General features: G+C 36.6%; 8 protein-coding genes and 1 non-coding gene across 15 annotated transcripts; 5 read left to right on the top strand and 4 right to left on the bottom strand.

The window, feature by feature from the left end:
• Positions 1–14995: 14995 nt before the first annotated feature.
• Positions 14996–18971, top strand: LOC145028664 (uncharacterized). The gene is made up of 8 exons (XM_078977411.1): positions 14996–15374; positions 15696–16859; positions 16955–17045; positions 17138–17295; positions 17425–17476; positions 17957–18036; positions 18202–18295; positions 18442–18971. Exons 2-8 carry the CDS (start codon positions 15789–15791, stop codon positions 18945–18947), a joined length of 2052 nt encoding a protein of 683 aa, XP_078833537.1. The 5' UTR covers positions 14996–15374; positions 15696–15788; the 3' UTR covers positions 18948–18971.
• Positions 18972–60853: 41882 nt separating this feature from the next.
• Positions 60854–63327, bottom strand: TAP38 (thylakoid-associated phosphatase 38). Its single transcript, XM_078977410.1, has 11 exons — positions 62870–63327; positions 62589–62717; positions 62364–62466; positions 62138–62248; positions 61963–62042; positions 61801–61854; positions 61586–61702; positions 61464–61518; positions 61347–61379; positions 61216–61262; positions 60854–61114 (listed from the first exon to the last, which is right to left on the bottom strand). Exons 1-11 carry the CDS (start codon positions 63220–63222, stop codon positions 60991–60993), a joined length of 1206 nt encoding a protein of 401 aa, XP_078833536.1. The 5' UTR covers positions 63223–63327; the 3' UTR covers positions 60854–60990.
• Positions 63328–81433: 18106 nt separating this feature from the next.
• On the top strand, positions 81434–83852 carry LOC145028661 (uncharacterized). Of its 2 annotated transcripts, none has more exons than XM_078977407.1 (7): positions 81434–81589; positions 81665–81860; positions 82225–82307; positions 82406–82506; positions 82638–82733; positions 82827–83247; positions 83334–83852. In XM_078977407.1, exons 1-7 carry the CDS (start codon positions 81496–81498, stop codon positions 83528–83530), a joined length of 1188 nt encoding a protein of 395 aa, XP_078833533.1. In that variant the 5' UTR covers positions 81434–81495; the 3' UTR covers positions 83531–83852. The 2 variants fall into 2 exon arrangements, with proteins under 2 accessions (XP_078833533.1, XP_078833534.1); XM_078977408.1 differs by having other exon boundaries at positions 83314–83541.
• A 452-nt stretch (positions 83853–84304) lies between these two features.
• On the bottom strand, positions 84305–85824 carry PTAC7 (plastid transcriptionally active7). The gene is made up of 4 exons (XM_078977409.1): positions 85645–85824; positions 85494–85550; positions 85354–85407; positions 84305–84829 (listed from the first exon to the last, which is right to left on the bottom strand). Exons 1-4 carry the CDS (start codon positions 85705–85707, stop codon positions 84485–84487), a joined length of 519 nt encoding a protein of 172 aa, XP_078833535.1. The 5' UTR covers positions 85708–85824; the 3' UTR covers positions 84305–84484.
• A 5902-nt stretch (positions 85825–91726) lies between these two features.
• LOC145028660 (Ribonuclease P protein subunit P38-like protein) lies at positions 91727–94900 on the bottom strand. Of its 2 annotated transcripts, none has more exons than XM_078977404.1 (4): positions 94032–94885; positions 93028–93953; positions 92260–92954; positions 91727–92165 (listed from the first exon to the last, which is right to left on the bottom strand). In XM_078977404.1, the coding sequence occupies exons 2-4, from the start codon at positions 93932–93934 to the stop codon at positions 91857–91859; spliced, it is 1911 nt and encodes a 636-aa protein (XP_078833530.1). In that variant the 5' UTR covers positions 93935–93953; positions 94032–94885; the 3' UTR covers positions 91727–91856. The 2 variants fall into 2 exon arrangements, with proteins under 2 accessions (XP_078833530.1, XP_078833531.1); XM_078977405.1 differs by having other exon boundaries at positions 92013–92143; positions 94032–94900.
• A 21490-nt stretch (positions 94901–116390) lies between these two features.
• TAP46 (2A phosphatase associated protein of 46 kD) lies at positions 116391–119086 on the top strand. The gene is made up of 9 exons (XM_078977403.1): positions 116391–116607; positions 116689–116811; positions 117378–117464; positions 117555–117659; positions 117750–117926; positions 118019–118054; positions 118123–118194; positions 118255–118541; positions 118636–119086. The coding sequence occupies exons 1-9, from the start codon at positions 116512–116514 to the stop codon at positions 118892–118894; spliced, it is 1242 nt and encodes a 413-aa protein (XP_078833529.1). The 5' UTR covers positions 116391–116511; the 3' UTR covers positions 118895–119086.
• Positions 119087–119507: 421 nt separating this feature from the next.
• LOC145028657 (protein DEFECTIVE IN MERISTEM SILENCING 3-like) lies at positions 119508–122642 on the top strand. Of its 2 annotated transcripts, XM_078977401.1 has the most exons (8): positions 119508–119729; positions 120209–120413; positions 120621–120851; positions 120947–121061; positions 121170–121392; positions 121458–121961; positions 122032–122251; positions 122341–122642. In XM_078977401.1, the coding sequence occupies exons 2-8, from the start codon at positions 120231–120233 to the stop codon at positions 122380–122382; spliced, it is 1518 nt and encodes a 505-aa protein (XP_078833527.1). In that variant the 5' UTR covers positions 119508–119729; positions 120209–120230; the 3' UTR covers positions 122383–122642. The 2 variants fall into 2 exon arrangements, with proteins under 2 accessions (XP_078833527.1, XP_078833528.1); XM_078977402.1 differs by lacking the exon at positions 120209–120413.
• A 4501-nt stretch (positions 122643–127143) lies between these two features.
• Positions 127144–127215, bottom strand: TRNAQ-CUG (transfer RNA glutamine (anticodon CUG)). Its single transcript has one exon. It is a non-coding gene; the product is annotated as a tRNA-Gln (tRNA).
• A 527-nt stretch (positions 127216–127742) lies between these two features.
• LOC145028656 (CLP protease regulatory subunit CLPX1, mitochondrial-like) lies at positions 127743–131820 on the top strand. Of its 4 annotated transcripts, none has more exons than XM_078977398.1 (16): positions 127743–127759; positions 128241–128750; positions 128928–128986; positions 129211–129311; positions 129385–129464; positions 129553–129603; positions 129960–130034; positions 130140–130217; positions 130361–130417; positions 130524–130594; positions 130662–130761; positions 130843–130947; positions 131023–131085; positions 131181–131303; positions 131436–131594; positions 131677–131820. In XM_078977398.1, exons 2-16 carry the CDS (start codon positions 128250–128252, stop codon positions 131716–131718), a joined length of 1665 nt encoding a protein of 554 aa, XP_078833524.1. In that variant the 5' UTR covers positions 127743–127759; positions 128241–128249; the 3' UTR covers positions 131719–131820. The 4 variants fall into 4 exon arrangements, with proteins under 4 accessions (XP_078833524.1, XP_078833523.1, XP_078833526.1 ...); XM_078977397.1 differs by lacking the exon at positions 127743–127759 and adding an exon at positions 127807–128140; XM_078977400.1 differs by lacking the exon at positions 127743–127759 and having other exon boundaries at positions 128370–128750; positions 129219–129311.
• The last annotated feature ends 12359 nt before the right edge of the window (positions 131821–144179 follow it).

Genomic DNA, 144179 nt, shown 5'->3' with positions numbered 1-144179 from the left:
CTCCAGTCCAAACAACCATGTGCACATAACATACAATCATATAACAGTCATAGTCAACAAACCGATCAAGCAGATCACATAACATATCATTACCCTAACCAGGTTACCGACCTAACCGGTCACTAGCATAGCATCACTCTACATATCGGGAAACCAACCTTAATAAGGTCTCTAGCATATAACATCCTAGCTACCAGGATGCAAACATATCAAGCAATAACATAATAACCATATCCGAATCTCAATCCAAATAAAGGGTCGACTTGGTGCCTTAGACCCTGTCGATATAGTGAGGATAACTCACCTCGCGAATGCCGATACTCTGAACGGAAGAAGCAGACTCTCGAACCACCAACTCACTGCAAATCTCGAACTAACCAACACAACAAGCATAAGCATTAGGTCAAACATACTTCCACTTGTCGGGCCAAGACCAAAGTCCAAATCTTACACAAAGTCCAACATTGGCCCAATTTACCAAATTGGGCCCACCTCATCAAATGAGCCTAGATCCAATATCCAATATTAATTGGGCCCAAAATACTCTATTCATAATTTCCAGACTTGGCCCAAACACCAACAACCCACAAATGGCCCAACACAAAAGCCCAAAAGAAAGTCCACAGGAGGAGTACGCCGGGCGTACTCTCCTTGCTACGCGGGGCGTACTGCAATGATCACCAAAATAAAATGGGGCACTGGCCCGCTACGCGGGGCGTAACTGCGAGGTCCATTAAGTCCTTTTAACATCTTAATGGCTTAAGCTCTTAAGCCCAAATTTCAGATCCATAGGCCAAATATGATTAGAAATCATAAAGTCTCAGACTTTATCACTTGGGACGTCCTTAAGCTCTTAATCCAAGGTCTTAATCCATTAAGACCTATATATCTCATACATGGAACAACTACAGCCCTTGGGACCTTATTTTTATCAATTAAGATCTCTCCAAAGGTCTGAAAGGACAGATACACTTGACCAAATCGAACTATGAAACAAGGAGAGGACTTTTGGGACAAGAATGGAGACAAAGCTTCAAAATACATAGATCTATGCCATATGAAGGTCAAGCAAGAAGCTTTATACCTTAAACCAGCTCCAAAGGGTGGTATTTCTTCAGATCGACTAGCTCCACACGTTCTTCCTCTTCTTTGACAACTTCCATTTTCTACTTCAAGCCTTTATTTTGCCAACAAGAGCTTTCCAATGATCCAACACACCCAAACATGAGAGAATACGAGATCTAGGGTTTCTCTGAGGTTGAAGATGAGAATAAGGGGGCTGAGGGGTGAACCAACATGTTCCTTATATAGTGGCTGACCCTAAAAATAGGGTTTGGGGTTTCTGAGAGTACGTTGGGCGTACCTCCCTGGTACGCTGGGTGTACTCACCCGGCCACCCGCAACCATCCATCCCATTACGCTGGGCGTACCCAACCACCTTTCAAAATCAAAAGCATGCATGCATGGACCATTTTCTTCTTATTCCACAAAGGACTATAAACAATGATCAACTTCGAGGCACCGCAACTCCTCTTATTCTAAACCCACCCTCAAATAACTTTACATTCATACGAGGGTGACGAGAAGCCCAATACTTCTAACACATACACCCACCCGAAACCTTCTCGGATGAAACTTATTTCTCGAAAGGGACCATAATTACCTTTCTCTTAAATCTCATGGACTCATAATTAACACTTAAAGAACGGGGTGTTACAATCACATGCTAGTTAGGGCTTGGAGAGATGCTTTTATGTATTATATGAGCTGGTAGACTTACATGCTTGTGTTGATTAATCCGTGATAGATTGGACTAATATATGATATTTGTAGCCTTGGAGATGCTAGATGCCATGCTAGAATGAGAATGATTATTGGTATTAGTAACTGCTAAGTGTATGCTTTATAATTTGTATATGGTTAGGATCTTATAGCCTTAGAATAATGATTTGGCCTTATTTCTTGCTATGTGTATAATTTGCATGCATAACGCAGCCGACAGTAAGGATGGATGTGGACAGCATGGGTTGTGGTAGGTGGGTCGAATGTCCTATGACAGTTTGTGGGTCGGAGATTACCCTAAGGTGAGCCTTGGATGAGATTAGTGACAGGAGTCACTTGATTGTGAATTGTATGTATAGATAGAATTGTTTGATTGGAGTATGATGGTTAGATTTTCCATTTTCTGAATGTTGCTTGCTTTGTGCTTTGTGGGACTCTTAGTGATGTGAGTTAGCTATTAAGTGATTATGTTAGGTCACATGGGACACAGCCGGATAATCTCAGAGTGATGAACTTCACCCTATTGTGCAGCTCTTGTCTGAGTCCAACCGTTCTGGCGATGGGTCTTTTACTCGAATGATTATTTGATCTCTGTTGCATGTGGTTATATTCATGAGGTAGCTAATTGACATTATTGGGAATCTTTCAGCAGCTGAGGACTAGGTGGGTTGGGAACATAGGAGAGCCTAGGATATGCTCCAGTGAGTTAGTGACGCGATGTAGTAAGGTTGGGAACCTAGGGGGAGACTAGGAGGTGCTTCGGTGAATATTGTGTTGTTGTTTAGCAGACATTTAGTACATCATGGGAGTACGTGACTTAGAGGATTCGGGATAATTCTGGAGGAAAGTATGGATAGGTGTGGAAAGTAGTATTGGGCCCGTACTACTGAAAGCACAAGATCCATACTCGAATTCGGGAAAGTCTTGGAAAATCTAAGAAGCCTAGGAAGGAGAATTCTTGGTTATGATTTGACCGTGGGGATAGCTGTTGTGGGGAATGCGGATGAGCACGCAAAGGGAAGGACCATGGTTTGGTCCCGACTCCGATGGTGAGCTAGTTAGCGGAAGCCCTGCCAGGATTTTGAGTTCGTCTTGGATCTCTTGTATCAGACGACAAGGGTTGATTTTACGATCTATTGCGATTTGGGATTGGGGACTATGTCTTTGGAGTAGTTCGTAGCCAGTTTAGAGCAGAGGTTGCTCCAACCATTGTAGTTCAGTCGTTGTCGATTGAGCTGGTGAGTGTGTCAGGGTGCGAGACCCTGAATGATATGGATCCCAAAGCCTGAGGGCGGAAGATCGATTCGGAGTACCTCGAGCATAGAGGTTCAGATCATATGAATATAGTGGAGGATCTCAAGAAGAGATCCAAGAGTTCGGATCAGATTTTGAGAGGCCAGCAGGGTCAGATTCAGTGCAATACTTGTGGGAAACTGCACGAGGGAGTTTTCGTTCTAAGGGTTTTGGTAAGTGTACATTTGGGTTGTTTCCCTACTAGGGGTGTAAACGAGCCGAGCCAAGCCAAGCTCGAGCTCGGCTCGTTTAATTTTGAGGAAGCTCAAGCTCGATTCGAGCCTTAAAATGAAGCTCGAGCTCGACTCATTAACAAGTTAGTGGGCTCGCGAGCCTAATCGAGCCTAAACGAGCCTCTCTCTCTCTCTATATATATATATATATATATGTGTGTGTGTGTGTGTGTGTGTGTGTGTGTGTGTAGGCTCGTTTAGGCTCGCGAGCCCACTAATTAAAGCTCGACTCGAGCTCTTTTAATAAACAAGCCTCATATTTAGGCTCGAGCTTGGCTCGGGCTCGTTTAATTCGATATCGAGTCGAGATTTTAACGAGTCGATCCCGAGTAGCTCGGCTCACCTACACCCCTATTCCCTACTTATGGTTGGGTTATACCTTCAGACATTGTCATTTGTCATTTACATACCGTGAGTTACGGGGTGGTTAGTAAAAAGTTGTTTACATCTTTGCTAGTTTGGAGCATTCAATGTTATATGGGTCTATGGTTGAGATCGGTTCAGAGACGTGATGCGGAAGCTCTACAATTAGGATTGGCGACTCAACCATTATGCTTGGGTTGGCTTTTCGAAGCGCTAGGGGAAGTGGTCTACTACTGAGACTTTGGTCTGGGCATAGATTATTTGGACTTCAAGATGTAAGTGTGGCATCATTTCAAGGCGTTTGAGATTATTAGTTTTTCTAGGATTTGGGAAGTGTTCGTCTAATCTTTAGGATTTGTATGATCTTTTGGGGTTTGGTCTAGTAATAGAACGCTAACACGGGTAAGCACAGGTTGTTAGTAGTTCATTATTTAAGAGTAAGAAGGATTGGGAATCCTTCAAATCTCATGTGTTACGAAGACTTAGTTGAATATAAGTTGGGAAGAATCATGTAGGTATTCAGGACAAGGGCAAGTATGAGATCGGAATAGGATTTCTTATCCTCATCGAAGATAATGGAAGCCCAAGTGGCTATTTGGTTTGAGGGTTGCTTGAGTTTGGAGTTTGGTAAAACTCCCCAGCATGTGAATTGCCTCTTCTTGGGGCGTTGTCACACCCCAAAACCAAGAATGGCGGAAACGATATGGGGCCGAGGACGTCATGTAAAGTATCACAACAATGCAAAGTAGTAAACAAGCAACAACATCATCCATTGCATTAATAGTATAATTTTAAATACAAGTGTGTTCTTTCATAGAATAAAACAACATAATGAATAATCAAAATAAAAGACGAGTCTTGACTGCTTCGTCTTCTCAATACCTGGTCATCGTACCTGTCTACTGGTGACCTGAGAATACAAGTTATTTTGAAAGCGAGTAGCATCATAAAGTTGGTGAATTCATAAGTATTTTAGTGTCATTGATTTGTAAAAACTTGTAATGAAAGACTGGTAATTTTTTTGAGGAAAAGTTTGTATAAGTATGAAAACCCTAGAAAATCTCATATTTCCTACTAGTGTAAAAAGTAGTCTTCTACCAAGACCCGAATGTTTTGAAAGTATGCATAATTGTAAAAATGATGTTTTCCCCCTGTATAACTATTATTATAAAAATATAGTCTACCTCATCGTTTATGTGAATGTGTCACAAAATAAAGGTAATAAGGAAAATAATATATTTATATCAAAATATATTCTACCTTATCGTTTATGTGAACGAGTCACAAAGTAAAGGTAATAAGGAAAATTGTATAATCCTTAAAAATGTATCCATTTGTATAGGATAAACACGGCGTGGTAACTAGCCGAACAGTACAACCAAGAACATCGAAGATGAACACACCTTCTGTTGCGAGCAGCCAAGTGTAGGATGGTCAATCCATGAGTGTTTTGAAGTATAACTTCATATAGTATGTAGTAGTATCTCTTCATATAGTATGTAATAGTGTCTCTTCGTATAGTATGTATTAGTGTCTATGTACTAGTGTTTCTTCGTATAGTATGTATTAGTGTCTTTTCGTATAGTATGTACTAGTGCCTCTTCGTATAGTATGTATTAGTGTCTCTTCGTATAGTATTGGTGTGATTCCTTGTACTCGGAATAGTAAATAGTATCTCCTAACTATACCTATTATAGTTACTAGTAATGTATGTGTATAACCGAAAGTATGTCTTTGCTACCCAAAGGTACTGAATTGACTGATAGAACTTTTATGTATGTATATGTATACATAATATATAACTAATATTTAGACGACATTCAGACAAATAACTGATACCCAAAGGCCACATCCAAACAAGGAAAAGGAATTAAAGCGAGCTAGCAGTCCTAAGTCCTTTAAACATTACTTATATAACTATACATATATAGGCATGCATTTGACAATATAAAAGTATAAAAGAATTTTTGTAAAACCTTTGAAAAGTTAATAAATAAGAATTGATGACTTGATTTCAGTTTATAAAATGATTTAAAAGCAGTTTGTTTGATAAGAACAGTTTAGAGTATAAGAAATCCTTTGTTTGAAATACAGCTTGAAGTACATGAAAACCTTTGTTTGAAACGTAGTTATAACAAAGTTTGAAAGGAAATATATAGTATGTAAGACAGTTTGATAAAGAGTTTAATATGTAAAAACGTTTTGAGAAATCATTTTGAAGTAGTATACTGAGTAAAACAGCTAAAAGTGTAGTAAATCCCTTTGTATGCTAGATATTAATCACATGTGATTGATATAATAACTAGTATGATTCAACTTGTATTCCCCCACCCCCCACCCCCCATAAAAGTATTTAAAAATATTTAAAAGGTTAATTAAGGGGTATGAACTCACCTATAGTGAGCAGATTGTATGGAAGTGTCAGACAAGTCTTAGGTGTCAAGTGAAGACTTGAACACACAAAATGATCCTAATAACATATAAAGACATATATATGTATACAATTAGTGATTATAACACTAATTAGACAAGTATAAACACCCTAAAACGTGGTAAACACTTTGGTTCAAGTGCTATAAGAACTTAGGGTTGCATCTAAGGGGTGTAAAGCATTGCTATTGAGTTTGTGGCCCAAGGACCACTCTCAATGGATAAGGTTGAGGAGTTTACGGACCAGGGGAGTTTACTCCTGGCCGTAAACTCTCTAAATAGTCATATTTAGAGGCTTAAAGGTAGGGAGTCTCAAGTGTTTAAGTGTTCCAAGGTTAACCAAGAGTATATGTGAGTTTAAGGTCCAAGAATTAACCTTAACACGAGTTTACGGCCTTGGGACCATTACTCATGGTATTATGTACCAACTCAAAGTTTAATGTCCCTAGTTCATTGGTGGAGGGTTCTAATCCAAGTTCTAAGCATAAGGAAGGAAATTAGGGCACCATTGCACCATTATAGGGAGTTTACGGCCTTGGGAGATCCTTGGCCGTAAACTTTGTTCCAACCCTTGATTCTTGATGTTTCTAAGGCCTAAACATGTTTAATCTAGTGTATAACAAACTAGAACAAGAGTACTTACGATATAGGAGCTTGAAATTGTTGGTTTTGGCCAAGAACACTAGTGTGTGTTCTTGGTGTTCTTGGTGAAACTTGAAGATCTATGAAAACATGATTTTCATGGATGAAATCATGAGAGAATACTAGATTAAGAGTTGTATCAACAAGTCAAGGAAGAATTCTTACTAGTTTTGAAGATCTAAGGTGAAGATCGGGATGATAGTTGAGAGGATCTGAAGGAAAATCAGTCAAGGAAGGAAAGGAATGAAACAAATGGCCAACACTTGACCATATAGCGTGAGTTTACGGCCGTAAACTCTAGTGTGGTGGCCGTGAACTCATGGTCATGGTGTTTTAGGCCTGATCTTTGTACTATAGCTTCAACAGATAAACCCCAACACTTATCACTTAAGTGTATAAGACTCAGAACACTCAAACGGACTCCAAATTATGCTAAATGATAGCAAAAATGAGTTTGACTTTCAATGAAGTGTTTGACTGTACAGGGTAGAAAATTTCGGGTTGTCACATCATCCCCCTGTTAGAGGGAATTTCGTCCCGAAATTAGAGTTTGGGTAAAGGAGTGGGTATGAATAATCAAGCAAAGAGATGAGGATGCTTCTTATTCAATTAAATCCTCGCACTCCCAGGTGCATTCAGCTCCTCGCTTGGCATTCCAGCGAACCTTCGCTAATGGGTTGCGCCTTTGCTTCGTCCGCTTGACCTCTCGGTCCATGGTCACTACGGTTCTTCCACGAATGTGAGGCTCTCGTTAAACTCGATCTCGTTGAGTGGGATTACAAGAGTCTCGTCGGACAAACACTTTTTCAAGGTCGAGACGTGGAGGGTAGAATGTACGTTACTAAGTTTGCGGGGTAGGTTGAATTTGTAAGTTACAGGGCCGATTCCGGCAAGAATCTCGAAGGCTCTAACTATCTTGGATTTAGCTTTCCCACGCCTTCCGAAGTGTATCAAGCCCTTCCAGGGTGAGACCTTCTAAGGATCGTGGTCTCCCCCTTGGAATTTCAAAGGTTTCTTTCTCTTGCTTCTCTTCCCAGTCAAGGGCCACTCCCTTATGGGTCAAAGTCGTAAGAGGTTCCGTAATTCGAGAGAAGTTCTGAATGAACCTATGACAGTAGTCAGCGAGACCTAGAAATTGGCGAATTTCCGTAGGCATCTTCGGTGCTGACTAGCTCTCAATGGTTTTTGATTTTGGAAGGGTCCACATGAATTCCTATTTTACTAACAGTGTGCCTTAGGAATTTAACAGTGTGCCCTATTCATTTAGTCCATGAATATTGTGGTGCATTTGTCTTATCCGATGGGTATTACTACGGACTCGTAGCGTCTGCATCGAGTTCGGAAGGTCGTCCTCGGGACATCCTTGTCTAACACTCGTAACTGGTGATATTCGGATCTCAGGTCCATCTCTGAAAGGATAAATCATTCCTTGTGGTTGGTCAACCAATTCCTCCATGCGAGGAAGAGGGTAACGATTTCCAATGGAAATTTTGTCGATGTCTCCATTAGTCGATGCACATACGAAACTATCCATCTTTCTTCTTAAAGAACAAGACCAGAGCTCTCCAGGGTGAGGAGCTTGGTCTTTCAATTCCATGGCTGAGTAGTTCGTTAATTTTACCGGATAGTTATTGCATCTATGTAGGTCTTAGACTATAGGGCGATTTGGTTACAGGGGTATCGTTTGATTGAATTCCAAGTTTATTCACATGACAGCACGATCACTCGTAGTCTTGAGCAGTCTCCGTCCTGAAGTTCATATTAGAAGTCATACATGGTTCATCAATCACAGTCTCGTGTATACGAGTCGTATATAATTAAGACTGAAGAGGTAGTCGAATAAATGATTCTTCTTTAAGCTCACATCCAAACAAGGAAAAGAAGTTAAAGTGGAATCATCAATTCTAAACCTGTAGAACCTTGATTATATACCACCCATGTGTATACATTCTTCAATGATAGATCAACCGTAAGGGTCTTTGGATTGAACTTGATGTACTGTACGAGTGGTATTCCAGGGAGCTTTGTTGAGGTATCTTCAGTAAGGACACGTAACATAAGGTACTCTATGTATGAGTACCTTAGAGTTCTGGAATGACGGCTTCGCTAGAGAGGCGATTACGGAGAACGAGATTTACGCACGAAACTGGTATTGTGAGGATCGAATTGACTCAAGTTGTATGATAATATCAGACTCACATGGAAATAAAGGCATTAGACTTGGTCATTAAGGCGTTATAGACAAAACACAACAGTGCAACTTTTAACAGAGTTACAATACATTATATTAACTATAAGACTACTGCTGCGAACAAGGTATACTACAAAAGGCAAGTATATGCAGCACGAGGGTCCATTGACTGACGGGATCTCGCAAAAGATAAGACTCGAGTCGCACAAGTTTTAAACAGTTTATGATTTTGTTACAACGAAAAGCCTTAATTACTTTATCGTGGGTCCGAAGTAGTCTCTCCTGCGGCAGTGATCCTTATTATCTTCCCGTATGCGCCGGAGTTCTTTGTTATTGGACAATCCTTTTTGAGGTGTCCCATCTCGCCACATTGGTGACATATCTAGCTAGTACTAGCATCGGTGGTGGAAGTGATGTGTCGAGTCAAAGTTATGTGGACACTAGTGCTTTCTTTGTTCTTTCCTTTTAGACAATTCCTTTTATAGTGTGCGGTTTCACCACAACTATAACATGTTGGGCTGACCCCGAAGTTGGTGGTCTGGAAGGTGGTTCATGCAGACACTCTACAGAGACAAGTAGTGTGCCCCATTTGGTTGCAATTTCTGCATTGTAATTCATGACAAGCTCCGTTATGATGAAAGCTAAACTTGTCACATTTCGGGAGCGCTTCGTGATATGATTTGATCGGTGTTGAAATGGCAGGGGTTGCCACTTGTTGTTGTTGTATGGTAAGTCTTTAGGATCGCTTGCGCTCCTTTTGGGCTTGATGCTTTCGTTTCTTATTCTCAGTTTTACGGCTTTGCAAGTCTGTGACTGTTATCAGTTGTTGGTTTCCCGGATCGATACGACGATTGGAATTGTTAACCCCTTTGTCAGTCTTTTTTGCGTTGCCAGAGTTGAGGTTTGGATGGACAACTGTCACGGCAACTGTTACCGTGGCTTGGAATGTAGCGGCGTCGATATGAAGGATAGGGGTTTCGTTGTTCGGCTGATTATTCCTGGATGACGACATGATTCTATTATACGAAAGAAAATGAGTTTGTGAGTGATTATGATTGAACCTAGATGTATTTCGATCATTCATGTAAAGAGTAGAAGTATGTTCCCGAGGGTTTGACCTACATCCATATGATGCAGTCCTAGTACGGAGTAGAAGTAAGTTCATAGAATGGTCACAAGACGTTTGCCGTCCAAACCAGGGTATCATTGGTTGGTGGATAACATGATCCAGCCTTTGAAAGAGATTTGGAAATGATCCTAGAGCTAAATTATTATAGTCCAATAACTTGACTATAGTGGGTTTCAGATAGACTCCAACGATAGTATGATGAAAGTATTTGAACAAAGAGTGATGCAGACTTAGCCGACTGTCAATATTATTGATATTTATGATGTAATAAGTTTGAGAAAATTGACCTTGTAGTAGGTTTTACATCACATCCGGAGTAGAAAAGTTTTGACAGGCGGGGCCTGATGCTAGATTCATTCGATGCCAGGCGGGGCCCGATGTAGCGGGCTAGGCCCAATGTTTGCAGTATGTGATTATGTATGGTATGTGGTAGGTTGGGGAACTCACTAAGCTTCATGCTTACGGTTTTCAGTTTTGGTTTCAGGTACTTCCGGTAGTGGAGGGAAGAGCTCGGGGTGATCGCATGGCACACACACCAAAGGAGTTTTAGCATGGGATGTTTACTCTGATAAAACGAACAAGTGTTTTGAAATGATACTCTGGTTTGTCATATAATCCTTTAGTTATGGTTGAAATGATTTAATACTTATGATTTTATTAATGTTTTAAAAGAAATTTTTGGTCATGATTTTTGGGATGTTACAAGTTGGTATCAGATCCTTGGTTTGAGGGATTCGGGTGCACTCTTAGGTGTGTCCGAACTCAAACTGAGGACTTTGTATGAGAATTTTTTTTAAAAAGAGTCATTTTTATAAAAGAATTTGGGAAAAAGGAAAAGAACCTTTAGAAAAGAAAAGAACTTTGGAGAGTGAAAAAAAAACTTTGAAAAGAGAAAAGCGGGTGATGCATGCAATCAGCCGAGCTCAAGTAAGTTCTCCCAAATTACCCATACAAGTTTATGTTATGATATGATCATGTGATCATCATGCTAGTTTAAGGCGAAGGATCTAGGAAGGATGACTTATATGCTTGTTATATGTGTTTATTGAGCTGCATGCTAGTACTGATTAGACAGTGATAGGATAACTTGATTAGGTTATGCCTGATTCTATGAGCATATATCGCATGCTAGTGTTGATTCTTGATTTGTGAATATGATTGCTTGTGTATGTTATGGTTAGATTTACCTTTTGTCCGAATGCTACTTGCTTTGTGCTTTACGGGAACTGAGTGATGGGAGTTAGCCATTAGGTTAATACGCTAAGTCACGTGTGATCAGGGTTAAATAATCTCAGAGTGCTGGATTTGGCCCTATTGCGCAACTCTTGTCTGAGTCTAACCATTGTAGGGACGAGTCCTTTACTCGAAGGATTATCTGAGCCTCTCCACATGTGATGGTATTTAGGTAGTGACTAATTGGCATTACGAAGGTACCTTCAGTAGTTGAGGACTGCGTGCGGGTTTGAGGTTACCCTAGGGCAAGCCTAGGAGGAGAGTAATGTTGGGAGCAGTAATAGTAGTAGTAAGGGACTTGGTGGAGTCGAGGCAATTCTTGAGGAAAGTACGGATAGATGTGGAAGGTAGTATGGGCCCGTACTACTGAAAGCATAGGATCCATACTCGATTCAAGAAGGGCCGAGATAAAACCATGAAACTTGTAGTGTGTGTAATCCCTCAGCAGTGATGTGTATTTTGATGGTTGTTATGATGTGTTTTTAGCATGGTGACGTTGTAGGAGAGACAACTAGGCGGTTTAGGTGCCGACGAGGGATCAGGCTCGGGTTCAGGACCCAAACAACTCGAGGAGTGGATGAAGGAGTTTGTATCAACTGAGATTACGCGCAGTATTCTAGACCGGACTCCTGTGATCTTTGGCACGGTCGAGGAGGGCATACTGGAGATTTTGGATGAGAGGCTGGGAGTTTTCCGCAATGAGATGATAGTCATGATGGGAGCGCGTACATTGACATTCTGGGAGTTCAGAGCTTGTGGAGCTCCAGATTACCATCGGGCTAGGGACCCCATTGCTAGCAGCAGATGGTTGGCTGATGTTGCCAACGATTTTTGTTCTATCCGGTGTCCCAATGGGGACAAGGTTCGAATCGCCTCCTGTCTCCTGAAGGACAAAGCGCGAGATTGGTGGGAGGAGGTTGGTCATGCTATTGGGGATGATGCCGCATTGGACGCGATGACATGTAGCGATTTCTCGTCCAGGTTCAAGGCCGAGTTTGCACCGGTGATTGAGGGGCAACAGTTAGTCAGAGAGTTACAGGGTCTGCGGCAGACCATAAAGTCAGTGGTGAAAATCACCGCCAAGTTCAGGGAGAGAGCCCTAGATTTTAGGGTTAGTTTAGCTTAAAAAGTCCATAAGTTACAATTTATGCAGTCAAAGTGTGTCAAAATGACCCCTAAACTCATGTATATGTTCAAGGTTCATTTTATTAGTTTTTACCCTCATAAACCAACTTTAAACCAAAAAACACTTTCTTTTAATAAAGGAAACTTAACGAAACACTAACCTCATTAACCGTCGGCGATTTGGGTCGGACACCTCCATGTCCCCTCAACGGTAGTATAGAGTAGTATGCAGGGTCGGTCCAAGACAATTTGAGACCCACGCAAACTAAGAAATGGGGCCCTTCGCGATATATATATATATATATATATATATATATATATATATATATATATATATATATATATAGACACACACACATACATACACACATAATAGTTTGGGATTCCCAGCCATGCTAAGCACGACCTAAGAGTAATAAACAAACAATGAAAGTAAGTTGCTATTTCTACACCATATGTTCTCTTCCAAATGCATTTTAATTCACACAACGTATAAAGAATGAATGAAAAAACTAATACTACATATTTCCAAAATAATTTCAAGTTTAAAATTGTTGTATTGTTCGATATGAGGAGCCTCAAGAGCATGAAAGAACCGACACAAATCTATACCAATTTTCATCATCGTATACAACCCACAAAAATAATGGGCTAATTATTCACAAACCATTCAATGTTCTTCATTATCATTACTTCCCTTCATTTTTTTTTTTTAGAAATCCTGAAAGAATCAATAATCACAAATTGTTAATTGTTATTCACTAAGCAATATACAATCTATAAGTAGGGATAGGAGTTGGTCTTCCTTTCATGGCTATTGGTTTAGTGCATTCTTTACTTTATCCTTGGCACCAACCACTTTAAGAAAAAAATAGTAGATCCTTGTACATTAGCTTTTGATCTACAAGGTGTAATCATGTTCTCCCAATTAACCCTTCTTCAGTTATCCTATAAGAAAAGCTAATTATAATATTAAAAACTTTAGGTTTTCTATTATATCTTATGGTTAAGCATTCATCATGGAAGGTACCCTTGTGTTTGCAATAACAACCATTCTGAAAATTTGAATATAATAAATACACAAATTTAAATTATCAATTACATACTGTAAATAATAATTGAGTGAGATATGAATCGATGGATCATACTTAAACCATTCTTACAATTAAATATAGTAAATAAATGTGACCCAGTAAAACAACAAATTACCTTTCAGTTAACCTCTACTAATTCATGAACATTCAAGCTCCATCGATCTTGATGTTAATCACAATCAGTCCTTCAAAGCAACCATATAAAGAACACAAATACAAATGCAATGATAATCAATTAGTATTCCTCGATATGAAATATGAAAACCACATCATAAATTAGAAGCGGAGAAAGAAATCGTCAGATAAAAAATCAGAAAATGAAGAAGGGTGATAAGAAATCAATAAATCGCATAAAAAGAGAAATCGAAGTAACTATTATTGGCTAGAGTTAGGAGAAGTGGAAGTGTTGCCGATGAAGTTGAAGCTTCCATAGAAATCGTTGATGAGCCTAGGAAATCGGAATTCACATTGCATACTTGTTGAAACTACGTTTCTTACTCCGTTTCCTCAATTTCTCTTTAACGTGTGATAATATTAGCACTGGGTCTTGAACAAGTGGATCAGGCTTAAAAATAGTCGGCTAACTCAATACAACTAAGAATAAAATGGGCTATTTGGCATTTGGGGTCCAGAACGATCGTCCAACTTGCACTGATCCATAGTACAACCCTAGTAATACACATCCAAACCTTGCAAAATGTTTTGTGTTGGACTAGATTGAAAAGAACGGTCAATGGTTATTAAATTGGAAGGTTATCAACTTTTACAATTATACGTGACTAAATTTTTATATGCGATCTACCATTTAATTTGTTCAAATAATACCAATATGATTGTCAAAACCACTATACCCGGTCATATTGATATTTTTAGAATAATTTGAACAAGTTGAATAATAAACGGTATATAGAAAGAAACTTAATGATTAAATACAATCGTAAAAGTTTGTTACATTTTTAAATCATAACCCCTAAATAAAAAATAAGTAAGTTTTCGGCTAGTTTTAAATTTATTTTATTTTTAATTTTTTTTAACAATGATGTTTTATTGATAAAATAAAAACCTAATGAAAATTTTACTATTTGCGATTATATCTTATTAATATTGAAATATATTCGTTATTTAATAGACACCGAATAAAATGAAACAGAAAAAGTAATTTATTTTGTTGTCAGAACTCAGAAATAATATGGTAAGATATGATATTCAAAAGAGTGATCTTCATAGTAAAATTGTTGAGATCTTGATAAAATTAAATCTAATTCCATAAAATTTTTTGGAAGGTTGAAACTTTGATTGCGCCATTTAATCGAAACCGAAAAAGGCACAGAATTAATGCAACAGAGACAATGGAGAGGTATTTTTACAGAGAGAAAAAGAAAGAGGCGACGCAAATGTAGGGTATACCCCCTCCCCACAGACATACATTTACAGACCACCCCCTCACCTTCTCAGCCTACGCTATTTACTACTACTACTTCTTCTTCTTCTTCTTCTACTTCTCTCCATTTCTCGTTTCTCGGTCCATTCCTTCACGAATATCAAGATCCTTCTCATTTATTCTTCTTCCCACTTCTCCTTCTCCCCCCCTTCTTTTTTCCCTCAATTACCCTCTTTCCCCTTTGGATTTAACTCCCTTCTTCCCTTTCCCCTTTGCTTTGAGAGAGAAGAAAGGTATTTGATTATTGCTTCCCACAAATCGATCATTCAGATTCATCTCCGCACTTCCTCCGATTTCTTTGTTTCACACAAACAAATCTTTCTTGGTTCGCTCCTTGTAACATATTTTCTTGATTGCATCAAAGGGCAAGTTTCAAATTTTGATCCCGGTTTCGATTTTGATGATTATGTAGTATGAGGTATTCACTGTCGTCATCATCCTCCAAAATGGGTTGCTTATACTATGTACTATATAGTGTATACCCTGGTTCAATTATCAATGCAATACATGGATTTTGACTTTGATTCTTTTAAATATATGAACTTGTTTTTGGGGTTTTAAAGGCAGGTTCGATGGGCGTTGGATCTGGGATCCATGACAAATTGTTCATTTTTTTTAAAACCTTGTCAATAATATGTTTATCTATTATTATTTTTTTATTGACAGTTATCCTTAGCTGATCTGGGTTATCGTGATTAATATCTCTTTTTTAAGGCTTTGATTCTATCTTTTTAACCAGGTATGTTTCTTGGAGACGGAACAAGGCACATTGCCTAGGGCTTAAAAAGTTGGTTTGTTGAGGTTAGGTTTCATGGGTTGAACACAAGGAACCATGGTTAGCTTAAACCAGGACGATGAAGAATATCGATTTTTTGATGCCCAAGATAATATTGCATCCGTGTCTGATTCAGTTTCTAAAATTCACGACACTCCTACTCCTGCTTCTAACCATGATTCGGAATATGATGTTTGGGTCAGGACTCCAACAAGTGTTCAAGATCGGAAAAACCAGTTCCTTAAACATATGAGTTTGAGTTTAAGCTTGGATGATGAAATTCAATCAGACGAATCAGGGAGATTTGATAAAAGGATGATGGAGGCTAGTGATGCTGTGTTGAGAAGCCCTATTTACGAAGAAATGTCTTCAAGTACTTCCTCTGTTTCCGATTCGTCAAGAATTCTCGATTCTAGAGAGGATTTCGTTTGTAGAGGTAAAAATTTTAATTGCGGTAAATCATGTAAAGAAGAAGAAGAAGAAGAAGAGGGGGAATGTAAAGAGAGTGATTCGCCTCCTTTGGTTCAAAAACTTGTAGAGAGACAAATCAAGGTTGCTGGCACAATGGCTAGAACGATGAACAGAGTAAAAAGTCAATGGTTGAGTAGATTACGGTCAATGACATGTGTTGTCGATCCCCATGGAAGTGGAAATGGAAGATGTGATGGCGATGGTCAGGTTCGCAGAAGCAGGGTTGAACGAGTGAGAGTCCGCCAAAACAAGAAACGATTGAAAGAACTGTCGGCTGTTTTCATCGGGCAAGATATTCATGCGCATCAAGGTTCGATTTTGACCATGAAATTTAGTCAAGACGGGCGTTATCTTGCTACCGCTGGAGAAGATGGGGTTGTTAGGGTTTGGCAGGTTGTGGAAGACGATAGATCAAATGACATCGACATTCCTGATATCGACCCTTCCTGCTTATACTTCACCATGAATCATCTTTCTGAATTAGCGCCTTTAATGGCCGAAAAACAGAAGATGAGTATGCTCAAGAACCTGAGAAGAAGTCCGGATTCTGCTTGTGTTATTGTTCCTCCAAAAGTGTTCCGGATACTGGAGAAGCCCGTTCATGAGTTCCATGGCCACAATGGCGAGGTCTTGGATCTTTCATGGTCAAACGATAACGTGAGTAAATTATTCATTATTCATCAACCATCTCTACTCATAATAAAAGATCGATTGATTGATGTTTTACATATTGGTAATGGTAATGATTGCAGCTTCTTCTATCTTCATCAGTTGATGAGAGTGTTCGTTTGTGGAGAGTTGGGATGGATGAATGCCTGAAAATGTTTCCACACAGTAACTACGGTATGTGAGTGTTGGTTTAGAAAATCAAATTAGTAATTATTTATTTTTTATGTTTTAATGTTTTAAACATGATATGAGGATATGAATGGCAGTGACGTGTGTTCAGTTCAACCCTGTGGATGAAAGTTATTTTATAAGCGGGTCAATTGATGGAAAGGTTCGGATATGGTCAATCGGGTCTTCCCAGGTTGTAGATTGGACAGACATACGAGAAATAATCACTGCGGTCACCTACAATCCTGATGGGAAGGTTGGTTTCGTTTGGCAATTTCCTGTCAATTAATTAAATTCCAATTTTCAAATATATATAATAATAATAATAATTTTGAATATATATTTATAAAAACGTCTTCTTTCCTTCCTTTATCTTTAATTTTAGGGTGGAATTATTGGATCCATGACAGGCTGTTGCCGCCTTTTCACTTTGTCAGGTAAGGTTTGCTTCGTTTTTGCCATATGCCATACATACTACATTCATATTTTGATATTTGATACCCACGACAACTTTAATGTAACAATGTTGACGCTCAATCAAATGTCTAAAATACCATTTTAGCAGGAGTTTGAGTTTGGTGGACCACATTCAATAATCAATAATTTATTTCTAACAAATATATACTTGATCAATGGGCAAACTCAGTCTAAATAACTTTACTGTATCTTTCCTTGAAAAATCTTGTGGGTTGTCTTTGGTTCAATGATTGATGATATGAAGATTGGGGTTTACTTGAATGTAAGGTTGTTTTCATATGGATTGATTGATATATAAATATATGTAATATATGTATGTGGCTATGTGTTTGCTAGTACCGTATCCGAATTGAAGTCCTTTTGTTAGTTGTGTCTGTATCTCTTGTGGGGCCGGCTTGAGGTTTGCTAAAAAGATATCATTCTCAACTTTCTTGCATCAGATAATCACTTCCAACTTGAGGCCTCGGTTTGCTTAAATAGTAAAAAGAAGTCGGGTTGCAAACGGATAATCGGGTTTCAGGTTGATATTTATTTGGCAATTTCTTTTATTATATATATATATATATATATATATATATATATATATATATATATATATATATATATATATATATATATATATTTTTTTTTTTTTTTCTGCTCATAATATAATCGAGTAATCATTATATTATCTTATTATCTGTAGTTCTGTCCACAAGATTCAACCAAAGTAATGGTGACCTGTGCGGATTCCCATGTCAGAATTCTTGACGGGACCAACGTCATTGGCAAATACAAGGGTGGGTTTGTCTTAGAATCTTTACTGTTTATTGCTTCTGTACTATCTATATTTACAAGTCAGTCAGTCAGTCAGTCAGTCATCAATGTTTTTTTTTTTTTCTTTTTTAAAAAAAAAAATATGGTTTGTTTTTTGAAACCAAAGCAGGGCAACGAAATGCTGGAAACCAATTCTGTGCATCATTCACATCAGATGGGAAACACATAGTGTCAGCATGCGAGGATTCCAATATATATGTCTGGAACAACAACTGCAACCCACAAGAACAACAACAAAAGACGGTTAAGTCGTTTGAGTGCTTTTCGAGCGACGCCTCGGTTGTGTTGCCATGGTCGGGTCTGAAAGTGAGCAGTAGAAGCTCACTGTTGCCATTTTCTTCACCGAGTTACTTCTCACTGGGTCACGAGTTCTTTCTAGAATCGATTCCAAAAGGATCCGCAACTTGGCCTGAAGAAAAGCTTCCAACTTCCACTCAACACCAACAGTCTCCTCCTCCTTCTGCTGCTGGTTTATGTAAATCTCAATACAAGTTTTTCAAATCTTCTTGCCAGAGCTCTGTTGGTTGTCATGCATGGGGTCTAGTTATTGTTACAGCAGGCTGGGATGGCCATATCAGATCATTTCTCAACTATGGCTTACCAGTAACCCTTTGAAATAACTTATTATTTTTTTTTTTATTGACTGTGAAAGGAAGAAGGGGGGGGGGGGGGGGGGGGGGATAGGATATATGTCCGGTGGCCCAGGAAGGAAGAAAGTGAGTGATCTGACGGGTGGTTGGGTGGGGGTGGATATGGTCTGTTTGTGGGACCCCACTGGTGGTGGGGCTGTGGCTCACCTCTTCCATTTGTTGTTTTAAAAATGGGATGAAGAAGATTCAAGAGTGTTTGAAGGGAAGGGAAGGGAAGGGAAGGGGGTGGTTGTGTTTATGGTTTCATTTTAGGGGGGGGGGGGGGGGGAGGGGGGCTAAATTTAAAAAGGGAAATCCCTCCCATTTATGGTATGGTGTTTTGGGGAGTTGCGATTGATTGATTGAGTTTTGTCTGCCATTTTTGTACAACCTGGAAGTGGGCTCCAAAAACTTAATTTTTCAAGATATGGGCAGCAAAGGCCATTTTCTGTGCTCTTATTATTATTATTATTATTATTATTATGGCACTGGCTCTGGCTCTGGCTCTCTGGCTATGGCCCTTTCGGTTTTAATTTTTCTTTTATTTGGTTCTTGATAAGGTTACAGCCAAATGCCAAACTCCAAAAGCCAACCTCTTTCTTTCATTATCTTGGTACAAAGTTGAATTCTTTTTTCTTCCACACTGACATATGCTATAGCACCAAAGGGGTAATACCGTCTTTTCAGTTACCTAACCAACTTGAATGGCCATTATTGTGCTCATCATCTAGCCATTATTATTATTATTATTATTATTCTTATTCTGTCTTTTTGAGTTATATATCAGGGACAGGGATGCCTTATTTTTGTTTTGGTGATGTATATAATTTGACCTTGTATTTAAATTTGAATGGCTTGTTTACGTCATGATCTGTCTCCAATCCACGATTAGAAAATGGATATAAATACCAAGTCGCTTTCATGTGTGAACAACCCCATTACCATCCATAGATGGATGGTTGCCGACAATTCCGTATTTTTCTTAAATGATTTTCTATGATAATTACTTTCACCATCAGGCTCAGGCCCATTTCATGTAAATTGTTTTTATACGAATTTGGACGGCATTACATCTCTTTCAATCAGCTTAGGTGTTTTCTTAAGAGAGACAACACCTGCATTAGTCAAACATACGGCCTCATTCATTTTATTGTATTGTATGTATGTATTATGTTAGTCATACCAACTTTAATTCGTTTGGTTACCGCTATGCTTCCATTAGAAAAGTTGACTTTTATTATTATTAATTTTAAGACTACAGATATAAGCTTGATCTATTTAAATATATTCTTTTTGAAGTTCGGTAAAACCCGCAAGTAAATAAAAACCGGTTGGCTTGAAATAAAATATGGTTTACGAGTTTTCGGCTTTTCCCAATAACTGTTTGTCATACTTTGACCCCAGATTCTTGAAGACAAGAGAGACTGGAGGCCCGGATATTACTTTTTGTCATATTCTGAGTTCTGACCCGTATTCGTGATGACAATAAGAGACCAAAGGCCCAAATATTGCATGTGAGATAAGCCCAATTAATTATAAATTTCATAATTATATTGATCAGGAAAAGTGTACGATCATATTTTGACCATATTTTAATACGAGTTCATGTTACTGCCGATTAACACCATTAGTTGCCAGTTTCATCCCCAATGTCATCATCGTACCACACATCTTGTTCCTTAGTCCTTTTGGTTTGGATTTTGCTTATTCTAATGAAGGTCTTGAGGTTTAGATAAGATGAGAGCAAACCAAAACAAAACACCAGTGATGGTAACTCATTTAGAAGATGGTGTTAGAAACTTATGGGGTTGAAACAAGGTTTGGTAACCTTGTTTAAGGCCACTTTTCGTATTAATATTAATCCCCATACATGTGCAATCCAAATATACTTTGGATAAATTGTGAGAAACACTCAAAGTTATAAGCAAAAAAATATGTTTTTGAAAAGTATATTTGGATTGTTTGATTTCGTAAAAGAATTCCAATAAATCAAACTTTTAGTATATGTACACGCATATATTCGAAATTTGGATAACATCAACAAACACTGTGGAACTTGCAATTAGAAAACAACATATGGAAAAACCGTCAGACAACTTAAAGCTTCCTAGACAGAGATCACTTGGGTTGTCTGGCTATTTGGCATAGTGAGTTGTCCCTGAGAGACCCAAACTTATTTATTTTTCAAATTTTCGTCATCATAAGTATATTTTCCACTGCACAAGTTCAAAATTTTGTAGAGGTTTTGGGGAGTTGTCCCTCAACCCTACATGCAGAATCATTGCCAAGGGGATTTACCCCATTTGACCCTAACCTTTCGTTGTGTTCCAGATTAAACTCGATTTATATACAGTATGTTCCACCTAACTTATATTAGATCACAATATAAACCTTCATTTATATACAAGTATGTAGTATGCACTACCTAACTTATATTAGATCACAATAAATACATGTTTTGGCTTTATATATCGTATATTTCTTTTAAATATATTAGAAATTAACCACTGGGAAAGGAAACAATTTGATTCTTGGATTCACTCAGAAGATTATCATTCTCGACCATCAGAAATGGTCAATATATAGAACTGTGTTCAGTCTCTTCTTCATTAATATTTTCGGAGTAAAAGGTGGTGATCAAACAAATTTAATGTCACAAATTAATTTTTATCTTTTGACTTGTTGAAAGTAGCCATATCCTATCATTCCCATGTATGAAAGTTTGAATTTGGTTGTTCAACAAAGTATCTTCGGTTCTTACTCTTACGCATTTATTAGTTAGCTTAATTAGGTGGTAAAAGTTACAAGTATTGAAGTACTGTATTATGTTTTTTAACATCGTCTAAGAAAAAGTTAAACCAGTAAAGTGCACAATCTTTTAATTTAATGTTCAAAATCTTTTTTTGTGAAAACCGCTATAAAAACCCATGTATAGTATTTGTATATACATGCTTGCATAATTAATAAAACCATAAGCAAGTCTTTTCCCCTTTGCCTTTTACAAGCAAATTGACACCATGGCTTCTCTTTCTTCATCTATGATGACGATCTTGAATGTTATGTTCATTTTCACGTTGGTATCTTCTTCTTCTTCTGGCTATGCTCGACCTTTTATTTCTCCAAGATCAGGGCCGACAGATACAAATATTCAAAACTTGAAGGTGGTGGATGATCATGAATCCGATATCAAGAATACAGAATCATCTCAGGAATTCTCATTCGACTTCCCTTTATTTCCTCAAGATCCGTTCCAATCCCCACTTCCAAATTTTCCTTTTCCGAAGATACCCGGCTTCCCTTTTCCAAATCTGCCTCCTTTCAATATCCCAGACATCCCTACCATTCCTTTTCCTGCACCTCCCCCCATGTAATTATAGTCAAGTATTCAGGATATGTGATCGGTAAAGCTATTAGATTTTTATAGGCGTTAAAGTAACAAAATGTTTATAATATATGGTTATGTCTCATGTTAAGAAAACCACATCGTAACATTACATTAATGATACTATATAATATTAGTGAATGTTGTGATAAACATGTTTTTTTTTTTTTTTTTATACGTAATTTTTTTTGCTTATTTGCTCATGCTTATATAATATTTAGTGAATGTTGTTATAACCATGCATGGTTGAGACGAGCAAAACTGACTGGTATAAAATAAACAACATAACCAATATATTTGTATGAATTATATTACAAAAATATAAAGAAACAAACAAGTAATTAGAATTTGTTAAGCTAGCATTTAACATAATGTTTTTAAAACAAATTCATCCGATTGTTGGACATTTGTTTTTCAAGATACAACAGCTAAAGACGGTTCTTCGAGACTCTCCAAACCAAGCAAAACCGATATGCTATCTTGGTAGAAGCAAGAAACACAACACTAGATGGAGAGGATGAGATGTAGGGATGAACATTTGGACCGAGCCGGACCGGACCGGCTCTTGGACCGGACAGTTATGGAAAATATTATGGACCGTTGACCGGACCAGATGAGTCGTGTCCATGTCGATGTTCGGATTTTCCGGTTATTGGATCTGTTTGGACCGGTGCAACTTTAATTGCATAGAGTACAAGTCGTTAAAATAAGTTTTTGGGTTTGATAAAACTTGTTAAAACGAATATATCATTGGGTTTGATACGATACAACTTGTAAAAATGATTACGTTTTTGTCTCATGCATAACTAATCTACCTTGATGTTATAATATTATAACTTGCAAAATTAATTTTCCAAATCAAAGCAACTAACATATAAATCAAGTTCACTAAGATCCCTTTCATATGATTTATCTGTCAAAGATACATAAAATTCAGAATTGTAGTCTAAAATAATAGTTAAAAAGTTGAAATATTTCAGCTTTGATAGCTCAACTTTGAAGGATTGTAACTCACTGAATATAATATCAAAATCAACAAAATTATAGTCTAAATTCATCTACAAACTGTAAACTAAATGTTGGAAAAAACCGTAGGTTAATCCGACTTAAAACAAATGAGTTATGGTTGTTTAAAAATTTTCACAGATTACAAAATTTTAAAAATCTTGCTGAAAAGCTGAAATTTTCCAGCTTTGATAGCTCAACTTTGAAACATTGTAACTCATTGAACATAATGCCAAAATCAACAAAATTATAGTCTAAGTTCATCCACAAACTGTAAATTAAACGTTGAAAAAAACCGTGTGTCAATCCGACTTAAAACGAATGAGTTATGGTTGTTTAAAATTTCTCACAGATTGCAAAATTTTAAAAATGTTGCTGAAAAGCTGAAATTTTTTAGTTTTGATAGCTCAGCTTTTAAAGACTGTAACTCATTGAATATAATATCAAAATTAATAAAATTATAGTCTAAATTCATCTACAAATTATAAATTAAACGTTGGAAAAAACCGCGTGTCAATCCTACTTAAAACGAATTAGTTATGGTTATTTAAAAATTTTCACAGATTACACTTTTTTTAAATCGGGTCCAACAGGTTCTAAATCCAGTAAAAATCGGATTGGACCGGGAAAAAAACTGGACCAGTTTTGATAGATTCCTAGAACCGAGAACAAGCCCGGGGATCCAAAAAAATGGTCCGATCGGATCCGATCTAGTTCACCGGTCTAAATACTCACCTCTAATAAGATGTTTTAAATATGATTTCTTGTGTGTATATAGTTGGAGAGGAGGTGTCTTTATACATCAACTCTGTAAATGAAAACGAATAAAAATGAATTAAATACCGAGATTCTAATCGACGAGTATCTAATTCTTGTTTTAACGGGTTTTCAAATTGAGATTTTAGTTATGGAAAAAAGATTTACAAAGGAAATCCTAGCAAGGGGAAATATGAGAACAAACTTTATGTATGAGGAATATCACAATATTATGTCCAACCAAAATTGTGTTCTTGTCCTTAGACCTCTGGGTGTTAAGGTGTGAGATCCCCAAAATCTCGGCCAGAAAGAATTGCTTTTAAACTAATTTCAGAGTAAATCCATTTGATTTGAAAGAATTGCGGAATTTGTTCCCAAAAACAAAACATGATAAAACAATGTTTACCAAAGCATTTCATAAAAGAAATGTATTTTTCATTATATAATCAAAACTCGGGGTGTCATGTTCCGATATAGACCAACAAGCATAAACGATAACATTACAAGTCATTCAACAAATATTTACATATACAGACTTGTAAACAAAACAACTTGATGGTTCATCCATCTTACGCCCTTGCGCCACTTCCTGTAATACAAATAAAACTAAGTGGGTCAGGCTTGGGAGCCTGGTGAGAATATAGGGTTTTCAACCCACAATAAATAATTAAATTAATTATTATCAACCAACAATAACCCAGTTACCCATTCTCGTTATTCTCACTTTACGTCCCTAAAATAACTAACACAAGGGACCTAATCTAAGAATATTTTCATCGGGGTGACAACACATGTTGCGGGGGTTCCTCAGCAATATAAGTCAAATAAGGCAACCATGAGGGGGATGGAATACAGCGAATGAACACCCAAGTTCATTAACACCTACAAGTTATGAGCCTGCTAGCGTTCCACTGGACTGTCTAGAAAAGTCCGTGGTCGTCATCTAAATTCCGCTAGATGACTGTATCAAAATAACAACGAGGCCTCTCATCTGTTTATTACACACCAACTATCTACCCATGTTCCACCCAACATATTAGTAGATAAAAACATACATTTTTATACATATTTTCAAAACCTGTATAACATGCTTGATCAATACATTTTCCATATAACAGATGAGGCACACACACATAACACGTATTTCATATAGAAATAATCATATCTGTAAGATAGAAGAAAGTGAATATACATTCACACACATAACAACAAAATATACACATAACACGTATCTCGTATAAAATACTTCATAGTTATACGTTAGGAGGAAGTAACAATGCCTTCGCACGTATAAACGACGATAAACTTAATACACTCAAACCATACTTGTATTATTATTGCGTTTATGAAAGGTAGTATACACTCACTTGATCAGAAGATGATCTGACAGCACTACGGCTTGCAGAAGTCGTAATCCTCAGCAGATCTGGAAGATCTCTACGAAAATCGAACTTCTCGCGGGCAGAGCTTCGGCTCGGAAACCGCACTTCTCGGGATCTCGGGACTCGCTTCGGGACTCGGGAATAGTATCGGGGCTTCGGGATGGCTTCCGGGGTAAAAACCCAGAACTTCCGCACAAAAACGAGAGGAAATTAGCAATTAAACCCGGACCCCTCTCATCCTATTTATAGGAGGCTGGAAGCCTAAATTACGCGGGGCGTACTGCAGTACGCAGCGCGTACTGCTTCCGAAATCGTCACTGCATGTGTCATCCGAAGTGTCGACACTCTTCGTAGTACGCGGGGCGTACTCACTTATGCGGCGCGTAAGTCGGATCAGATTTGTGACTCGTCTTCGGATAATGCTTTCGAATTTTCAATTAAAAATAAATACAAATTATTTAATAAACTTCGGAAATTCATATCTTCATCATACAAACTCCGTTTTCGACGTTCTTTATATCCACGGAAAGGTGAGACTACGCTCTACAACTTTTGTTTAGACTCTGTCGGCTAATTTTGACTTTATTTTTATTATTTATTTTTAATAGGCCGGGACAGAAATTTTCGTAATAAATTCATAACTTCTTCGTTTGACGTCCGTTCTCGCCTAACTTTTTATCGCTTTGATACTAACAACGAGGTCTTCAATTCTCGTTTAGATCATGAAGGCTAAATATTGCTCTAACGTAAATTTCACTTTTTACGTTATTCAGCGGCACCGGTTCTGTCGCGAAACTTCGACAGGTCATAACTTCCTCGTTATAACTCGGATTTCCGCATTCTTTATATCTTCGGAAACTTTGTTTCAACTACTACAACATTATCTAAAGATATCAAGTTTATTTTACACTTAAATTTTGACGCTTATTTTTATTCTTAATTAATCAGACCACATAATTAAGCAATTAAGCACAAAACACATAATACTCAAATAATACATTCTTATTATTTCAAAACGGGTTACAAAGGTTAACCTAGACTATTACATTGCTAAAAATGGAAAGCCCAGAAACACAGACGTTACATAAGGTGGTACATTATATGTGGCTTTTCCGCCACAAGTTTCACACAAGTGGTTCTCTGGCTAGTTACAAGGCTTGTCTGGTAGCCAACAGACGCAATCAACAACCTAGGATAGATTGTGATGAGACATTTAGCCCAGTTGTCAAATTGATAACCATAAGTATCATTATTAGCCTTGTAATGCCTCAACATTGACACATTCATCAACTCGATGTGAAGAATGTTTTTCTTCACGACCACTTACATGAGACAATCTATATGCATCAACCACCTGGTTTTCGTGACCCTCAGTTACTGGATCATGTTTGTCTATTACAACGCTCTCTTTACGACCTCAAGCATGCCCATTGATCATGGTGCCCTCATTTTGCTCAGTATGCAATTCACATATGTTACCAACATAGTTGGACGTACTCATATTTTTTTTATACGACACTCTCAACACTACATCACATATCTTCTTCTATACGTTGATGACAACATTTTGACAGTCTATTCTATCACTTTTCTACAACAAATTATAATTAAGTTGGGACACGAGCTCATTATGATATATATGGGTGCTCTTAATTAATTTATGGGTATATTTGTCGTCTGATCTTCTACACATCTTTTTCTATTTTTTTAGAGAAGTATGCAATTGAGATTCTAGACCATGACAAAATGCTCAACTACAACCCAACTCGTACGTCTGCAAATCCAGTTTACAAACTAGATTCCATAGTTACCCCAGTTTTATACCCCACTTTATATCATAGTCTCTCCGGGGTTCTTCGATACCTTACTTTCACTTAATCAAATATTTCTTTTGTTGTTCAACATATATACTTATACATTCACGATTCGAGTAAACAACATCTTTATGCTCTAAAGCGTATTTTACACTACATCGACGGAATGATCTCTTACGATTTACAGTTTCATGTATTACCCTCTATTGGCCTTATAGCTTACTCGGACGTCGATTGGGAGGGGTGGGGGGGGGGGGGGAACCAATTAGACACTACATTTATGGTTACTCTGTTCTTATAGGGGGTAACTTGGTCTCATGATCCTCCATACGTCAGGGGGTTGTTGTTGGATAAGGTGTCTAAGTCCATAACTATTTCTGGTATGTACTTGACCCGACCCGGCATGGTCCATTTGGGTTGCATGGCACCATGCAATTGGATAGACTAAATGAGAGAAATAACACTTGGAGATTATTAATATATTATAAGTTCTAATATATTAATAATATTATTTGATTAGTTTGATCAAGAATTAATTTAGAATTAATTAAGTGATCAAAAGATAACTAATTAAATATATGGGTTGATTATGTAAATCATCCATATCTTGTATAGTGGGCTAAAAGGCTCCATGGACTATCAAGTTGGGTTCCACCCATAGGATGCTCCATGGATGCTCCATGGGAGTTACAAACCCATGGGTCATGGAAATGAAGAGTCATGACACATTAGGGTTTAACCCTAGATGTGTCAACACTATATAAGTAACATGTTCTCCACCCAAAATCGGCTACACTAAGAAACAAGAGGGCTTGGCCGATTTTGAAGAAGTGAGTATTCTCTCATAAGTTCTTCCAAGAGCATTTGGTGTTGTGTGAAGCATTTGAGGCATCACACTTGGGGTGCTAGGCTCACAAGGTTTCAAGGAACACAAACAACAACAAGGTAAGTTATTCTATCTATACTTTATGTTAAAATTGTTCCCCATGTATGCTAGATAGGAATATAACCTTGGAATTCAACTTTGCATGACAATTAGACAAACATAGATCCAAGGTTATTAGGGTTGCATGTACACTTAGGAAGTGTTAGAATGCTCAAAACCCATCAGTGGTATCAGAGCCTAGGCTTGTTTGCTCTTATTTGTGCTTAAAAGTTGAAAACAGAATCGGAAATTTTGCTGTCTGCGAATGGACTCGTCGAGTCTATAGGGGGGACTCGTCGAGTCCATGAGTATCTTCAACCAACTCGGCGAGTCAGTTCGTGCACTCGGCGAGTAGGGTCGACTGAGTGCAGATTTTCGATTCAATTGCTGAAAATGAATTAGAAACATTACCCTAAACTGTTTTGGTAATTGAAAACTTGTTTTTTGGTGGTGTAATGTCTTTGCTAGTTCATTTACAACAACTAGTGATCAAAATTACAAAGTTTTATGTAATTTTTGATTGTGTTCATATTCATGTTCTTGTTCTTATGATGTTTTAGATGATCATAGGAATTATTTGTAACCTATGTGGTAGATTAATTCTTGATCATAATGTGTTTTAATGGAGTCCATAACTTATCCTTAAGTTATGGAAAACCAAGAGTCACACTTGAGTTAAAACCATTAAGAAAACACAAGAGTTAGAAAAATGAAGAGTCTTCATTTTATTACTCTATTAAACTCATAAGTTACAAGAAATGAAAAGTTTTGAAAGTTACAAAACTTGCCCTCAAGTTTTGGAACAAGTAAAGTTAAGTTAAAACTTTAAGTTCCAACCCCTAGAATTTTAAAAGTTAAAATTCAACCCTTATACTTATATTATGATGATTTAATAATTATATATATATATATGTATAAGAATAAAGTCATCTTACCGCTAGTACGCCTCATTCACGAAGTTGGTCTATAAGGTGGGTATAAGGTTGTTGCCTATAAAATGGTGACTTAATGGGTGAACATTCTCACCCACCGCTTGCTTGACTGGTGGAGGGTCGTTAGCTGAACGGGTAAGACAAGGACTTATAAATTCTCATTCAAAGTATGATGAATATATAATAAAGTAACTAAATGTTTATTAAATTCCCAATCTTAGTTACTTTAGGAAAAATGTGAATAAGGTGCTAATCCATGAAATTACACTTTACACTTTGTCTAAGTCGTTGGTGGAGCGTGTGTGGTTAACCGGCACACTAACTTGGACTTAACAAGGTAGGTAAAGGGTGACTTAAGGTTTATTATAGTATCGGTGGAGCGTGTGTGGTTTACCGGCACATCGATTGAGTGATAAACTTTAAGGGTACCAAGTGATTTGCATGGTTACTTCACACCTCGTTTTGTGATCCTCGGCATCCCAGTCACAAAACCTGGAGGGCACTCTCGAGATTGAAACATGCCTTTGAAAAGTTCATTGAATCTCAAAGAATCTAGGAATTTCTAAAACCAATAAAAACTAAATATCTAATATTTCGGTTTTCGTGGTGGAAATTGGTGAATCGTCATTCACCTACCTTTCAAATATAGTATAGCTTAGATTACGGCATACCTCTTCTAAGTTATATTATATTGTGATTGGATCCTAGCCTTAATATTACATTTGGGTGTTTTATTAAGGACTCTCTTAAATCTATACTAAACTTGTCCTTCCTTTTCAGATGTCTTCAAATAATGCTTCTGGCTCGAATCCTAATGGCTCCTTTACTCTTATGAGTCTGTGTGGGAAAGTCACCTTTGATGGATCCAACTTCAATAAATGGATCAGAAACATCAGGATGATTACCCGCTACGAGGACAAAGAATATGTCCTTGACAAGGAGCTTAAGGAAATTGACGAGTCCACTGCAACTCCCCAGGAGATCGCTGACTTTCATACTCATGAAAGAGATGCAACCAAGGTGGCTTGCATCATGTTGGCCACCATGACAGCTGAACTCCAAAAGTCTTATGAAGATTTCTACCCTTATGAAATGCACCAAGATTTGATGGAAAGATACCATCAAAGTGCACGACAAGAGAGGTACGAAGTCATCTGCTCCATGATAACAACCATGATGAAGGACGGAGAGTCTGTCACGATCCACATGCAGAAAATGCAAAGGTATGTGGATCGTTTGCTGAAGCTCAATGTGAACTTCCCTGAGGAGCTTGCAATAGATATCATTTTACACTCTTTACCATCATGCTATGATCAATTCCGCATGACATATCACATGAACAAGGAAGAGGTCACCCTCAGCAAACTTCAGGGACTTCTCAAGACCGCAGAAACAGGTCTTAAGGGGAAGTCGGTTGCTATCACTCCTACTCCAGACTCAACTCCGGTCTTGGCAATCGGGCAAAGTCGAGGGAGGAAGAGAAAGAGATCATCGAAGGGTACCAAGGCTCGGACCCTTGATGGCTCTTCTTCAAGTGGAACCAAGAAAGGTTTCATTACTCCTTCTTCTGACCCAAAAGAGGCTGAATGCTTCTATTGCCATGAAAAAGCTCATTGGAAGCGGAACTACCCAAAGTACCAGCAGGATGTGAAGGATGGGAAAGTTAAACCCAACCATGCAGGTATTTACACTATCATTTCTAATAACTCACCCCATTCGAAATCTTGGGTCCTTGATACCGGTTGCGGTATTCATATTTGTTGTGACTTGCAGCGACTAGGAAGAAGTGAGAATGTGGAGCAAGGAAGAATAAACTTAATCATGGGGAATAGGAAAGTTACACCTGTCACCAAGATTGGAGTTTATACTTTACCGCTAAGTAGTGGGTTAAATTTAGATTTGAATAAATGTTGTTATTCGCCAGAAATGGCAAGAAATATTATTTCCTTTCATGCATTGTACAAACAAGGTTTCACCTTTTCGTTTGATAATGAAGTTGGTTCGATTAATGCTTTCTTTAATAATGTACTTTATTTTAAAGCATTACCTTGTGATGGTGTGTATGAAGCTGTATCTATTGTAGATAACTTAGGAAATAATGTTTTGTGTATTGATTCTACTAATAATAATAACTTGGATAAAGCATCATTATGGCATTGTCGTCTTGGACATATAAGCAAGAAACGCATAGGCTAACTCCAAAAAGATGGAGTCTTGGAGTCGTTTGACCTAAAGTCAAATGATAGTTGCGAATCATGCTTACTTGGAAAAATGACAAAGTCACCCTTCACAGGCTCGTGTGAAAGGGGTGAAGGTTTGTTGGACCTTATACACACGGATGTGTGTGGACCATTCAAACATGCCACAAGAGATGCTAATCGTTATTATTTGACTTTTACTGATGATTACAGTAGATATGGATATGTCTACTTAATCAAGCATAAATCAGAGACTTTCGAGAAGTTTAAGGAATTTAAACAGGAAGTCGAGAATCAATTGGGCAGGAACATTAAGATGCTTCGATCCGATCGAGGTGGTGAGTATCTTAGTTCAGAGTTCCTCGACTATCTAAAGGAATGTGGGATTGTCTCACAATTGACACCTCCCGGGACACCGCAGTTGAATTGTGTGGCTGAGAGGCGTAATCGAACCTTGTTGGACATGGTTCGTTCCATGATGAGTCGAGCTTCGCTACCAATCTCATTCTGGGGGTATGCCTTAGAGACTGCCGCCCATATCCTTAATCTAGTCCCTACAAAGAAATTTGCCAAAACTCCTCACGAGATGTGGACTGGTAAAGTACCTAAACTAGACCACATCAAGATTTGGGGTTGCGAGGCTTTTGTGAGACGCGAGACTCATGATAAGCTCAAACCCCGAAGCGAGAGGTGTATTTTCATCGGCTACCCACAACAATCCTTTGGTTACCTCTTCTACAGACCTAATGACAATGTGGTCTTTGTAGCAAGAAGAGGAGTCTTTCGAGAAAGAGAGTTTATAAGCCAAGGAGACAGTGGGAGGCAAGTTGATCTTGAAGAAATTCAAGAGTCAAGTGGTGAAGGAACTTCAAACTCTAGCCCTCAACTTGAGGAGGAAACTCCTGTTGAGCCACTTGACGAATCTGTACCTCTGAGGCGTTCCACGAGAGTTAGTAGTGCACCTGAGCATTACTATGGATTCCATATTACTGCAGAAGGTGAGACACTTATTAGTGATGAAACACTAGTAAGTCAAGATGACCCTAACAGCTACGAGGAAGCCATGGCAGGCCCCGAGTCTGCTAAATGGAAAGAGGCTATGGATAGCGAGATACAATCCATGTATGACAATCAAGTTTGGAACTTGGTTGAGAATGTACCAGGTCGAAAGACTGTAGGTGCAAATGGGTCTTCAAGAAGAAGACCGACATGGATGGTAAAGTACACACTTATAAGGCTAGACTGGTTGCAAAGGGATTCTCTCAAATTCCTGGAGTGGATTATGATGAGACCTTTTCTCCGGTAGCTAAGATTAAGTCTATTCGGGTTCTGTTAGCCATAGCCGCATTTCATGACTATGAAATTTGGCAAATGGATGTCAAAACCGCTTTCCTTAATGGGAAGTTGGCTGAAGATGTTTACATGAGTCAGCCAGAGGGTTTTGTCAGCAACGAGTACCCTAATAGAGTGTGTAAGGTTGAGAAATCCATTTATGGATTAAAGCAAGCACCTCGCAGATGGAATCTTTGCTTTGATGAAAAGGTCAAGGAATTTGGCTTTTCTAGGAGTGAAGATGAATCTTGTGTATATGTCAAGGCTAGTGGGAGTATAGTTAGCTTTTTGGTATTGTATGTGGATGACATACTACTCATAGGAAACGACATTCCAACCCTGCAGGAAGTAAAGTCCTGGCTTGGAAAGTGTTTCGCTATGAAGGACCTTGGTGAAGCTGCCTATATTTTAGGGATAAGGATCTTGAGAGATCGGAGTAAAAGACTAATTGGACTTAGTCAAAGTACCTACTTGGAGAAGGTTCTGAAGAGATTCAGAATGCAAGACTCCAAGAAAGGAGAGTTGCCCATCCAGAGTAACGCCAAACTGAGTAAGACACAAAGCCCTAACACTAAGGCTGAGATAGCAGAAATGAATCGAGTACCTTATGCTTCGGCTGTAGGATCGATCATGTATGCTATGACGTGTACTCGACCTGATGTAGCCTTTTCCCTGAGCATGGTTAGCAGGTTTCAGGGGAACCTTGGCAAGGCACACTGGACTGCGGTAAAGAATATTCTCAAGTACCTGCGAAGGACTAAGGACTGGGTCCTTACCCTCGGTGGGAGTGATGACTTGAGAGTTGTAGGGTATAGTGATGCTAGCTTCCAGACTGATAGGGATAACTTCCTCTCTCAGTCGGGCTGGGTCTTTACCCTAAATGGAGGAGCAATTTCTTGGAAGAGTTCCAAGCAAGAGACAGTGGCAGATTCTACTTGTGAATCAGAGTATATTGCAGCTAGCGAAGCAGCAAAGGAGGCGTTATGGCTGAGGAACTTCATTGGAGACCTTGGAGTTGTACCAGCTATTAAAGAGCCAATGGAAATTTTCTGTGATAGTGAAAGTGCTGTTGCCTTAGCCAAGGAACCAAGGGATCACGGGAGATCCAGACACATCGACAGAAAATACCATTTCATCAGACACCAGATCGAAGAAGGACTCCTCGTGGCAAAGAGGGTATCATCAGATGAGAATCCGGCAGATCCCCTCACGAAGGGACTGACTCGGGTTAAGCATCTCCAGCATGCTCGGAGCATAGGGCTGAAGGATGATATTAGATTTAGTGGTTAGATAACCTCGAAATTTGTAAAGTGAAATTGACATTTGATGATGAATAAAAGTGTTTTATTTATGAGTAAAGTGTTACTATCTCTTGTCGATCGTTTACTATATTTCTTTTGCATGTTTTGACTTCCAAAATAATTTTGTTTGGTATAACATATTATTCAAACCTCCACAGTCGGTCATATGTCGGAAGTAGGTATGAATCAAGACTGTCATGTTTGGTTGTAGAGGTCTGGGACAAGGCTACAACAATCATGAGTGCTCATAAGTTCTGAGCATTGGACTCAACCCACGCTCACTGGAATCACTTCATGGAATTCTATCTCGAGTGATCGTGAGACGGTAATATCATATAAGTCTTTAAACCTAGAGATATGATTTGTTACTTACAAGTTGGTTATGCATTGATTGTACGAAAAACGCATTGGTAACTCGATGTTATAAAATCGCGCTCTTATATGTAATTCAATGAGTAGTAGAACAAACATATGAGTCGAAGTTTATCTGTTCCTTCTTGGATTAGAAGCTGATATCTGGGCCCCTCGATGATTTTGTTTTGACCTATGTACCGGGCCCGGTCAGAACTAAATTGATGTGTTCAATGAAGTTCTTTGTCAAACAAATCGGAAATCGGGAAACAAACTGTTTGACAATAAGTAAGACATTGTTCCATGTATTTGTCCGACTGATATCTAGAACAGAGGATTATATGATCACTTATCTTAAATGGCGTACCATCATCTTCTCAGTTTCGAGAAACCTTGAAAAGAGCTACGATTGCCAATCGGTTCCTGAAGTCATACTTGCAGTAATAGTTATTAGACTTATCCAAGTGGGAGACTGTTGGATAAGGTGTCTAAGTCCATAACTATTTCTGGTATGTACTTGACCCGACTCGGCATGGTCCATTTGGGTTGCATGGCACCATGCAATTGGATAGACTAAATGAGAGAAATAACACTTGGAGATTATTAATATATTATAAGTTCTAATATATTAATAATATTATTTGATTAGTTGATCAAGAATTAATTTAGAATTAATTAAGTGATCAAAAGATAACTAATTAAATATATGGGTTGATTATGTAAATCATCCATATCTTGTATAGTGGGCTAAAAGGCTCCATGGACTATCAAGTTGGGTTCCACCCATAGGATGCTCCATGGATGCTCCATGGGAGTTACAAACCCATGGGTCATGGAAATGAAGAGTCATGACACATTAGGGTTTAACCCTAGATGTGTCAACACTATATAAGTAACATGTTCTCCACCCAAAATCGGCTACACTAAGAAACAAGAGGGCTTGGCCGATTTTGAAGAAGTGAGTATTCTCTCATAAGTTCTTCCAAGAGCATTTGGTGTTGTGTGAAGCATTTGAGGCATCACACTTGGGGTGCTAGGCTCACAAGGATTCAAGGAACACAAACAACAACAAGGTAAGTTATTCTATCTATACTTTATGTTAAAATTGTTCCCCATGTATGCTAGATAGGAATATAACCTTGGAATTCAACTTTGCATGACAATTAGACAAACATAGATCCAAGGTTATTAGGGTTGCATGTACACTTAGGAAGTGTTAGAATGCTCAAATTCCATCAGTTGTATCTTGTTTGAGCGTGGAAGCCAAATACAGAGGGATCGCTAATGTTGTAGCTAAAACTAGTTGACTCGTAAATATATTTTGTGAACTTCATAAACCAATGAACAAAGCCACCCTTGTTTATTCGGATAACGTAGTGCAGTGTATAAGTATTCCAATCATGTTTAACATCAACGGACGAAACACATCGAGATTGACATTCACTTTGTCTAGGACAAACTTGTCGTTGGACTTGTTTGAGTTCTTCATGTTCAATCATCATCCCAGCATGCCAACATATTCACAAAATACATGCCAATATCACCTTTTTACAACTCCAAAGACAGTTTGAACGTTCGACAACATTACAAACAAATTACGGTGATGTTAACTATAGTCTTCTTTCATGTATTTATTGATGTACCACTATTTTTTGTATATAGTATTGTATAGCCTAACCTTATTATGGAAGACCCATACATTTCTAATGTTGGATTAAAGTGTCTAAGCTCATAACTAAATTGGTATATACTTGTAATTAGAAGCAAAGTCCTTTTGGGCTCCCTCACAACTAGTAACTGAATAGAATGACATTGGGATAGAGAGGATAATTTATTAATATATAATATGATTAACATATTAACTGGAAATAAAAATAATTAATTAAGAATTAATCAAAATTAATTTGGATTTAATTTTGGTTTAATTAGAATTAATTAAATGTGTAAGGACTTAAGTTATAACTGTTTAAGAGTTGAACAAGGAAGGATTCTAAAACCTTCCTTGATGGGATAATTTTGATGTAACACCGTAAATTTTCAAAACAAAATTTTCAAATTTAAATTATCAACATCACATAAAAATTTCCAAAATCTCAAGTGTCGTTATCATAACATATTTCAAAATAGTTTTCAAAAGTAATTATCAAAATCCAGGATCCACATTCATGACTCCTTTCCCTTGTGTATGTGTGTGTGTACAATCTAGCCGCCGCCTTCCCGCGATCCTGAGAAACGTGAAACACATAACACATAACACAGTAAGCACAAAGCTTAGTGAGTTCCCTAAAATACCACATACAACATACTAGCCACTCGAGGCTATAACTAAAGGATGTCTTCCGACCAATGTGTCTCAGTGGACCTTTCGGCTCCACAGTTCTCGTAAACCTTTCGGTCCTACCATGATTTGCCTTCCAGACCAACTCTGACTGCCTTCGGGCCATAACTATGATTGCCCTCCGGCCATAACTCCGATTGCCTTCCGGCCATAACTCTGATTTCATTCCGGCCCTGACCTTTCAGTCCCAAGCATACAACATATACATATCACATAAATTCACATAACCCATATTAATACATAAGACCTTCTAGTCACATATAAATTCCACTCTAAGTAACGTATAGTGAGAAGACTCACCTCGGATGATGTACAACCCCCTATAAATGTTGTTGCTACGCACCAACCACTAACTCTGAGCCAAAACCACATTTATCTCAATTAGAACTAATTCCAAACTCTCACTCATTGGGTCTAGAGGTTGATCAACAACCAGTCCAGCGATGTCCTAAACACATTGGGCCCACCAAGGCCCAATAATAAATGGGCCCTCTTAAGGTCCAATTCTCAAACTAACTGGCAAGCCCAACCCAAGGGCCCGAAAAATAAATATATAATTCCCTGATCCAAGACTCTATTACATCAAGCCCAACACTCAAGGCCCAACACGATCCTTAACCCAAAATCCTACAGTGGGGTTATGCGGGGCGTACCCCCTTTAGTACGCGCATCATACACACTCATGCGTGAGACTGATCGGGGCACCAACCCAGTACGTGGGGCGTACTAGGATTTACGCTCGGTGTACACCCAGTTTTGCTTAAGTCCTTTTTCTTGGTCTTAACCCGTTAAGACCTTAACTCATCTCTAGGATCTAGACTCCTTAATAGCTTTTATTCCATAAAGTTAGGGACTTTAAGCCTTTGCATGGCTAATGTGGTCTCAAACTCACAAAACCCTCATTCTCTTTTCTCATTAAGCCCTTATCTCATGCATGACTCTATTCTCACATCCAAGATCTCATATTTATGGAACCACTCCATTAAAAACACTCAAAAGGATAGATAATGAGCTCTGGAGTTTAACAACTCATAAAGCTTCAAGCTTTGGGACCAAAAACCCTAAAATGGACCATACTATGCAAACAAAAGGAATATGAAAGCTTTGAGCTTTATACCTTCAATTGATGCTCCATCCTCATAAAAGCTTAGATCCAAAGACTAGACTCCAACTCCTTCCCCTTTAATTCTCCTTCTTCATTCCAAGGACTCTCAAAGTCACCTCAAAAGCTCTCATGTATTCACCAGCTCATATGTACGAAGACTTGGGGTCTTTTTAGAGGGTTTATTCTCTGAGAAGGTGGCCAAGAATGAGGCCATATCATTCTTTATATAGGATCATTTAAAATGTTAGGGTTTTCATTTACAGTTAAGTACGCCCATCATTCCTCTTGGTACGCCCAGTGGACTAGGTGGTCCTTCATCTATTCCACGTTCATAGGTATGCTAAGCTAACCCATACTTACGCCCAGTGTACCCGTTTGCCACCCATTCTTAATAAGGACTAAATTTTCCATATCTTCCAAACTATCATAGCTTCTTTCTTACAAGTCCGATTCCAGCGATTCTTACTTCCACGGAGAGGTGACGAGAAGCTCTACGCTTCTATGAACTTGTCATAGTCTCAAGGCTCTACAAACCAAAACTCAAAACTCATATTTGATTAAACATGATGTTGCAATTCTCCCCCACTTAAATTGATTTCTCCCTCGAAATCGTTCTTTTTCTTCGTATAGATCGAAACAATAACCCGAATAGCACAACCGTAAAATCTCTTAACATTCAACGATCCTTCTCCCAAGACATCCAAAACCAAGTAGAAATTTCCAAAATAAAGAAGGAAGAACCCTTTTTTTCCGTGAAGGTACCTGCTTTAACTCTCTAGAACTGGAAACTATAGTGGGCTGTCTCCTCGACAGACCGCCCATGCAGAATATCACCCCGATAACGCTCATCGAATAACAAACCCGTATAAAAACAATCCCAACTCTGAGTACCAGGTCAGCTCCCGACCCAATGGTTGAACCTCTAAGGGCTACCCCTTGTACATCCAATAAAATAACTTTACAGCCCTCCTGCTTACAATAGCTATCTCGGCTCATCGCGACGCACAAGTCACGATGTTAACTTTAACCCAAGCGAAAGCTACAACCCATCAGAAATCGATCCACCTTGGTCTAAGATATCAAATGAAGATCAACACCCTTCTATATAGATCCCATCTCTAAATCCGGAATCTAATTTTGCCTACCCAACGCACCACCGGAACCAACTCATACTCGAGAGTCTAGTCCGACACAGAATTGGAATCATTCGTCCCGAAGAACCACTCAACTCATCACTCATGACCCGTAACTAGTGCGTACACCACTTCTTCAATTCCCTTTGATTACGACAACCATAACTCAAATAAGAATATAACAATTCCCAAAAAAATGGAGACCCCAGTCTCTGAAGGGTTTTAGCCATAAGAACATCCTATGTGCTCATGCAAACCCTAATGCTTGGATCTAGGTTTCTCTATTGTACATGCAATTCATCCAAGACTTTAAACACTAGTTCTAGCATACAATTAATCATATTAACATGTGAAAGGGTTTTAGATCTTACCTTGATTGTCATGTAGCAATAACAATCACAAATCCTCCTTGTACTGACTTTAGAAAGCTTAGAGTCACAAATGTCACTCCTCTAATGGTTCACAAACACCAAGAGCAAGAGGATGAAGAATAAGGAGAGGGGAGGCTGCTAAAAACGTGTGGAAACCCTAAGGAATAAGTTTTTACATTTTTGAGTCTTAAGGGTCCTTTAAATAGTGAGGCTATTAGGGTTATCTAACAAGGAAACCCTAATTTGGATGCTTAGGCCCTAAGCAACCCATGGACTCCCTCCTTAGAGGCCTTGAACGATTTGTAATGGGTTTCCCCATAGAATTCGTCCACCCCTCTAATATGGAGTCCATTAGCCCAATATTTAACTATCACATAATTGACAATTCTTGTCCCTTAAGTTTAATTAATGTCTTTTAGCCACAAACTTAATTCTTATTAATTCTTGACTAATATTAATTAAACAATATGATTTCTCCTTTAATATATTATTCTCATAATATATTAATAAATCATAATTAATCCTTTCTCTCAATAATTCATCCTATCAAGTTGCTTTGGTGAAGGCAACCCAAAAGGACCATGCACATCGGGTCAAGTACATACCAAAATAGTTATGGACTTAGACACTAATCCAACAGTCTCCCACTTGGATAAGTCTAATAACTATTCTACGTATGACTTCAGATCCTGATCTGCAATCGTAGCTTTTCAAAGCCGCTGTCAACTCTGATCTTATCAGATACGTGTGTCCTTTAGATAAGGAATCATATATTCCCCCATTCTAGATATCGTATAGATATAAGACATGAATTCTAATCATTCTCTCTGTACTATTTCCCGACTTCCGATTTATGACGACTGACAACAAACTACAATTGATCACATCAAATTAGTCCCGGCTCAGCCAAACGCTTAGGTGCCATCACTAAATCATCGAGGGGCCCAAAGATATCACTTTTATCCTACTTTGGATAAAAGGAACGGATAAACTTTGACTCAATGCTCACTTTCACTCACTTACCGAACTACACACAACAATATGTTTTATAACACCAAGTTACTGGTGCGTTTACATATTATCAATGTGCAACCGACTCGCAAGATACAACTCATACATCTCGGTTTCAAGAATATAAGATGTTATCGTCTCACCAATCACTCGTGATATAATTCATGAAGTGATCCAAGTGAGCGTGGGTTTAATCCAATGCTCAAATCATATTCAAAGCACTCATGAACGTTGCAGCAAACAGTTGCTTATGTCTAATACACTTTAGTCAATCCACACACCAATTCACGACAGTCTTCATTCATACCTACTTCCAACATATGAACGACTGTGGTCCGTTCGAATAATTTGACTGTTCTGAACCAATTAAATTATTCAGGAAGTCAAAACATGCAAAGTGAAACACAAGAATAATACTAATCCCATATGGCCCCAAACTTTTGAGTATAAATAAAACACCTTTTATCTATCACCATATTGATTACTCATTATTTGTTGTTTCGGGTAATCAACTTCTTACTTGAATTATTACTAGACTTGTCCCATGTTCTCAGCATGTACACAATGTTTACCTATGGTCCTTATTTTGTGAAATAGATCAAATGAACACATTTCCAATTATAGTCATTTCACAATTCCTAATCCTTTTTCACAAGTGAATTAATATGAAATTCTTACCACTTATATAATATGCTAGGTTCTAACATTTTATGAAATGATCCTTTCATAATGTCATAGTACAAAAGTCACAATGACTATTGCCAATTAAATTACAAAGTCCTCTATCTGAGATTGTTACGATACAATTCCATAGACGTGATGTCTCTCACTCAAAGTACATTCCTTGAACATCCTTTTGCATAAAATTTTCTAATCTAGACATAGACTCTCAATATCCAACTCCTAATATTCTTAATATAATCTTATCTATTCATAATAATGTCGATATGGTCCATCCAATACTATACTTCCAACTACTCACAAGCGACCAATCCTCGACGAACTTTGGATCGTCCTTTGATAGTTGTTTAATTATCTTAGTCAAAACCGATTCTTATTCTTTTTCCTTCTAAATGCGCTAGACATTTGGAAAATTTTAGAATGGTCAAATATTATAGCATCTGTAATCGATCCTTTACCCGAAGCGTATGGGATACGATGCATAATGTCTTACACAAAGATACGATACTTTATCAATCTTTTGCCATAATATTTTATGTGTCTCATTCTTACAATTCGAACTATGAAGAGGGATACCGTAATCATAATCGAAATTTAAGAACACACTATGTATCCTTTGACTAAATTTACTAAAATTTCTCAATCTAAGCTTTAGATTTTGAAATGAAGTACAATATTCTCTCCCTTAATTATAGCAAAACAATTATTCAACCCTTACGACTTTGCAAAGTATAACTCTTGTTTTCTATAATTAATATTGCTAACTTGCAATACTTGCCTTAATAATCATACAAGCATAATATTTATGCTCCCACTATCATGATGATTATTATCATATAAGCATAACACTTATGCTCCCACTAGCTTTGACACGTATTTAGAAAACAGCTTAACTTCCAAAAAAACAATACCTATTGAATTTCTTAAGTTCATATTTCTAATACTTAATGCTTTGATAATCTTTTATATAAGTTTCTTAATCTCATACACCTTTGTCTAAGATAGCTCATATGTGTGTCTAAACAATTTATACTAATTGCCAAATCTCACAATTCGGATCATGGAAAGGGATACCGTAACCATAATTGAATTCGAGAATACAATTTCACAATCACTATCTTCATAAAATCTCTCTTAGTGAAAGAATTTCCTCACAGTCATCTTCATGAAGGAGGAAATCTTATGACAATTAATTTTTAATGGTTTATGTGTTCCTATCCATGTGAATTTGTCAAAACCAAAGTTTACGAAAAATTCAAACTCATATGGACCGAACCTTCTCAATCTTGATCTCTTGCCTTATGGTAACACGACTGCCCACCATGTCTTCCAAGTAGTTAAGTAGCTCACCCTTTCTTATCAATGTACTTTTCATTGATCAAGGTGCTTGCCTTTTATGCGTTCAAATGAGAACTCATAGAACTTACATGCATAATTAACTCAATTGGAACGGCAAAGAAACATGATAGTTTCAACACGATAGGTTGTAAACCTCAAGTCGTGTGCTAGTGATGTTTGATAAGGTTTATTTTGATTTGTTCTTGAACCCTTTCAAGACCATTAAGACTCCCACTAACTCCTTGTCATATAAGATTCTCTTGTCAATAAAAATTACTTGACAAACGAATATTCAAGGGTTAGTGTAACTTTTATCAAGACAGAACACTTCATAAAATTGGTCCTAGTTGGTCTTTGTCTTATTCAAAACATCACAACTTTCCACATTTGATGATTGTTATAAACCTTCTTAAGACTTGTCACTTAATGTCACAATCTTAACTCTAAGATTTGTTTTTGGAACGAAGTATGATTGACTTCTTGATTTAACCATTTCTTCAATTCTTGATTCCTCTTCTCAGACATACAATTGCTCTAAGACTCATTTAGAGGATCAATTGAGATATGGTTCTTAATCATTAAATCCTATCATAAAACATAATAAAAGGTACTCTCCCTCTTATTAGAATAGAGAAACTTTATCTTTCTGCCTACTTGATTCTTCTTATTCGTTCTGCTATTGATTTAAACTCTTTCAAATCAACTCGGAATTACACTTAATCTTATAAGTATAATCATATCCACTAAACCTTTAGTAAATCATGACGAATATCTTTGTCACTCTTGTGGTGGACTTGATCAACACACAACCTTGTGTACTTGATCTATTAGTCCTTCACTTGACACTTTGTCAACGAATTAGTCTAATTTCCAAATATGAAACTTCTCATTCATCATGCATTACTTGTTATATGATTCCAAGCTTCTATCCAATTGAAACTTGGGCGATGAGGAAGTTTCCCTATTTGGTAAATTCTTGACCTTTCCACAAATAACATAATTAAGAATCAAATCCATTATTGCTAATAATAGAAATCTTCAAACATCAATTTTTCATGCATGCCATTGTAAGGATAAATAAATAATATAAAACCAAAATTTTATTTTATTGCGGAAAAATTTGTCCTTACAACGCAATTCATCGAAAAACTATGTTAATACATATTTCGTAGCAATCTTTTCTAACTCTAAGTAGTAGCTCAAGAATCCAATCTTCAAGCAATGCGATCGAAATCCATTTCTTCACGATTAGATTCCGCTCACTTCTTCCCTTAAGCTTCCTCTCCTTTTCTTTGATCTTATAAAGCATCAATTGTAATCTTATCACATCATGTATTAAGAATCTAGAATAGGAACTTAAAAGAGTTAGTTAATGGATTTTACCTAAAGTAGAGCCATACGTTTTGACTCTCCCATCTCTTAGATCTCTTAGGTAAATAGGGCAGCTTCGTCTCCAATGCCCCTTCTCTTGGCAATAAAAGCAAATTGACTCTTTTGGAACAACACATGGAACCACTTCAGACTTTGCCTTTCTCTTATAATCAAAACTTTTCGATCATGGCATGCCTTTCGTTGCCATTGCCTATATCCATAGAGGTCTCGAAGTCAGATTCATCAATCAATTTTGCTTTTCCAATGCGCTAACCATCGCTGATTCAGCATCAATAAGCATGTAGGTGAGATCTATAAGGGTCACATCGTGGTTCATCATATAGTACTCTCTTACGCAGTCACTATACGAGTTACGAAGTGACTGAAGAACCCAGTCAACAGCCGGCTCCTCACAGACAACGGATCACAACATTCTTAACCTATCAATGTGTGACTTCATCTTTAGGATGTGTGCACACACCAACTTTCCTTGTTCATGTTTACTTGCCAAAAGGGCTTGAGTGAGCTTGAAATTTTCAAGCCTTCGAACTTGTGGGTTTAGGGAGAATAATTGGAGGAGGTGGAGGAAGTGAAGCATGATCTCTTGTTCCTTGATCGAATCGTGGAATATCATCTTCATGTGGAAAGCTTGTTCCACGGGATTTGGGAATACCATAGTTGTCATACTTTGACATCTACAAAATGGGAGAAAACAAATTCAAGTTAGTTGATTAGAATCCAAGATGTGACACCCAAATAAAACATCGAGGCTAGGATCCAACACAATACACTACAACCAGAAGTATGTTTTCTCTGTACTGGAGTAGTATGTTTTCTCTGTACTGGAGTAGTTTTCTGTATTTGTACTTGTATAAAAACTATGTTATTGTAAGTGCCTGGATTCACTAGTTATACTTGTAAAATAATTTATTATACTTTTATAATAAAACTATGTGAAGTTGTTTACTTTCTCATACACTAATCGTAGTGTTCAATACCAAATTGTGAGTTATTATAACCATACTTGATAACCTAGGATGGCCTGAAACGTCGTTCTCCAGGTGTCGGAATTGATACGACATTTGTCACCCAGGCCTGTCGGCCTAGCTATTACAAGCAGCTCAGGTGCGGAATTGTCAGTCTCGTATAGATCTATACACGAATTCATGCTCTCCTTCCAGGAGAGTCTTGTTATAATTTCAAGGATTTGTTGGTACTTAGGTAAGTACTTGAAGACGTGTCTAGAATAATTGAAAATCTTTTGAAATGAATAACGGTTCCTATGTTCCATAAACTATACACATTATAGTTTATATGTTCGTTTGTGTTGTATCTTTGTATTCAGTAATAATGATATCGATGTTCCATAAACTATACCTATTATAGTTTATAAGTATGTTCTTATATCGTTTCATGAATTCGTAGAATAATAAAGATGTTCCATAAACTATACCTGTTATAGTTTATAAGTGGGTTCCGTTTTCAGTGTAAATATTCTGAAATATTTCCTTTGCTCAGCGTGTTATAAAGGATTAAAATTTGTACTCATACATATAGGACATATATATGTAAATATGTTTTGGTGGAAACAATGGCTAAAATTGGCTGATACGATCTAAAGTAATGTGAAAATATTTGAAAATCGTTTGAATATTTGCACAAAGGATTAAAATTTGGAATTGTTTGAAATGTTGAAATGGGTTTTCGGTGGACAAAATGGAGTTTTCGTTTGGGAAAACGTGTTTTTGGTTGGATCTTGATGTTCTTGACTGAACGTTTGAAGATTTGAAGATACTATGAATGTTCTTGGGGAATTGGTTGAAGATTTGAAGATTCTGGACACAATCGTAGCTATTTGCACGCATCAGTTAGCCCGATGTAGATTACATGTTTTTAGACTTTGGTCCGATGTCGGGGCAAGCCCGAGGAAGGATTTGTATGCTTGATGTCTTCATGATTCTTGCATGTGTTTGTTTATATGTTCCAGACTTTCGTCCGATTCCGGGGAAAGCCTGAGGAATATTTAGTTATATGATATGTGTTATGTGTTCCATACTTCGGTCCGATGTTGGGGCAAGCCCGAGGAAGGATTTAGCTTATATGTTTATGTTATGTGTTTATGTTATATGCTTGTTCATATGTGATATGTATACCAGATTTCGCTCCGATGTCGGGCGCGCCCGATGCCAGACTTCGGTCTGACGTCGGGCGGGGCCCAATGTAGTGGGCAAAGCCCAATGTATGACATTATGTGATTATGTGTATGGCATGCGGTAGTTTAGGGAAACCCACTAAGCTTCATGCTTACAGTTTTCAGTTTTGGTTTCAGGTATTTCCACTAGCAAAGGGAAGAGCTCGTGATGATTGCAGTGCACATACCATTCATGCAGCCTGAGATGTTTTAGACTCTGATATTTTGAGACATGATTTTTGACATAGCTTTTTGTATGATGACTTGAGATACATAATTTATGATTTTCTTGTGATGTTTGATGGTTTATGGGTTTTCTTAAAAGATTATAAAACGAAAATTTTGGGATGTTTCAACTTATCTTAGGGCCAATGTCTAATTTGAATAAGAGTTTGGCAGTTGCTACGGAAAGCATACTTTGTTGTTTGGTTCAAGTTTATACTTGCAATTGTAGTTATAGACTTATCCAAGTGGGAGACTATTGGGTTAAGGTTTCTAAGCTCATAACTAAAGAAGCAAAGTCCTTTTTGGGTTGCCCTCATAAATAGTAACTAAATAGAATGACATTTAAAGAGAGAGGATAACTTATTAATATATTATATGATTAATATATTAATTGGAAATACTAATAATTAATTAAGAGTTAATCAAAATTAATTTGGATTTAATTATGGGTTAATTAGAATTAGTTATAGGTGCGAGAACTTAAGTTGTAATTGTTCAAGATTTGAACAAGGAAGGATTCCATAACCTTCCTTGATGGGACGATTTTAAGGAGACCCATTTAGGGTTTCTGTAAGCCTCGTGAAGATAAGGAAATTGGATAACCAACCAGATTTGAAATATTGTTATTATCTTCAAGATTAGGGTTTCCAGGGTTTTCCTATCAACTATAAATAAGTCCCCTTGGATGCTTATTTTCTCCCACCACTTTTATCAAACGGATGACCGATTTTATCCTTCCCTCATCCTCTCTCCTCTTGTCTTCTAGTTGCTAGGGTTTGGGTACAAACCATTAGAGACACTAAATTTTTGGTGCTTGCTTTTTGAAGTGCAAAGGAAGGAATCAAGAGATCTATGTGCTATAATAGATCTAAAGGTATGTAAACCCTAATTCCTTGTTTTCGAATTTTTCTAGGGTTCATGTTAGTTTTTTATTCGTAGTATGTTGCCTTGAAGGTGTTGAGACATAGATCATTTTAGGTTGCGTGTTCTCTTCTTAATTGTTAAGTGATTTTCCGCATTGTGCATATTGTTGTAATTTGAAAATTCCATCATGTAATTGTTTTATATTTATTCTTGTACACACCTTATTTTGAAATCAAAGAAATATTTTTTTTTATCAATGTTGAATGTTGAAATTAATGAAGTTGATATATAGATACCGGTGTAATTTAATGTGAAATTTAATAGAGAAATTGAAATTAATGAAGGTGGGCCCACACTTTGACCACGCCTTGGTTAAATATCGGGCAGAAGGCATCATATTCTTTACCAAGCCACCATAGAAGCAACCTCTTCTTTCCATTTTCTTAAGTTTTTCATCAAGACCTATTAGCTTCATGGCTCCAATTACCAAAACCACTCTTTTAATTTCACTCCTAGTACTTCTTTACACATGCTCAGGTATTACATTCTTCATTTCATGATAATTATATTAAATTACTTGTATCTAAGTTTTCCTTTTTCGTGTATATATAGCAAATGGCATCCGTGATGTTGTCTTCTCTAACGGTGTCATGAACCCACTCGGGCGGAAGCTTGCACTGGTTGATGCGATGGTAGACGATTACAACGATCCAGGTGCCAATCCCAAGCATGATCCAAGGAAGGGAGGTAGACATGGCCCACCGGCTAGCACATGATAAACTATCGTAATAAGGAAAATAAAGTGTGTTGGCTAATGTTGTTATAGTACATAAGAATCAGGATATACAGGCTGTTTAGTATGTTCTGACATCTTTAAAGGACACATAAGATCTATAAATAAATCTTTTTTTATCTGAATTTCTTTAAAAAGATATATCAGACATTTTGGACAATCCAAGAAAACAAACTAACAACATCACTCGTCAGTAAGATGTTATGGTCCATAATATCAATAGATGGAAACTATATATGTTGAATGTATGTTGTATCTATGCAGATATTGGGAGTTTCAGTTTCTAAACGAAACATCGATATCCCACAAATCACACAATATTGATGGTACTAAATGCGTATAGACAGTTTAACTTGTTTTCGTGTAGGTAAATTTTGCCAATCCATATATAGATTCCCATCACCAATATTACATAATTTCAATGAAAATATAGCGGTACAAAATCAAATGTCGAAGGTTGAAGTTCTATTTGAAACAAAAGATGTAGATTTCATTGTAAAACACTAGACATGTGATTTAGAAGTTTTAAACACAATAAAATCAAATTTAACTGAAATATTTTCTAACAAAGAAATTAAAAACTAAAAACATGACATCTATAAAATCAAATTTAACTGAAATATTTTCTAACAAAGAAATTAAAAACTAAAAACATGACATCTATGTATCTTTATTAATGACTACAAATGACTAAAAAGAAAATCATAACAAAAAACAATTATATTTTCGGAAATCATTTAATATTGTCTTTAGTTTTAACTTTAAGTTGTATTCATTTATAATAAAATGAAAAGGAAATTCCCTAGAAAATACTTATTATTTTTGGAAAATTAACGCTTAAGTACTAAATTTATTTATTTTTAATTGAAAAACCCAAGAAACTGATATATTTCTTCACTTTAGCCCATTTTGATATGTTTAGCACGTTATGAGAAAAAAATCGTTATTTTTCTAAAACAATGAGACATTTCTACAGACATCCTCAAAATTTTTATATAATGTATAAACATATTTTTAATGTATTTATATGTATTTTCTAGGTATTGTTACGTTTGTGTGTGTGTGTACATATATATATATATATATATATATATATATATATATATATATATATATATATATATATATATATATATATATATATATGGAGAGGATCAAATGAGAACACCTAAAAGGTTGAGAACGCGAGAACAGTTGGACCAATTATTTTATAAGGGTATATTAGTAATTTTATATAAATATTAATTATTGATTTCCTAAAATCTAGGGATAATGATTTTAATTACCTAACAAAATTAATATTTCCTTTTAGTTAATAAAATATATATAAATATTTTTTTTATGATTTTTCCCAAAAATTATTTATGACCGTTTCAAAAAAATCACCGAAAAATTAATATTTCTTTAAATCTGAAAAGAAAATCTTAAAAAAAAATAGATTATTTTCTACTATTTCACGTTTTTGTTTTTCAAAAAAAATAAAAAAAAATAAAATCCAATCGCAAATAAATACACTTCCAATCATAAATGAAAACACATCAAATTACAAATAATTCAATGCATTTTTCATAAATTGAAAATAAAATAAAAAAAGTGTAAAAAATTATCATTTTTTCATAAAATGAATACCTCTAATCATAAATAAATACACTCATTCACATGAATACACTAATATTCATAAATAAATACAATCATTCACACATGAGTACATTGCAATTCACAAATGAATACACTGTTATTTATAAATTAATATACATTCTATCATAAATGAATACACGTGCTATTTTTTTTTTTGGAAAGGGAACTTCCCTAACGAGGGTTTACGGGCCAGCTTTCGCGCACCGACTAATCCCCCTATTAATAAATGAATACTACTATTCACAGATAACTACAATGTTATTCATAAATGAATACATGTGCTATTCATAAATAAATACAACCATTCACGCACCCCCTTCAAGAAATTATTACCAAAAAAATTGAAAATTAGGATTGTGTTTCTTTCCATTGGTACACCTTGTTGTCACTTTTTGGTTTGCAAAATCTCTCCCATAAGGTGGGAAATTGCCCCTGAAAGGGATCAGAATGTAGTTGTTGTTTCCAGGATCAGAAGTGGAGTCTCCGAACACCAAAATAGCAGAAACCTTGTGGTTTTGAGTAGACGTTTTCACGATAAGATCTTGTGGTTCATAAAACTTAATTCCAAAGCTAGATTCATGTATGAATATAAAGAAGTATAAGTAAAGAAATGTAGTTGATTAAACTTCATTGATTTACAGTCAAAATAAAAATAAAAGAGAAGATAATCATTACCGATCGAAGCAACTGCCCCATCGAGACCCCTTCCATCATTCTAGTCGAAAATGCTCTCACAGACAATTTATCGAGCACCTTATGTGCACAGTTTATCCCTTCTTCATGAACAGACCTTATTGGCCCCATTGGTTCCCATTCATTCAACAAATTAAAGACCATTGCCAATTTCTAAACAAAAATGTACAATTGTTGAGAGCGATCCATGATTTTCGATTAAATACCAAATCTGGGTAGCCATGTGTTAAGATATTTGTATTTGGATAATAAATTTCAAAGAGCATACCTATGAACAATGTGTCCCTTTCCATCCACTAAATCCACCTGACTTCAAGTGAGAAAGAATCAACCTATGAATCAATGCTAGCATACCTGTAGAATGACACGAACACCAGCACTGTGGTTTACTGGTTGTGGTCTGCTCGTTGGGCCACCCGAGTACCACTGCAATATGCCTCAAACGTCGCTGCTTCACCATCTCCAATTGTCATAGTCATCTTCGCCATTGCTAATTGTCACAGTCATCTTTGCCATTGCCAATTGTCACAATCATCTTCGGTCGTCACTCTTGATTGGAGTTGTGTGCGACGATGATGGTTGCGGTGTAAGATAAAGATGGGGAACATATCTTCATGGTGGGTTGTAGGTGATGCCCAGATCGATGATGGTCTGAGTTTTATGAAACCCTATAAAGAGAGAGGTGGAAATATATACACAAGAAGATTAAAGGAAATATGTGAGTGGGTGAGAAATTATAGGATACAGGTAAAGTTGAAATTCCTGTTATGTCCTTCTGACCATTTAAAAGTTACATTTTAATGTCAACAGTTTAAGAATTTTTCATAAATCTCTCTTTCAATAATGACCTTAGATTTAAGTATTTAAATGATCCAGATCGCGTTCTCAACCTTTTAGGTGTTCTCATTTGATCCTACTCCTATATATATATATATATATATATATATATATATATATATATATATATATATATATATATATATATATATATATATATATATATATATATATATATATTACTTATTTATGTATTTTTTAAGTTTTTTAAATTTCTTGTTTAGTTTGTTTTTTTTATGTTTTATGTATTTTAAATGTATAAACGTATTTATATAAATTTTGAAGTATTTTTTACATACTTTATGTATTTTCGTTTCTTCATTTACAAGGTTTAATAGTTGGCTAAAAATGAAACTTGAAGCAAAAAAGATACTTTTTATAAATATAGTTTATTCATTTAGAATGTTTAATAGTTAGCTAAAATTGAAACCTAAAGTAAAAAATACATAAAAAATTAAAAAATACATACAAAAATACTTATATATATATATATATATATATATATATATATATATATATATATATATATATATATATATATATATATGAAACAATATACCAAAATTAAAAAATATGTAAAAATACTTAAAAATTCATATATATATATATATATATATATATATATATATATATATATATATATATATATATATATATATATATATATATATATATACACACACACACGTAAAAGATACATTTTGTACGTGTAAAATACATAAAAAAAAAAAAACAACTATATAAAAAACTTTAAAAATTTTAGAAATACATAAAAAATATACAAAAATACTTAACAAAATACATATATATACATTTGTACATTATATATAAATTTTGAGGAAATTTGTCAAAAAGCCTAATTATTTTGGAAAAAATTAACGATTTGTTCTCATGACCTGTTGAATCGGTAATGAGACCGATTCAAATACATAAAAAAACATAAAACAACTATATAAAAATTTTAAATTTTTTTAGAAATACATTAAAAAAAAATACAAAAATACTTAACAAAATACATATAAATACGTTTATACATTATATATAATTTTTGAGGAAATTTGTTAAAAAGTCTAATTATTTTGAAAAAAATTAACGATTTGGTCTCATAACCTGTTAAACCAGTCAAAATTGACTAAATTGAAAAAATGTGTTGATTATTAGGTTTCTCTGTTCAAAAAAAATAAATAAATAAATAATCGCTAACTTTATTTGAAAAATCTATAACAGAAAAATATTTACACTTACAAATGAAGACACAAAAAAAATCCAACCCACTTTAAATAGAAAAGAAAGTTAGCTTTAAAAGTTAAATAAAAAATTGAAAAGAAAAAACAATATATAGTTTTTCTTATATATATTTCAATACTTATATTTTATTTTATGGTGTTTAAGTTTTATTGTAATTTCCAATTCAACTTAATGATAATTATAGTTTTATATAAATTAGTTTCTTTAAAAAATAATAATAATAATGATAACGATGATGATAATAATAATAATAATAATAATAATAATAATAATAATAATAATAATAATAACAACAACAACAATAACAACAACAACAACAATAACAACGACGACCACCCCTAAATTAGATTGAAAAAAATATAGTTTTTTATTTTTATATGTTTTATGTTTTGTATTTTTAATTCCTTTGTTTTATTTTCTAGCGTCTAAGTTTTACAATAATTTCCATTTTGTAATATCGTTTTCCCAATTTCAAGTTATGTACTTCATTAAATCATTTGTTTGTGAATTTGTTAGATTTGTTGCGTGACCTTGGTGTTGGTCACAATGCGATTGTTTAATGAAAGTCTCAGTGTGATTTGCCTTATGCATGACACAACTTAACTTATGAGTGAAACCCTAATTCTTGGCCTTTGGGCCTTATTTAAGGGGTCTAACTCCTAGGGTTACCCTAATTCTAGCAAAGTGACTTCATTTCTTGACTATTGTGAGTATAAAGCTACAACATTTGCTTCTAGTTTGTTAGATCCAGCTCATGGTTCATTTTTATGATTTTGGTCCCTTTTGGTGGCATGCTTGGAGTTGAGATGACTCCATCCCCTACTAAGCTCTAAGGATTGTCTTTTGGACCTTGTCTTCTTGGAAAGTTGGTAGCAAGATCTTGTCCTTGGAACCATGCATGCTTTATGAAGGATTTATGCTATTTTAGACTTAGGGCTGCAGATCTTGCTTTAGTAAAAGGTCCTAATGGATAGAGTTGGAAACTTTATCCATTAAGGCATTGAAAAGGAGTAGATCTGAAGTTTTGAGTCTTGATCTGTAAGGATTAAGCTCTTAATGAAGAATTAAGGAATCTATCATCGACCACATCGTGGCCAAGGAATGACCATGGCAAGGTGGAGTCTAGCTTCGCGATTGTTTTGTCCGGACATGCCCATGATGTCGCCAAGGAGGATCCACGATGTGAAGATATCCTAAAGGTCATTTATTTTTTCTTGTCATGTCCACGACGTGGCCAAGAGGTCTCCACGTTGTGGTGGTTGTTAACTTGGTAGCCCACTAACTTTGTTAACCGTTGATTGTTGACTTTTGTCCAGTTTTACTTAGGGTCAAACTTTGAGGATTTGGATTGTTGATTGAGGATTTATCTCTTTTGGTGTTAACCGGTTCACAGGAATGAGCAGCGCAAGGTGTAAGAGTGTTGTTGTGCTTCTTCGGTTCTTCAGCACAGGTGAGTTTCACACTATGCCATGTATCCACTTGCATATCCTTTTCATGGTATGATAGAGGTACTGTTAGAGTACAAGTATGCTAATTGACTAGGATAACTCCTTTTTATGCATGTGTAGTGTAGGATACTTGGTGTCACGGTATGCTAGACCAGTAGCGTCTTGATTGTTGATCATATGAAACTGTTAGGAGTTACGTTTGACTAGGGTAACTAGGGAAGGCTGGTTATCAGGATTATGTAAGTATGACCAACAAATGACTTAATTGAGAAGTGGTCAATGGTAGGGTAACTAGGGAAGGCTAGTTGCCAAGGAAATGTAATATGCTACTTTATGTTATGTGTTATGTTACATGATTATGTGGTAATAATAGCATTGGTTCTATGTAGTTTAAGTTGGATAGCCTGAGAACTCTTGGTCTAATGCTTTATTGTGATGCTCTTTTCTGATTGTTCACTCTCGGGTGGATCATTTGTTCGACTGTCGATCTGATCCTTGACTACATATGACTTCATAAATTGTATGAAAGACCAGGATTTGGCACTTGGAAATTATACAAAAGACCAGTATATGGCCCCTAGCAATCGTATGGAAGACTAGGATCTGCCCCTAACAATTGTATGGAAGACTAGGATCTGACCTTGGCATTTGTACAAGTAAAGACCATGATCTGGCCTATGGTAAGAAGTGATGGTAAGACCATGATTTGGTCCATGGAAAGATGTGACTGCAAGACTATGATTTGGCCCATATCATTCACTTGGGGTTGGAATGGACCCATTACTTCATATATAATTGTTATATATGTTGACAAGAGAGTCGTCAGGTCGGCGTCAAAGTTGAAAGCTTGTGTAGATGAATTGTATATATGGTGGAATATGTGGTACAGTGGGGAACTCATTAAGCTTTATGCTTACAATTGTAGACTAAACATTTTACAGGTTATTTGTGAGAAGATTTTAAAGGAACTATACACACGCAATGAAGATATTTGTTTCCGTAAGTTTTGTGAACCTACTCTAATAATATATGGTTTTCAACAAATCAAATTTTATTTAATGGTTTCTGAAACTAAAAGGTTTAATTGATTGATCTATTGTAAAGTTAAAAATATTTTTGTAATTTTTGAGACGTTACGAAATAGACTTGGTGGGTTGAAACATACATGTTTCGGTTGAAACATGCTCGTTCGGTTGATACATGCCTTTTGGGTTGAAACATACTCATTCAATTGAAATAAACAAGTTGGATTGAAACATACCCGCTAGGTTGAAATAAACTTATTGGGCTGAAACACACCTATCCGGTTGAAAAATACATGTTGGGTTGAAATAGACCTGTTACTATTATGTGTGGTTATTTGTGATGTGTGTGATATTTTGGAGAACTCGCTAAGCTTTGTGGTTACAGTTGTGGATTAAAAATGTTTTATTAGATCGTGAAAAGGCGAAAGCATAGTTGTACACACTCATCAACAACTTCATGTTTTGAGATTTCAAGTTTATTTTGTTATACTTTGATTTTGGGATTTTGACCTATTGACAAATGACTTTTAACGATATTATGATTTATAAAAATTGACATTTTATCTTATTTAAAAATGGAAAAAAGAATATTATGAGTATTGAGACGTTATACATTTCAGTTTAAACCAAAAATTACGTTTTATATAAGTTTCTTTGTTTAAATAATAATAATAATAACTTTTTGGATGACATCTCTTTTTCTCTCTCTCCCATCCACCCAAGTCACAAGCTATTATAGTAGTGTGACATAATGAGTAGTGTGACATAATGAAGCGGTGTAAATTGTACATCTAACCTCTTTCCACTTTAATGTTAGACAAAGCTTCAAAAATGCTCCATGTGGTTTCCAAAAATATCACGTTCAGTCCATAAGTTCAAAAAAACTCACAGATGGTTCATGTGGTTTCAAAACTTTTAACAAATGGTCATTCCGCCTAACTCCATCAACTTTCTACCGTTAAATGAGGGGCATTTTCATCATTTCAATACACAAGGACCATTTATGAGGTTTTCTCTATTTTATATATATATATATATATAATTATTTAATTAAAGGGCCCCACCCTCTCTCCCTCTCTCTCATCGTCTTCTTCATTACATCTTCCTTATGCAAATCAGACGACATACAAACACACTTAAAACTAAATAACACATAACTAATCTAACAATCATCTTGAATTTGTTCCGATGAACCTCCATTGACGTTTCCTAAGTTTGCATAGTGACTTGTGCTTTAGCGTTTGCATATCTCCATTGCAAGTAATGATTTTGAAGCAATTTTAAAGAATGGATATCTTCTTGGGAAGAATGAGGTTTCCTTGCCTTCCTTGAATCAACATCGAGTTTCATACTGGTGGGTTGTGGTGGCAGGGAGTTGCTTTTAAAAGAATTCTGACAAGAGGATATTGACAAATTAAGAGATCGGGAGCAAAAGGAAGACGAAGAAAACTTGGATAATGGAGGACAATTGCCAACGTCGGTGGTGCTGCTGCAACTGCTACTTCGAACTATCAATCTGGTGGATAATGTATCTTCGACTGTCATGGAAGATCTCGTATCCGGAAGAGGCCATGTTCTGGTGTGTTGGGAGGAGATTGGGGAATTAGGGCACGAAGTTGAACCCCCGTGCATCTGTTCTGATTCGTTTGAGGGAGGTTGGGTTTCTACAAAGCTTTGAGAAATTGCTATAGCGGTATCATTATTGGAGCTGAGATTGGATGATGAGAAGGACAATCACGTCGATTGCAAGAGTTTAGTAGCATCAGTTACCGATGAACTTGAAGAAGAAGATGGGTGGAGTGTTTTGGGTTAAGTGCTTATAAGAGAGAGAGAGAGAGAGAGAGAGAGAGAGAGAGAGAGAGAGAGAGCAGGGCCCTTTAATTAAATAATTATATTTGTTTTTTTTTTAAATAGAGAAAACCACATAAATGGTTCCTGTGTATTGAAATGACGAAGATGCCCCTTACTTAACGGTGGAAAGCTGACGGAGTTAGGCGGAATGACCATTTGTTAAAAGTTTTGAAACCACATGGACCATCTATGAGATTTTTTGAACTTAGGGACTAAACTTGATATTTTTGGAAACCACAGTGACCATTTTTGAAGTTTTGTCTTAATGTTATTTTATTTTATCTTTTAACTATAATTTAGTTTTTAATATTTTTTATTTTTTTACTAATTAATTATTTCATTAAATATTTAATGACATCTCATTTCTAAAATATAAATTTTATAAAAGTAACATAATATTTTCAATGATTTTATTTTATTTTTATAATTGTAACATAGTATCTCCGTACCAAATTAATTGTCCACATTTGACTTTTGAAGTCTTTATTCTTCAATTTTGACCTTAAATATTTTTGTTTTCGATAGATAATACTAGATGCAAAATATATGAATGAAGTATTTTAAATTTCTTTTCATTGTTATAAGTTTTATCAAGTAATATATACCACAAATAAAAATATTTAAGGTCAAAGTTGAAGAAAAACAATTTCAAAAGTTAAAAATGGACAATTAATTTTGGACGAAAGGAGTAATTTTTTTCGCATTTTATGTATATAAATAAAGAACCGATATATTTGTATTTATATGTTCGTATTAAAATATGATTTGCGTTTAAAAATTGACTGATCAAATGAGGGATTTGTTTTAAACATTTTTTATTGATAAAGATATATTAGTTAAATTTATATAAAAAAAGTTACGTAAATAATATTAACCATTAAAGTGATCATTTATTTGGAAGTCAATATTAATGAAATGATGAGTTGATAGTTATTTTAAGTAGACCTAACAAATGTGTTTGTTGTGTCGGGTTCGTGTCGTGTCAAAACAATAAACAGGTTGATAGGGATCGACTCTAACCTGACTCGTTTAATTAACGTGTTGTGTCGTATCAACCTATTTATTTTCCTATCGGGTTTCAGGTTAAGGGTATACCTTGAAATGCGTTGTGGCATGTGAGGTTGAAACACTAAATATGTTGAAAGAGTGTGAGTTGTTTAAGTGGAAATGAAAAGGTAATAGTTTGGAAGCGAAATGACTAAGTTCATAGCAAGTTCAGAGGTCCAAAATGGAAAGAGTATGAATTGGGAGGCAGAAGTAGGGATCTTGATGAGGAGGGGTGGTCGAGGGAACCATGTAGTTTGGAAAATAACAAAAAAAAAGTTAGAAATGAAGTCTTGACTAGACAAAAAAGTTGTTTCCACGTTAGAAAACAACTTAACCCCAAAGATTTTCTTTTACTTATGGTATTGATTTTGGATCTTTTTAGTTTATTTAATGAGATTAAAAAGTTTACATATAAATAAACGGGTCATTTTCGAGTCATATTTAAATTGAAATTCTCAACCCTAACATTACCCGTTTAATTTTTGTATCATGTCGTTTCAATCTGTTTAATTAAACGGATTGAAATATTTTACTCAAACTCATTTATTTCGTATCAGTTTCGTGTGGTGTGAGTTTTTTGTCATATCTAATTTTAAGTCCTAAGATAGTGTAACAATTAGAGATGCTCTAAGTGTTCAATTTTTCCGCGTTAAACACAATAATTACCATAAATGTTTATTACATCATTAAATTACCATTTTTTTAAAGATTTTTATTAGGTCGGGGGAGTGGCATCGGCAGCCACTCAGTTGGCTCGGCAAATACCAACCCAAGCTTGGCATGTTGAATTTCTCTCCCTTCTCAATTAGATGTTGATTTTCTCTCCTTACTCTCTTCTCCCACCATATCACTCTCTTTCTTCTTCTCTTCTCATTCTCTTCTTCCCTACTCTTTAAGGATGTCAAAAGTTTTCTCCATCTTTGATGGGCTGACTCCCCCGAACCTTAAAAGATGACCATATATTTCATCAAAGCATTGATAAAATGTTTTTCTAATGGTTCCCACTAAACTGATATCTAGTAAATTTTTAATTTTTCAAAATTGGCATTATTTTTGCAAGAGAATACATTTCAAAAAAACACAAATTTCATTTAAATTTTTTTTCCTAAGAGCTAAATAGAATCGTTTAATATATTAAAAAACAAATATGTATACTTTGTTATATACTTGAATAATATAAGGCAATATATATTATATAATACATAAAGATAATAATAAAAGCAATGATGATAACTTTCAGTTAAGAGCATCTTTACTTTTTTTTTTTTTTAAACATAAGGGCATCTTTAATTGGGTTGTAAACAAATAAAAAACAAACAAACACAAACACATAAACAAGCAAATTGTCTTTTTAGTGTTTGTTTTCTTACAAAACTACATATTATGTGTTCGTGCCTATATGTTCATTAAGATAACATATATGAGCATAAACGAAAATATAGTTTGTTTCTTGTTAAATTTTAAGGATCCACAAAAAAAAGCCGCATAGCTCAATATCATAATATTTACGTTTACTATTAACCACTCCGATTGTAAAGTAGCATGTACTAATATTGTGGATCTATGTATTTCAGTTAAAAAAACCTGAAGTAGCAAACCCCTAGGTAAAAGTAGTATAATTTTTTCTTATTTTGAAATAAGAGACTGTATGTTGATATCATATAAAAAAGGATGATATAATTTTTCCATGGTCAGATGAGTTGAGCCTAAATATAGGGTCATTTTGTTAGTCCTTTGTCAAGCCTTATGGTTCCTAAACGTTTTGTGTGATCTGAAATTGTATAATTGGTTACTTGCAGAAATTTATTGTGTTAACAAATATGCTGTACAAATTGTTGCAAATAATGTGTTTCAAACAAATCATACTGCATTTACATACATATAGTTAGAGAAAATTTGGGCAATGGATTTATAAGTTGATTCGCTTGATCAACGTATTGAAAGGTCATTGGTACAAAGACTACAATATATTTTCAAAAAATGCAGTGGCAATCGAATAGTGATCAACCTTTAAGACTAAGGGGATGTTACATAGTTTGGGGCTTACGAGAGTTACATGCCTAGGAAGGAAAATGGTATTGTGAATTTGTGATCAACCTTCAAGCACGAGATTGCTTAGTTGTGGAATGTAATGATTGCCGAAGAGACATGATTACCACTATAATGACCAAAAAAAGGGTCCCTTTCTATTTATAGATCTCCTGTGACTTGTAAAGCTTGATACAAAATCAATAGAAATCTCTCTAATTCAGTTGTGGACATAGCACGAGTATCCTAATCATGTTAACTACGTAATAATTAATGCCTGTTTTTTTTATTGTTCCTCACATCTGATATTATATGTTTGTCAAGCGTATACTTAAGTCTTAAGAGACACCAACTTGTACAAGCGTGTGCAGCTCTTTGTTCATATTTTAGCATATAATAGTCCGCACTGGACTTGGTACTCATTTAAATTGCAACTACATAAAAGGTTTGATGACCTACAGTTTGACCCATAGGGTGAAATTGGAGGCAAGAACGAAGTGCTTGTTGGGTATGGTAGGAGTGCGGGAAACACATGAGATTAGATGATGCTAGTAGAGTATAAAACATAAATCTTCTAGTTTCATAAGATACTTAATTAAGTATATAGAAGAAACTAATGTGAAATTAATGGGGAGAAGGGTGATGTAACATAAAATTAATGAGACTTAAACCTCAGTTTGGGTATAAATATCGAGTAGAAACAAAGCATCTCAAAACACCTTTTATCTTCATGGCTATAATCACCAAATCCACTATTCTAATTTCGGTTCTCCTACTCCTCCTTTACACGTGCTCATGTTCAGGTATTTTACATTAGTCATGTCCTATATATATATATATATATATATATATATATATATATATATATATATATATATATATATATATATATATATATATATATATATATATATATATATATATATATATATATATATATGTATGTGTGTGTGTGTAGGGAATGACATGAGCGATGCACCCGCTGTGGGCCCAGCACCAGACATTTTGGCGAGTCGTTCATGGGAGTTTGCACCGCTTGAAGCCGAGACAGACTACAATGATCCAATGATGGGAGGTGGACAAGGCCCACTCACAGGAACTTAAGCTCTCGTATTAAGAAAAATAATTAAAATAAAATTCAATCAGAATTTGTTTGGTTGTATTGAAGTGGGAACTGGGAACGAAGATGAGATGCATGAGAATAAATAAAGGCTGGCTTTTTTTATCATATCTGATTCTGATCGAAATACAAAACACTTTTAAAACAAGATATCATCATACATTTATGGTGGGTATAATAATAGATTAATAGATGAAGTAAGGTATAGATGTTATAGACTTACAGTAATAGAATATGATTTGATTATATACAGACAGACAGAGAGAGAGAGAGAGAGAGAGTTGAGTTTCAAATTTCAAAATGAAGCAGTAGATGACATCCATATCCCAAAGGACACAATACCAATGGTCGCAAAAGCTTGGATCATTTCATACACAAAGTTTTGTTTCTGTATAGGTAAATTTTCCCAATCCGTCCGCCTATCACCAACATAAACTCAAATCATCAAACTTAGATACAAAAACATATATTTTACACTTTCATCATTATTTTTTAAAAATAAATAAATAAATATGCATACCCCAAATCAGCAATCACAATGGTTACATTATCTTGAGAATATTGGTCCTGCAATCAAACAGCTTGGAAAGTCAAGGGAAGTGAGAAACTCGTGATCAAAAGGTGAAAATGTGTACGGAATTCATTACATACCAAGGCCATTTGAGCTAGAGCTTCAGATGCAGCCTACAATATATTGGTATAAAAATAATAAATATTTTTTTATAAACTTTGGTTTTTCTTGAAAATTATTTCATGGAAACTAATTACCTGCACATCTCCATGTTCCCGAAGTTGGTCTCTAACAAAGTTGACCGCATCCGAGCTGAAGGTAATAAAATTTGGATAAAATAATGAAGTCATAAAAAAAGAAAGGTAAAGATAGATTGAACCTTTTAATGTAGTCCCATAAGCCATCAGTTGCTAACAATACAAATTCTGCTTCAGGCCCAAGTGTAACTTGATAAATATCAGGAGTAGCAATAACCAAGTCCCCAAAGAACCGAATGCTACACCAGATCATAACCCCAATTTTATAATTTATACACACAGCACAGCAATGGGCAAAGGGTATTTCAGTCATTTACATAAATGAGAGAATGCCTACCGGGATACGAATTTTTCAGACCATCTGCCTTCAGCAACTCCCTTTTCCAGCATCCTTTCAATAGTCAAAAATAATGTTCACTCACACATCAATCAATTAGTAATATATATTATATAATATACACAAATATTAAAAAGGATTAGACTAGAAATAAGAGATTACTCTTTCTTCTTTGTTTTAAACCGCATGTCACCAAAGGCACGGGATACAGAAATATCTCCACAGATTCTTCCATCCGAAATCTACAGAGACACAAAACGATTTTATCAAATCAATATTATATATAAAAGTAATAAAAGTGAAAAAGGAAATAGGAAATAAGAAGAGAATAACAGACCCATCCACCTGCTTCTCTGATTCGCTTGATCTCTTGAAGGGAAACCTTGCTTCTTCCATAGGGTCTGTGAGAATTGGTCAATTCTTGTGCCTTTCCAGACTGTGAAAGAACCTGCCAACAAGTTTTTTTGCCTCATCAAAAACTCATTCCACTACGTATTAATTTCTAATTTGGCTTATGGTTTTTAAAATATATATAAATAAAAATCAGGGGGAAATTCACATACCGCACATGAATCACCAACATGAGAGATGAACAGCATATTGTTTCCTAGGAACATAGTTGTGGCTGTTGCGCCAGATTCATCGTCCTCTCCGTTCATCTCAAGCCTTTACAAAATCAAACAGCATCTAAACCTTCAATGCAATAATACAGAAAATGAAATCATACATACTCCTTTGACAATTGTTTGGGGCAATACAAACTGTCTGCATGTATATGTTAAGCTTACCAGTTTAGAAGTTTTGCATCAGCATTCTGGAAAGCCTCCTGCAGTGCTTTCTCGATTCCAATGGTGTCTTTTTTACTCAACAATAGGCCCCCTTGTAGAGCCTTAACACACTCCTTGTATAGCTCCTCCCTACATGTTCAAATATTCAGTCCTGTAAACTAAACAAGGGTTTCCAGAAAAATTCCGTAACTGTTAAAGATACAAACCAACCAAAACTTGAATACTAGGAAAGATAAAAATTACTGAGACATAAACACAAACACCTAACGTGCATAACAAACCTGAGGAACTTAACAGAAGAGAAACCCGCGTGGCCATCGAAAACGGCAGCAAAAAAGAAACCATCAAGCTCGTTATGAGGCGATGAGCCGACTATAACAGCATCGTCTTCCATCTCCTCTCGAGCACCTTGTAATTTGGCGGAACCCCATCTGATCCCAGAACCAAGGCCATCAGAGAGAGAAGAAGGAGCGTCGATTGCAATCGCCGAACAGCACCGGGGGCTGCCTTCTCTACTCCACTTTCTCACGATTATATGATTATTGCTATTACAACTATTAGGCTTCTTCAAGTCGATCTTACTAACGTTGTTGTTGAGTAGAAATCTCTGCAAGCGTGGACTCCATAAAGCCATTGATGAGAGATGTAGTTTGCGAGAAGAAGGGTGAAGTAGAAATGGGTATATGATAAATAAGCATAAGTAAGGTGAAGCTCCGAAGGATAAGAAGAGCGCAAACGCTGGCCGCTAACTGGTTTACCGGATTAGATTATCTTCAGTTGAGTTTTGTACTACAACATAATTGTAGTACTTGCAAAAAATATTTACAAATATGAAGTACCTTTTTATTTACCAAAAGCTTGCAAAATTGTTCCTTTATTTTTAAATGATTTGAAGCTCTCAACAAGAAACATAAGAGCATACGGTGTGGGTCGTGTTATCAGTCGTTATGGCTGAGTTGGCACCTCATAACCTCGTTATAACACCATGAACACCACCTCCAAATGGTGTTATGGCATAAAATATGGTAACGGCAATGAGCTTCAACATGGAAAACTAGCAAATCACATTCTTCTCATTCTCTTTCTATCTCTTGCTCTTAACATGTCATAACATTGAAACACCATTTCCTATATGGTGTTAAGATGATGTTAAGAGTGAGGTGGCATGTTAATTGGTGTTATAACATTGACTCATACCCAATACTCTAAGGCTTGTCAATCTTCCTCTCCAAAACCTTGTAAATTTGGTTTTTTTTAATGTGAACCCCATCCGGTTTGTATATGAAAAGAAAATATTTTGTTAGTATTAAACTAGTTGCAAATGGATTTTGGAGGCAGTTGAGATACATTCATACATATCTTTCATTGGCAGAGTTTTCATACAACAATAGTTACCATGTCAGTATCGACCAACCTCCGTTTGAGATGTTGTATGGTCGGAGATGTAGGACTTCGGTTCGTTGGCGCGAGGTTGGACACCGAGTCATGAGGAGCACCAAAGTGGTGCTCAAGACTACCGGGTTGATTCAACAAGTACGCGACCGGCTGCGAGTTGCACAGAGCCGTCAGAAAAAATATGCTGACTGATGGCGATCGGACCTGGAGTTCAAAGTGGGGGACTTTGTGTTACTAAAGATGTCGACATGGAAGGGAATCATCAGGTTTCGGAAGAGAGACAAGTTGGGGTCGGGATATATTGGTCCGTTCAGGATTTCGGCCCGAGTAGGCAAGGTGGCTTACCGTTTGGATATGTTGGACGAATTTAGTCAGATACAAAACACCTTCCATGTGTCCCTTAGCTCCGAAAATGTGTCGCAGACGAGGCCACAGTCGTTTCTTTGGACGACATTCAGGTGGACGAGAGCCTGAACTACATTGAGAGGCCCATTGCGATTTTGGATAGGAAGACCAAGGTTCTTCGGAACAAGAAAGTGAAGCTTGTAAAGGTGCAATGGCGGCACCGAAGGGCCTCCGAATGGATATAGGAGCCGGAGGATGAGATGCGGGAGCATTACCCCGATATGTTTGCATCTACGGACTTCGAGGACAAAGTCTAGTTCAAGTGGGGGAGAGTTGTAACACTCCAAATCAGGTATTACCTTTGAAGCCATTGAAATTTTAAATATTGCATAATTAAGTCCCTTAAGTACGCTAGCAGTAATTCATGAGTACGCTTAGCGTACCATGCATGGATGATCGCGGAGGGCTAGCACGTACATTGGGCGTACCAAAAGGTACGCGGGGCATACGTGACGGATGTTCAAACCCTAATTTACGGACTTAAGAACTAATAAGCATCCTTATCTCATTTGAGCTTCACCCTAACCAACCTCCTTCAAATTCAAACGTCCCTAAAAACCCTAAAATCATTAGAGAGTGTGTTCTTGAGCTATTGAGTGTTTAAACATCATCCTTGTTGCGTGTTAGCTACTAAGAAGAAGAGGAAACAAGCTTAAACGAGGAAGAGCTTCTGGATCTTGCATTTTGAGCAGTCTAGGAAGCTTAAGGAGGTAAAAAGATTTCACCTTGGTTATCATTTCCATTTCTAGATCTAGGGTTTTCTCCTTAGTCCCTTTTGTCTTCTTGAGCCACCTCTTGAGAGTTTGAGCAACTCCAGTGTCACACCCCCGAACCGAGACGACGGAAACGTCCGAGGGTGGGTGACTTCATCTTGTAATATCATAACAATTGAATATGAATGAAACATAGCAATCACAATCATACATTAAGGATACCAAAAAGTATTGTTTACAACATTAAATTTGTTCATGATAATACTATTGGATTAGTGTCTAAGTCCATAACTATTTTGGTATGTACTTGACCCGATGGTGCATCGTCCTTTTGGGTTGCCTTCACCAAAGCAACTTGATTGGAGAAATAAATAAAGAGAGAGAGAGAGAGAGGTTATTATGATTTATTAATATGTTATAATAATAATACATTAAAGGAGAAATCATATTTGTTTAATTAATATTTGTCAATAATTAATTAGGAATTAATTTTGTGATCAAGTGTAATTAATTAAACTAGAGGGGTTGATTTGTAATTATGTGATAGTTACAAAATAAGGTAAGGATTATCTTAAATATAGGATGAACGAATTTAATAAGATAATGCCTTAGAATTCGACTAGGATAAGGGTTTCTAAGACTTATCTTATGGTTACTTGGTGGGCAAGCAACTAGATAAGGATAAGGACTAAAACTCTAATCTTTACACCAATATAAACCCCCTAAGGCTCATGAATTCGTCTAAGCCTTCCCAAGAGGTCCTAAGGACGAATTCCTACCTCTCTCCTCTCTCTTTATACCTTCTCCATTTGCTCTTGGTGTTTGTAAGCCATTAGAGGAGTGACACTTGTGACTCTAAGCATTCCAAAGTCAATTCAAGGAGGAATTGGGATTGTTATTGCTACATAACAATCAAGGTAACATCTTAAACCTAATTATATGTTAATATCGATTTCCATATGCTAGAATTAGGGTTTATAGTCTTAGATTCAAAGCATGTACAATAGAGAAACCTAGATCCAAGCATTATGGTTTGTATGAGCACATAGGATGTCTTATGACCAAAACCATCAGTGGTATCAGAGACTAGCTTTGGTTTCAATTGTATTGATGCATTGTATATCTAAAAAATTCGATTTTTGGTGTTCTAGAGGCTGGACTCGCCGAGTCCATAGCTGAACTCGCCGAGTCCATAGCTGAACTCGCCGAGTCCAGGGTGACTCGACGAGTCCAGGCTTGACTCGACGAGTCAACTCGTCAGATAGTGCTTATCTCGGGATTTCTTGTTGTTTTTGCATATGGATAGTTACCTTATCATGTTAGATCAATATTAATCCGATTATATAATATATTTGACTATATTTTTGATCTAATTGAAGATATTTATCAATTAATAAGATAATTGTTTCCTTATAAGATAATTGATTAATTATTTTGAGTAAATTGATAAATTGTTTTGCAAGAAATCATTAAATAAATCAAATATGGATAATTATGTAATTAAATGTTAGTTTAGATTATTTATTATTTGATCCTTGTTGTTATGAAAAGTTTCATATTTTGCCCTTTAGGTTTTATAGTTTAAATTTGAAACCAAAAGTTTTGTTGTTTTGGAATTTAAATAATTGAAACCCTAATGTTTTTGAAATGTTTCAAAAACTTGCCCTCAAGTTTTGGAATTTAAAAGTTGATTAAAAGTTAATTAGGAATGTTAAATTCTAAAACCCTAGTAATGTTTTGAAAAAGTTCAAATACACCCTTATGTTTTTATTAATTAATTAAGGAGTATAATTAAAAGAGACTTAATAAATCCATAAAAGTCTAGGTTAACCATTTAATTGAATTAAAAGTGTAATTGTTAAAGTTAACCACCTAATATTTTAAAAGTGTAAAATGCACCCTATACTATATATAACATTAAAAGTCTAACATTATATATATATATATATATATATATATATATATATATATATATATATATATATATATGTATGAGTAAAAGTCAGTCTTACCGTTAGTAGGCCTTATTCACGAAGCTGGTCTATAAGGGGTGTTTAAGGAAATTGCCTATAAAATGGCGATTGAATGGGTATCCACTCTTACCCACCGCACTTTTGACTAGTGGAGGGTCATTAGCCGAACGGGTAGGATAGGACAAAACCTTCCATTATAAGTATAATGAAATACAAAAGTAATTAAATGTTTTTACAAATTCCCAATCTTAGTTACTTAGGCAAAGTGAATTGATGCAATTCCATGAAATTACACTTTGTGCCCTTGTGAAGACGTTAGTGGAGCGTGTGTGGTTTACCGGCACACTAAATGGTTCTAAGCAAAGGCTGCAAAGGGTGACTCAATGTTTGTCATAGTTCGGTGGAGCGTGTGTGGTTTACCGGCACATTGAATAGGTGACTGTAACATGTGAGGGCACCATGTAACTTTGCATGGTTATTCACACCCGCTTTGTGATCCTCGGCATCCCAGTCACAAACGAGAGGGGCATATCGAGATTTAAACATGCCATTGAAATGTTCAATGAATCTCAAAGGATCTAGGAGTTTTCATAGATTTAAAACTTAAATTTATTTTTCCGTTTTTCATGGTGGAAATTAGTGAATCGTCATTCACTTACCTTCAAATATTCTGCAACTAGATTACGACATCCCTTTTCTAGGTTGTAGCGTATTGTGTTGGGTCCTAGCCTTAGTATCTCATTTGGGTGATTTACTAAGGACTCAATAAATCAATCAACTAATTTGAATTTGTTTTCTCCCGTTTTGTAGATATCAAAGTTCGACAACTATGGTCTTCCCAAATCCCGTGGAACAAGCATTCCACATGAAGATGATATTCCACGATTCGATCGAGGAACAAGAAATCATGCTTCACTTCCTCCTCCTCCTCCAATTATTCTCCCTAACCCACAAGATTGTAAAATTCAAAGGTTCAATATCACTCAAGCCCTTTTGGCAAGTAAACATAAAGAAGGAAAGTCGGTGTGTGCACACATCTTAGGGATGAAGTCACACATTGATAGGTTAAGAATGATGGGATCCGTTGTCGGTGAAGAGATGGCTGTTGATTGGGTTCTTCAGTCACTTCCTAACTCGTATAGTGAGTTCGTAAGAGAGTACTATATGATGAACCACGGCGTGACCGTTATTGATCTCACCTATATGCTTATTGTTGCTGAATCAGCAATGGTTTGGCGCAATAGAAAAGCAAAGTTGATTGGTGAATCTGCCTTCAATACCTCTATGGATATAGACAATGGCAATGAAAGACATGCAATGATCAAAAAGTTTGATCATAAGAGAAAGGCGATGTTTGAAGTAGTTTCATATGTTGTTCCTAAAGAGTCAATTTGCTTTTATTGCCAAGAGAAGGGGCATTGGAGACGAAGTTTCCCTATTTACCTAAGAGATCTAAGAGATGGGAGAGTCAAAAGTATGACTACGCTTCAGGTAAAATCCATTATCTAACTCCGTTAAGTTCCTATTCATTGATTCTTAATACATGATGTGATAAGATTGCATTTGAATGTTTTGCAGGATCGGTGAAAAGAAAGGAAGTTTGATAAGAGAGCAAGATGAATCTAATCACAAGAGATGGATCTCGATCGCATGGACTTGAAGATTGGATTTTGAGTTTAGATAGTTATGATAGAGTTGTTAGAAATTTTCCTTTTACATAGTTTTCAATAGATTTTGCATTGTAAGGACAAATGTTTTTCCGCTGCTTTTATAAATAAAATAAATTTTGTTTGACTTATTTATTTATTTGTTTACTTCCTTGCAATAAAATCGTTATGAAAATTGATGTTTGCATATTTCTACAGCGAATGGATATGATTCTTAGTTATGTTATTTATGGAAATGTCGAGAATTTACCAAATAGGGAGAGTTTCTCATCGTCCAAATTTCAATTGGACTGAAATTTGGAATCACGCAATTTGGTTGCATGATGAATGAGAAATTTCATATTTGGAAATTAGACAAATTCGTTGACAAAGTGTCAAGTGAAGGACTAGGAGATCGAGTACACAAAGTTGTGTGTTGATCAAGTCCACCATAAGAGTAACAAAGATATTCGTCATAATTTACTAAAGGTTTAGTAAATATGATTATACTCATAAGATTAAGTGTAATTCTGAATTGATTGAAAAAGTTTAAATCAATAGCAAAACGAATAAGAAGAATCAAGTAGGCAGAAAGATAAAAGTTTCTCCATTCTAAGAAGAAGGGAGAGTACCTTTTATGCTTTATGATAGGTCTTAATGATTAAGAACTATATCTCAATTGATCCTCTAAGTAAGTCTTAGTACTATTGTATGTTTAAGAAAGAGATATCAAGGATTGAAGAAATGGTTAAATCAAGAAGTCTATCATACTTCGTTCCAATAACAAGTCTTAAAGTTAAGATTGTGACAATGAGTGTTTAAAGGTTTATAACATTCATCAAATGTGGAAAGTTGTGATGTCTTGGATAAGACAAAGGCCAACTAGGACCAATTTATGAAGTGTTTTGATAAAAGCTACACTAACTCTTGAATATTTGGTTGTCAACAAATGTTTATTGACAAGAGAATCTTATATGTCAAGGAGTCAGTGGGAGTCTTAATGGTCTTGAAAGGTTTCAAGAACAAATCAAATAAACCTTATCGATCATCACTAGCACACGAGTTGAGGTTTACAACCTATCGTGTTAACAATATTTTGATTCTGTGTTGTTCCAATTGAATTAATTATGCATGTGAGTCCTATGAGTTCTCATTTTGAATGCATAAAAGGCAAGACACCTTGATCAATGAAAGGTACGTTGATAGGAAAAAGGTGATATGCTTAACTACTTGGAAGACGTGGTGGGCAGCTGTGCTACCATAAGGCAAGAAATCAAGATTAAGAAAGTTCGGTCCATATGAGTTTGAATTTGTCATAAACTTTGTTTTTAACAAATTCACATGGATAGGAACATATACACCATTAAAATCTAAGTGTCATAAGATTTCCTCCTTCATGAAAATGATTGTGAGGAAATGCTTTCACTAAGAAAGATTTTAAGAAGATAGTGATTGTAAAGTTGCATTCTTGAATTCAATTATGGTTACGGTATCCCTTTCCATGATTTGCATTGTGAGGTTTGGCAATTAGTATTAATAGTTTAGACACACATATGAACTATCTAAAGCAAAGGTGTATAAGCTTAAGAGGCCTTGATAAAAGATTATTAAAGCATTAAGTATTAGAAACATGGACTTAAGAAATTCAATAGGTATTGTTTTCTGAAAGTTAAGATGTTTGTGAATACATGTCGAAGCTAGTGGGAGCATAAGTGTTATGTTTTATAATAATCATCATGATAGTGGGAGCATAAATGTTATGATTGTATGATTATTAAGGTACGTATTGCAAGTTGGCAATATTAATTATAGAAAACAAAAGTTATACCTTGCAAAGTCGTAAAGGTTGTAAAGTTGTTTTGATATAATTAAGGGAGAGAATATTATGCTTTATTTCAAATCTAAAGGCTTAGGTTAAGAAATGTTAATAAATTTAGTCAAAGGTACATAGTGTGTTCTTAAAATTTCAATTATGATTATGGAATTCCTTTTCACAATTCGAATTTTGAGAACATAGCAAATAAAACATTGTGCATCGTGTCCCATACGCTTCGGGTATAGGATCGATTGCAAATGCTTTAATGTTTGACCATTCTAAAATTTTCCAAATGTCTAGCGCATTTAGAGGGAAAAGGGACTAGAATTCGTTTTGACCAAAGTTCGACGAGAATTGGTTGCTTGTGAGTAGTTGGAAGCATGGTATTGGATGGACCATATTGACATTATTATGAATAGATAAGATTCTATTAAGAATGAGTTGTCATATGGAAAATATGGAAGCGTGTCCATATTAGGAATTGAATATTGAAAATGTATGACTAGATTAGAAACTTTTATGCAAAAGGATGTTCAAAGGAATGTACTTTGAGTGAGAGACATCATATCTAAGGAATTGTCTTGTAACAATCTCCGTTAGAGGACTTTGTAATATCATTGGCAATAGTCTGTGTGACTTTGGTGCAGTGACATTACAAAAGGATCATTGCATAAAATGTTAGAATCCAGCATATTCTATAAGTGGCAAGAATTTGATGTTCTAAAACTTATGAAAAACGGATTTGGATTTGTGAAATGAGAATGATTGGAAATGTGTCCAATGTGATCTATTTCACAAAGTAAGAACCATAGGTAAACATTTTGTGCATGCTAGGAGCATGGGACACGTGTAATAATTCAAGTAAGAAGTTGATTACCCGAAACGACAAATAATGAGTAATCGATATGGTGATAAATAAAAGGTGTTTTATTTATGTTCAAAGGGTTGAGGCCATATGGGATTAGTATTATGTTCAAAGGGTTGAGGCCATATGGGATTAGTATTATTCTTATGTTTCACTTTGCATGTTTTGACTTCCAGAATAATTGAGTTTATTAAGAATAATCGAATTATTCAAACGGGCCACAGTCGTTCATATGTTGGAAGTAGATATGAATGAAGACTGTCATGAATTGGTGTGTGGATTGTCTAAAAGAGTATTAGACATAAGCAAATGTTTGCTGCAACATTCATGAGTGCTTATGAATATGAATTTGAGCATTGGATTAAACCCACGCTCGCTTGGATCACTCCATGAGTTGTATCACGAGTGATTGGTGAGACGATAACATCTTATATTCTTGAAACCAAGATGTGTGAGTTGTATCTTTCAAATCGGTTGCACATTGATAATATGTAAACGCACTAGTAACTTGGTGTTATAAAACATATTGTTGTGTGTGATTTGGTTAGTAAGTGCAAGCAAGCATTGTATCAAAGTTTATCCGTTCCTTTTATCCAAAAAAGGATAAAAGCGATATCTTTTGGGCCCCTCGATGGTTTAGTGATGAAAAACGTAAATGCTCGGCCGAGCTAGGGCTAATTTGATTTGTTCAATTAGTCAGTCGTCATAAATCGGGAATCGAGAAATAGTAGAAAGAGAATGATTAGAAATCATGTCTTATACGATATCTATAATGGAGGAATATATGATCCCTTATCTTAAGGACACGCGTATCTGATAGGATCAGAGTTGACAACGGCTTTGGAAAGCTACGATTGCATATCAGGATCTGAAGTCATACGCATAATAGTTATTAGACTTATCCAAGTGGGAGACTGTTGGATTAGTGTCTAAGTCCATAACTATTTTGGTATGTACTTGACCCGATGGTGCATGGTCCTTTTGGGTTGCCTTCACCAAAGCAACTTGATTGGAGAAATAAATAAAGAGAGAGAGGTTATTATGATTTATTAATATGTTATAAGAATAATATATTAAAGGAGAAATCATATTTGTTTAATTAATATTTGTCAATAATTAATTAGGAATTAATTTTGTGATCAAGTGTAATTAATTAAACTAGAGGGGCTAATTTGTAATTATGTGATAGTTACAAAATAAGGTAAGGATTATCTTAAATATAGGGTGAACGAATTTCAGAAGATAATGCCTTAGAATTCGACTAGGATAAGGGTTTCTAAGATTTATCTTATGGTTACTTGGTGGGCAAGCAACTAGATAAGGATAAGGATTAAAACCCTAATCTTTACACCTATATAAACCCTCTAAGGCTCATGAATTCGTCTAAGCCTTCCCAAGAAGTCCTAAGGACGAATTCCTACCTCTCTCCTCTCTCTTTATACCTTCTCCATTTTCTCTTGGTGTTTGTAAGCCATTAGAGGAGTGACACTTGTGACTCTAAGCATTCCAAAGTCAATTCAAGGAGGAATTGTGATTGTTATTGCTACATAACAATCAAGGTAACATCTTAAACCTAATTATATGTTAATATCGTTTTCCATATGCTAGAATTAGGGTTTATAGTCTTAGATTCAAAGCATGTACAATAGAGAAACCTAGATCCAAGCATTAGGGTTTGTATGATCACATAGGATGTCTTATGACCAAAACCCATCAAATACATCCAAAATAACATAATGTACGATAATCCAAAAATACAATAAAAATCAAATGTCCATGGCTGAGAAAAACCTACTCAATGCGTTAATGAGAATACAAGTCGTTTGAAAAGCATCAACATATAAAATTTTGGTGAGTTCATAAGTATGTTTGTGAGAAAACTCGTGTAATAGTTTGTACATCCCAGAAAATCCAATATTTTCTGTAAAAATAGTTTGAGAGTCTTGTTTAAAATCGTGCGTATTTGCATGTGTATATTTGGTTTACTTTGTTGAAAAATTCATAGAGTGTTTCCAAAAAAAAAAATCTTATATTTTCGATTATACGAAATATGGTGGTCTTAAAACCCTAAGACTACAGTGATGAGATTAGTGTAAAATAGGTGGCACGTAGTTTTGTACTTTGTAAAATGTGTAGAGTGTATGTATTGCGTAAATTTTAAAATGACAATGTTATTCTCTATGTGAGTCATTACAACCATACTGATGTGACGAGAGCGCCTGTCTTGACGTTCTTCAGGCATCGGTTTCTAAAGATAATTGTCACCCTAGACTGGTATGTCTAGCCGTAACGAACAGCTCGGGTGTGGGGGTGTCAACCCCGTATAGATCTATACATAATATCTCGCTCTCCTTCCTGGAGACTCTAATTATAACTACAGGACTTACGATGTACGCTAGGTAGGTACGAGTGAAGGAGTGTCTCACAATAGCCTTAACAGAATTTACGCGAATATTGAATTTTATTATTTAATGTTATAAATAATGTTACTACTGTATATTTTCGACTACAAATTATAAGTGATAAAAAATATAGCCATTTTTACCATAACTGTCAAAATAGCACGTTTTTACCATTGTTGTTAAAAATAGCCCGTTTTTACCGAAATTGTCATAAAATGCCCAATTTTACTAAAATTGTCATATAGGGCCCATTTTCACCAAAGTTGTCAATAAAGGCCCAATTTTACTAAAAATGACATAAAAGTACCATTTTCACTAAAATTGTAAATAAATGCCCAATTTTACTAAAATTGTCATATAATGCTCATTTTCATTAAAATTGTCAATAAAGACCCAATTTGTCTAAAACTGTCATATAAGCCCCATTTTACATGTTTTAGTAAAAACAATTTTTATATATCCAAAATGTTAGCATTTTTAGTGTAACATGCCATATTTTCCATTTTTCTTCGAGTTTTCATGACCAAAATTTGTGTTAACATTTTCTTTGACTATATGGTGATTTTATCACACATCAAAGATAACCTTTTAAGTATAAAAACAAATCATATAAGCTACACAAGATAACTTTGTTCTTCCAACAACTTGAGATTCAACCAAAATCTCGAGTTCATGGACTTTCAACATGATTTCATAACATTTCAACACAAATAACATGTAAAACATACACATGCAAGCAAATATACAAAGATCTTTCACAAGACTAGACTTGTATCCTCCTCCAAAAGAAAGAAAACTCGAAAATAGGGGTATGAAGCTCACCTTGGGGTCTTTTTCGGTTTGAAGAGGAAGGTGAAGGAGGTTTTCGGCCTAGCTTGCTTCCTTGAGGAGATTTTCGAAGTTGAGGTGGTTCTAGGAAGCGAAACACGAAAATGGTGTTGTATAAGGAATGATCTTAGTGGATTATGTAAATAAAACTTCATAAGTTTGATAGGATCTTACCAAGAGTACAATGCTCGAAGAAAACTTCTTGAGAAAACATCCTCAACCCACGATTTTTGAAGAAGGAAATGGGGGAGTTTCTTGAGTTTTTTAGAGAGAGAATGAGATAAGAATGTAAGTTAGAAGTGAAGAGTGAAGCTATGGTGGTGATTTTCGACCGAATATAAGGAGGAGAGGGGAGAGAATGAGATTTTTACATGTTGGTCAAAGTTGTCATGCATGGATGTATTTTATGTAAATTGCATGTTTTTTATGGTGTATTTGTGAGGTGTCACAATTATAAACCACCCTTTTCTTTTCTTTTCTTTTCTTTTCTTTTTATTTATTATTTTTTTTATTTTTTTATAAAAACTCATTGGATTTTTGGAGAGGGGAGAAAAGAAGAAATGGGCTTTGGTTTTGAAGGGCAACCGAGAACACCTTGGCCCATTTATGTTTTATATGCGTTTTTTGGGCTTGGTTCGAGCCTAAGAACATTTCGGTCCAATATTAAGCCCAAAGAAATGGATTTGGCCCAATGAGGTTATGTGAAAGATTTTTCGGCCCAATTGGAGGCCCAAAATTGATTTTTTGTTTGATAAGCCCAAAAAGTGATTTTCGGCCCAACTACGGCCCAAATATGGGTTCTTGGCCCATAAAGGTCAACTAGGGCCGTTGGCCCAAAATGGCCCAATAGCGGTTTTTCAGTCTTGGAAGGCACATTAGAGAGTTTTCTGGCCTAAAATAATACTTAATAGAGGTATTTGGCCCATTAGTGTCTAAGAATAAATTATTGCAGCCCAATAAGGCCCAATGAGGGTTTTACAGCCCAAAAGGTCAATTAGAAGGGCTACCAGCCCATTAGGGCCCAACAAGAAGGTCTTGGTCCATTAAGAGGTATGGACCGAGAAGGCTTAGGTTAAGGCCCAAAGTTGAGTGGACATAGCTTATTGGGTTAGATTTTGGGCTTACACGAGGAAGTTTCGACTTGAATCACATTTTTTGGATGCATAAACTTGCATAGCATTGAAGTTTGGCTTATACCAAAAGTAAGGTTACAAGTTTACACAAAGAAATTTTCTTGTACAAGGATAGAAAATGTAACCCTAATTTGCTAGTTGTGACATCATCCCCACTTTAGAGGGAATTTCGTCCCAAAATTCTTTCGAAAGCAATCCATAAGAACTAGAGAAGAGATGAGGGTATTTCTGCATCATTGATCCTTGCGTTCCCATGTAAATTCAGGTCCGCATTTGGCACTCCATCGAACCTTCACAATTGGAATGCAACTTTGTTTTGTACATTTCACTTCTCTATCCATGATTTCGACCGGTTCTTCAACGAATAAGAGGTTTTCATTCACCTTAATCTCATCAAGTGGAACAAAGAGGGTTTCTTCCGATAGGCATTTCTTCAGGTTTAACACGTGGAAGATAGGGTGTATGTTGCTAAGCTCCGATGGTAGCTGCAGCTTGTAGGCCAGCGGACCGATCCGGGCAAGGATCTCGAATGGTCTGATGTATCATGGGTTTAGCTTTCCCCGTTTTCCAAATCGTACCATCGTTTTCCAGGGAGAGACTTTTAGCAACACACGATCTCCTACTTGGAACTCCAGAGGCTTTCGCCTTTTGTCTGCGTAGCTCTTTTTTCGGTCTCGAGACGCCTGAAACCGTGCCCTGATCTGGATGATTTTCTCAGTTGTTTCCGGGATGATTTCAGGTCCTTTAAGAGTGTTGTTTGGTACCAGCCCTCTCGCTAATTGTGTGTCTCGTACCTCCGCCCAGCAAAGAGGTGATCTGCATTTCTGTCTGTATAAGGCCTCATAAGGAGCGACCTTAATGTTTGTGTGGTAGCTGTTGTTGTACGAGAATTCAATTAGTGGCAAGTGGGTATCCCATGCCTTGCCGAAATCTATCACACAAGCTCAGAGCATATCTTTTAGTGTTTGTATGGTTTGCTCACTTTGGTCGTCAGTCTGGGGGTGGTAGGCAGTGCTCATATACAGTTGGGTTCCTAATGTTTTCTGGAGTGACTGCTAAAATTGAGAGGTGAATCTACTATCCCGGTCAGAGATAATAGATATTGGTACTTCATGTAGTCTCACCACCTCCCTTATACAGATCCACGCCAATCTTTCCATCTTATACGTCTCATTTATTGTCAGGAAATGGGCGGATATGGTCAACTGATCAACAATCACACAGATGGCATCCAATCCTCCTGTCATCTTAGGTAATTTGGTTATGAAATCCATTGTAATCCTCTCCCATTTCCACTCGGGTATGACCAGTTGTTGCATTAGACCTGAGGGCTTTTGATATTCCACCTTAACTTTGGCGCAAGTGAGGCACTTGCCCACATTAGTTGCAATCTCTCCTTTCATATTAGGCCACCAATAGTGTTGTTTAAGATCCAGGTACATCTTATCAAAGCCAAGATGGACGGAAAATCTTGTTTTGTGTGCCTCATTCATCACCACGTACTGGAATCCACCGAACTTTGGCATCCATATCTGGTCCATAAGATAATAGGTTCCATCCCCTTTGATGGTTAAGTTCATTTCCATCCTACATAACGCTTCATTTGCGACATTTTCTGGTTTCAAGGCTTCTTGATGAGCATCCTTAATTTGTGAAGACAAGTGGGAATGGAGGATTATCGATAGTGTTCGCACCCGGCGACCTGAATACTCCTTTCGGCTTAAGGCATCAGCTACCACGTTAGCTTTGCCTAGATGGTACCTGATCTCACATTTGTAGTCGTTTAGAAGCTCGAATCATCTTCGCTGCCTCATGTTTAATTTCTTCTGATTTAGAATGTGTTGGAGGCTTTTGTGGTCTGCGTAAATTGTGTACTTTGTCCCATAGAGATAATGCCTCCCAATTTTCAAAGCAAATACCACTGCTCCTAGCTCGAGATCGTGGGTAGTATAATTCACCTCGTGGTTTTTCAGTTGTCTGGATGCATAGGCAATCACCTTTCCACGTTGCATTAGTACACAGCCCAAACCTTGGTTAGAAGCAATATACTACAAAATCCTCCGTTCCCTCTAGAAGTGACAAGACTGAAGCACTGCAGAGTGCTTGCTTTAAAGTTTAAAAGGCTGTCTCTTGCTTCTTTTCCCAGGTGAAAGACACCCCCTTTTGAGTTAGAGTGGGGAGAGGTTTGGCGATTTTTGAGAAGTTTTAAATGAACCTCCGGTAATATCCAACGAGACCCAAAATTTTGCTAATCTCAGTGGGTGTTGTCGGAGTTACCCAACCCTCAACTGCCTTAACCTTAGATGGATCCACATGAATTCTCTCTTTACTGACCACATGTCCCAGAAAATTTACTTGGCGAATCCAAAACTCGCACTTGGAGAGTTTTACGTACAATTTTTCTGCTTTAAGTGTCTCCAAGACCTATCTCAAATGTTGGCCATGTTCCTCTCTGCTTCGGGAATACACCAGTATGTCGTCGATAAAGACTATTACGAAGTTGTTGAGGAAGGATCGATAAACTCGGTTTATCAAATCCATGAACACCACTGGTACATTCGTCAGTCCAAATGGCATTACAACAAACTTATAGCGACCATAACAAGTTCGAAAGGTAGTCTTGGGGACGTCTTCTTCTTGGACACGTAGTTGGTGATATCCGGATCTCTTTAAAAAAATCTATCATTTAGACTTTAAGAAGGTTGAAGAACTATATGCTCAAGTGTTTGAGGCTTTGAAAAAAACTATATAATCATTATTCTAATATTTCTTCGATAACAAAGAATGATGGTTCTAGTTCCTTCAATACGAATGATAATGATGGTCAAAATTTTGTTGGTGTGGTTAAGAATAAGCAAATGAGAAAAATAACGATGAGTTATATGAAAATGATGTTGAAGATGCTATGGAAAAATATGAATCGGAGGAATATCTTGATGCTCCATCAAATAAATGACTAATACAACATTTGAAATTTTGAAGTGGTGGAGTGACAAATGCACAACATACAATGTGTTGGCATCAATGACAAAGGACATTCTAGCCATTACGGTTTGTACGGTTACTAGTGATCCTATTTTTGGTACATTCGGTATTGTGGTGGATGACTTTGGTAGTAATTTGCTTCTGAAGACGGTGAAAGCTTTAATATGTACTAAAGATTGGTTGAGGGCATCAAATGTTTGTATCGACCCTGAACAATTATTAGAAGTTGTGAAAAAATACAATGAAGGTAAGTTACATAATTATGTATTATTTTATTTTATGTTTCTTATATAATATTTATTATTCTAGTTTGACTTTTTATGTTGAATTTCATTACAGAAATCAATCGCAATATGAAAGATCTCCTATGAGGGAATAAGTAAATTGTCATTGTTGTTTTTTGCTATTATTGGTTGTTGTTTTTGTTGTTGTTGTTGTTGTTTTCGAAGTTGTTGTTTATGCTGTTTTGTGATGTTGTTTTGTGTTGCTTTGTTGTTTTGTGTTGTTTTGCTATTGTTGTCTTGTTGTTTTGAGTATTTATGTTTTGTTGTTATGTTGTTTTGAGACTATTTTGCTATTGTTGTTTTGTTGACTTTTGTTATCGTTGGCAATTTGAATGATTTGTAGTTTATACAATATCAATTTATTATTTTTACTTGTTAAATTTCACTTGTTTTGCTGTTTTGAGATCAATTTTTCTTTTAATTGTTTTAGTTTTATATCTTTAACTCTTATTGCTTATAAAAGTTAATTTTAATGACATGTATTATATCTTTAACTCTTATTGCTTATAAAAGTTAATTTTAATGACATGTATAAAATAAAAATAAAATTTAATATTCAAGAAACCGAGTACCCAAAACCGGTTTTGACAATTCGTGGAGCGCTTCCAAATTTCTAGGAACCGGTGTAAGCGGTTCTAGTCCAATACCAATAATTTCAGTACCATCGGTTTCGGGAGTAATTTCGATTCCAATTAAAATATACGGGTACCTGTTTGTGCTTATCCCTACTCAGGTACGCTAATTCGATCTCAAAACACTCATCGTACGAATTAGAATCACGATTGATCACTAATTTAACCATCGGAGTTTAGGAGGTCCTAGGTTCAATCTGAATCCTAGACAAATGAGATATTAAAAGTATTTCCCATTTCAAAAAAAAAAAAAAAGTTCTTCTAGGGCCGACCACGGAGAGCTGACTGGTTGTGTTGTTTTTCAGGCTCGGACTTTCGGACGTTGTTCAAGCTTCGCCTACCCAAAAAAGGCCGGTAAAAATCATCAAGTAATCAACCTGCTCACTAAAGTTGTAAAGCTATGTTGGAGATTTGTAAAGATGAAGGCCAAATTGGTCGTAATCCAAGTCTAGTTTAATTAAGGGGGAGTATTAGACTTGGCAAAACGTCTGAACTAGATTATTAATATAGGTTAGTTATCAAATATGACAGTTAGGTTAAAGGGAGTGGGGCACCAAGACCACTCGCCTAAAGTTTAACATGAGCAAAACACCACCCTTTACATCATGTTAAGTAGACACGTTAAGAAGAGTTTGCTAGTTCACTAGCAAGAAGAGAGAGAGGAAAAAATTCTTTGGTGTGGGCTGTCATTGATCATTTTGTATTTATTTATTTAAAATTCTTTTTTTACTAAAATCAGAAGGTTGTAATTGGTCATCTTTTATTTGCATTTTTGTTCTAATTTGTTTCCCAACATCCAAGTGTATATATTTTCTATGACAAAAGATTAGGTGGAAGAAAAGATCTGATATGATATTTTTAGCATCTCTTTAGCATGTCTCACCACTCTCTATAGCCTTATCCTACACATTGGGTGACATTTTTAGCATCTCTTTAACATGTCTCACCACTCCCCATAGCCTTATGCTACACATCGGGTGACACAGGTGTAACAGCAAGAATATAGCTAAAGGTCGTCGACTCTTATTTGAACACTTGTCCGTTATTTTTTAACTTGGCCGATTCAAAAAGGTCGTTATCAACTATGACTCCAAAAACTCTACCGGTTCTGCAGTTCGCATATGCAAGCTTTAACTCGTGAGGACAGAATCGCATGTGCTTGTAGTGCATTTATCTTATGTGATAGTGATGAATCTTGGCCACAATTTTAAATTCCATATCTTAAGTCTTTATGACTCCAACATAAAATCTAATTCTTTTCAACTTGGCCCTTTTAGATTATTTCTTATAGAAATTTCAACTCAAATTTATGTGAACTTTTTATACGGTAATACTATTTCATCCACAACTTGTATCTATTTGCTCGTTCATTGTTGATGAATATTTTATATAATTAATTAATTAATTAATTAATATAATATATGTAGGTGCCTTTGTTTGTTTGTTTTGAGATGGGTGTATTTGACTACAAAAGATACTAAAATAAAATAAAAAACCAATCAAGTGGTGGTTTGATTTCTTTTTTATTCTTTTCAAAAGATTTATATAAATGAATTTTTTTTAAATAAAATAATATAACTTATATTTGTCTTAATTTTGAAATAAAAAATAGAAATTGAAATGTGAAACAAAGGTTTGACTGTGCATTTTGACCAAGCTGTCACTGCTGACCATCTTACCTGTCTTACGTGTCCGCTATTTTATCCTCATTTTGAAAGGGAAATTCCTCCCTCCTTCCCATTGCTTTAAAATGAACATATCTATTTATTTATTTTCGTTATTTTCTACAAAAATAAACTATACTCTCTCTGAAAATTCTGGTGAGAAACGATGCCGTACTGCGACGTCGGAACTACCAACAATGGTATCAAGATTTTCTACAGAACCTACGGCGGCGGACCCGTTAAAGTTCTCATGATCATAGGTATCTATCTATTACTGTTAGTGTTTCCCAAAAAAAATTATGATCTTCGATTTACGTGGTTGAACTTCGTGTCAGGATTGGCCGGGACACACGATTCATGGAAGCCACAAATCGAGGGGCTGGTTGGGACGACGCAGGCGAATGATATTGATGATAATCGGAGCTCCGAAGACGGTGTGTGCAATGGGAATGGGAATGGGATAGAAATTTGTGTTTTTGATAATCGAGGAATGGGTCGAAGCTCTATACCTAAAAACAAATCTGAATACACGTACGTAAGCCTGTTGTGATTTCAGTCAAAAATCGTCAGAATTTTATGTCTTATTTGTGTGAACTTCCGGAAGAAGAAGAAGAAGGAAAAAAAAAAAAAGGAAAACGCCAACTTTTACACTTTATCGTTCCGGGCGATATTAATTATTTTAAGAGTAAATAATAAATAATCAAATTTTGGAATAATTAATGAACTTTCAGTCTACAATTAAAAAAGATTGTAACTCACTAACTTGTACTCGTCTCGTGGTATATATTTCATCATCTATTATCTTTTTCAATAATAAATATTTTTCAAACAAATTACAACTTAAAGTCGAGTTCCAACCAAACAGCATATGGATAATGTTGAATGTTGAGCGCAGAACTAAAATCATGGCTGCAGATGCAATCTCTGTAATGGAGCATTTAGGCTGGAAGAAAGCTCATGTATTTGGGCATTCAATGGGTGAGTTACTGAGTCGGAAATATATATATATATATATATATATTTTGTTTCAGTATATTTATTTAATTATAATTGATACATTGATACATGCAATATAGGTGGTATGATAGCTTGCAAAGTGGCTGCTGTTTTCCCAGATAGGGTTCTGTCCTTGGCTTTGCTAAATGTAACCGGTGGAGGCTATGAATGTTTCCCCAAGGTACACTAACACTACTAGTAGATTGATTCATGCCACTCCTTCCTAGATCACCTTTTCTTCTCTTTTTATAAAATAATTTAATTGATTATTGATACCATCATCTACTAATATGGTGAAAATGGTTGATGCAGTTTGATCGTCAAACCTTATCCATTGCAATGCGTTTCTTGATGGCCAAAACTCCAGAGCAAAGGGCAGCTGTTGATCTAGACACTCATTACACACAGGTTAGGTTTATACCATTTCTCCATATGATGATGATGTTTATATTATCCATTATCTATTATACAGTTTGAACCTCACCCCATGTATCTATGCAGGAATATCTAGAACAACATATTGGAGTTAAAACAAGAAGACAGGTATTATATGAGGGATATGTGGAAGGGATATCAGCAACTGGGATGCAGTCAAATCATGGGTTTGATGGCCAGGTGAACGCCTGCTGGACACACAGAATTTCTAAAAAAGAAGTTGAAGTGATTGGCAGCCATGGTTTCTTGATATCAGTCATTCATGGGAGGTGTGATGTGATTGCTCAAATATCTCATGCAAAAAGGCTTGCACACAGACTTTATCCACTTGCAAAAATGGTAGAGCTTCCAGGAGGTCATCTTGTGAGTCATGAGAGGAGTAAAGAGGTGAATGAAGCTCTACTGGATTTGATCAAAGCATCAGAAACCAAGACAAGCCCTTTTGACTGGACTAATTTATCCCCAAAGCCAAACACATCTACCTCTAGTAAGTATTACTACAGTTAGGCAGGCTATCGTCTTTGGAAAGATAATTAATGAATATGAAGAATAGACTGTTGTTTTTATTCTCAGGCTGTTGGGCATCATCATCTAGCAGCAGATTAAATTCAGAGACAGAAAGCACCAATTCTGGGATTGCAGAGAAGACGAGAATTATGATTCTCTATCTATTGGGCTTATTTTTGGTGGTATTTGAGTACATAAAAAGAGCAAGAGTTTTGGGATGTCTAAAGCCAATCAGGGTAGGCTCAGCCTCAGCCCTCGCATGATTTGATTTGATTTGATTTGATGGAAAATATATTGACACTTGAAAGACAGACAACTAGGAATGAAACCTAATTGAGATTTACAAGAAACAAGCTTGGAGATTGAACATATTCATACCTGCTGCATAAGAGACTGAATCAACATATATGGGGATGTCTAACACAAAGCATCTCCTTAAGTTGATTTATGAATATTACCTTACCTGTAACATAATATTCCAAATGGAACAGTTTTAGCAATATGCCATTGGAATATTCTGAATCCATATCACCTATGTGATGTAAAAAGTTGTATCTAATTAATATAAAGGGATTTTGGTGCTCATTTTACCTATATGTTCCTAATATAGATTAAGCACAACAATATGCCAAAAGACTAAAAAATACGTATGAAAGATGTATGTATCCTTGCAACTGAACAAGGACTGGACTGGTGATCAACTGAACATCAAACTAAGTCCGTTCATTTGCTTTCTTGAGGAATGGACAAACTTGGTTACAAAATAATTCTTAGCTACCAAAAACTAATGAAATTGTAGCACAAATCATACTACTACTATTGTTGTGCCCCGCCAAAACTGACCAATCAGCATTCAGAAGAGGTGGCGCCAATAACATAACATAACTAAATCAAATATGAAAGCATAAATGAGCTGAAGCTAATTGACTGGCTGCTTTTCCTTGTGTTTCTGTAGGAGGCATGGAGTTACGTAGAAGACCTGACCTATAAGAAGCCAATGACAAATTGACAATGGAAGCACCATACAAGATAACAAGTTACCCTAAATTATTTTATTTATAAAAAAAAAAAGCTGGAATTGTCAGAAAGTAATTTCACAAATACCCACTGTTTGGTAAAATACTAACTAGTCGTTTTAGTTTAGTGGTTATCCTCCCACTCCAAGAACTAAAACATAAAAATATTACAGCTACATACAACAAACCCAGCTAGACTAACTAGTCGTCTTGTTGATGGGTATCGGTATCTGCTTTTGTGATATGCTTGAAGGGGTCGGTTCGCATATAGGCTTCTGGTCTATAAAACCCCATCTCATTCATTCTATTGCTGATTGCATGAAGTATCGCTTTCTTTTTCCCTCCATATTCATCCTTGTTGTTTTCCACCAACTCATTCGCCTCAGCAGCCAAATTCCTCACAAAAACAAACACATTATCCTCCCACAGCTTCAGCCTCTCTATGTCATACCCCACCAGCTTCCCCGTCTCCCATATGTCCCTCACCTGCTCTTCCACAAACGGGGTTCTTTCCTGTGCGTATCGAATCATTTCATCTTTTTTTGTCTGCATTTACAAAATTACTCATAACATTTAATTATAAATCAATCATACTGTAATATCATCAATAAATCCAGACTTCACTCAAACAGTTTTCGACCATGAATACACAAACAAAAAGTAACTTGTTCATCCTCATTCCTCAACTCACATACATACCCAACCCACCCATCAAACACTTGAAACCTCACAGGTTATGTTCATACATGCTTCATCCTAAACTCAAAACTTACCGCAACTATAAATTAAGTAAAAACTATATCAGAAATGCTTAAATAATGTAGAACAGACCTAGTAATCTTTTTTTTTTTGGAACCGAGGGAAGAACTTATTGATCCTGGATAGATCTCAGGAAAAATCATGAAAATACCTAAATAATATCCAAAACAATATCTTACGGTGACAATTGTGTAATTTATGATAAATTCAAGGTTGGACAACTTTCACATCAACAGATAACAATCAACCTCCCTGAATCCCAAATCCTAAAATACATACAATGTAGAGCCACAAGTGAAGTAAGTTGGTACCAATTTTCTTCTCCTCCATATCCGCCGACGCCCACCGCCTCCGTCCGGTGCGCCCTAGAAAACGAAAAATATCAAATTAGATACTGAAATACACATATAAACAAGGAAACAATTGATAACTACGTCCGTCTATCTATGACCTTGGATTGGATAGAAAGGTTGGAACGCCGTGTATGAGCTTCACTCAACTCGAGTTTCTGCAGAAAGATATTATTGAGGATTTTGTAAAAGTTATGATGATGAATAATCGCAGATCTTGAATAAGTTAAGATAAGACCATGGATTATTTACAGATGAATATAGTGAGTGGAGGTCAGTGAATCCAAAGGACTTCGTCGCTATTGCCATTGCCATGTCTAAATGTTGGAGCTCAAACTCTTATCTTCATGGGTTTCGTTTTTATAGCTAAGGAAATGGCAAAAACCCTGCCATCATATCGACGAATATTCAAGGGTTTAATCAGAAAAACTTTCCTCCACTCTTTTTACACCATTTTTTTTACGATTAACGATGGTATAAGGTAACTATTTATTTTTGTCATTGGTTGGTTTTATAAGGTCATTTAGGTGGTGTTTATCCTTTTCTTTTTTTTTTTTTTTTTTTTTTTTAGATATTTTTTTTGTGCGGCTCAAGACGTGAATTAAAAATTTTGGTATAACTATTTTTTTTTTTTAAAACTTTGATTTTTTTTTTTTAACTTTGATCGACAGATTTGATACAATTTCTTTTTATAGTTTCTGCAAATTTTTATAACTTGATTTAAAAAAAAAAAAAAAAAAACTTTGCTTTTTTTGTTTTTATTACCGTTTTTTTAATAACATTTTCAATTTTGGTTGTATCTTTTTTTAACATGTATAATTCTTTTACGAACTTTGTAAACATCGTTTGCAGTATTTTCTGAAATTTTTTATTATAGTCTTTTATTATTTTTTTTTAATTAGTTTTTTTCTAGAATAAAAATGATAGTTTATTTTATATTTTTTAAAATTTTTTTTAGAAATTTTTATATTTTCGTTTTTTTACATGTTCTTTTTTAGTATTCTTTCTTTTTTGGAAAGGGAACTTCCCTAACGAGGGTTTCCGGGCCAGCTTTCGCGCACCGACTAATCCCCCGCTGCAAACATAAAGTTTTGCCTCATGCCCTGGAGTCACTGCAGGCGAACCTCCATGGCCACTTTTTTAGTATTCTTTCAAAGTTTTAAAACTAGGATTATTAAAATTTCGGTATTAACAACTATTTTCAGTTTATAAAATTAGTTTATGTAAATTTCAATTTACTTCAGATGTTAAAAAATAAACATGTTTCTTATTACATGATGCAGTCGTTTGATCCATCTCTTCTGCTGCAGTGGATTGCAGAGGTTATCCACATACTTCATAAATTTTCGCTTCGAAAAAACAAAAAGCACCTTACTCATTTCAATTAATTTTATATATTTGAAGGGTACAAGGTACACACTCATATGTATAGGCGGAGCTAGGCAGTTCCCGAGAGGTCCTTTAAAAAAATTTCAGTAATGTAATTTTTTTCGATTTTTTTTTAGTAGTGTAATTTTTTTTAGGATACCCCTTTACTTTGATCATGGCTCCGCCACTGCTCCTATGCACAAGAAGCAACAAGAAATACCAACACAACATGCAAGAAGTTCTTCTAGCATGGTGGCTTGGCCAACCCACCGCATCATCGGCGGTGTGGTGTTTACCGCATCACCGCGCTGCCATGTAACCTACCGCATGGTGCGGTTCCTTGGTACACCATTTGGTCTAATGTGGCTAAAATAACATGTATTGCATTTTTCCATGTAGATATCATTGTATGATTTTAAAAAGGCATATTAGGTACACTCACATCTCGTTCCTTTCTTTCAATTGCCCTCGACATCGATGCCGACGATTGTACATTTCATTCACTTTCTTCCTTTCTCTGCTTCTATTCTCTCCAGTCTCCATTCTCCCTCAATTTTATATCTATTTGAGAACCCTATCCCCTGCATGAACTAAGACACCATACCATCACTTCATTGAAAAATTGGCCACCCTCACACCATTCCTCGTCGTTCCCTGCTCTATCTCTTTGCTCCACCTACAAATAAATCAAGGGTTCATATCCCGTTTGTTGTTGTTCAACTTCCCGAATTCATCATGAAAATAAAAGTAGAATCATTTAGTGAAGAAACCTAACTTCACATTAGTGTTCCTAATTCTCAATTAAAGGGTAAGAATGAAGTCACAAACGATAATAAGTACTATCATTAATGATAAATCCATGTGAGGCAGGATAGTACGTCATTACCCAAAACAGGGTTGAGTTAAGGCTCTTAACAAAGTTTTGGATACATCTAAGCAACAAAGATGTTGTAAGACTTTACATATATGATCTAAAGGCGATGTGACATCAAATGAAGATTAATGGTTTATCTTCTAAAGGGTCATGAAAAGGACTTCAACGCATGGTTATATTAGCGATCAGTGAGAACGTACAGATGGAAATGGATGTATAGGGGTAAACTGAGGAGGTCATAATGGTCTTGTTTTAAACCTATTGTAACACCTGTTCCAGGTATTATTTAAATTATCTAATTTTTAGTGTTTGTGCATGGACTCGATGAGTTGGGGAGCCCTAAATCGGCGGGTAAAAGAAAACCCTAATTTTTAGGGTTTGCACCCTATTTAAAGAACATAATTCGCCTCTTGTGGCCTCCCTTACCACTTTGTTAGCCAGAGAAAACCCTAGTTGGACCTTGCAACTTCTTGAGTGATAGAAAGAGCTTTTGTGAGCAATTTTGGTGTGTTTGTGAAGGATTTTAGAGCTTGAAGAAGAAGGAGCAAGGAGAGAAGAAGTAGATCTGACATCTACTTTGTATTGGCCACCATCTTGAGGTATAAAGTCATCACCTTGATCTCTAGTTGCTTAGATCCTTTTTCTTGGAAGTAAATGGCCATTTTTGGTGCAAAATGGAGTCATACCCGTATCTGGACTTTATCACAAGGATATGTCTCAGATCTGGACCTCTCTAGGTCCCCAATGGCATAAAGTTTCTCACTTTATCCAACTTAGCCCCTTTCCATGCATAAAAACCTTGTAGGGAGCTTAGTTTTGGTGTTTTAGCATTGTGAGGCCTTTCATGCATGTAAAGTTTGCAACTTTACATGGTAACTACACTAGGAGAAGTTGGATCTGAAGATTGGGACCTTGGATCTCACTGGAAACGACTGAACACAAAAAGGACCGAAGGAACTCATCGAATCCCTTAGACAACTCGACAAGTCGAGTAGGGTTTTTCCCGTTTTCGAGCTTTTGAGTGATTTTGTGAAGGATTGTGGTTTTCGGTCTGCATGGGTTTTTCGGTATTCTGGACATTGAGGAACTTGACGAGTTGCATAGGTAACTCGGTGAGTTGAAGAGTTACTCGGGGGGAACTCGACGAGTTGTTGGATGCATTCGAAGAGTTGAGGTCAACATGGATCAAGAGATAGCCCAATCACACATACGCACACACAGAGCCTCGTCGTAGCGCAAATACGCAAAATGGGGTGATTTAGGCGAACTTGGCAATGACACAACATATCGGTTGCTGTGAGCTAAGAAGCTTAATTTTTTGTAAGTTCAGGTCGGGTCGGTTTGACCAAGCCGGTAAACTTTGACTTCTCGAATAAGTAGATGGAATATTCCAAAAGCCTCCATAAAATACTAGATAAAATCCATGTCGCATCATATGAGATACTAGATAACGACGTCATTGGATTTGAAATTCAAATTGCCACATGGCAACATATGAGTTATCGTCATCATCATATTTGCTTTTTGGGGGATTTGGTTTTTTGTATTCATTATAAATAGGATCTCTCATATCCCATTTATTCCACGCCTCAAAATCGCCTTCTGCTCTCCCCTCTTTGAGTTTTTTGTAAACAGCAAAATCCGAAACATCCTGAAATTGGATGTTACAAAAGCTTACATCTTTAGAGCAACATAAAAAATCATTAAGGAAAGGACCGTCCAGTCGTTTTACTAGTCAAAGATCAGCAACTTGAGGTTGGTTTATATTACTATTATATATTTTAATTTCGCTCGATAACAGGACAACCTTCATTCTACCTTTCTTATAATCATATAATTGCTGATTTATTGTGTCTATCTATTATGATTTACAACACATAAAATGGCAAAAGCTCTGTTATTTCCTAACTCATAAATCGACGAATATTCATGGGTTAATCACAAATAAAAACTTCTCTCCACTTTTTTATTACACCATCCTATATTTTTTTCACTTTCATTATTCATCAATCCTAACAATATATTTTATCAAACAAACAATTTATTTTTGTTTTTCAAATCACGTTGACACAATTTTAGTAAACATGTCAGTTAGATGTTTGTTGGCTAACGTTCAAGGCTTTTGGATATAACTAGACCCGGCATGTGATTGTTAAGCATTTAGCAAAATCATTGGGGGTGTAGATTGCGATTAACACAAACACATGCTTGATTTTCGTGTTGAAATAATATGCATAGTTTTGGTTAGGGAGCTATAATTATATGGTATGGAAGAGTTGCAGGTTTTGTGAGCGCCAAGGTACACATCAGTTTGTCGTTAAAATCTTATCTGTGATTCTAACCATGCTAGATACTATGCTTGCGATAAATAACCCATTTTCAATGCATGTCATTAGTAATTATCAAACATATGGAAATATTTTGTATTTGGTATATTTAATAGATGAATTGAAAAATACACTTTTTGATGACACTTGTGTACCCTAAGGTAGCGTTTGGTGTATGAATTAGACGGAATAGGACTGGACGGAACATAACTGAACTGAACAATTTTTTTACGTAGTGTTTGGCAAGATAACTAACATATTAACAAGAATGAGTATAGTAAATTTGTATTAAAGTCGTATAAATGATTTGAAAATAAATACTATATAAAAAAAAAATCAATCAACACCAAAATTAGAAGAGCACCAGATTAAGAACATTGATGTTGTAAATATAAATACTAAATCAAAAAAAATTGACCACCATCTCAAGTTATATGTTCTATTTATTCATCATTGTTAATTTAGTGTTGTTGGAATGTATATAATATGTTTTTAAAAAATTGACCTATCTTTACTTCATTTATCCTCCTCGAGTTGAACAAGACCCACCATCTTAACCCACATCAAAGCGGCCCACCATCTTAACCTTCATCTCAAACTTTTTAAACGCCGACCAAAACTTGACATCTGCACCAACCATCTAGACCTTTCTCCATCGTCTCAACCTCATACCATTCAAATTGTTCACCAAACAGCCTACGAGGTAAAGCTCCAGTATCGGCATAACATTTGCTATCAAGAGAACACCACCAGAATAGAAAACGAAGAAAACACCTCTGGAATGAGTGAATTTTTTTTTGAGATATATAGAAAATCGCGTTTTTTGTTTCTCCTCCCAAAAAACGAGTGCTTAAACTCTTATTTACATTTGTGAGAAGTTGTCAGATTCAGGTAGATTACGGTTTTTTTTTTTTTTTTTTTTTCTTATCTATAGCATTGGTTGCCACTAAAATTTCATGAATTAGTCCTATTGGACTTCGTCGATTTTATTCTGAAAAATCTTGTTCTGTCCGGTTCCATCCAATCATCCTTACCAAACGCTGCCTAAAGGCTAAAACTGATGGTTCCATCATTAAAAACACAACGGTTCATGACTTCAAATGAATGGATTATCTTTGATTGAGAACTTTAATTCGAATCATTAGTTAACGTAGCTATATTTTATTTTTTTATGATTTGCAATTCTATAACCAATTCTTTGTACATTGTACAATTTGTGGTTTACTTGTTGAATCATCAAAACTACCACCAACATTCAAAGAATGCATGTTCCTTTTTATAAAATATTTTTCTTATGATTCCAGTATCATTTTATTTTTCACTAGTAGGCTTCTAGCTTAGCTTTATCTGTTTATCCCATATCGTCCCCTCCTAAATCAGAATCGAAGGAAAGAATGAAGATATAATGATTCATCACCAGACATCAAATGGTGGTCCTACCAGCAACATAATGCCAATAATGCTCTGCTTCTTTCTGGAACACACAACGCCATAGGAATTTGATGAACCCAACAAGATTTTCTCAAGAATGGAACCAAGAAGAATGAACCATGGGACTTGGTTTTAATTAAATCACTCCCAACATTTTGACAACTGTCATCTTCCACTTCCTGAGACCAGTAAAACAAAGAAATGCATGGAAGGTATGTGAGAAAGAGAAGGGTCAAGTTTCACCCAATGTGATGACTGCATATAATGTCAAAGATATGGATCCAGACACAGACACCTAATTGCCAATTCAGCAAGGGTGAGCTGATGCATATAATGTCAAAAATTAGAATCTTTATGTAATAAAAGGGACAAAAGTTTACTATACACATTTGGCTATGTTCCTATACAACAGAGTATATGCGAAAAACCTAAACCTAAAGAAAGAGGTATATAATTAAGTCAAGTTAAGTTGTAGGATGATGTATGATTCCATCCCAAGCAAGAGGAGCTTCAAGGTCTCCAATGATTCTTGATATTCTAACTTCAAGACCTCTTTGGACTTCTCTGAAAAGGCTTCGTAGACAATCACCAAATTTCTTCATGTCAAATCCATCATTCACACCTCCAACAAAACCAGAAGCAATCTTGGATTGTATCTCAATCAATTTCTGTCCTGTTGCCACTATGTATCTTTGCAGCTGAAATGTCTCTTCAAGAAAATGCTCTAATTTCTTCGTCTTCACTCCACTGCCTGCATCCCCATCATTCTCATACTGTAAAACAAATTTTTACCCAAAACTCATAATAAATCATAACAAACTTTAAAACAAAATTAACTTGATTTTTAAAAAGAAAAAAAAAACCCACCATTCGCTTGCAGATATCGTTAGCCTTCTCTTGGAGAGACTGATATCTGCTAACCTGTTTATTGACTAAAGACACCAGGCTATACAGCTTCCTTTTATCATCATATTCCCTATTCTCACAACTTTCTTGTTTTCCAGTCAATCTCTCAAACATAAGAAGCTGTTGTTTTAGCCTCTTGATCTTGTAGAACACCCCGAGAGCATGAAGATCCATCTTCCATGATGATGATGATGTGTTTTCACCATTGGTGATAGCTTTCTTCCTTGAACATTCTTCTCCAACAGAAACTACATCTTTCTTATCTTCAAATTCCTTATCTGGAGATTGAACTGCCAGCACCATTGCTTTTGAAGGAACTTGTTCATCTTTTTCTTTCTGGGATTTTGGAGTGTTGAGTTGTAATTCTGATTGCAAGGCATGCAATTCTGATTCACGGTTGAACAATAAAGATTCAAGTTTATGGTTTTGTTGTTTAAGGTTTGTTAGATCACGATCAAGTCCTTCAATATGGGAATGAAGTCGTTTCATCTCGATATCCATGCTCATTGAATGCCAACGAAAAGCTTCTAATTTCTCATCTTTCAATCTCAATTGTTCTGCAAAAGCATTTACCTCAACCTCATGCCTTTGCTCAACAACACTTATGTATTTCTCAGTTTCACATTGAACCCATCCTTCCAATTGTCCGATATTTGCTGCAACAAAGACTCACAAGTCAAATACATGATACTACAAACAAAATACATGTATGTTCATAAAAGGTCTTACCGAATTCTTGGGTTCCCTCTGTGATGGATTGTTGAGAAAATGGAGAAGCAGAGCATTGCTCTTCCTTCCACTCTAATTGCTCCGGTTTGGATTTGTGGTGTCTAGAAAGCATACTTCTCAGTGAATATCTCTCGTGTCTTGACTCAGGCACTGTCTTTGACTTTGACATTTTGACTTCTTTCAGTAACATTTTCTTCTCGGCTGTATCCAGTTTAGATTTCCTCAGCATAGCCGACAAAATCTTGTCTTTTTGCTCCAAATCTTTGCGGGTTTTGATAAGTTCCATTGACAGCTTCTGTGTCATCAACACATACTGTTCCTTTTGCTCTAAAACTCCATTAACTTCTTGTTTTTCTGCTTCCATCTGTCTAACAGCTCTACCCATCTCTGCTTCAAGCTGTCTTTGTGTGGATACAAGCTCAATAAACGCACTTTTATGCTTCCATATCTCTTTCGAATGCTCTTGAGCTTCACGTTTCAATGTTTCTCTCAATTCCTCGTTTATTTTCTCAGCCTTTTTTACGCTTTCCTCTTGCTCTCTCCTCTTATCCTTTTCTTCCTCCAACAACTTTTCTTTTTCTTCAAGCTGACCACATAATCCGGATACATTTTCTTTACTTTTCGTATCAATAACTCTTAATTCATGCAAAAGAGCTCGAATTTGCTGTGTAAGTTTCTTTCTCTCCATTAACCAGCGCTGCTCATGTGCTGCAAACATGCTGACAACTTTCTCATTGGCTTTTGCATCTTCAACTCGCCTTCTTTTTAACTCTGTGATCTCTGTTTCTGCATTCTTGAGCTTATTTACAAGTTCAAACTTATCGGTTTTCACTTGTTCTTCTCGCTGAATTCTCCACATAAGCAAACCTATAATCATACATGATCCTGTGATCCCCTTTTCATTCATGGCAATGATTTGGTTACTCCTGTAAAAAAAAGAAAAAACTAAATGTTAGGTCTCTGTACAAAGTTACAAGAATCAAAGATGAAGTTTCAAAACTTACAAGAATCAAAGATGAAGAAGTCGGTGTTGAATTGGAACATGAACTAGTGAAGATCAAAACAGCAAGATCTTGATGATGTGGTTGAGTTTCAGAACTCTGATATATATTAATCAGCAAAAGCAGATGCTAAAGACTTAAAACATGTGGATGACTTCAATTCAGTTAAAAAGATCATTCATAATGCAAGTTTGTAAGTGGTCAGTATGGGGAAAAAGAACAAATAATTTGTTCCCTTGGTTTCAGTAAAGGCAGAAACATGGAACCCCACTTTTCCTAACTTTTCGCTCAAATGGGGCACAGGTTAGGCCAACAGGAGGCAAAAGCTTTAAAATCCTAGTTGTTTTTTTGTCCATATTATTTACCAAAAAGAAAAAAATAAGAAAGAAAAAGCGTACATATATTTGTATGAGTATGTAATACACTTACGCCATCTTTGGAAAAATGGAAATTCACTTATGTGTGTCGAGCTTTAGGTATTATAACAGAAGGACCCATATAGAATTAATGTGTGGCTTTACAGTGTGACTTACTTGATGTGTCTCTTTGTCCACACTCAACACCATGCTGAGACTATTTCTTTACAAAAGAAGCAATTTGGGGAAATGGGTTCTGATTATACTACTTGTAAAACTCAATCTTGTTATTGAAAAAGACGATTTATGAACAACCACATGATGCAATTATTGAAAAGCAAGATTAAAAAAGAAGCATAGTTCATCTGTAAAGAATGGGGTTTTCATAATAAATGCTTCTTAGATTGGGTCCGAATGGAGTTGAAATAATGAAGGAAATCACTGTCATTTCGATATCATCAACATTGTGATGTGACACCCATGAAAAAGAAACCAGGTTTTAATGGACCTTAAAGTCTAAAAAGACTTAATCAGCAAGAAAGATTTTGTTTGTATTTTTTTTTCTTGATTACTAGATTCTTTATTAATCCAAAGATTACGGTTTTATTGTTCTTTATTAATCCCAAGATTAGGGTTGTATTGGGGGAGACCTGTAAAGCAGGACGCTTGTTGAGCAAAAGCTAAACAATGAAATAGGTTGTTGATTTCGATTATTGAAATATGCAAATGGGTGAGAACCTAAGTAGGATGAATCATGAAGCAGACTTTTTTCTTGAGATACTTATCAAGATCGGGCCTTGGTATCTGAGTTTGCTGAGGAGGCATGGAACCCAGCTGCTCCCTGTTGCCAATTTCGATTGAATACAAAGCAAACATTCCAACTCTTAAATCTCTTGCTCCAATGAATCCACGCATGATGATTGAAACACGGTGAAATTTATTCTTTTTTTTTTTTTTTTTTTTTTTTTGTTTACGGCTTTAATTATCAATTGACTAAGGGAAAATCTTATAAAAATCAATTGACCAAGGGAAAATCTCATAAAAACCCCATGTATTATACCCAATGTTTAAAAAAAAACCCTATATAATTTTTTTGTACGGATTAACCATTGTGCTTTCTAATTTTGATTCTTTTCTTGTCTTATGACCGGTTAACCCAAAGCTACCGATAACCCTGGAGTCAGTGTTCATCACCATCGAGATTGAAAGAGGAAGACTCAAGGAGAAGTAAGAACAATGTTCATCGAGATTGAAAGAGGAAGGCTTGATTTGGAACCAACAAATAGTTGTCGCTCGCTTCCGTCCTCGCACCACCTCCGAACCAGAACCTATTGCCTTCGTCGGTTCCAGTCCAACCGAACTCCCTCTCGGACACCTCACTTCTAATACCTGCAACCAATAAAAGAAAAGAACAAAAAAATTGTTGCGTCAGCTCTGCTCCACCCGAACCGGAGACCTACTGTCCCACCATCTCTCGTGCAACCCTTTTCTTTCGAGCCAAAAACCGAAGTCATTATTCATTGTCATCTTTGTTTGGACCTGCAACTAACCAGAAAAGGAAAAAGGAAAAGAAAATCGAATCACCAAGAAACCGACAACCCTTTTCATTTTTCGTTCCAACTAACATCTCCATCAAAACTGTTGTAGTTGCCTTCATTTTTACCTACAATCCGAGACCCACGAACCACAACAGTCCCAACCTTTACCTTCTAAACCCACACCTAGTGAAAGCCATTAAAACCGAGAACCACTCACCTCTTCGTTTGTTCCAGCTTCTTCGAACACATCTTACCCAACCTTCACTTTGCGGAGAGTCATTTCAACCCGAGACCCTCCTATACTGCCATCGAAAAACTAAAAATAAAGAAGAAGAAAGTCTTCCCAGGAATTGCAAACCTTCAACCATCACCACGAAACCAACAATCGGTCAACCGAATAAAATAGGTATTTTAAACAGTTTTGAAAAGCATAACGGTTAATTTGTACAAAAAAATTATATAAGGGTTTTTTTAAGCATTACGGTATAATGCATATGGTTTTTATGAGGTTTTCCCATTGGAACGCCACCAAGAAAATTGTATCACATTTAACTCGCTCCAAAAATGTGTTATGTATATATATATATATATATATATATATATATATATATATATATATATATATATATATATATATATATATATAGAGAGAGAGAGAGAGAGAGGATCATGTGAGGAGTCTTTTTTCATTGAGGATTCATGAAGACACATTTAAAAATTGAAAAAAAAAATACGAATCATAAAATTGAACATAATACAAATCATGAAGGCATTACAAGTATCATGTTATCGAGTTGAAACATACCCCAGGGCGGGGACCATATTTGTTTATTGGGTTAAAATACACCCAGGGTGCAACATCCATAAAATTCAAGTCAATTTAAAACCTTTTAAAGCATTAAAAATCATCGTTTATTACAAAATGTTTTCAAAATAGTTTCATATTAAAGTATCCCATAAATCAAATCATAAAAATGCGATGAGGTGCACGATCACGCATTCGCCTTCTCGCGGTCATCTGAAGTACCTGAAACAAAATCCAAAGTTGTAAGCCTGAAGCTTAGTGACTTTTCCCAAAATACCAATGACATACAAATCATAGCCATACCATAGAAAATAAACAAACAACATGCATAATGAGTCATCAGCCTGACTGGACCGCCTCACAAGGACATTAGCCTATCCGGACCACTCTCCGAGCCATCGGCACGTCTAGACCGCTTCGCGGGCCTTCAGCCTATCCAGACCGCTCATCGGGCCTCCGGCCTAATTAGTGTGCCCTTACCGGGTCTGCAGTCTATCCGGGTCGCCCTGGGTATGTTGGCTTAGAGCACAAAGCAAAGACCGCCTCAACCCATCCCTAATCATACAATCAACACATAAATATCAAATGCAAGCATATACAAACAATCAGCCCGGTCTAACAGATCACTAATCATAACATCATCTTATATACCAGGATACCGACCTAATAGGTCACTAACATAACATCATCCTATATACCAGGATACCGATCTAACAGGTCACTAAGCATATCAACATGCAATAAACCCGGATACAAATCCAAAAAGGGCAGACATTGGTGCCTTCGACCTTGTTAGTATAGTGAGGACAACTCACCTCACAATGTCGATTGGAACTGAAATATCAAACTCCCGAAATACGGCTCCAAACACCAACATCTATAACCTCCAATGATCCATTTCCATAAATACCTAAATTACCAAAATACCCTCATAAGTCAAAGTGGTCAACCCTGATCAAATTCAAAGTCAATGGTCAAAGTCAACAATCCATGTTGACCCAACTCGTCGAGTGCAACTTACAGACTTGTCGAGTTCCTTCAGAACTCAGAAAGTCGCGAAAACCCCATTTGACTTGCCGAGTTTCCAGACAACTCGTCGAGTCCATCGAGTCCATGCAATGTCCAAAATGTCGGGAAAAACCCTAAGCAACTCGTCGAGTCACCTTGCTAACTTGTCGAGTTCATGCGAATCTAGAAAGCATGAAACCCTCATCCAACTCGTCAAGTAAACTATACAACCCGTCGAGTTCCTTCGGTCATTTTCCTATTCAGACATTTCTAAGCGGAACCAAGGCTCCAAACTGTAGATCTAAACTCCTAGGGTGTAGTTTCTGTAACACCGTAAATTTTCAAACAAAAATTTTCATTTTCAAAGACAATAAAACACACGTCACATTTTCTCAAAAATCTCAAGTATCAAATATCAACACATATTTCAAAAATTGTTTATCACAAATCCAGGATCCTCCAAAATATATCTCCAGCTCATGTGTGTGTACAATCAAGCCGATGCCTTCCTGCGGTCCTCGGAAGTATCTGAAACACATAACACATAACATGGTAAGCACGAAGCTTAGTGAGTTCCCCAAAATACCACACACGGCTCATTATCCACTCGAGGCTATAACTCAGTAAGACCCTCCGGTCAATGTGTCTCAGTGAGACCCTACGGTCTTACAGCTCGATTTGGACCCTCCGGTCTTGTCTCGGTGGGAACCCTCCGGTCCCACAACTCGAGTTAGGCCCTCCGGTCCGATCTCAGTAAACACAAAATAGAACATATATATATATATATATATATATATATATATATATATATATATATATATATATATATATATATATATATATATATATATTACACAAGAAAAAAGCATAATATCACATAACTCCATAAGCAAATAAGACCCTTCGATCACACAAAAATTACCACTCTAGGTAAAGTATAGTGAGAAGACTCACCTCGTAAGAACTCGGATAAACTCGAACTCAAATCACCGGTCTAGCCTCCGCCTAACACATACGATAATTATCTCTAATTAATAATGACTCTCATGAAGCTATACTAACCCTTCTATAATTCACAGAAGGGTAAAAGACCATTTTACCCCTCCATGAGCTTAATAGTCCACAAATTGACCAAACCCTAAGAGTCAACCAAAAAGTCAACGGCAGAGAGTAAGCTGCGCGTACCAACTCTCTACGCTGGGCGTCCTCAGCTGCCATGCAAGCATTGGGGATACTTGACCCCTACGTTGCGCGTACTGGGATTACGCCCATCGTATGTGTCAGTTTCACTCTTCTCACTCATTTGGTCTTAATCAGTTAAGACCTTGGCTCAAATCACAGATCTGGACTCCCTAATAGCTCTTACTCCATAAATTCAGTGACTTTAAGCCTTTGCATGGCTAATATGGTCACAAACACACACAACACTCACTCTCTTATCTCAAAAAGCTCATAACTCATGCATGGCTTGATTCCAACATCCAAGATTGGATTTCTATGACATTGCACCACTAAATACACTTAAAGAGGTTGATCAAAGTCTTTGGAGCTCAATATCTCATAAAGTCTCCAACTTTAGGACAAAACCCTAAAATACTCTACTATGATACACAAATTAGAAGAGTAAGAAAGCTTGAAGCTTTATACCTCTATGTGAAGCTCCCAACACATATATGCGTAGATCCAAAGGCCTGGACTCTCACTCCTTCTTCTCTAAAGCTTATCCTTCACTAAACTCGGGATGTTACAGTTTCCACGTAAATTTGAAAACTTTATGTGCATGCAAAGCCTAAAATGCAAAAACCAAGCTAAGGAAGAGGTTTTAGGGTAAGGAGAAGGCCAAAGCTTGACAAATTCAATAACTTTATGATTAAGAGGGCTTAGAGGAGTCCATATATGAACTCTCCACTCCAAAATGTGTTCAATACCGGAAAGTCCTCAAGATTAAGCTAGAAATGGCCTAAAACTATAGGATGAAGATATCTATTAAGAGAATAGAAAGGAAATGACTTTTTACCTTCAAGTGAAAGCCAAGACCAATTAGTTGCTGGATCTACAAGCTCCTTTACATTCCAAACTCTTGAACCTTCTAGCTTCCCTCCTCAAGAGCACAACAACCACCTTCCAATCCTTTACACACACAAAAATAATAGGTAACACGCGAATAGGGTTTCTGAGGACAATGGGGATGATAAGAGAGGCATAGGGTGGCTGATGAGCCTTTAAATAGGGTGAAAAAACCTAGAAATTAGGGTTTTCATACACAACCTCTACTCGTCGAGTTGGGGTCCTCCAACTCGTCGAGTAAGTTGCATAAACCACGCAACCATATCCGTCTCTACATGACGATTTGGGGGCAACCAACTCGTCGAGTAGGTTCTGAAAATGTGAAATTTAAACTTCAAATTAATACCTGGGAGTCAGGATGTTACAAAGGGTGGGGATCATATTCGTATGTTTGGTTTGTGGTACTTTGGAAAACTCACTAAGCTTTGCGCTTACAATTTATGATTATGGTTTCAGGTACTTCTGGTTCGAAAGGAAAAAGCCTTATGTGATGCACATCACCCCCCCCCCCCACCCCCTCATATTTTTCGCACTTTTTGGATATTATTACTCTGATGATCCAATACTGTGTATTGTGAATGTTTAGAACAATTTGATGTTTCAAATTGTTGGTTTTAAAAATGAAAAATTTTATTACTGTTTTTGGGCTGTTACATGTACATCATATGTATGTTGATAGGTTGGCGTTAGAGTCGAGGATGTTGCTTGTATGCATTGTATGTATGGTGGAATATATGATATATTGGGGACCTCACTAATATGCTTACAAATGTGGATAAATTATGTCGTAGGTTGTTCTTGTGAAGAGCTCGGTGGGATTATACACACACATCTAAGATAATGATTTCCATTTTTTTGTAATTCAGCTCTTATAACATATGTTTTCAAACAAATGAATGTCACTTGTTGTTTTTATGCTAAAGGTTTTAATTGGTTTATCTATTTTTAAAAAATTAAAAATCTCTTTAAATTTTTCGGGACGTTACAATTTGATATGACAAGGAACATAATTTTATTTCATGCTTTAATTAGACAAGGATATTGCTACTCATTTGGTAATGATAATGGTGTAATTTTGGTTTATAAGAATGACATTTTTATTTTTTAAAGTTTATCATTGTAATGACATGTATGAAATTGTTGTGTGTGTTAATAATATGAGCAATGGTGTATTTAATATCGATTCTTATAATGTTTTAGACAAATCATGTTTATGACATTATCGTGTTGGACATATAAACAAAAAGTGTATCGCCCAACTCCAAAAGGATGAATTGTTGGAATCATTTGACTTATGTGATGAGTTTTCTAGGTTACATTAAGTGAATAATCAACACAATTTTCACAACGGAATGTTCATAAAACAATTTATGGACACTATCTATAAATATGACAGATAGTAAGCAACCAATGAATGTATGGGGCTGTATTTTTTTTTTTTTTGGGGGGGGGGGGGGGGGGGGGGGACAAAACAATTAGTTTTAGGTGTAGAAACGTTAGCAATTTTAAAGAAACAATAAAAATATGAAACAAAATAATTATACCACACATGCAATAGTCACAAAACAAAGTTGGAAATGATCCTAACACATAGTTTTTTATGTTCGTGTGAGTATGAGGGTTTGTCTGCCTAAGGTTGTGTAGTTAAACAGACAGTTTGATAAAGCTTTCTTTGTGCTAACTCTTTGAGAAACCCATCTTGAAGCAGTTATAAGGGATAATTACGGATGATCTATAGTAAACGTCTAACTACATGGGGTATCATTTATATGTGGGGGTCGAAAATGATGTTTTTGTAATCCAAAATGTGTTTCTGTGACTCTATATTGTCATATCTAAATACGAAGCTAACATTGTACTTAGTATATTATTTCAGACAGTGATACTTCATGATAGACTTTATCAATCTGAAATGTACGAAGATTTTGTTTCAGACTAGAAACTCTGAAAATGAATACTTCTACTCCGGAATGTTATATTTTGAAGATAATGGTCATTTTACAAACTAATTTTTAAGGTAGGTTATTATTATTAAAATAATCATTTATATGGACTTACTTTCCCTAAAAGAAAATTAGTATAGTAAATTAGACGAATCGTCCATCGTACATGTATTAAAAGACACGTTTAGTCCTTATTTTTAAAAATTAACCCAGACCATACTTTGTTTATTTAATACTTACATGTGTCGTCCCTGGTTTGTGGTTTTATTGCGAGTTTAGTCAATGCTAGATCGAAAATGACTATAATATCCTTTGTGAATTTATTTTCTAATTAATTTAAAGTTTTTATTATTTTTTAATTTAAAAATAAATAAATACAACATGGCCCACCACCCTACCCTTTTATGACTCTTAACCTAATATACTTTGTTTTCTTTACGATACCGTCATGCACCATCGTTGCAAGATATCTAAACCGCCACCATTCACTTCCTCTGGTATGTTGTCGTCGCTTTCCATCACTACCACCGATAATCTGCACCACCATCGGAAAATGGAGCGTCACCGCCACACATTAACCTTTACACTCCCTTCACTTCACCTATTGTACTGTGTTCATCACCATACCTATCACATTCGACAATCAACGTTTACACCACCAGGAATCACTTGTCACCACCAGTTGACACCCTGCACCCGCCTTTCATCACTAGAGTTGGACATTACGACGGTAATAAGTGAACTAATTTGTAACACCTGGTTCCTGGTACGTATTTTTAAATTAAGTATTTTGCATTTTGGACTGAGACTCGGCGAGTTGGTGGCCCAACTCGTCGAGTAGAAGCGGTTTGGACACGAGAGTTAAGTGGCTGACTCGGCGAGTCAGAGATCGGACTCGACGAGTCCGTGCTGTCTGGACAAAAACCCTAATATGAGGGTTTGCACCCTATATAAATGCCTTACTCAGCCTCCTTCGTCCCTAACACTCTCCTAGAGCTGCATATCGAAACCCTAGCCGTTTGTGTGTGTGTTAAGGCCATTTTGGTGCTTTTGTTGACTTGTGAAGCTTGGAAGAAGAAGAGGAGCTTGAGTATTCGACTTGGGGATTGTGGATCCAGAAATCTAATCTCATCTTCAGCTTACTCAAGGTAAAATGCTCCTGCTTTGGTCTTCTATTTGGTTGTTCATCTTTAGATTGTAGGTCTTGGGTGCATTTAGGGCTTTCAAGCCATTTTTGGATTTAAGGAGTGTTATGTGGACTCTAGCCTTCAGATCTGGGCCTTAAGAGGGGTCTCATGGCATAAAGGTGCCAACTTTAGGGCCATGAGAGCCCTATGCACATTGTAGGACACTTTATATAGATTTTTGAGCTAAAAACCCCATGCATGTGCATCAAGTTTGGAACTTTACGTATAAAATGGACATTAAGAGGCCAGATTCATGCTTTTGGTGTGCTAGACCTCATTTAAATCGACTCTATGAAATTGGTCAAGGTTGGACTCGGCGAGTTGCTCTTGGCACTCGACGAGTCGGTGACCATTGTGCACCAAACCCTTTCTGTGAATGGGTAAGTGTTAGGAAGGAAGTCCTTTTGTGGGTTTAGACATGAAAAATGGACCTGGAAGTCATGGGACTCGGCGAGTGGTATGAGCAGACTCGGCGAGTCCATAGAAATCTCCCAATCTTTGAAGATGGAGTCGATGAGTTGTTCATACAACTCGGCGAGTCATAGACTGGTCAAGTTCTTAAGTTGGCGATGAACTCGACGAGTTCAATAAGGAACTCGGCGAGTCAGATGAAGATGGTCCCGATATTATGATTGAAGGAGAGCCCATCGAGGTTTTGCTAGACTCGACGAGTGGATCCGGGGTTTTGTGGGGGATTAGAGAAGCATGGACTCGACGAGTTGGAAGGCTAACTTGGCGAGTCAGGTCAACTGAATGTTGACTTTGACCAATGTTGACTTTGACTGAACTTGGGTTGGCCCTGTTTAGGGTTGTATGTAATGTATGTTGACTTAAAGGTTGTCGTGTAGGGATCATTGAGTCATTGGGAGTCGACTTGTGCGCCGAGGATAGTTCAGACACTGTACGATATCGAGGTGATTTACCTTCCAGTAGGGGTGGGTCTAAGGCCACAATGTCGGCCCACCAAAAGGGGGTATTTAAAAGATAATGGTCTTTGTGATAATTATCTTGGTCTGGTTATGTGTTGGTTGTGAGGTTTATCTGGTTAGTACGTTATGTGTATGGTAGGGATTAGTTTCCCTGACAGTGGTCCTTAGGACCCAAGGGTAGGTCAGTACCCGGATATTCCTGACTGTATGCTTATATATGTGGATTGTATGCTAGTGGTAGGGGGTGAAATAGTCCCCAGTTACCGGTTGAAAGATACCGATGTTGATTACCGGTTGAAAGATACCGATGATAGATACCGGTTGAAAGATACCAATGAAGGTTACCGGTTGAAAGATACCGGTGATATTGTTTGGTATGTGGTATGATGGGGGAACTCACTAAGCTTTGTACTTACAGTTTTGGTTTTGGTTTCAGGTACCTCTTCGTCGAAGGGGAAGGATCCGACGGTGTAGCAGCGCATCACACACATACACGTTTCCGCAAGAAGTTTTTGGGATTGTACTCTGATTTTTAATACTTACGATGTTATGGTTTGAAATAAAACATTATGACTTTGTAATGAAATGTTTTATTGACAAGGTTTTGGTAAAATGTTTATTAAATGCGTTAATTCAAAAATGAAATTTTTGGCCTTGAAATTTGGGTCGTTACAAGTTAGTATCAGAGCCCTAGTTTGAGGGATTCGGACACACCCTCGGGGGTGTCTGGACTCAAACCGAGGGACTAAAAGATCTTTCAAGGAAAAAATGGTTTTCTAAAGTTTAAACTGAGAAGTTTTTAAGAAAGACGAAGTGTGTGATGCGTGCGATCGGCTGAGCTTAAGTAAGTTTTCCCCAAGATACCCATACTTGTTATTGATGGGTTTTGGTCATAAGACATCCTATGTGCTCATACAAACCCTAAAGCTCGGATCTAGGTTTCTCTATTGTACATGCTTTGAATCCAAGACTATAAACCCTAATTCTAGCATACAAGTAATCATATTAATATGTAATTAGGTTTAAGATCATACCTTGATTGTTATGTAGCAATAACAATCCCAATTCTCCTTGTATTGACTTTGGAATGCTTAGAGTCACAAGTGTCACTCCTCTAATGGTTCACAAACACCATAAGCAAGAGGATGAAGAGGAGAGAGGTTGGAAGCTACCAAAAACGTGTAGAAACCCTTACAAGAAGCTTAGCCACGTTTTTGAGCCTTAAGGGGTCTTTATATAGTTGGGCTATTAGGTTTATCTAACAAGGAAACCCTAATTTGGATGCTTAAGCCCTAAGCAACCCATAGACTCCTTTAATTAAGCCCATGGACGATTTCCTTATGGGTTTCCCATTAGAATTCTTCCATCCCTTGCATGTCTTTCTCTTATGATCAAACTTTTCGATCATTGCATGTATTTCATTTCCATTGTCTATATCCATAGAGGTCTTGAAGGCAGATTCACCAATCAACTTTGCTTTTCTATTGCACCAAACCATTGCTGATTTAGCAGCAACAAGCATATAGGTGAGATCTATAAGGGTCACGTAGTAGCTCATCATATAGTACTCTCTTACGAACTTACTATATGAGTTGGGAAGTGACTGAAGAACCCAATCAACAGCCATCGCTTCACCGACAACGGATCCCATCATTCTTAATCTATCAATGTGTGACTTCATCCCTAAGACGTGTGCACACACCGACTTGCCCTCTTTATGTTTACTTGCCAAAAGGGCTTGAGTGATATTGAACCTTTCAATTTTACAATCTTGTGGGTTAGGGAGAATAATTGGAGGAGGAGGAGGAAGTGAAGCATGATTTCTTGTTCCTCGATCGAATCGTGGAATATCATCTTCATGTGGAATGCTTGTTCCACGGGATTTGAGAAGAGCATAGTTGTCGAACTTTGACATCGGTAGAAAAACGAATTCAAGTTAGTTGATTGATTGAGTCCTTGGTAAATCACCCAAATGAAATTCCAAGGCTAGGACCCAACACAATATCCTACAACTCGGGAGAGGGATGTCGTAACCCAAATTGCAGAACATTTGAAGGTAAGTGAATGACGATTCACTAGTTTCCACCATGAAAAACGAAAAAGAAATTTAAGTTTTAAATCTATGAAAACTCCTAGATCCTTTGAGATTCATTGAACATTTCAATGGCATGTTTAAATCTCGATATGCCCCTCTAGTTTGTGACTGGGATGCCGAGGATCACAAAGCGGGTGTGAATAACCATGCAAACTACATGGTGCCCTCACATGTTACAATCACCTATTCGATGTGCCGGTAAGCCACACACGCTCCACCAAACTATGACAAACATCGAGTATCCCTTTGCTACCTTTGCTCAGAACCATTTAGTGTGCCGGTAAACCACACACGCTCCAGTAACGTCTTCGCAAGGGCACAAAGTGTAATTTCATGGAATTGCATCAATTCACTTTGCCTAAGTAACTAAGATTGGGAATTTGAAAAACATTTAGTTACTTGGTATTTCATTATACTTATAATGGAAGGTTTCGTCCTATCCTACCCGTTCGGCTAACGACCCTCCACTAGTCAAGAGTGCGGTGGGTAAGAGTGGATACCCATTCAATCGCCATTTTATAGGCAATTTCCTTAAACACCCCTTATAGACCAGCTTCGTGAATGAGGCCTACTAACGGTAAGACTGACTTTTACTCATACATATATATAACGTTAGACTTTTAATATTATATATAGTATAGGGTGTATTTTATACTTTTAAAATACTATATGATTAACTTTAACAAATACACTTTTAATTCAATTAAAAAGTTAACCTAAACTTTTATGGATTTATTAAATCTCTTTTAATTATACTCCTTAATTAATTAATAAAACCATAAGGGTGTGATTTGAACTTTTCAAAACATTATTAGGGTTTTAGAATTGAACATTCTTAATTAAACTTTTAATCAACTTTTAAATTCCAAAACTTGATGGCAAATTTTGAAACCTCTTTCAAAACATTAGGGTTTTAACTATTTAAATTTCAAAACTCCAAAACTTTTGGGTTCAAATTTAAACTATAAAACCTAAAGGGGAAAATATGAAACCTTTCATAACAACAAGGATCAAATAACAAATAATTTTAAATTAACATTTAATCACATAATTATCCATATTTGATTTATTTAATGATTTCTTGCAAAACAATTTATCAATTTACTCAAAATAATTAATCAATTATCTTATAAGGAAACAATTATCTTGTTAATTGATAATTATCTTTAATTAGATCAAGAATATAGTCATATATATCATAAAATCGAATTTATATTGATCTAACATGATAAGGTAATTATCCATATGCAAAAACAGCAAGAAATCCCGAGATAAGCATTATCTGACGAGTTGACTCGTCGAGTTAGGCATGGACTCGTCGAGTCTGCATGGACTCGGCAAGTTCAGCCATGGACTCGGCGAGTCCAGCCTCCACAATCCAAAAAATCAAAATTTTCAGTTATACAAAGCATCAATACAATTGAAACCAAGCTAGGCTCTGATACCACTGATGGGTTTTGGTCATAAGACATCCTATGTGCTCATACAAACCCTAAAGCTCGGATCTAAGTTTCTCTATTGTACATGCTTTAAATCCAAGACTATAAACCCTAATTCTAGCATACAAGTAATCATATTAATATGTAATTAGGTTTAAGATCATACCTTGATTGTTATGTAGCAATAACAATCCCAATTCTCCTTGTATTGACTTTGGAATGCTTAGAGTCACAAGTGTCACTCCTCTAATGGTTCACAAACACCATAAGCAAGAGGATGAAGAGGAGAGAGGTTGGAGGCTACCAAAAACGTGTAGAAACCCTTACAAGAAGCTTAGCCACGTTTTTGAGCCTTAAGGGGTCTTTATATAGTTGGGCTATTAGGGTTATCTAACAAGGAAACCCTAATTTGGATGCTTAAGCCCTAAGCAACCCATAGACTCCTTTAATTAAGCCCATGGACGATTTCCTTATGGGTTTCCCATTAGAATTCGTCCATCCCTTAATATAAGGCAATCCATGGCCCAAATTGCAATTATCTTATAACTACAATTCCAGTCCCTTAAGTTTAATTAATCTCTTTTAGTCACAAAACTAATTACCAATTAATTATTGACTAATATTAATTAAACAATATGATTTCTCCTTTAATATATTATTCTCATAATACATTAATAAATCATATTTAATCCTTACTCTCCATAATTCATCCTATCAAGTTGCTTTGGTGAAGGCAACCCAAAAGGACCATGCACCATCGGGTCAAGTACATACCAAAATAGTTATGGACTTAGACACTAATCCAACAGTTATGTCATGTTATATGGTTTTGATTCAAAGAACTGCATGCTAGAATAGGACTAAGGATCTAGGAGGATGCATTGTGTGCCTGATAAATGTTCTAAGAATTGCATGCTACTTAGGGCTAAGGATCTAGGAAGGATGCTTTATGTGCCTATTGTATGAGCTGTATGCTAGGACTGTTTAGTCAGCAGTAGGATGGCTTATGTAGGTTATGCCTGGCTTGGTTACTCAAGAGCGAATGTTGCTTGCTTTGTGCTATGGGGGTTCTGACCAGCTTTAATTAACTAAGGAACGGATATGTAACAGTATCTGCAAGCTAGTTAGGGGGAGGTGGTGGGGACTCCTAGTGCAAATGATGGCGGAGCGTAGGTTGGAGAGTGCCCTAGGGAAGCCTAGGATGAGGTCAGTGGAAAGGGTATCGGGAAAAAGGGGCTTGGTGAAGTCGAAGCAATTCTTGAGGAAAGTACGGATAGATGTGGAAGGTAGTATGGGCCCGTACTACTAAAAGAAGAGGATGCGTACTCGAATCAAGGAGGGACTAGATGGAACCGGGAAACTTTGAAAGTGTACGAGACCTCCAGAAAGTATATGTGACCCTGACTTTCTTATGTTATTGTTTCAAAATGGTGGTCACGTGATGTGGTCACATGGAGCAGGAGGTTCAGGATCCGGGTCAGGATCGGGCTCGGGGGCAGGATCCGAGCATGTGGATGATGGGTTACGCGAGTTCATTGCGTCCGAGATCACGAGGGGTATCCTTGATGCGACGTCGGTTATCTTTGGGTCGATCAAGGAGGGGATCATTGAGATGATGGGGGATCGCCTCAGGGCGTTCCGGAGTGACATGGCGACCAACCAGTCAGGACCACGCACATTGTTCACTCCTGTGAGCTTGGAAGAACTGAAAGGGTACTACCCTTTCCATAGATGATAAAATTTCAATCCATCAGTCAACCATCTACTTCCCATCCTATAGTGAAACCCTGAACTCTATCTACTTACAATCATTTGATAATAAAATTCTCTTGACACCTCCAATGACCTAACGACTCATGAAGCTTCGCAACCCATAGATCAAACAAAAGATGCAACTACCTCGAAATTACTGCTTATCCACACTTAACAATATTCCAAGACACAATAATTACCTATCAAGGACAATCTTACCACAATATTATTACAGAATGGGATTTCCAATTACATACCGGAGACTTCTTGCGGCTCGACTTTGACCTCCTAAGGAACGATGACCGCTGGAATCCAAATTCCTTCTGCCCTCAACGTAGGATAGTTGGACCTGAAATGACCTGGCTGGTGATAGAGAAAGCATATATGATCCTTCTTGCAATCCCATTGCACATGTCCCCTCTCCCCGCACTCGTAGCACCTGAATTTGTGACAAGAAAATCCGTGGGTCCCCCCACACTTGCCACACACCTCCGAACCATCTTGACCTCTAGTACCCAAGTCAGTTGTAACATCCCAAATTTTACAAGAAATTTTTTTGTTTTAATAAGTAATCCTATTACATATTCCATAAGTTTTCAAAACATTTGTTTCCAATTCACACTCATTACATCATTGTTGTGTTTTTATGAAATCATCAGAGAGTCCCCAAAACGTCCAAAAGAGAGGTAGAGTACACGTCACGCCATCACGCCTTGCCTTTGCCCTTAGGCTCCGAAGTACCTGCAACAATCAACAACCTGTAAGTGAAACGCTTAGTGAGTTTCCCAGAGCATACCACACACAATCACATATCTTGATAGCCATAAAGCTACACACATAACACATAAACCATGCATACATCAAACTTGTAATAGTACCATGGGCTACCCCACATGGTCTTTACCTAGGACTGCCATGGGCTAACCCACATGGTCTTACATCCAATGCCATGTGGCTACCCTACATGGTCTTCACCTAGGACTGCCATGGGCTACCCCACATGGTCTTACATCCAATGCCATGGGCTCCCCCTAGGGTCTTCATACAATATGCAATCACATAGAAAAGCAAACACGGAGTATCTAGCACATCTACTGTAATCACATAATGGGCCGGCCTTGGTTCCTTAGACCCATAGGTATAGTGAGAAGACTCACCTAACACGAATGCTGAGCTAATACTTTTCCGACTGGATATGCCCCACAAACAGCTCCAACTCAACTACCTAAAAGTGACATATAATACCCAGTCATTAACTTTAAAGTCCGCCCTACTCCACTTCAGTTAGGATCAAGTCAACAGTCCATGTTGACCCTAACTCGCCGAGTACAACTAGTGACTCGCGGAGTTTCCCGGGATAACATCTACTCGCCCAGTTCATACGGTCTTGACTGATAATTTAAGGTCCACTCGTCGGGTTTCCTTGCATGCCACTCGACACGTTTATGACCATCGAATCAATTGGGGAATCTTACTTGACTCGCTGAGTTGTTCCTTCAACTCGTCGAGTTCTAGGCAATCTTCATCCGACTCGCCGACTTGTTCATCCAACTCGTCGAGTTCATAGCAATGTTCATCGGGCTCACCAAGTTGTTCATCCAACTCGCCGAGTCCATGCGTGTCTTCATATGACTCATCGAGTCTCCCCCTGAGACTCGTCGAGTCCTATCAGATCTCGATCCATACAGACTCCTTGGAGCCATGCATTGCTTCCAAATTACAGATCTAGGCTCCTGAGGCATGCTTTTCACGTAAAGTTGCAAACTTTACGTGCATGCAAGGCTTTAAGGCCTTAAAATAGCAAATCTAAGATTGGGATTGAATCATACACTTGAGGGGAGGCTCATGCTAGGCTAAATGGATAACTTTATGCATCTTAAGGTCAAAAGGAGTCCAGATCTAAAGTTACAACTTCAGATCTTGGCTCAAACACAGAAGCCCTTTCCTAGAATCCATGCACAAAAGGGTTTTGGAAGGAAATGAGCCAAGGAACAACTTAATACCTTCTGAAATTGCTCCACAGAGGTAGATCTTGAATCCCCGTGAGTCCTTTGTTTCTTCTAACTTGTTTCCTCAAGTGCTCCCTTCACCAAATCCTTCCTTCAAGCTTAAATCACCAAGAACACACTCACACTCAAACCAGGGGTCTTTGGGAGGAAAAGAACTGTAAAGGGGAGGCTAGGGGAGGCTTATGACCCTTTAAATAGGGTGCAAGGCCCTGAAGTTTAGGGTTTCATCTGCCAGTATCTACTCGTCGAGTCCCATAGCGAACTCGGCGAGTAGATCATTAAACTTCACTGGCAAGCCCGCTACTACTCAACGAGTAGGGAGGCCAACTCACCGAGTAGGTACTAAAAAGACAACCAAAATTATCATTATTAATACCTGAGGATCAGGGCGTTACATCAGTAGTCTCTAACTCTTCGTCCTCTACTGAGATGTCCCTTATCCTCTTTCCTAGTTGTAACCCCACCAATGACACTCCCCTAATAGTCATCCCAATAACAACATCTCTCGTAGATTGCCAGGCTGCAACCTGCTCCTCAAACTTGGCGATCACCTTGGCGGTGACCCGGTCCACGACACCAAATAATCCTTCTCGCAAAATCTGAGAAACCTCCGCATAAATGATCTCCCATATCTGGGGCTGTGCATGGGTCGGTTTTGACCTAAAATCGAACCTAAACCAAAAATGATCGATTTCTAAAAATTTCAACCCAAACCAATGGGTTCGATTAATCGGTTTTCGGTTTTAAACTTCGGTTTCATGGATCGGTTTCGATTTTATAATGGAAACCAAATCTCAAACTTATTTCTTAAATTCCGTAAACTCATCCACTGTATAATGGTGAGGATAACTAATATTTACATATCACTAGCGATGTGGGACTCACGAGATAGTAAAAAGAAAGTGGATGGCCATCTTATATAGAAGCGAATGCTAGCTTAAGTTTTAGTAATGGGCGATGTAGGATAGAGTTAAGTCGCTGGCAAAATAAATCGAGAAAAATAAGGTTAGCAAGTTTCGAACTTGCACCATCTCCTACAATTGCCTAAGGCGTTAACCACTAGAACATCCTTCGTTTTGTGTTTATAGCCCCAGGACTACGTATATATACATATATAACTCACATAATACATATAATATATCAACATTCGGTTCAGTTCGATTCGGTTTCTTTCGGTTTTACCAAACCCAAAAACCGAACCCAAACCAAAAATATTAGTTTTTGAAAATTCTAAACCCAAACCGTTGGTTTATGCTTTAGTTTTGTTTTTTCGGGTTCGATTTTGTCGGCTTTTTGGTTTATGGGTTCGATTTTGCTCACCCCTGCCCGTATATGATCAATGGACAATGCCGACCTATCTTGGCCACTTGCTCCCGGTCCTGATCCGAATCTTGCTTCAAATCGTTTTGCCATCGCTAAACTGAACATATACCAGGAAGATATTAGATAATCTACATAAACGACGGGGAACCTAATCCCAACCAAACCCTAGGGGTTGTGACTTTCTTGCTATGCGTATGTGTCTTGTGCTTTCAATAGTACGGGCCCATACTATCTTCTACACCTACCCATGTTTGTCTAAAGTATCATCACAACGCCCTACAAACATAGTGAGCGCTCAATCCTCACTCCTAGAGGAATGCTAACTATCTTATCCTGGCCTACCGACCTCGCACAACCCACCCATCCACCAATTGCCACACGACCCTCCATTGGTGCCAGTTAACTATTGTATGAATACAATCACGTGTCGCACGACTTAAAAAATATTAGACTAAAAGATTTAATCCTACAATGGTTAGACTCAGACAAGAGTTGCGCAGTAGGACCAAATCCCTTACCTTAAGACCATTTAACCCATGTAACATGTGACTTAGAGTATTCACCCAATAGTTAGTTCATACACGAAAGAGTCACAAAACAATCAATGAGGTACTCTACATAAGATAAGGCATCAAATATCAGACATTTCTATCATACGATTCATTTCTCCATTCAGATGCTTTTTAAGCCATTCCAAAGCTCCATATTGCAGATCAAGCTTCCTAAGGCATGTTTATCACGTAAAGTTGCAAACTTTACGTGCATACAATGCTCTAAAGGCTTAGAATGTCGAATCCAAGCTTGTAATGGGGTTTAACTCACAAGAGAATGTTCATCCTAGCTAAAGATGGAGACTTTATAGACATATAGACTAAGGTAAATTCAGATATGAAGTTGAAACTTCAGATCATAGCCCATACCCAAGATGACTAACATAAATATTGTAGCACCTGGTTCCTGGTACGTAAATTTTATCTTAGTGTTTTTCATTTTTAGCCTTGGACTCGGCGAGTTGTAGGTCCCACTCGCCGAGCAGAGACGGGATCCGGAACACGTTTAAGTTGGCGACTCGGCGAGTCCATATTATGGACTCGACGAGTCCCCGCTGTCTGATGAAACCCTAAATTTCAAGGGTTTGCACCCTATTTAAACCCTTTTATCCGCCCCTAAGCTTGCCCCCTTCACCCCCAGAGCCTTATACTTCGTTCAAGCCTGTTCCTTGTGAGATTGAAGCATTTTGGTGTGTTTTCTTGAAGATTTGGAGAGGGAAGGGGAGTAGATCAAGAAAAGAAGAAGGCATGCATATTGGTGTTATCTCAGTGATTCCTTGAGGTATAACTCAGTTTCCCTCTGTTTTCATGCTTATTCTCCCTTGTAGCTCCATGAAAGTCCTTCTTGATCCTTTTTCCCAAGCTTGTTTGTGTCTTAGGGTTCGTAATAAGTTGTTTAGCCTCTAGATCTAGGCATGATTGAGCACCATGAGCCTGGATCTACTGCCTTTATGGAGCCATAGTGCATGAAAGCCCTGGATCTACTCTTTTGGTGAATTTTGAGCCCTAAAACCCTCATGGGTGTTTATTTACACGTAAATTTGGAAACTTTACGTGTAAACCAGGCCCTAGAAACCCAGATCTATGAATGGCATGGGTTAGATTCAAGCAGAACCGCGTGTATAGTATTTGCATGCGGCAGACTCGGTGAGTCGTTCATCTGACTCGGTGAGTCGAGTCGCAAGTCCCCGAGTTTTCCCCTTTTTCGTGTTTGCAGGTTGGAGTAGTGAGTCATAGGGTGTGACTCAGTGGGTTGGAAGCCAGACTCACTCATGTAGTAACTCGGCGAGTTCAAGGCAATCTTCTTGCCTCAAGAACGGACTCGTCGAGTTGTTCATACAACTCGGCGAGTCTCAGCATAGAGTGTTCTTTAGATGAGGACAAAATCGACGAGTTGTTCATACAACTCGGCGAGTAGAATGAAGAACGTTTGGTTATCAGCTTAGAAGGAAACTCATCGAGTCAATGCCAAACTCGACGAGTAGAGATGGGATAGTAATCAGACAAAGGGATAGGGACTCGGCGAGTTGACAAGCCAACGCGGCGAGTCGGGTCAACTGGAAGTTTACTTTGACTTTGACTCATGGTTTGGTTAAGGGTAAATGGTCAGTTTACCCTAAGGTCGGTTAGCAGTATTCGACTAAGTGTTTGGTGGGAATTGCAGCCGGAGGATTTTCGGAGTAGCGGCAGCAGACAGACCGTTCCCACACAGATCAGCAGCTACGAGCTGAGTTACCTTCCAGTAGCGGTGAGTCTATGGCCATAATGTCGACCCACCAGTAGGAGTTGTATGATAGATGATGGTCTCCGTGATATTCATCTAGGGTTGCTACTACCTGTGTTATGTTTATGTGCTAGTATGATATGATGCTATGTGATATGTGTTATGTGGTAGCAGTAGGGGTGAAATAGTCCCCAGTATTCGGTCGTAAGGATCGAAAGGGTAGGTCGGGCACCCAGATATGCCCGGCAGTATCCGGTCGCAAGGACCGAAGGGGTAGGTCGGATACCCAAATATGCTCGACAGTATCCGGTCGCAAGGACCGAAGGGGTAGGTCGAGCACCCAGAAATGCCCGACAATATATGTATGTTATGTGATTTTATGGTATGTGGTACAGTGGGGGAACTCACTAAACTTCGTGCTTACAGTTTTCATTTTTGGTTTCAGGTACCTCTTCTTCGAAGGGGAAGGAGCCGGCACGGTAGCGGTACATCACACGCATGCTTGTATTCCGCATTATGAGATCTTCCTGCGGATCTGTACTCTGACACTATTACGTTTTATTAAAATGTTTTCCGGACGTGCAATATCTTTGTGAAATGATATGAGCATTGAACGTTTTATTTCTAATGTTTTGCTAAATACATGTTATAAAAATGAAATTTTTGGCTCGTATTTTGGGATGTTACAAATATGCTAGAAAAGCCCTAATATTCAACATAATGAGATTTAGAAGGAAAGAAGGTCAATGTGATGACTTGTTACCTTCAAATTGATGCCAAGAAGCAGAAGAGTCAGATCCACTAGCTCTTCTTGCACTACTCCTCTTATACTTCAAGTATTCTCATTGCAAAACACCTTCCAAGCTTGAAAATCACACAAGAATGGAGCACACACACGAATTAGGGTTTCTGGACTCACAAGGGGCTGTAAGGGAGGCTAATGACCCTTTAAATAGGGTGCAAAACCTTAGAAATTAGGGTTTCATCTTCCAGCTCCAACTCATTGTGTTATATCTCCAACTCGACGAGTTGATAATTTAAAACACGTGGCCTCAAAAGTTTATACTCGACGAGTCAGGGCATCAACTCGTCGAGTAGACCTTTCAATATGAAAAATAAAGCTGTAAAAATTAATACCTGAGAATCGGAGCGTTACAATTGTGGTGTTGTTCGAGCTGTGAAGAGGGACAAAAAAGAGCAGAGATAATGATTGGTTAAAGGCTAAAATATTGTTTAACTTTTTTAAAATTTTAAAACATTTTAGGAATTTTCTTTTAAATCTAAAATGATAAACAAATAAAAGAAAATCAAAAAATAAATTATTAAGGACAAAATAGTTTTTTTTATGTCCGGAGGGATGAGGTGTGTAACTTTTAATAACACGAGACGGACCGAGTTAATTTTAAAATAGAAATTAAACATGTTTATTGACATATGCACGAGAGACGATTGTTGTAATTACTCATAATAGTATTTACTAATTTACTAAATAAATTTGTTAAGACTTAATGCTCTAACGAAAACCATCATCTAACGGTTGGGCTTGATTAAAACCCCATCTTAGTCTATGATCTGACGGTCATGACGATTTGTCAACAAAAGTCGGTGCTCGTACGGGAGAAAAACCCTGTTCTTCTTTCTTTTTTCGGATCTACGATTGCAGCGGGTTCTCACCCGATACCCTGCCATTTGCCCCTCTCTGTTTCCCTCTATCGCTCTATCACGAAACAACAACTGTATCTCAGTTTTGGATCGCCGATGGGTTCACTCAAAATGGAAGACATGTCTCTGCCGACGCTCTTCGAGCAGGCTCGTAAAATTCACCTTCTGGCAACCGACTCTGCCGTCGACAAGGTGTGTTTGTGTATACATGTATATTATTCTTCGAGTTTATTTACATGTGCATATTATGCGATCATAATTTGTTATTTATAGGAGGTGTTGAGAAAGGGCTGTGAAGCATTACAACAGTGCGAGGAAATGATTAGCAAATTAGGGTTGTTTTCAACTAACGAGACCAAGGAAGATATCAGCACTACAAATCTCAAATATATTCTGGTAATTACAAGCTTGTAATTCTCCTGTTTGTTATATAGATCGTTGAGAACTTATGTGTTTGTGTTCATTTATTATTGGGTAGATTTTATGTGATAGTTTGAGGTTAGCTTTAGGATCAGTTAAACAGGAAATGCTGTATCTTAGTCTTTTGGTTTTGTTATTTATCAATTTACACAAAGTTTCAGTATGAAAAGGATAGCCAACTTTTTTTGTGTTATGAAAAAGTCTTATGTAAACCTAATTGCATTCTGATGTATAGTGCAATACCTAGAGTGGGCGGATTAGAGTAAAAAGGTTAAAACGTAGCCTGGTATAAATTATATAATACAAAATGATTTGTGCGAAGTTGAGACTAATGGCTAAATGTTTGTCTTTGCTAGTGACAAACCTCTAGGACTGTGTTTAGCAAGTATTATATGGTTTTAACTATTATGACTCACTTTATTTGGTGCCCTTTGAATGCTAAAATCTTGTGTCAGTGTTAGAAGAGTCATTTTTATGTGGTGTATAAGTAAGATTCGAAGAGGTTATTAACTTGTAATGAATACGGCCTGTTATGGGAACAGGTGCCATTTTATCTTGCTGAATTGACAGAGAAGACTGGTGAGGAAGACAGGATAGAGATTTTGAAGGTTGCACAGGCCAAGTCAAAGGTATTGTTAATAACTTTAAGACATATACATATATACTTTCTGCAGTATTTTGCATACATACCTAACTTTGAAGGACATGTCTTTGTGTAGGAGTTTCTTTCATTCTGTGATGCAATGGAGCTTGTACCTGAAGATGAGTTGGAAACATCTGAACAAGGAGGTCAGAATAGTTTTGTAGATAGAAGGGCTAAGAAGGTAATATATTAAATTCCCTTGAAACTAACTACTGCTTTGAAGAATATTAAGGTGGTGTTGTAACAATTAACATAAGTTGGGTGATTGTAGATTGCTCGTTTCAAGCGCCAACGTGCTGCAGAGTCGAAGCTTTTAGAGTTAAAGGAACGCAAAGAACGACGTGGGCGTTCAACTAAAGCTGCAGCCCCACTGTCTACTCCTGTCAATGTCAATGATGTGCTAGATGATGATGACGATGATGCTGATGATGGTGAAGAGGAAAGGGAGGTGAGTTTTAGACTTTCGGTGCATGAATTCATGATTTGTTTGGGCTTCAGTTATCTTATATTATTATTGGTTGTTTTTTGGTAAATCTGTAGGCATGGCTTACAACAATCTCACTGTCTATCTGCAAGGTTGGTTTGTGTAGTTTTTGAGTAAGTTTCTTGTTTCCATTCTGATGAAACCATATGAATGATGACAGGCTCTTGATCTAATGGAAATGCTGAAGAAAGAGGAGGAAATGCTTTCTGCAATAAAGGAAAAGAAAGAGCAGGTATAAGTTGATGAGAAATGGAAAAAGATGATGATGATGTTGAGAGTTTGCATTTTGCAGGAAGGAGGAATTGAAATTTCAGAGGCTATACTCGAGGAACGTGCGAAAACTGTAGAAGATTGGCATCGAAATGCTGCTGCTCGTGCTCGATACATGAAACCAACAGCACCAATTACATGTGCTACTTTTGCTCAAGATGTTTTGGAGGGAAGGGCCAAAGTATCACAGCCACACGATCACAAGCACCAACAACCGCTCTTGTTTGGTCCGGCTAGTCTTGTGGGACCCGGTGGTGGTACCAGCCACAGGGAAAGGATTGCTGCACAGGTTTTCCAACCTGGTCACAGGTATCCTATTTGTAATCATTGCAATTACCAATTTTATTTTATATGAATATATTTATATTGATTGATTGATTGATTGTGATGATGGTGTGTTCAGAATGCCAACAATGAGCATAGAAGAAGCTGGGTTGAAGGAGATGGATATGATGAATAAATGGCAAGAGAGTACTGCTAAGATGATAGAAGAAGCCAATACTTCATGGCATAACGACAAGTGGAAGCCCAGAGCAGGTGGTGGTGGTGATGATGATGAGGAAGATGAAGATGAAGATGAAGATAGGGCAAGAGCTTTTGATGACTGGAAAGATGAGAACCCTCGAGGTGCAGGCAATTCAAAGCTCACTCCCTGTGGCTAGCTTTGCTTTTCTGAATACTGCTGTGCATCATGTCATTTTGTAATCATTTAAGGCCAGAGCATATGGAGATTGGTGGATAGATTATATATTTTTGCTATGTAGATTAATCATGAAGCAATAAACAGTATAAATGATTATGTTATGCATATCACAAAGTTGTCTGCTTTATACCACCAGTATTTCCAAGGAAAACCACCACTTTAGCTGGGCAGGCTCAATTCTCTTCATTTCTTTTTGAGGGCATTACTTAATAGGATCCGCAACTACACATTTCAATGGTCCCCATTGTACATGAACTCGCTTGATTTAGGTTTAGGCTCTCTAATGGAAAAAAAAAAAAAAAAAAACCCTCATTATTATTCACACTATAATACTTGATTTAGGTTTAGGCACTCCAACTTGACTCTATGGCTAATGCAATCAAATAAAAGTTTTTTTTAGACCTTGTTGTGGGTGATTGTAATCTTTGTTGATCGACTTAACATATTTTAAATATTATAAATTGGGGATCAATTCGGTAAAATGCAATAATTGGAAGTACTGAGAATGTCCGTTGAAAAAGTTGTAGAATCAGCTTTGTCCAACAGCTGTAATTGAAGGGAATCTTCGTAATTTACTCTTAGAAACTTGAAACACCCCCAGACCACCTATATGCAAAGCAAAGCAAAGCAAAGCAGTGCAAAAAGGGCAGTTGATGACGATGAACATGTCTTCAACTACAAAGTAACATATGCACATTCTGACTGTGCGTTCGAGATACACACAAATTGACAGTCTTCGCAACCCCGATTCGTTTCGATTTTCGAGCATCATCATGTTTTCACCTAACCAACAGGTATCGATTTTCCGTTAGGGCTCGCATTTCTTCTTGTTTGTTCAACGTAGTCGATACTTTTTTTTAATCTTCTGGAAAGATATTGAAATGTTTTCTAGGTTGAAATTTTGTGTAGGAGTGAGTATACGACAATTGCTTCGTTAATTAGTAGGATTGGTTCTGGGGGCTATATTTATTTTCTGAATTTTGTATCTCTTCATCTTCTCCTTCTTCTTCGTCTTCTTCCTTGAGAAGGGGAAAACTAGATTGTAGTCCCCCTCCTCCCTTTATCACCGCACACACACTCCCATTTTTCAAAATGTTTGACCGTTGAAATATATATATATATATATATATATATATATATATATATATATATATATATATATATATATATATATATATATATATATATATGTATATTACCTCCTTGGCTATAAATATAAATATATACGTAACCCTTCATTTTTTATTTTCACATCCTGTTCCTCCCCCCTCAGTATTCTCTCACACACAACACAAATGTCGTCGTCATCTTCTTCTTCATCATCGGATGACTGGGTGATGAAGGCAACAATGTTTGCCGCAACAATGGTAAAAGAAACAATCAACATGTTGGTTGATGAAGCCGAAAGTTCACGTAAAAGAAGAAAAAAATCTGCTTTATGCAGAGATGGTGAAGCTGCACAGAGACATGATCATCTTGTACGTATAATTGTTTGATAAATTAAATTTTAACTATGCATTCAAAATTAAAGTTAAAAAAGTTAGTGAGGGGAAGTGCATGCTTCATATACAAGTGAAAGTGGGAATGCAAAACAGCTTGTAGTTGTAAAGGAGAACAGGTGTGAGATGAAATTGTTTCATCCAGATTTAGAATGAATATTGAGAAACATTTCTTCTTACTTTCAGATGCCAGCAGTACATGCACAAGCAAAGCTGTTAAGTGTACAAGTTCCTTCACCTTCACCTTCACCTTCACCAACGCCAACCAACTATGCTGCTGCTGCTGCTCAGAATGACTCATACTCACACTCACCTTATGCTGCTGCTAATGCCATCCATGGAATGCCAAACCCAAACCCAAACCCAAACCCAAACCCTGCATTTTCTCATGCAGAATCACTCGTCTCTTCTTCAAAGGTCGTAAATTCCCATCTTTTAATCAGTTTTTATCAATATCATGGTGGAATATTTTTTTGTATCTCAACACTTATGCTGCTTATTTATCTGTGCAGAAGCTTGAGGATGAACTGCTTTTGCTAGGACGGAATATAAAAGATCATGAAGAAAACATTGAATATCTAAAGACTCAAATAAGCAGCTTAGATGACCAGATTACAGATATTCAAGGTTTTTTTTTTTTTCTTTAAATAGCCATATGTGTTCAGTATCCCCTTTTCTTTTTTTAAAAAAAAAAAAAAAAAAAATTGTTTCTCATGTCATGTAAATATCTGTTAGTTACTCTTGGAAAGAAACATTCATCAAGCCCACATATGACAGAAGATAAGGATCTCTCTGAGAAGGCAACAGTTGAACATATAATGCAGCATCATAATTCAGCTGCTTCCATTGTATGCCAATTCAAGTATCATAGCGCTCATGATGATCCTCCAACTGCTATTAAAGATGTTGTAGGTGTTGTTGCAACTCTTGGAAAAGTTTATGATGATAAACTTAGCAGGTTAGTTGCATTGTAAATATAGTTTTCTAGATGCTTGATTGATATGAAACTTGTATGGATGGCAGGCTTCTATCCGAGTACCTTGGGGTGGATACCATGTTAGCATTAGTTTGCGTGACGTATGATGATGGTGTTAAAGCTCTTGAAACTTATGACACAGAGGGCGCTGTAAGTAAAAGCTGTGGGATTTATGGGGTTGGAGCTTCCATGGAAGGCAGATTCAATGTGATCTGTCTTGAAAATCTGAGACCATATGTAGGGGAGTTTATGGCTGATGACCCACAAAGGAGGCTTGCTCTTGTGAAACCAAAGCTACCGAATGACAGATCTCCACCAGGGTTTCTAGGGTTTGCTGTAAATATGATCCATATTGATATTCCGCATCTGTCCTCTCTCACAAGCAATGGATATGGTCTTAGAGAGACTCTTTTTTATAGTCTCTTGTCAAGGCTGCAAGTTTACAGAAGCAGAGCACATATGCTGCAGGCACTCCCTTGTATATCTGATGGAGCCATATCACTTGATGGTGGGATGATAAGGAGCAACGGTGTCTTTGTTTTTGGCAATCGGTAAGAAATTAGATACTTATTTGTTTCTTGTGTGTGAAAATTGAAATTATTAGTTTGGTTCATCTGATAGGGAGAAGGAGGTGGATGTTAGATTTGCAATAAGCAGTTATCTGCCTGAGAATTTGGTTGAAATTGAAAAGAAGTTGAAGGAGTTGAAATGGGAAAAGGAAACTCTGGTGGAAACACTGCAGATTGAAGAACCAATCTTGGCAAATATTCGCTACACTTTTGAATTTAAGAAGCAAGATTTTGTCAGGTTCATGGCCCAATGCTCACCCTATGCTATGCAGGTAAATCAAGACCCTTCTTTCCTATTTGACCATTTCAAGATCTTTAATTCTTCATCTCCATAAAAATTTCTTTTTCAAATGTTATGTAGTACCCAGTTCCAGCAACTCCAAGAAGATCAACGCCTAGATGATAACATCATCTGGTGTGCTGATTGCTGAAGATTTTAGTTTGGTGTCATTAAAATTGTGGGTTAGGTTATGCAAGTCGGTTTATAGTTTATGATTTTGTGTGTGTGTGTGTGTGATAAAGGGCAGCCAAGTAGTGATTATTATTTAGTTTGTTGTTTAACATACATCTGATTGAAGCATGTTTCTGCATAGGACAACATGTTGTACATTGGTGGACCCAAAAAAAATTCTAAAAGGATTTCCCAGTGGTTTTTTCAAACAAGATTTCCTCTTTTTTTTTTTTTTTTTTTTTTTTATGGAAAATTAACTAATTTAACCACTTTTTAATGTGTATTTGAAAAAAATAACCCAATTTTTTTTGTTTGCAAAATTAACCATTTTGTCAGGTATGAGGCATTCCCGGACCAAGAAAAAAACATTTTTTTGACTGACTCTGGAATAACATTCTCGATTCCAGACCAAAATTCCGGAATATGAACAGTACTCCAGAATGCCTAATTCCGGACTAGAATTTTGGATTTCGAAAAAAGAAAAAACTCTGGAATTTTAAGAACAAGTTCGAAACCGGTAGAATAATTCCGGAATTTCAAGAATTTTTTTTTTTTTTTTATTTTTTATTTTTTTTTTATTTTTTAATAATTTCACAAAAAATTAAACAAACATAATAGTATGAACTATATACAATATAAATGCTTAAAATTAGACATTTTATTAGAAAACGATGATCATAAACATTACGAAATGTAGCGTTTGGAATCCCAAAAAAACAAAATAATTTCTTTGAAAATGATTTTTTTTTTGAAAAAAGATGACAATATTCTGGTATGATCAGTTAGGCATTCCGGTAAAAATGGTTATTTTCAAAATTTGAAAAAACATTGTTATTTTTTTAAAGCCTCGTTTATAATGGTTAGTTTACTTAATTTTTTATTTATTTTATTATAATGAAAATATCAACATAATAATAAGGTCTTATTTTTTACATTTATTCCAATAACCTAAAAAGTTAAAACCAAAATTGGTCTCCTTTACTGGTTACTCAATTAAGCAAATGTAAAAAAACACAAGTTTTTTACCTTTTTGATTTTGATGCTATTAAATTTTTTTAATTTGATCATCATTTTTTTTTTCAATTTTGTTTAGTTTTGATATTTTTTCAGTTAGTGAATGCAATATGATGTGACATTTTTTTGATGGTGTGACGCTGACATGACATGATGACATATCAGTGTTAAAATTGAAAAAAAAAAAAACAAAAGTAACGATTTTTGTGAAAACCATAATGTGTATCAAAAAAAAATAAAAAAATTAATGCCCTTTGTTACATTTACCGGTAAAAAAAGTACAATCAATATTATGGATAAAAATATTGCCTTGAAAATGAGATTATCAAATGAAACATGGCTACCAAAATACATACAAAAGCCTTAGTTCTAGGAAGTGTTAACCTAGGTCCCTCCTTCGTAACAACCCGAGTTATATCCTTTTTTTACCAACCTTCCATTTGAAGCACTAAACCATCATACTCAAACCACTTGTGCGAGTTGCATTGCCATTGGCATCTCATGAAACATTCATCTTCTGATACTTGACAACATCTAAAAGTGTTGTCCTCTAATATTCTCCTGCCCCCTATCAATTACATACATTAACTCTTTGTACATGGGGTTATTGCTCATGTGCAAGGGGGTTCAAAGGGTTAATGCATATATATGGTTTATTCATTATTCGGATAAAATCAACATTTCAGGATACTCATTAATATTATAAAAGTTTTACATAAACGTAGAGAGTAAACGAGCAACAAACTGTGTAGCAACCTTCTTTTTGGATGACAAAACTAATTCTTTTTAAAAACATTCATAGATCTTGGAGTCATAACACTACTATGCATGACATGTTGGTCTCTGTTGAGGAGTTCCACAAGGAAACCAAAAATATCAAATGCAAAAGATATAAACGTGTGTTGATTGTCCATACACATTTTCTTATGTTTTATCATTTTGCATGATGCAACTTTTAAAACAACTTGCCCCATAGTGAAAACACCACATCCCAAGCCCACAAGAAGGGAGTCCCTGTTAGATCTACACATGCATGCTTCTTTCTAGCCCATCAAAAAAAACTAAAATATCAGCTGGTTTAAATGTTGATTTTCTTTCCAATTGGTTAGTTAGAAAGTTCACAAGTGCCTCTTTCTTATCAGAAATCTTGACACACCTAAATATATCGAAAATAATATCCCTAACCCTAACTAAATAGTGTCGGTGCTTGAAACTCGGGAGCTCTCTACAATGAACTTCATGCTCCCCAAAGGAGTCTAAGCATGACCTTGCAATAAATAGGGCATTTCTCTAATTATACAATTTAGATTAAACTATATGGTTCAAATATTCGTATCTTTGAATTGGTTATAACTGAAACCGAGTTATTGTTTTGGATCCCGGATTGGTTTTGGTTGCGAAATAAGAACCGAATAGTCCAATCAAACCAAATGATATGTATTTTTATTTATTTTGTGCTTTTGATATACATTTATTTAGTTATTAAGCTATTATCAGTGTTTTTTTAAAATTAATTAGAAGTCATAATTAGTATAAGTTTTAATTCGCACATTAACCATTTGCTTTTATTTCTCTCACCCCAGTTCATTAAGATGTCATCACATGAAAAGTTTTTGGATTTAAACTTTAAAAATCTAGCTTATTTTACATATATATATATATATATATATATATATATATATATATATATATATATTAAATTTATCTTTCCTTAGCTACAGTATACTGCTTCTATTTTTTATTTTCCTAGTTTTATCTTTACCTTCTTCATTCTATTAATTTTTCTCTTATTCCCCTTCTATTTTACTTCGTTCTTTTATTTTTTTTCTTTTTCCCTTCCTTTTACCAACATGGATGACAAAACTTTCTTTTTTATTCGTGTCTTTTCCCCTTTTGTTTGGTGTCCACGTGTTACTTTCTTCTTTTCCCCTTTTGCTCTTCGTTCAACGTCCAACGCTGTTTCTTTTCGTCATTCTGATGGGGGTGATGGATTGCACGATGACATCTTCAATTTGATATAAGTAAAGTTAAACCAATAGATGTTCTTCCACCTATCCTCTGTCCATTTGTTTACATCTTTCTATTTCTAACCAAATGATATGATCATATATTGTAAAGTTTTGATATAAGCATTTTGTTTTAGTGATTAAAGATGTATACTTAAATTCTGAATGTGTTTTTGTTTATATATGTAGCTTTAAGTATCCAACATATATGTTTTAAAAAGAGAATAGATCTCAATTTATTTCTACTTTATTTCATTTTAGGCATCATACTTTCATAGTGAACCAACTATAGCATCCTAGTTCCATGACGAACGATTGATAAACGATGACACCATCTTTTACATAATGTCTTAAGTCGCTTTTTTTTATATTAGCGGCAAATCCGACCCCCGCGAAACCGGGTTTCCTATCTAGTTAATGTTAAAATTATATATTCTTTTTAAATTTGTTTGAATTTTTGAAAACCAGATAGCAAAAACTGATCCAATCGAATTTTAGTTTGGTTGGTTTGGATTGAATTTTAATAGAGTTTGGACTATTTAGATTCATGTTATTATTTATTTATTTATTTATTTTTGAATCTTGAATAACGAATAGCAAAAACCGATCTAATTGAATTATAGTTTTGTTGGTTTGGATCAGATTTTTAAATTAGTTTGGACTATTTAGATTCATGTTTTTTTTGAATCTTGAAAACCGAATAGTAAAAAAATGATTAAACGGAGTTATAGTTTGGTTGGTTCGGGTCGAATTTTAATATAGTTTGGACTATTTAGATTTATGTTTTAAAAACCAAAATCAATTTGGATTCATTTGTTTGAATTGGATCGTACCGATCCATTCAAACGAACATCCTAGCATGTAATTGATAGGGATTATTGCTCATCTATGGGTGCAACTGTAATGGTCACCGGTTAAAATTGAATATAATTGAAAAATACAATGTTCGAAGTGGAAATAAAACAAAGTATCAAAATCGAAAATGTACAATCTTAATGTCTTTTGTAACATTTTCCCTTTCAATTCTAACATTTTGTTATAAACCTTACAAAAAAAAAAAAAAATCCAGTTTAATATCCGTAGGACATTTAGTTACTTTCTATATTTGATGTTGTTATTAAAGAGAATTATAAAAAAAACATAAACATATTAAACTAATATAAAAATATGTATAAAAATATATTAACTAATATACAAAAGTAAATAAAACCATTGCATTTATAATCTGAGAAAAATCTTGAATATATCCAATAATATATCCGATTATCCATAATACTAATGTAATAAGGACTACGGAGGAAAAATGAGATCCTTCATGGTTTGAGTTAATCATCTATTAGGTTTGTCCATCAAATATTTTGTTTACTTTTTGAATTTTATAGATATTTTATATATTATATTTCACAAAAAAAATCATATTAAATAATAATATATATTTTTTTCTAAACAAAATTATTTGAAGTCTTCTACGTGTTTGAATATGTTATAGAATATATCTTAAACAACCTAACTTACAATCCTCATTCCTCTACAAATAGTTTTCTTAGTTTTAGTTGATAAGTCATTCAATCCAGTTTCATCTAATTAAAATAACCTTTATTTTGTGGTAGTTTAAATTAAAATAACATGTATATAATATTATAGGAAAAAGTGATTTAATTTAGATGCAAATAAAGGGGAATACAAAAAGGAAAGGTTCTACCGAGAATTGAACTCGGGTTACTGGATTCAGAGTCCAATGTCCTAACCGCTAGACCATAGAACCAATTTGATTACTTAGTTGTAAATGTTTGTTATAACATATCTAAACAAGATAAACAAGATACAAAGATAGTAGTTGGTACTCGTCATCTATTTATGATCTAAATTTGATAAAAAAAAAATATTCTAATTTCAAAGTTAACGAAATCCTCAATTTTTCTTATTTATTACAAGTTCCAGTTTTTGTCTGTATCTTTACTCATCAATTTGTGATGGCCATCCATTCCAAGAGTTGGATATTTTGTGTTCCTTCCATGGACAATGTGAATGTACCCTCCGAGATGCATAACGTACATGTCATCAAGATTCCGAATCTAAAATGAAAAGAAAACACCACATAATTTGAGTTTCATACGAGGAAATTTTTTGCAATTGTTAACCTTTTATTATTAGACTTAAACGCATGGTATAGAATCATTCATCTTTGTAGTTTGTTTTGCAATCAGTATTTCAGAGAGATTAGGGTAAGAAAGATTACCCTTTTTTTCTTCTTTTGAAAAAGAAGAACTGAATATTTTGTTGCGTGAAAGTTATAAAAAGGATTTCAGGTACATTAGACAAGACCGTTGTTGTAAACTATTACCAAAATTATTATTATTAAATTTTTTTTTTGACGACATTTGTCTTCCATCTGATCTTGCTTGTCGTAGTCGTTTGTGCCTCTACATTCTGCTCGCCCTCACAATTCACAATTCACAATTCACAAACAAAAAAAGAAAAGGAACCCAAGATTATCTTCTAGGAATCCAACATTCACCCACCAAACATTCACCTGCATCCATGATTTTACTCTAATCAAACACCCTGAATTTTTTCTGTAAAACAATTAATCGGATTTACTTTTGGTCGGTTGGTGTTCTTTCCCATCCCCATTCGCAAAGACCCAAAAATTTCCCCCCGAAATGTCTCTGTTATTGTTGTTAATTTAGGTCTAGCTTCTGGTCTCTCAATCCCATTTATTTTATACCTTCATTCCCACAAAAGTTTCCTTAACAAGATCGATCCTTCTTATTGTGTTTTGGGTTTCAGTCACCCGTCATGGCTGCTGCTGTTCTAAGATCAAAATCATCCAGAGCCACAGCTTCTTTGTCATCGCTCTCACACTTGAGATACTGTTTGCTAACGCACGATCTTCACACTGGTCCTCTTCCCAATTTCCATCTCACTAGTTCGAGGCCCGCAACAACCAAATTAGATGAATACCAATCGTATAAACCCTTTTTGGTCTCAGGAGAATCTGTTGATAAGGGTTATGGATTTTTAAAGAGTAATAGTAAGTGGAGATTAAGTAATATGTATGGTGGTAGTATTGGTGGTGGTGGCGGTTTTGGAGAGCCGCCTGAGGTCTGGCAACCTCATGGAGATGGTGCTAAGATTGTTCCATTGCCCGGTTCGGGTAACCCAACAACCGACGGGTTCGGGTCAGGTTCTGGAGATGGGAATTGGGGAGGGTCTAATTTGGGTAACAGCTTCCCAACTCCAAAGGAGATCTGTAAAGGACTTGATAAGTTTGTTATTGGTCAAGAAAGAGCTAAAAAGGTTATCCTTCTTCTATCTGTAATGTTCTGGTGGCCTAAAATAAAATTTGTTTTCTTGTGATTTTGATATATATATGGTTCTTTACCATTTTGAAGTAAGGAAGCTAGTTTACTCACTAATTGCACTTGGAATAACTTAAAAAAAGAATTTGCGTTGCTTATAATTCGATTCATACAGGTGCTGTCAGTGGCAGTTTACAATCACTACAAGAGGATCTTCATGGACAGTTCACAAAAGTAAGCACATTGTTCCCTGTGTTGTTTCATTTGGAGAAGGCAATCTGTTTGTTCCATTTTGAGTATGAAAATATATATATATATATATATATATATATATATATATATATATATATATATATATATATATATAAATTTAGTGGAATGTGGAGCCATGCATGGGGACAATAGTTTGTGGTAAATGCTTCTGATATACTCCATGTCATTACAACTTGCAAAGTTAGGCCTGCAGGAAATTCAAGAAATGACAAGGGGAATGGTGTGGATGGTGAAACAGTAGAACTTGAGAAAAGTAATATTCTTGTAATGGGCCCAACTGGTTCAGGTAAATTTTTTATTTGTTTTATTAGAATGCAATCCTGTTTTTCCTTACACCTGCAAAATAATATTGATGACAGGGAAGACACTGCTTGCAAAAACATTGGCACGCTTAGTGAACGTTCCCTTTGTTATTGCAGATGCTACTACACTTACTCAGGCAACTATTTATTCATTTAGGGGGTTATGATTTATTAATTATTATGTGTGCATATATTCAGCTTTCATACATGTTTTTTGATTTGCAGGCTGGCTATGTTGGGGAAGATGTGGAATCTATTCTATACAAGCTTCTCACAGTATGACACTTGTGCCTTTTCTTAGCACCAATTTCTATACCCTTTAGTTACAATTTTGCTGTTTTCATACTAGAATCAGACGACTTAATTGCAAGAAATAGCAATGTACTTGCATATTTATTTTAGGCATAGCAATCTACAAGCACTTGTTCCTATTACAAGAATACATTTTGAAAAATCTACCCAATAATACTAATGTCATCTAAATCTAAATAGTAATTACAAAACAATTTTCACTGCTACAGTTAGGTTGATTTTCAATGTATGATGTCAAAATAAAAAATTGAAAGTCAAATAAATGTTGCATTTATCCTTAGATCTATGATGTATCTGATTATAACCTATTCTTACTTCAGGTTGCTGATTATAATGTAGCAGCTGCTCAGCAGGGCATCGTGTATATAGATGAAGTTGACAAAATTACAAAGAAGGTTTTGCTAAAAAAAAAAAAAAAAAAAAAATTTAATCCAAGGATTATCATGTTTGAGTTTGATGTGTTGTCTTAAATCTTAATTTGTTGCATCATATGATAATAGGCTGAGAGTCTTAACATCAGCAGAGATGTCTCGGGTGAGGGTGTGCAGCAGGCATTACTGAAGATGCTGGAAGGGACTGTATGTTGTTGCTTTCTTTATGCTCTACATTTTTTAAACATTGTTTTGAGTCTTTGTCATGTGCTATATTATTTATCGCTAGCAGTAGCATACCATGTTATGTTGAAAATCAATGTCATGTCATGTCATGTCATTTATTTCAGGTTGTCAATGTCCCTGAGAAGGGTGCACGGAAACATCCTAGAGGAGACAACATTCAGGTAAATCACACTCTTTTATGACCAAAACACTTCAACATTTTGTGATCCTCTTCTGTTCATTCATACATTGCTTTTACTAATATATATTTATGTTTTTTTTTTGCAGATTGATACGAAAGATATTCTGTTCATATGTGGGGGTGCATTTATAGATCTTGAGAAAACCATTTCTGAAAGGTATAATATGTATATTAATTATTTTAATAATTTAATAATAATAATAATAATGATGATGTTATTTCAGACGGCAAGACTCTTCCATTGGTTTTGGGGCACCTGTCCGTGCAAACATGAGAACCGCAGGCGTTACAACTGCTGCAGTCACGTCATCTTTGTTGGAAACTGTAAGACAGTCTAACCTCACTCCCTCTTTATCCTTCTTCATATTTTCGTTGTTTTTTTTTTTTTTTTTTTTTTTTTTTCAGGTTGAAAGTAGTGATCTCATTGCTTACGGATTGATTCCTGAATTTGTTGGACGCTTTCCGATTCTTGTCAACTTATTAGCTCTTACAGAGAATCAACTTGTCCAGGTAGCTAGACTTTCACATACCTTGCTTAATATATCAATCAGATTAACTCAAAATGAAAGAAACAATATTCTGTAGGTGCTAACCGAGCCAAAGAATGCGTTGGGGAAGCAATACAAGAAATTATTTCAGATGAACGGGGTAACTTCTTGCATATCACTTTTATATTTTCACTATAACAACTCCGCTTCCAACTATTTACTCTTGTTCTTTTTTTTTTTTTTTTTTTTTTTTAGGTTAAGCTTCATTATACAGAAAGTGCATTGAGACTAATTGCGAAAAAAGCCATAACCAAAAACACTGGTGCTCGGGGTTTAAGGTCCTTGTTAGAGAACATTTTGATGGATGCCATGTACGAGGTTTGTTGTGAATCCTTATTACTCCTACTCTTAGGTGTTGTTTCTTTTTGCTTGACTTAATAATACAGAAAGAATGAATGGCTTTGATAGAGAAAGTCACGGATCATATCATTACTTAAAACTCGATTGCAGATTCCTGATGTAAGAACAGGAAAGGACATAATAGATGCAGTTGTTGTTGATGAGGAGGCTGTAGGAGTCCAAGGACAGGGTTGTGGGGCCAAAATCTTGTATGGTGAAGGGGCACTGGAACATTATCTATCACAGCATGATAATAATAAAGATTTAGAGGTAGCTGAAGCTGCCATTGTAACAATCTGTTAAACATTCATTGTATTATTAAATTAAACATAACATGTTTGTTTCTTTGCAGGCGGATGGAGAAGCTGAACTGCCATCCATTGCGGCGTTGTAAATTGTGTTCTTGATTGATAGTAGCCTCACATGTGTTACGTGTACTGTACAGCATAATAATAGATTATATAAACTTGTAATAAGAACCAGTTCTGCAGCAAAACCACCACCATCTCTCATCTCTAGTATGTATATATATATATATATATATATATATATATATATATATATATATATATATATATATGTAAGCAAAGTCCATTTTAAGATATGATCTTGTAGCATGTTCGCATGCCCTTTACATCAATCTAGCTACTGTATAAATAGAACCTACAAAATAAAGCTCAACTCTATGCATGTCAGGAACATGCCCAAACTTGTACACCTTTTTGGATGGAACATGAATTTGTAATTTTTGTTCATTTGACACCCACTCTTAGTTTAATGTAAGGATGTTAAGATCAAGATCCTACGTAAGATTGACTTTCGCTTTACAAGATCGAGATCATAGGATTGAATTGGGACCAAAATAATTTAGTTATAAGTTAAAATTATGAAAAATACATACTAATCAATTAGTTTTACAAGTTATAAAAAGTTTAAAATGTTCATGATAGCATATCTGAAACGACCCAAAAATTACGACAAAAAAAAAATTCTTTAAAAGCATTACTAGAATCATATTTATAAAAACTGTATCATAAGTCATAACATAAATTCTCGAGTATTAATTCAAAACATAATATCATTATTAGAGTCAAATATTCCCAGGCTAACTGACTATGGTGTGTGCACTGCAATCTCCCCGAGCTCCTCTTTTGAAAACTGAATACCTGAAACCAAAACTGAAAATCGTAAGCACGAAACTTAGTGAGCTCCCCTAATCTAACACATACCATACAACAACATATAAAGCACATACTGGGCCTTGCCCACTGCATCGGACCAATGTCCGGACTAACTGAAGCCTTGCCCCCTACATCGGACTGAAGTCCGGAAACTGACTGGGACCTTGTCCCCTGCATCGGACCGAAGTCCGGAAACTGACTGGGACCATGTCCCCTGCATCGGACCGAAGTCCGGGCTAACTGGGGCCTTGCCCCCTGCATCGGACCGAAGTCCGGAAACTGACTGGGACCTTGTCCCCTGCATCGGACCGAAGTCCGGGCTAACTGACTGAACATAGCATAGCATAACATATCAACTAGCATGAACACATATACTGCATACTACATCGGGCCGTAGCCCGGAACACATAACACATAACACATAAAACATAGCACATAAATCCTGTCTGAGCCACGAAGGCATCAAACATACTAACTACTGCATCGGACCGAAGTCCGGAAACTACTGCTAACTGAACGGGCCGGCATTGTGGCCTTAGACCCGTCCCTACTGGAAGGAAACTCACCTGAGACTGCTGAACTGACGCTGCTAATCCTCTTGACTGCTACTTGACCTCTGACTCCGAACTGCTGCTCCACTACTCTTCGAGCTTCAAAAGCCAATAAAACACTTAGTCCAACTGACCTCCAAAGGTCACTAGGTCAACTCTGGTCAAAGTCAAAATCCTAGTCAATGTCAACCTTCCAGGTCAACCCTACTCGCCGAGTTTACCTACTGACTCGCCGAGTTCATATGCTCTGGGTCTTTCTTATTCGCGACTCGACTCGCCGAGTCAGTCTATGACTCGCCGAGTCCAACTAGTTCCAAGTCCTGTGCTGTCCAACTCGCTGAGTCACCACCCGACTCACTGATTCGAATCTCAACTCGAAGGGTTTAGGGTTTCGCGATCTGACTCGCCGAGTCCTAGACAATCTTCAACCAACTCGTCGGGTTGTTCATCCAACTCGCCGAGTCCATGCCTAACTTGTGACATCCCCATTTTCACGGCCAGAAAAGACCGATTTTGTTTATGCTTTATGAAAATCAGAGTACTTCATTTTATAAAAAGGTTGCGGAATTTGTTCCCAGAAAAACACGATAAATACGTTATTAAAACATTTTCGAAGAAACGTATTTTTATTCATCTTAAAACGTTTGGGATGTCATCGTTAATACAGAAACATAAGCATAAACAGAACTTACAATTATTTACACTAGTGATCTACATCTCTTTAAATCTCTCAGTGTAATGTCACTTCATTTCGTCACCTGTGGTATACATAAACTGAGTGGGTCAGGTTGGGAAACCTGGTGAGTACATAGGGTTTTCAACCCACAATAATATAATTATTATGTTTAATCAAACAATCAACCCAATTACCTATCCCCATTATCTTTTTTACTCTTTAAGGATTTAACCTAAGAGTCATCTATCCTTCATTCGTTTATTCCGAAGTCCCTTACTTCCAGGGTTCTAGGACTGGCACTAAATCCATAGCTGCCAATGTTCGTTCATAAAGCACTAATTCCATAGTTGCTATAGTCTATTCATCGGGTACTAAATCCATAGCTACCAGTCTTTATCTAATAGATACTAAGTCCATAGCTACCAATGTTCAACAGGTACTAAATCCTTAGCTACCAGCGTCTAACTAATAGGTACTAAGTCCATAGCTACCAATTCCCAACAGGTACTAAATCCATAGCTACCAACGTCTAACAGGTACTAAGTCCATAGCTACCGGTGTTTGTCCCATAGGCACTAAGTCTATAGCTGCCAATGTATACTCACGTCATCTTCTATCTCTCATCATTTATCTACCCATCATCATACCCAACATATTCGTATATATAAAATACGTATACAGTTTAAATCCTTTAAAACATGTATAAAACGTTCATCCAACATAGACAGCAAGTATTCAGATAATATGCACACATAGCACGTAGTTTATATAAAATACTTCATATCTATGTGTAAGATGAAAGGGACTATGCACTCACAACACGTAAATTATATAATAAATACTTCATATCTATGTGTAAGATGAAAGGGACCATGCACTCACCTGATTAGGTGGTGATTCCGAACTCAGACAGCACTTCGTTATCTCAAAACAATTTTCCTCGACAAAACCTAGTATCAATACCACTAGGGTTTAGTTTTTAACGTTAACCACGACTAATTAATAGTCTAGCTATTATTACTATTATATAAGCGTTAAATAACACTCAATATAACTCATAATAATAGCCCAAATAGTTATTTTAAGGTCCTAATAATGTTACTATAATTAAATAAAATCTATATTAAATATAGTATAGGCGTAGCTCACTTACAGCGAGTTTTTATTAAAAACCGGGCTTCGCTGGAGCAGCGTTTCCAAGCCGAAAGCTTTTCTTCTCGGAGCCGTCGGGCGCTCCGGGGCTTTCTTCTCGTGCTAGGGAGGTTCCGTAGACTTGGGAGGGGTTTAGGAAGGCTAGAGAGAAGTTAGAGAGAGAAAGAGAGGCTTATGGTGTGAAGAAAATATGAGGAGTTCACCCTTGTATTTATAGGAGTTTTATAGTAAAGTAGGCTCTAAGCTTCGTCCGTAACTTTTGCATACGAGCTCCGTTTTTGTCTGTCTTTTTACCGTTGAGTTCCTATTAATGAGATCTTTAACTTTCATTTAGACCTCGTTGGCTAATTCTCATTCTATCTCGGATTTACAAAACTGTATCGAATTCGCCGTGCTCGAAAAGTAGGGACTAAGCTTCGTCCATAACTTTCGCATACGAGCTCCATTTTTGTTTGTCTTTTTACCGTTAAGTTCCTATTAATGATATCTTCAACTCTCATTTAGACCTCGTTGGCTAATTCTCATTCTATCTCAGACTTACAAAACTGTATCGAATTCGCCGCGCTCGAAAAGTAGGGACTAAGCTTCGTCCATATCTTTCGCATACGAGCTCTATTATCGATGTTCTTTATATCCACGCGTTGGTATTTACGAGTACTAAAACTTTCATTTAGATCCCGTCGGCTAAAAATCGACCGATCTAAAATTCAGATTTCGGGCTGTGCACTGCTATGCTAAATCTTAGAAAAATCATAACTTCCTCATACGAAGTCAGATTTGGGCGTTCTTTTTATCGCTGTTGTTAGTTTAACATATTATACGACTTTCTTTTAGATCGCTAAGGCTAAATCTCGCTCTATCGTAAATTCACTATTTACGCTTCTCGGTGCCGTGCCGGTTTTGCCGTAAAACTTCGATGGGCCATAACTTCTTCGTTATAACTCAGATTTCGGCGTTCTTTATATGTACGGAAACCTTGTGACATATAATATAACTTGGTTAAAATTATTTATTCTAAATAATCTTTTTCCGAAAAGTCGTTTTCGACCCATATTGCCTCTAAATTGACTTGCCCGGATCTACGGGCGTTACAATTATCTCCCCTTTAGGATGATTACGTCCCGGAATCATCAACGAAACAGGGCTCGTATAATAACTCCATACATCATCTCTTCATCCTAGGTAATAATTATAACTTCTATATTCCTTCAAGTCTATCTCTTAGACTCATTGACTGTATGCAGTACTCGATCGTGCACCTGCTCTCTACCTCAGGCTAGACTTCAAATTATGACCTATCATCATGTGATGCACGTTTAGACTTAGGTCTCTTAGAGTTAAATTCTAAAATAGACTATGCCTTCCTTCATGTTCTAATGTGATATAATCACACTTTAACATGTAGCGTTTCTGGCTACCAACTTCTTTAACAACGAACGCGATACTTCTATCGATCGCTTTGATTTCAATTGTTTGGTTTTTTTCGGACGCTACATCGAACTTGGTTCTCTAAACCACGTAACCTACTCATTGTATTCGGACTCAATGTGATATGAACACTAGAGTCGGGATAACAACAATCTTCTTAGTCATTACCGAAACAATGGTAGCGACACACATGAATAAAACAAAATCAATTACTAGTTTCTTGGTAACCTTGTGACTTTCCCTGATCCAAGTGTGAGTCCTGTGCTTCCGGTAGTATAGGCCTCTACTACCATTCACACCTACTCATACTCGTCCCAAGTATCGTCTCGCAGTTTCCCAAGTCACCATGCAGCAAATCACACAACAATTTCACACACCAGATAACAAAACGAAGATTTCATTATTTCTCGAAACTATTACATAGGTGTTCAAGTTCACCCTAGACTATGCCTCTACTAGGCTACATCGTACGAAACTATGGCTACTGCATAATCCGATCTTCGGGTAAGAATTCCTCATTCTTGATTCCTTGCATGGTTCTCTGCCTCGTCAAGGATCATGTGAAATGCCCTCGGCCTTGGTGGCGTTTCTGGTCTTGCTGCTTTATTTTTCCTTGGGCAGTCTCTGGACATGTGCCCTTACCTCCACATCCGTAACATACTTTGTCATTATGCGTGCAGTCTTTGGAATAGTGACCAGTCATCCCACACTTCTAACAAGTCACTTCTTCGTTGCACTTTCCACCATGCTTCTTCTTGCATCTATCACACCATCTTGCTTCACCTCCATCTGCTCCTCCAAGCTTTGAGAATTTGCTTTCCTTGTTCGGCCTTGAAGATCCTTCAAACTTCCGCTTCTCTCCTACCTTATCTATTTCTAGACCCTTTTCTCTTATCTGGGCCTCTACATTCTTAGCTTCCGTAACAGCTGCTTTCAAAGTAGTTGCCATTTTGACCATTGGGCCAAAGTCAATGGGCAGTCCGTTAGCAAACCTATCAATCTTGGAGAGTTCAGTAGGCACCAAGTAGGGGAATAACTTCATCCTTTCGGTGAATACGGTGGCATACTCGTCAATACTCATCTTCCCTTTCTTCAGATTCTAAAACTCGTTGTTTAGGTCTATCAGATCTACCTCCGAGCAGTACTGCATTTTCAACTGCTCCAAAAACTCTTCCCACGACATCCTTAAGGCTTCTCCTCGTGGCATCGTATCTGCCAATAGCTTCCACCAGCTCAAGACTCCAGCTTTCAGCTGTCTTACTGCGAAGACAGTCTTCTGTTTCTCATTACAGCTGCAGCTCTCAAACACCATCTCCATCTCAGAGATCCAATCCATAATCTCAACCGGCTTCGGGCTTCCTGAGAGGCTTGGTGGTTTTGCACCCAAGAAATTCTTGTACATTCGCCCATCCTTGTTGTTTCTCCCTTCTGGGCCATCCCTTTGCTCACCTTGAGTCCCTACTTGACTCACTTGGCGGCTGTAGTTCCCTTCCTCAGATTGCCCGGGAACTGGCTCCGTCGGTTCAACACGTACATAGGTTCGTCCCTATTCAACATCTGTCTCATTTCTTCCCTTTGTTTAGCTAACATAGCCCGAATCATGGCTTGAACTCCAGCCATGGTGACTGGCTCAGGCGCACTTCTTCAGCAACAGGTATTTGCTGAACCACTGGGGGTTGGTTTCGGTTCCCATTCGCATTTACGTTTCCGCTACAGGTTCTTGCCATCTTGATCTCTACACCGAATATGGTGAATCTAGATCTTTACTTAGGATTGACGTTTAAATCATCCTTATCACTCCGAAACGTTTATATGCTAGTTCTAATATTGTATTCGTACGTTTAGAATCCTAAACACATAAGGTTTCCAGATCCGGTCGGCAACAGACCATAGATCCGATCAAACTATAGCATAACAAATCATTTAGCACATAAAAGCAATTTAGGCATCATTCCTAAATTAAGCTAGTGCTCACACCTCACAATCATCGCTTAGCATTCTAAGTTTAAGTCTAGAAATAAATCCATATTCCTAGTTCGCTTAAACTAATGCTCTGATACCAACTGTGACATCCCCATTTTCACGGCCAGAAAAGACCGATTTTGTTTATGCTTTATGAAAATCAGAGTACTTCATTTTATAAAAAGGTTGCGGAATTTGATCCCAGAAAAACACGATAAATACGTTATTAAAACATTTTCGAAGAAACGTATTTTTATTCATCTTAAAACGTTTGGGATGTCATCGTTAATACAGAAACATAAGCATAAACAGAACTTACAATTATTTACACTAGTGATCTACATCTCTTTAAATCTCTCAGTGTAATGTCACTTCATTTTGTCACCTGTGGTATACATAAACTGAGTGGGTCAGGTTGGGAAACCTGGTGAGTACATAGGGTTTTCAACCCACAATAATATAATTATTATGTTTAATCAAACAATCAACCCAGTTACCCATCCCCATTATCTTTTTTACTCTTTAAGGATTTAACCTAAGAGTCATCTATCCTTCATTCGTTTATTCCGAAGTCCCTTACTTCCAGGGTTCTAGGACTGGCACTAAATCCATAGCTGCCAATGTTCGTTCATAAAGCACTAATTCCATAGCTGCTATAGTCTATTCATCGAGTACTAAATCCATAGCTACCAGTCTTTATCTAATAGATACTAAGTCCATAGCTACCAATGTTCAACAGGTACTAAATCCTTAGCTACCAGCGTCTACTAATAGGTACTAAGTCCATAGCTACCAATTCCCAACAGGTACTAAATCCATAGCTACCAACGTCTAACAGGTACTAAGTCCATAGCTACCGGTGTTTGTCCCATAGGCACTAAGTCTATAGCTGCCAATGTATACTCACGTCATCTTCTATCTCTCATCATTTATCTACCCATCATCATACCCAACATATTCGTATATATAAAATACATATACAGTTTAAATCCTTTAAAACATGTATAAAACGTTCATCCAACATAGACAGCAAGTATTCAGATAATATGCACACATAGCACGTAGTTTATATAAAATACTTCATATCTATGTGTAAGATGAAAGGGACTATGCACTCACAACACGTAAATTATATAATAAATACTTCATATCTATGTGTAAGATGAAAGGGACCATGCACTCACCTGATTAGGTGGTGATTCCGAACTCAGACAGCACTTCGTTATCTCAAAGCAATTTTCCTCGACAAAACCTAGTATCAATACCACTAGGGTTTAGTTTTTAACGTTAACCACGACTAATTAATAGTCTAGCTATTATTACTATTATATAAGCGTTAAATAACACTCAATATAACTCATAATAATAGCCCAAATAGTTATTTTAAGGTCCTAATAATGTTACTATAATTAAATAAAATCTATATTAAATATAGTATAGGCGTAGCTCACTTACAACGAGTTTTTATTAAAAACCGGGCTTCGCTGGAGCAGCGTTTCCAAGCCGAAAGTTTTTCTTCTCGGAGCCGTCGGGCGCTCTGGGGCTTTCTTCTCGTGCTAGGGAGGTTCCGTAGACTTGGGAGGGGTTTAGGAAGGCTAGAGAGAAGTTAGAGAGAGAAAGAGAGGCTTATGGTGTGAAGAAAATATGAGGAGTTCACCCTTGTATTTATAGGAGTTTTATAGTAAAGTAGACTCTAAGCTTCGTCCGTAACTTTTGCATACGAGCTTCGTTTTTGTCTGTCTTTTTACTTTTGAGTTCCTATTAATGAGATCTTTAACTTTCATTTAGACCTCGTTGGCTAATTCTCATTCTATCTCGGATTTACAAAACTGTATCGAATTCGCCGCGCTCGAAAAGTAGGGACTAAGCTTCGTCCATAACTTTCACATACGAGCTCCATTTTTGTTTGTCTTTTTACCGTTGAGTTCCTATTAATGATATCTTCAACTCTCATTTAGACCTCGTTGGCTAATTCTCATTCTATCTCAGACTTACAAAACTGTATCGAATTCGCCGCGCTCGAAAAGTAGGGACTAAGCTTCGTCCATATCTTTCGCATACGAGCTCTATTATCGACGTTCTTTATATCCACGCGTTGGTATTTACGAGTACTAAAACTTTCATTTAGATCCCGTCGGCTAAAAATCGACCGATCTAAAATTCAGATTTCGGGCTGTGCACTGCTATGCTAAATCTTAGAAAAATCATAACTTCCTCATACGAAGTCAGATTTGGGCGTTCTTTTTATCGCTGTTGTTAGTTTAACATATTATACGACTTTCTTTTAGATCACTAAGGCTAAATCTCGCTCTATCGTAAATTCACTATTTACGCTTCTCGGTGCCGTGCCGGTTTTGCCGTAAAACTTCGACGGGCCATAACTTCTTCGTTATAACTCAGATTTCGGCGTTCTTTATATGTACGGAAACCTTGTGACATATACTATAACTTGGTTAAAATTATTTATTCTAAATAATCTTTTTCGAAAAGTCGTTTTCGACCCATATTGCCTCTAAATTGACTTGCCCGGATCTACGGGTGTTACAATTATCTCCCCTTTAGGATGATTACGTCCCGGAATCATCAACGAAACAGGGCTCGTATAATAACTCCATACGTTATCTCTTCATCCTAGGTAATAATTATAACTTCTATATTCCTTCAAGTCTATCTCTTAGACTCATTGACTGTATGCAGTACTCGATCGTGCACCTGCTCTCTACCTCAGGCTAGACTTCAAATTATGACCTATCATCATGTGATGCATGTTTAGACTTAGGTCTCTTAGAGTTAAATTCTAAAATAGACTATGCCTTCCTTCATGTTCTAATGTGATATAATCACACTTTAACATGTAGCGTTTCTGGCTACTAACTTCTTTAACAACGAACGCGATACTTCTATTGATCGCTTTGATTTCAATTGTTTGGTTTTTTTCGGACGCTACATCGAACTTGGTTCTCTGAACCACGTAACCTACTCATTGTATTCGGACTCAATGTGATATGACCACTAGAGTCGGGATAACAACAATCTTCTTAGTCATTACCGAAACAATGGTAGCGACACACATGAATAAAACAAAATCAATTACTAGTTTCTTGGTAACCTTGTGACTTTCCCTGATCCAAGTGTGAGTCCTGTGCTTCCGGTAGTATAGGCCTCTACTACCATTCACACCTACTCATACTCGTCCCAAGTATCGTCTCGCAGTTTCCCAAGTCACCATGCAGCAAATCACACAACAATTTCACACACCAGATAACAAAATGAAGATTTCATTATTTCTCGAAACTATTACATAGGTGTTCAAGTTCACCCTAGACTATGCCTCTACTAGGCTACATCGTACGAAACTATGGCTACTGCATAATCCGATCTTCGGGTAAGAATTCCTCATTCTTGATTCCTTGCATGGTTCTCTGCCTCGTCAAGGATCATGTGAAATGCCCTCGGCCTTGGTGGCGTTTCTGGTCTTGCTGCTTTATTTTTCCTTGGGCAGTCTCTGGACATGTGCCCTTACCTCCACATCCGTAACATACTTTGTCATTATGCGTGCAGTCTTTGGAATAGTGACCAGTCATCCCACACTTCTAACAAGTCACTTCTTCGTTGCACTTTCCACCATGCTTCTTCTTGCATCTATCACACCATCTTGCTTCACCTCCATCTGCTCCTCCAAGCTTTGAGAATTTGCTTTCCTTGTTCGGCCTTGAAGATCCTTCAAACTTCCGCTTCTCTCCTACCTTATCTATTTCTAGACCCTTTTCTCTTATCTGGGCCTCTACATTCTTAGCTTCCGTAACAGCTGCTTTCAAAGTAGTTGCCATTTTGACCATTGGGCCAAAGTCAATGGGCAGTCCGTTAGCAAACCTATCAATCTTGGAGAGTTCAGTAGGCACCAAGTAGGGGAATAGCTTCATCCTTTCGATGAATACGGTGGCATACTCGTCAATACTCATCTTCCCTTTCTTCAGATTCTAAAACTCGTTGTTTAGGTCTATCAGATCTACCTCCGAGCAGTACTACATTTTCAACTGCTCCAAAAACTCTTCCCACGACATCCTTAAGGCTTCTCCTCGTGGCATCGTATCTGCCAATAGCTTCCACCAGCTCAAGACTCCAGCTTTCAGCTGTCTTACTGCGAAGACAGTCTTCTGTTTCTCATTACAGCTGCAGCTCTCAAACACCATCTCCATCTCAGAGATCCAATCCATAATCTCAACCGGCTTCGGGCTTCCTGAGAGGCTTGGTGGTTTTGCACCCAAGAAATTCTTGTACATTCGCCCATCCTTGTTGTTTCTCCCTTCTGTGCCATCCCTTTGCTCACCTTGAGTCCCTACTTGACTCACTTGGCGGCTGTAGTTCCCTTCCTCAGATTGCCCGGGAACTGGCTCCGTCGGTTCAACACGTACATAGGTTCGTCCCTATTCAACATCTGTCTCATTTCTTCCCTTTGTTTAGCTAACATAGCCCGAATCATGGCTTGAACTCCAGCCATGGTGACTGGCTCAGGCGCACTTCTTCAGCAACAGGTATTTGCTGAACCACTGGGGGTTGGTTTCGGTTCCCATTCGCATTTACGTTTCCGCTACAGGTTCTTGCCATCTTGATCTCTACACCGAATATGGTGAATCTAGATCTTTACTTAGGATTGACGTTTAAATCATCCTTATCACTCCGAAACGTTTATATGCTAGTTCTAATATTGTATTCGTACGTTTAGAATCCTAAACACATAAGGTTTCCAGATCCGGTCGGCAACAGACCATAGATCCGATCAAACTATAGCATAACAAATCATTTAGCACATAAAAGCAATTTAGGCATCATTCCTAAATTAAGCTAGTGCTCACACCTCACAATCATCGCTTAGCATTCTAAGTTTAAGTCTAGAAATAAATCCATATTCCTAGTTCGCTTAAACTAATGCTCTGATACCAACTGTGACATCCCCATTTTCACGGCCAGAAAAGACCGATTTTGTTTATGCTTTATGAAAATCAGAGTACTTCATTTTATAAAAAGGTTGCGGAATTTGATCCCAGAAAAACACGATAAATACGTTATTAAAACATTTTCGAAGAAACGTATTTTTATTCATCTTAAAACGTTTGGGATGTCATCGTTAATACAGAAACATAAGCATAAACAGAACTTACAATTATTTACACTAGTGATCTACATCTCTTTAAATCTCTCAGTGTAATGTCACTTCATTTTGTCACCTGTGGTATACATAAACTGAGTGGGTCAGGTTGGGAAACCTGGTGAGTACATAGGGTTTTCAACCCACAATAATATAATTATTATGTTTAATCAAACAATCAACCCAGTTACCCATCCCCATTATCTTTTTTACTCTTTAAGGATTTAACCTAAGAGTCATCTATCCTTCATTCGTTTATTCCGAAGTCCCTTACTTCCAGGGTTCTAGGACTGGCACTAAATCCATAGCTGCCAATGTTCGTTCATAAAGCACTAATTCCATAGCTGCTATAGTCTATTCATCGAGTACTAAATCCATAGCTACCAGTCTTTATCTAATAGATACTAAGTCCATAGCTACCAATGTTCAACAGGTACTAAATCCTTAGCTACCAGCGTCTACTAATAGGTACTAAGTCCATAGCTACCAATTCCCAACAGGTACTAAATCCATAGCTACCAACGTCTAACAGGTACTAAGTCCATAGCTACCGGTGTTTGTCCCATAGGCACTAAGTCTATAGCTGCCAATGTATACTCACGTCATCTTCTATCTCTCATCATTTATCTACCCATCATCATACCCAACATATTCGTATATATAAAATACATATACAGTTTAAATCCTTTAAAACATGTATAAAACGTTCATCCAACATAGACAGCAAGTATTCAGATAATATGCACACATAGCACG

Source organism: Lactuca saligna, chromosome 2 (assembly GCF_052625555.1).
Source record: "Lactuca saligna cultivar CGN05327 chromosome 2, ASM5262555v1, whole genome shotgun sequence".
Taxonomy (NCBI): domain Eukaryota; kingdom Viridiplantae; phylum Streptophyta; class Magnoliopsida; order Asterales; family Asteraceae; genus Lactuca; species Lactuca saligna.
This window is presented reverse-complemented; position numbering and strand designations above follow the sequence as displayed.

Excerpts from the sequence above, each read along its gene's own strand:
- LOC145028656 (XM_078977398.1), top strand. The coding sequence starts at position 128,250 with ATGGCTGCTGCTGTTCTAAGATCAAAATCATCCAGAGCCACAGCTTCT. Across the intron at positions 129,604-129,959 it reads TTCTATACAAGCTTCTCACA|GTTGCTGATTATAATGTAGC; the intron begins GTATGACACTTG and ends TTCTTACTTCAG. Across the intron at positions 130,762-130,842 it reads CGTCATCTTTGTTGGAAACT|GTTGAAAGTAGTGATCTCAT; the intron begins GTAAGACAGTCT and ends TTTTTTTTTCAG.
- LOC145028657 (XM_078977401.1), top strand. The coding sequence starts at position 120,231 with ATGTCGTCGTCATCTTCTTCTTCATCATCGGATGACTGGGTGATGAAG. Across the intron at positions 120,852-120,946 it reads CACTCGTCTCTTCTTCAAAG|AAGCTTGAGGATGAACTGCT; the intron begins GTCGTAAATTCC and ends TTATCTGTGCAG. Across the intron at positions 121,393-121,457 it reads TATGATGATAAACTTAGCAG|GCTTCTATCCGAGTACCTTG; the intron begins GTTAGTTGCATT and ends TATGGATGGCAG.
- LOC145028660 (XM_078977404.1), bottom strand. The coding sequence starts at position 93,934 with ATGAATGAAAAGGGGATCACAGGATCATGTATGATTATAGGTTTGCTT. Across the intron at positions 92,955-93,027 it reads AGAGGGAACCCAAGAATTCG|CAAATATCGGACAATTGGAA; the intron begins GTAAGACCTTTT and ends TCTTTGTTGCAG. Across the intron at positions 92,166-92,259 it reads ACGATATCTGCAAGCGAATG|TATGAGAATGATGGGGATGC; the intron begins GTGGGTTTTTTT and ends TTTGTTTTACAG.
- LOC145028664 (XM_078977411.1), top strand. The coding sequence starts at position 15,789 with ATGGTTAGCTTAAACCAGGACGATGAAGAATATCGATTTTTTGATGCC. Across the intron at positions 16,860-16,954 it reads TTTCATGGTCAAACGATAAC|CTTCTTCTATCTTCATCAGT; the intron begins GTGAGTAAATTA and ends TAATGATTGCAG. Across the intron at positions 18,296-18,441 it reads CGTCATTGGCAAATACAAGG|GGCAACGAAATGCTGGAAAC; the intron begins GTGGGTTTGTCT and ends AAACCAAAGCAG.
- TAP38 (XM_078977410.1), bottom strand. The coding sequence starts at position 63,222 with ATGGCTTTATGGAGTCCACGCTTGCAGAGATTTCTACTCAACAACAAC. Across the intron at positions 62,043-62,137 it reads TCAGAGAAGCAGGTGGATGG|ATTTCGGATGGAAGAATCTG; the intron begins GTCTGTTATTCT and ends GTGTCTCTGTAG. Across the intron at positions 61,380-61,463 it reads GGGAACATGGAGATGTGCAG|GCTGCATCTGAAGCTCTAGC; the intron begins GTAATTAGTTTC and ends AATATATTGTAG.
- LOC145028661 (XM_078977407.1), top strand. The coding sequence starts at position 81,496 with ATGCCGTACTGCGACGTCGGAACTACCAACAATGGTATCAAGATTTTC. Across the intron at positions 81,590-81,664 it reads TAAAGTTCTCATGATCATAG|GATTGGCCGGGACACACGAT; the intron begins GTATCTATCTAT and ends ACTTCGTGTCAG. Across the intron at positions 81,861-82,224 it reads AAAAACAAATCTGAATACAC|AACTAAAATCATGGCTGCAG; the intron begins GTACGTAAGCCT and ends TGTTGAGCGCAG.
- PTAC7 (XM_078977409.1), bottom strand. The coding sequence starts at position 85,707 with ATGGCAATGGCAATAGCGACGAAGTCCTTTGGATTCACTGACCTCCAC. Across the intron at positions 85,551-85,644 it reads TCCACTCACTATATTCATCT|AAACTCGAGTTGAGTGAAGC; the intron begins GTAAATAATCCA and ends ATCTTTCTGCAG. Across the intron at positions 84,830-85,353 it reads TATGGAGGAGAAGAAAATTG|ACAAAAAAAGATGAAATGAT; the intron begins GTACCAACTTAC and ends TTGTAAATGCAG.
- TAP46 (XM_078977403.1), top strand. The coding sequence starts at position 116,512 with ATGGGTTCACTCAAAATGGAAGACATGTCTCTGCCGACGCTCTTCGAG. Across the intron at positions 117,660-117,749 it reads TAGATAGAAGGGCTAAGAAG|ATTGCTCGTTTCAAGCGCCA; the intron begins GTAATATATTAA and ends GGGTGATTGTAG. Across the intron at positions 117,927-118,018 it reads ATGGTGAAGAGGAAAGGGAG|GCATGGCTTACAACAATCTC; the intron begins GTGAGTTTTAGA and ends GTAAATCTGTAG.